The 128,915-nt window shown below is 38.7% G+C and overlaps 5 protein-coding genes, 1 long non-coding RNA gene and 1 pseudogene across 7 annotated transcripts; 4 read left to right on the top strand and 3 right to left on the bottom strand.

Annotated features, from left to right (window-relative positions):
• The first annotated feature begins 7,972 nt into the window (after nt 1-7,972).
• Nucleotides 7,973-15,759, top strand: LOC145479934 (ovomucoid-like; annotated as a pseudogene).
• LOC145470388 (Fanconi anemia group I protein-like) lies at nt 15,736-38,636 on the top strand. The gene is made up of 23 exons (XM_081454212.1): nt 15,736-15,744; nt 16,113-16,211; nt 16,904-16,941; nt 17,160-17,245; nt 17,397-17,487; nt 17,835-17,934; nt 18,401-18,480; nt 18,801-18,864; nt 25,806-25,908; nt 26,044-26,126; nt 26,872-26,994; nt 28,727-28,778; nt 29,637-29,713; nt 29,932-29,982; nt 30,139-30,207; nt 31,759-31,858; nt 32,226-32,374; nt 33,085-33,129; nt 34,450-34,506; nt 35,197-35,355; nt 35,695-35,790; nt 36,593-36,733; nt 37,245-38,636. Exons 1-23 carry the CDS (start codon nt 15,736-15,738, stop codon nt 37,374-37,376), a joined length of 2,004 nt encoding a protein of 667 aa, XP_081310338.1. The 3' UTR covers nt 37,377-38,636.
• A 7,325-nt stretch (nt 38,637-45,961) lies between these two features.
• On the bottom strand, nt 45,962-59,045 carry LOC145479902 (G-protein coupled receptor GRL101-like). 2 transcript variants are annotated; one of them, XM_081458379.1, is made up of 10 exons: nt 55,817-59,045; nt 54,438-55,443; nt 52,924-53,008; nt 50,111-50,179; nt 49,907-49,966; nt 49,338-49,397; nt 48,314-48,346; nt 47,271-47,324; nt 46,852-46,914; nt 45,962-46,103 (listed from the first exon to the last, which is right to left on the bottom strand). In XM_081458379.1, the coding sequence occupies exons 1-10, from the start codon at nt 55,882-55,884 to the stop codon at nt 45,982-45,984; spliced, it is 1,620 nt and encodes a 539-aa protein (XP_081314505.1). In that variant the 5' UTR covers nt 55,885-59,045; the 3' UTR covers nt 45,962-45,981. The 2 variants fall into 2 exon arrangements, with proteins under 2 accessions (XP_081314505.1, XP_081314506.1); XM_081458380.1 differs by lacking the exon at nt 48,314-48,346.
• A 635-nt stretch (nt 59,046-59,680) lies between these two features.
• Nucleotides 59,681-64,878, top strand: LOC145479892 (uncharacterized). The gene is made up of 4 exons (XM_081458369.1): nt 59,681-61,763; nt 62,069-62,293; nt 62,624-63,632; nt 63,955-64,878. Exons 1-4 carry the CDS (start codon nt 60,870-60,872, stop codon nt 64,218-64,220), a joined length of 2,394 nt encoding a protein of 797 aa, XP_081314495.1. The 5' UTR covers nt 59,681-60,869; the 3' UTR covers nt 64,221-64,878.
• Nucleotides 61,635-67,455, bottom strand: LOC145479949 (uncharacterized). Its single transcript, XR_014048484.1, has 3 exons — nt 67,207-67,455; nt 63,973-64,037; nt 61,635-61,727 (listed from the first exon to the last, which is right to left on the bottom strand). It is a non-coding gene; the product is annotated as an uncharacterized LOC145479949 (long non-coding RNA).
• Nucleotides 67,456-72,390: 4,935 nt separating this feature from the next.
• On the bottom strand, nt 72,391-77,719 carry LOC145479938 (uncharacterized). The gene is made up of 6 exons (XM_081458414.1): nt 76,780-77,719; nt 76,208-76,279; nt 74,812-74,883; nt 73,574-73,645; nt 73,288-73,359; nt 72,391-72,466 (listed from the first exon to the last, which is right to left on the bottom strand). Exons 1-6 carry the CDS (start codon nt 76,812-76,814, stop codon nt 72,391-72,393), a joined length of 399 nt encoding a protein of 132 aa, XP_081314540.1. The 5' UTR covers nt 76,815-77,719.
• A 4,331-nt stretch (nt 77,720-82,050) lies between these two features.
• On the top strand, nt 82,051-90,894 carry LOC145479941 (uncharacterized). The gene is made up of 4 exons (XM_081458417.1): nt 82,051-85,563; nt 87,470-87,554; nt 87,943-88,054; nt 89,854-90,894. The coding sequence occupies exons 1-2, from the start codon at nt 85,283-85,285 to the stop codon at nt 87,498-87,500; spliced, it is 312 nt and encodes a 103-aa protein (XP_081314543.1). The 5' UTR covers nt 82,051-85,282; the 3' UTR covers nt 87,501-87,554; nt 87,943-88,054; nt 89,854-90,894.
• Nucleotides 90,895-128,915: the final 38,021 nt, after the last annotated feature.

Below are 128,915 nucleotides of genomic sequence, written 5' to 3'. Positions count from 1 at the left end.
TATGTGGGGCTGGTCTTTGTGAACATTTATATATATATAACTTCAGAGAAGTTCAGGTCTCACGAGTAATCATCGTTTTATTGCTACAGAACTGTTTCGTATGGTACAAGGACCACACTCATCAGGTAATTTTAACGACTAAACTGTTGAAATTGGAAAGCTGGCAGTTAAATACGAAAATTTGAATGGTTGCTATAGTAGCTGCGTTACATTCAGGCTATTTGAAACTGTTCGAAGAGTTGCTAGGTAACAAAAAAAAAAATATATATATATAACAGTAAAAACTCAAGAGCTAGGTTATATGGTCATCTAATCGCTACTCCGAGTTTCATGCCTCATGCGAGGCAATCATCACCACAAAAAACGGTTACATTCAAAGATATTTGAAAATACAGAACAATACAATTACATGCTAGATGTGTTGCGTGTCACGTGTCGCGTCACGCGGGAAGTTAATCCCTAATTAGATGATAACATTTTTCAGCAAGAATTTCCTAGCGTGTCTGCAACGCGATGCAAGCTCATTTCTGCTGTTCAGAGTTGACATTTCCGGTTTACATAAGACGAAAAATTTCTCCCACAAACACAAATTACATCTCTTGGTAACTATATATATATATATATATATATATATATATATATATATATATATATATATATATATATATATATATATATATATATATATATATATATATATATATATATATATATATATATATATATATATATATATATATATATATATATTTTGGCTTGAACAAACGTCAGGAATTCCACTCGAACAAAAGAATAAACTACAATTAGCGCAAAAATAACTTGCAAATTTGGCGGTTATCTTAGTTCAGGTGTTCAAAGGCCCTGACCTTGGATCTTGTTAGCTTTGTTAGCGCTAGGTTTTCTCAGGGGCCCCCATCGGGGAATTTATTACATTATTGTTGTTTAAGGGCCCTGTTTAGGGCGCCTGTTGTGCCTTGCCGCGGCATAGTTTCAAGGGCTTTGTTTGGGGATTTTGGGACCGCCTTTTTTGAACATTGAATATTTTACACGCTGGTCCCTTCACACTTTCGGCTGACTCGACGAATCGCGTTACTTTTTTGATATTAATCTTATTTGTATTATATTCGATTATTTATTCTTATTTGGTTTGTGTCTTTTGAGTTTTGTACCGCATTGTCATAGTATCTCGCTTAGTAATCACCGATTGTTTATCATTGGTTAATTTTTTCGTTTTCATGTGTTACCACGCCCTGTTATGTAATCATCTTTGTAATATGATGTGTAATATGATGTCATTTTTTATACTGTAAACTTATTTAAGGTTATTGTAATTTATTATTCACTTGCACTGCAACTGATGAAGGTCTTTGACCGAAACGTTTATTTTTATTAAATTTTTAAACCTTTTTTTAGATTTCTTAGATTTTTTACTGTATATATATATTTTTTTCGCTCGAAGTTGTCCGTCCCCGTTTTCCACAATTGCCTACAAATTTCATTACTCGAGGTTTGGACTACGAATCCTTTTGGATCCTTCTGGCGCGTGGCATCCCTGTTGGCTCGAAGCATCTTAACTTTTTATATATATATATATATATATATATATATATATATATACATATACATATACATATACATATACATATACATATACATATACATATACATATACATATACATATACATATACATATACATATACATATACATATACATATACATATACATATACATATACATATACATATACATATACATATACATATACATATACATATACATATACATATACATATACATATACATATACATATACATATACATATACATATACATATACATATACATATACATATACATATACATATACATATATATATATATATATATATATATATATATATATATATATATATGTCTGGATTTATGAAAACGGTGTTAAAGACTGAATCAGGTGTTTTTTTCATTTCTTTTTTTTTTTTTTCTGCTTTCGCTATGACAGCAGCTTGTAAATCTTACCTAGCATGAAATGTAGGAACTCCTTGCCGCATGTTTCATTTATTTAGGTATTTTTTTCATTATTTATCGACCCCCCCCCCCCTTTTTCAATTTGCGTTAAGTTTAGCCCAGGCTACACTCGTCTGAATTCAGTTCGCGCGGTGACTCTGACAAGGAGCGACCGATTAGCGTTCTGTATTTGCTGTCTAAAGGAAGTCTGCCCGAGGACATCATTAAGTCCAATGAAGGCCCAAGTCTAACGCTTTGCTAGTAAGCGTCGTCCATTATCGTACCTGAGGCGGGCCTGAGGACATGTGTAAACTGTACGGGTCACATTTAGTCCCGTAACAGAAGGCCGTTTGCTCTGTGGCGATAATGTTGTGCTTGCTTTAGACAGCAAAAATCTTTCGCCACATCAATTTAGGGCTTAGACGTGCAATGGACTAGACATTTCTAGCTGCTGTTGGCGTCCTTTGCTTTGAACTTTGATGTAGCTAAAGACTTAGAAAAAAAATCTCTGGGTGTGCCATTCCTCGCTCGACAAAATTGAAGTACATCCGGGACATTGCTATTTGCGGGCAAAACATGGCCACGAGGAGAGAGAAGAACATGAGTTCAAGCGCTGATCGTGAGTAGAATTTCCTTGTTTTATCAATTTTAGGCGTTCTCGGCTTAGCTAAGTATCAGAACTGTCTGTGATTCGCTAGCGCGGAAGAAATTTATTTGCGTGGCTTCCGGGCGATAATTGACGTAACGACAACATGTTGAGTGTTCGCTTACTGCTAACTATGGCCTAGTTTGTCTGAAGTTCAATCGATTCTCGATGTAGGAAGGTCTTGTTCAGTCCATTTAGGACGATGCAGGCCTTTAGAAAGCGATAGATTAGCTCTCAGCCGCGGTTTTGATATCTGTACGTTCGTGTTGATTTAGACTCCAATTTCATGTTAAAAGCACTCTTAATTAAATCGTACAATTCATGATTCAACGAAAAGACGGTGAATTTAGTCTTCCTGGCCTCAAAAGGCATACAGGAGAGTTATTTGCTGCTATTTGAGCTACGATAAGCCTCGTGGAAAGCTAGCTCTAGGACAGAATTGTAGCAAGTTAGATTATCAGTGACAAGTCAAATTCTATGGCTATGTTTTTGCGAATCCGGTCAGATATTGAAATGAAATGTCACGTAACGGCTACTTTTTGGCTGAAATATAGAGGTAAATAACCGATTCCACTGCTTACCATGCTCTTGTTAGCGTGACTGGCTAATCTAACCCACAGTAAAGACCTAGTGAGGTCATTTAGGTGAAATCGCAGAGGTTAAGCCTGTCTATTAATTAGTGCCGCGGCGAACCAAATGATCAATTTAAGCTCTAATTTAGTTTTGTTTGGCTCGTTCGACTCATTTGCAGCGACTTTAAAGGCTTGTATAGGCATGGTATGGACTCTATTAAGAGTACACGAGGTAGATAGCACTCTCGGTGCGACATGGCCATATTTATGTACATTTTCTAACAGTTTTTTCAAAAACATGCCCGCTATTTTGGTGCAAAGTCTTTAACACGGTTTTCATAAATTCAGACATATATATATATATATATTTTTTTTTTATTGCAGCAGAAAAGGTTTAGTGACAGTTACACAGTGACTTGCCGAAGCTGCATTGAGATCAGTACAAACCACTATATCTATTTATAACATGAGCAATCTTTCGCCATGTCCTTTAGCTTGTTTATTATGGAAGACTCTTGCTCTCTGGCTTTGTGGGAAATTTAAAAATGATCTCACACGGCCTTGAGCATCGTGACATTGAATCCAATGGTCGGAGCGTATCGTTCAAAAACAAGGGCCCCTGCTGTTGAAAGAAGTTGATAATTTTCAACTATTTATGACCAAAACGGCTGAAAACCCTATCCTTTGGGGCCGCACATACCTATAGAGCCCATATAAGGGAGTACCCCCCGGACACCCTCCCTTGAGTTCCATACCAAGTGCATGTCCTATTACTTAACTATATGTTTCGCGAACCGGAGAAATCAAAGACAAAGTAGTTTTATGGCCAATAATAGGCTCTTTGCAGCTGGGGTCACGTGACCACATTTTTTCTTTTAAAAATTTCTATTATGGGCTATAACTTAAAAAATGCCAGAAATGGAAAGAGCATATTAAAAATACTAGAATGGCCAAGTTTGAGGTCCCTTGCATTGAAGAGTAAGTTTATACGACAGTTTGAATTTTCAGAAAATTTAGAGGATTTGTATGGAAATTGGTGCTGGAGAGCAAGGCCATGGTCTCCAACAACTTTTTCCATACAAATCTTCTTATTTTTTAAAAATTCAGACCGTCGTAAAATCTCAATAGGGAGCTTAAGCACGCGCGTTTTTGAGATGCGGACGGCAACCGGAAGAGAAGATTTCGCATGCTTGGACCGTATTGTCCCCCAGATTTTTATACTACTCATCACTAATGAAGAAAAGATACTTAGCAATGTGAATATGGTTGTGTGAGGACAAGTTTAAAGTGAAAAAAGCTCACTTCCGGTTACCGTCCGCGTCTCAAAAACGTGCGTGCTTAAGTTCCCTATTCTTTATAGACGGAGGCCTCAAACTTGGCCATTTTGGTATTTTCAGTATGCTCTTTCCATTTCTGGCATTCTTTAAGTTATAGTCCATAATAGAAATTTTTTTAAGAAAAAATGTGGTCACGTGACCCCAGCTGCAAAGGGCCTATTCAGAAAAAAAAAGTCAAGGGCACTGGGCCCTAGTCCTATAAGCACAAAGTGAGAAATCGTCCTCTCGGCATCTGCACGCGCTTCGATATGGACGTTTTTTGGGAGGTTTTTTGGCCCCATCTTTTGATTTTCTTCATTTTTTTTCACGGGTCGACCATTGTGCTTTCTACGAAAAACGGGAAAGAAAAAAAGTGAATTTCAGGCCATATCCGCTTCCTCTGCCCTTGTGTATGCAACTCCTTATATTTTCTGAGGAGAAGTAGATAAAAATTGAAAAGGTGCAATTATTGTCGTCCTTCGGTAAGAATGATAAGATTACACTAGTCCAAAATATCACATCAGGTGGTTTTTTTAATTTCAACTATTAAAATGAGAAAACCTTGCCAAATCTAATGATCGGCACGCGCGGGGCAGGGGATCCTCCATAGCTGGTAATTATGTAACTGGTCACGTTACAACTTGTGTGACATTGTGACGAGTTGTTGTATAAACGGATTCCCAAGCGCTGATACTAAAAGACAGGCATCAAGCATGAAACAAAAGACAGCAAAGCCCATTTATCGCAAAACACAATTCCATTCAAGCGTGTCGTGTTCATTTGACTAATGCACTTGTCAGCGGGAGTGTTTAAGACACGAAATGGTGAAATGACGAAGCAGCGAAATGACGACATGGCGAAATGGCGAAATGGCGAAATAGTACTAAAGATAAGAACCAAAGTTATAAGATATTACTGTTCCACTTAAATCTCCATCTGTTGCCGAATTTATTCTGTAGATTAATCCCGACAAATAAAAAAAAAATCTTCAATCACCAATTCGCCGTCACGGACCTTTGGGTAATTTGGATTCCAGTCTCTCTCTGTAAACAGGGCAAGGTTTGAGACGCCTAGGATATTGTTGATCAGAATGGCGGCGTTTAAGTTTTCACATCGGAAGAAAACGATTTGTATATCTTGCATTTACCATCGAGCAGCGGCTGTGATGTTATGCTTTGAGCTCCAGCGATCACATGAAATGGATTATCAAAACCGAACCCACTTCGCGATGAAGTTTATACACGATATTTGGCAAACATGTACTTTGCACAGAAACGGAGTCACGTTGGATGTTTATATCAAATAGATACAAGGTAAGCTTTATAGTGCAATGCAGATATTCAACTTTGCAAGTACAAAGTGAAAAAGAATCCTGGTCTGCTGAGACTTTTCATTAATACGTTCAATTAGGCGTTAGGGAAATGCAAATTTCCTCGAAAAACTAATTATCGTTATATCTATTCAACAACAGCATATTAATTAATTAATAATGGTAATTGAACTGAGTGGAGTGCAATTTGTATAGGTAATCATACGGTTTCGAGTTCAATTTGGAATTTAAATTTGCACGAGTGAGTTTTTCAAAAAGCTGAAATTGCACGAGCCGCTTCGGCGAGTGTAATTTCAGCTTTTTGAAAAACTCACAAGTGCAAATTAACTCCAAATTGAACGAGAAAAACCGTATAATTACTTATTAATAATATAAACATGAAAAAATTCGCACGGAGGAAGTGCCGGAAGATCTTTCTTGGAGCCATTTTTTCTTATTTGAGAAAACTTTTTTCAAAGTTTCAACACAAAATTTTCGTCATCATTTTACCTGATATCATTTTCTTAGAAAAATTCCTATTATCTTTCAGTCAATCATAATCCAGAATTTTGATGTGTAATTTGCACTGGTGTTACACTTTTTGCACTGATGTTACACTTTTTGCACTGGTGTTACACTTGAACTGCACTGCTCTTAGCCGATCAGAATCGAGTAATTTTTTCATGTGTATTATTAGATCTGAAATCATACGCGTGATTTCAAAATCGAACGAGCGCCCAGCGCGAGTTTGATTTGAAATCACAAGTATGATTTCAGACCAAAATTGCACGACACAAAGTTCAATTGCCACTTTATTGGATCCATTTTGAAATCGTACAATTTTACCGCCTGAAATTTTAGATTTTTGTGTGTTGTTCCAGTAGCCGGTTTGTTGAAAACGGCAGAACTGGAAACGTCTTTTCATCTCATTTAGTATGCAAGACGATGTCATGACGAAAACTCATTTGAGCATGACAAAGAAACAAGCAGTTCTGAAGTCAGAACAAAAATAGTCTACTTTATGCATAAATGGAATACGATTTAAGGTGCAGCCGCATAACTTTGCTAACTTGCACGAATAGGGAAAGTATGTACGAGGGCTTTTGACATCGCAGTTTGTTAATGAACTACTGAACAAGTCTATAATTAATAACCAGTTTGTTAGGAAAAGTTATCTATGTTTTTTAAACCATTGAGTTGTGAGAGGATGCAATTAAAATGTCATCTTGACGCTAGGAAAGAGTTGATTGGAACTATTTTTGGATGATTTAATGATTAAGTGGATAAATACTTAAAACGTGGGCCAAGAACTATAGACGCTCTTATTGAAGTTAAGTTCACGACAAACGAGCCGATTATGTGAGAATCTATTTCCCTACCTATTTTACATGTGTACATGTGTATAGAAAAAACTTAGTAACAGTAATTAATTGCAAAAAAAAAATTATAAAAAATGATAGCGAATTTTCATCAAGGTATAAAGTGATCATTTTGTTGCAAAAAAGTATCAGGTTTTATAATGACAAAATGCTGTTTGTTGTCAATTTTTGGGCTTGTTGTGGCAAGCTCACAACATCTGCTGTAAAATATGACGAATATTGTGCAAAAAATATCAAGTACTGATAAAATATTCAAACAATGCCACAATCGGGCATCCCAAGGTGCACTTAAACAGTGAGTCTCGCTGCTACAAGCACAAAATCCTCCTCATTGCGTTAAGAACTCTGACAATTTTGCAGATCACCAGATAACTGTTAAAGTATACTGACCACTCTGTGATGCATTGGCCCATGCTACTTTTCCAGATTTAAAAAAAAAAAAAAAAAAAAAAAAAATTATAATAATTGGTGAGGAAATCTAAACCTCGGGAAAGATACATAGAGGTAAGATTTATTTTGTTCACCCAGAAGTCTTTACATGACACGAGTGCGGTGATTTTAAAGTTCCAGTTGTTTACCTGGGTTTTAACACCATTAGCTCCAGACAAATGGCTTTTTTCATGTTTCCACTGGGAGCCCAGTGCCTCTCGATTACGCGTTGATTGACATAATCCTTCCACCGCAAACATACCCCGAATACGTTTTCAAACAGGGTTTGGAAGACGAGCGCAAAGTTTGTCGATATGAGGGCTGCAGTTTTGTTTGTCATTGTATCACTGTTGTTATCAGGTAAGGGATCCTTTTCTTTCAGTCAGGAATTTCAACTAGCATTGAGTCAATTTTCGAAGAATTCGGCACTTGATATTCATCCCTCGATAAAGTGGTACTGTAACCTTGTATTAGAATGATAACAGAATAAGTCGTCTTTGATTTCGAGACAAAGCATTTTTCCACCCTGTGCCAGTCATATAATGTGGTGCAGTTTACAATGCAGTCAAGTTCATTTTAACCCTGTCACGCACGCGGGGGGAGGGAAGCCTGCAGTTTTCAGCACACTTCCAATTATTTTAAGCCTTGTTCTAGCACCTTCCTTTACACAGATTAGTGACATGTATCTCCCGATCATCTCCTGTAATTGTTTTAAAGTAGCTTTCAATTACAAGAGGGAGTTTGCAACATGTGCTAGCATTAGTGTTCTCGGGAATCGGGGCCATTTCAAGGCTCAAAGCCAATAAAAACACTCGCCATGGCTTAGATCTCTGGCGTGTACATAATTCGAAGTGCAAGCACTTATTTATTTGTTTGGAAATCGCGGCTTTTAGTGTCGAAATTTTTGAATTTGGGCGTTTATATGTATCCTTTTCTCATATCCTGTCCTCCGAACAATTTGTCATCTCTGCTAAATAAACCAGACGTGAAAATTAAGTCATTGAATGAATATTTACTAGATAGGTATCATAACTAAGGCGGTATCTGGAATTGGTTCTCAGTGAATTGGAGGGTCATATTCCAACGTGTACACTGCAAGAAACCTTCGTTGTGGCCTACCCCAGCAGACAGCTTTAACTGGAATGCCATTATTTCTTAGCGTGAAATCAACAATGGCTCTTAATGAATAATCTTCTTTTTTAATAACTAAACCAGTGATGACCAGAGATCTCCATTAAAAAAATTACAAGCATGCACTGTCCAATTACTGTAAAATGTTTGCAGTTTCAGCATTTCGATGACGTGTTGAAATACCGTGTTTTTGAGAGAAAACATGCAACATATATTTTTAGCTCACTTAAGTAATACGCATGAGAAAATTCGTGAGTACGTAAGTTTATTTGCTCTTACTTTGCATTTTTTTTGGAAGAAAAGTTGAGGTAATTATTTCATCCTTGGATGAACTTCATAATGGGCAAATTGCATGTTGGTAAAGTGTTTCTCCAGTTTCTCTCTTACTCCCAAGAGGTATTACATTAATTGGATGAAATTGCTCTGATTATCTCCATTAATACTTGTTTGAGCCTTGCGAGGGGTATAAATTTCGAGCGTGGCACTACGAAAGCAAACAATGAAAGAATGAGATAACAATGTCTGGAATTCCTACACAAAGTTTTGACTATAAATGGACAAGATGAATTTATCTTTGAATCAGCAAAATCATGTTTGAGACACCTAATGCAGAAAATGTATAGTTTTTGAGCATCAGTGGAAATGAAAATTACCCAAATTTAACTTATTACTCGAAATAAAAGGCTTCACGAAGGCAGAAGGATCATTTAAGCGAGCAGAGTTGAAGCAGCTGATGGGTCAGATGAAAGAATACATCTTGATAAGTAGCTACCCCTGGGAATAAATATATCTTAAATTTGTATTTAATTTGCATTTTAGTTTGAACCATAACTGTATTTTTTTAGGGGAATCTTGCAGTCTTTTGGCAAACCCCAAAGTAAATGATTCTTACAAACACTTTCCGATCAGTTATTCAATGTGACAGTTTTTCTTCCCTCCTACGAAATTTGTAACTGTGTTCTGCGCCGGGGGGGTGGGGTGGGGGGTACTCCCTTATATGGGCTATATAGGTACATGTATGTGTGGCCCCAAAGGGTATGGTTTTTCAGCTGTTTTGGTCATAAATAGGGTATTGATTTTAGCTGATTTTGGACATTTTGGTCATAAATAGGGTATGGTTTTTGCACTCTAGCCTTGAAATGGGTATGTTTTTAACAAGAAGCCACTTTTTCATCATTATCGAAAAGAAAATCAATAAAAGCCCTTCACAAATTATGTTTACGGTAATTTAACATTGGTCTGAACTAAGGAACTAATTTTAATGCAGGTCTGAAACAGGGTATTGATTTTAGGGTCAGGTCATAATTAGGGTTGCGAATTTTTGGTTAGGTCATAAATAGGATAGGGAATATCGCAGATTTTGGTCATAAATAGGGTCAGGGTTTTGGGAGGCACGCCACACACCCCACCCAATTTTTCTGGGAGTACCCCCAAACCCCCCCCCCCCCCCCCAGGTGTTCTGTGTTGCCAGCACTCACCCCTGCGAAATAAATTCCCAGTAGTCTGGGAATTCCTAGGAATTCCTAGGAATTCTTAGGAATTCCAAGTTATTCCAAGACATGCAAATTATACTTTATCCAAGACCTTGGAATTTCTGGGAATATTTGGGAATAGAGGAAGTATGACTGGGAATTATTGGGAATTCCTAGGAATTCCAAGTTATTCCAAGCCATGCAAATTATGCTTAATCCAAGACCTTGGAATTTCTGGGAATATTTGGGAATAGTGAAAAGTATGACTGGGAATTTTTGGGAACAGCTAAAACACATGAAATATTGTGTTTGAAATTTCTATAAATTTCCCAAAATGTCAAAATTAAAGATGAACTCAGTGCATGAATCAGTTTCTGTGAATTAGTAAAAATCAACAGGATCGTTTCCCTGGAGTTCCATACCTTTTTATTGTTGTCAAGCTCCAAGGTAATTATTTCCAAACAAATGTTACTATATTAATTCCAGTTTAAGTCTGACAACTCAACATAAAACTATAGCACTCATAACATTGCTTTTTAGATCCAACCTGATTTGTTAGTGTATATGTGCCCGTATAGACCCTTAAATCAAACACCCAGAGTTTAACTGATAGAAAAATGGATGCTCTCAGATCTGATAAATAGATTAGGCAAAAAATTCCTGTCAGCATAAATGTATATATATTATTTACAATTTCAATAAAACCAAAAGTAGATATATGCATGTATATATTTAATATAATTGTAGATTCACACACATACCCATCACAGCCCACTGTTGAACAATTTTTGACTTGATCCGTTATGACTTTAGGAAAAAGAGGAAGACATCTCTCACAGATGTCAGAAATGAAAAGGTCACAGTTTCCACACACTTGCTGTAAATTTGCAAAACTGTACTGTGACATTCTCTGGACAAATTACCCATAGTTTCATTAAAACAAGGATATCTTTAGCAGCCTCTCATTGTCATACAATGTCTTGAAATTAAGGCCAGAATAGCCATACAGGCATATTCTTTGGCAGAAAATGTTCTTTTCTTGTGAACAATTAGTTTCACTTTCATCAGGGGAGTCCAGTGAATGGCCGTCAGTGTCAGAGTTCTCAATTTCTTCAGAGGAGTCAGAACTAGAAACTTCAACATCATTATCTGAATCACTGTCTGTGGACAAATCTGAGTTGTTGTGTGTATTACATCAATTGGTATTTCTGTGGTCTTTTCAGGTACAGTGTATAGGCAACTCAATTTCATCAAATGCTTCTGTGAAGCTTCAATTCTTGCATAAAGGTTGACTCCATAGTCCATCAAAGTCATCCACAACATTTCTGTCAACAGCCATCTCACTCAGGCGAGCCGAAAACTCTGAGGTGTTCTGTTCATGGTGCTGGAAATGATCTCCAGGAAAAAGTGATGCAAGAGAGGGAGATGACATCAACTAGCCTGGGAGCTAGACTGCTTTAAGCAATTTATGTGGTCAAATCTTGTAGATTTTGGTATGGGTATAGTGGGATCATCAATATGTTTCTTGTATTTCCTTGTCCTCGCGGTGACTTTAATTCATGACACAACAAAATCAAAAGAATAAAAAAGATTATGAGTCAGTGGGAAACAAATAAATAACTGACATAAATAAATGACAAATAAAAAAAACCTACATCTTGATGTATTGAAAAGACTATAGATCTCATATAATGTTAATCCTTATAAATAATTCAAAGGAAAAAATGATAAGCATTGCAAATTTCTACTTGCTGCATCGTGCTGACTGGGTGTTGAAACACGTGGGCTCTCAAAATAGATTTGGTGGACTTACAACAAGCTTAAGCTTATTTTGCAGAATTTATCTCGTTTTCTCAGGTCGATCTGAAACCTTTTAGGTGAATTTCGGCTTTTGGGGTTTTTAAAGAGCACACAATGCATTGCTTAGTTTGATTTATTTAGAATTATAGCTTATCATAACAGAAAATCCCTATAAAATTGGATTCCTTACCTTTGCAGTGAACTTGATTTAAGTGCCTCACGATCCTTTGTTATCTTGACAACCGTCGGGAACAGATCAACTAGTTAAAGTACGTTCCAGTTTCCTCGATTTCTTCGTAAAAAGTTTGTGTAGTTTTTTCCTTTTGAAGCAAGACCCATCTTTCAAAAGACCACCAACACAGCGTGGAAAGGGAAGCAGAGTTACTGTGGAAAGCGACTGGTCTGGCAACCTTGTTGCCAGTCTCTCTCTCCTTCTTCTCCAGTTTCCATTCTCTCCTCAATTGATCAACTGAACCAATCACAGCACGCGAATTTTCACGTGACTATTCTCGTGACTGAGCGTGACAAAGATCGCGTTAGTCATTCTCTTTTGGCGCCCATCTTTGAATTTAGCGTTAACGGTTGATCGCTCGTGCGTATTAGTAGATTTCACGTCCAAAATTATATCAAAATGGTTTTTTCTGCGGTCCTGTGACTAGAAGAAAACAGCGTGAGTGTCATTAATGAGAAACATGTTATTCTTGGCGAAGATCTGGAGCTAAAAGAAAGTCTTACTGTAGATGTTTCAACAGGGAAAAATTCAAAGGGCAGATTAGCTGTATACAAAATTATTTGGTGAGTAATCAAATTCAAGTAACCCTATATTATACAAAGTAACTTCTTTTATTTAGACAAAAGCTTTTGAATGAACTTTGTCATCACGAATCATACACGAGTGGGTCACTCAGTCATGGCATGAAATGAATTCTGGCTAAAGCAAGGTTGAAACAATTTAGGTTGCCCAGAGGGCATGCCTAAACAATTTGATTTGCGAATAACAAGTCGTTTCTCTCGCCACACTTGTTCAAACGAAACAAATATAGCAGTTCTCGCTGATCCCAGTCAAAGTTCTTGACAAAAACTCCAACGAGGCAGCCACAGTCTGCATGAGTTTGATATGTCTCCTCTGTGTTTCAGCCTGACTGTATGGCAATCCATGTTGATCTTCAATTTTGTCCATCCGTATATTCTTTTGCGTTTACTCTATTATTTCAATGTTCCTTTAATGTTTCAAGTGTCTTTTTTAATATTTCTAATGTCTAAATTTGGCTAAAAACCGTGATATATATCCTCCAATTCGAGAGTTGTTGATACACTTATAGAAGAAGGAAAACCTTGATTTAGTCTACTGTAAGCTCAAGATTTATGTAACATATTTATCAATAGTATACAAGCACCTTCACAATTATCAAGTCTTCTCTTTTAACATTTCAACCAGCTTACAGTCAGGCCTTAATTAGCTGCATGTATTAAACTGTGAGCACATAAATATTTGGATCTTAGTCTTACCGTGCCTCATATATATCGCAGTGTAATGTATTTTTTTAAATTTTGTTTTAGGTGTCATACAACAAAGATGAAGATGATGAGGCTAGCTGCAGAATCAACAGAAATAACTGAACAGCAGCTAAGTTTGCCTAAACTCAGCCTTTTTTTAATTTTAAGGAATGTCTCAGTTTTGTTCTTGTCATTGATTCCTTACAATCATGAAAATCCAGATATGTTCCACACAATAACAATAATTTAAGGTAAAATCTTGTTTATGGAAAATTGTTGGATTTGTAAACTAAAAAAGTAAATTATCTGAAAAAGTTCTCTTTTTATCAAACATGTAAAAGTTTGACCTTCATATCTGTTTTCAGTTTTACTTTTGATTCTTGATGTAATGAAAAAGAAACAGGATGATTATTCTTATGTTTAAATTCATGAGAGCCAATGTAATAAACCATTCATTTAAAACCTGTTTGATGTGATATCAGTGACTTTATTTGTTATTTTAATGCTAGGCATTTATCATCAAAATTTTGTCTGGCCTACAAATGATACAAAATTCCCAGTTTTTCTCAGATTTTCCAAAAAATTCCAACCTATTCTCAAAAAATCCTACAAATTCCAAGTTATTCTCAGAAATTCCTAGGAATTTTTGGGAATTTTAAGGAATTTTCAGGGTGAGTATATTTCAGTTGGAATTCCTAGGAATTCCTAGGAATTCCAAGTCAGCTCTATGTAAACTTGGAATTCCGAGTCCGAATTACCGTGAAAATTCACACCTTAGATTCCTAGGAATTCCTAGGAATTTTTTCCTAGGAATTCTTAGGAAATTCCTAGGAATTCCTAGGAATTCTTAAAGTCATCTCACAAGGGCAGGACTTACTTACTAAGACTGAATTAAGACTGACTTAAGACACTACAACTTTTAGTCCTGTTAAACTGGTTTCCTGGATTACCAGTTCTGTGGGATAGTGCAGTTGGATGACAATGAATACTTGATGAACAAACATCTATTTTAAAGCTAGGACAAAATCCAAGACAAAAGAGAATTATTTTCCCTCAGAGGCTGTATTATCTTTATGCCACTATTTTCCTTTTCACAGGTTTGGTTTCGTCCGGGATTAAAGCTTAAAAAAAGAATCTTTTTTTGTCCTGCAGTTATTGAAGCTAAGAATGGAAGAAAGAAAAATAAAGGAAAAGATGGCAACAGACCATGTAACAAGAAACTAAACCCAGTTTGTGCAAGTGATGGAAAAACCTACAGCAACTTATGTCTCTTCAACAATGCTAAGTGTAAAGCAAATAAAACTGGTGGTATTCTGAGAATAAAAGCTCAAGGACCTTGTCAGAACAAGACAGCAAAAGGCATCAAGGAAAGAGCAAAGTGTTCCACAGGATTAGCAGATTGTGTTCAAATTGGGAACTCCACAAAACACTCCGTGTGTGGGAGCGACAATAAAACATACCAGTCGTTTTGCTTCTTTCGCATTGCAAGGTGTCAGGCCAAGCAAAAGAACAACAATTTGACTACACTTTACAAGGGAGAGTGCAGACATCCGAAGATGAAGAAAGCAAAAAATTGCCCACTTGCAAGACAGTGCGACAGTGACAATATGTGGGAGTGACAAGAAGACCTACAGAAACACCTGTGTTTTCGTCATTGCAAAGTGTCAAGCTAAGAGACAAAACAAAAAATTGACACTCAAGAAGAAAGGTAAGTTATACAATGCACAGTATCTATAATTTTAGCGAGAAATATTTTCTTTGGTTGACATACATGTAATCTTGTTGAAGTTCTAATTCTATTTGTTACAAAGATGAATGAAACTTGTTTTATCTAAAATATGCAAAAATGTTTTGACTAACCGAGAATCAGTACTAAAGTCAACCAATAGCACACACAAGTTTATCTCGAATTAAAACGGTGAATTTAACTGATAACTTTTGAGAAAATACCGACTACATACAGAGGTCAGAATTTTTAAAAGGTTATTAAATGCTTCTTCAAAATTTCTTCACTTGATTAAGACCACTTTTGTCATACAGTTTATCAAAAAAGTGATGAGGTTAAAATGCGTGCAAAAGCAAACACACACACTCAGCCACAATGTCGTATGGCTTTATAAACATGACCCAATTCAGGCAAGGGTTTTTTTCAGTTCAGTTGGTTTACTGCTCATTTTATGCAGAATGTAAGATGATGTAAAATGAAAACCATTCGTGTCGAATTTCAGAAACGAGACACTGAATTCTCCAATCATATACGATCAATATCCAAAACCTGTTTACTCAACTCTAAAACCAATTCAATAAAAATTGCACAAGCAGTATAGGTGGATTTATTTAATGCAGCATGTCTGGCTTAAGGCATTGATTATGAGCCACCAAAGAAATAGAAGGCAAATAAAGTGTTGTTTGTTTTGCCTATCACACCGGTGTATAACCATGTCAAATATGTAATTTGAATAGTTATTTAATGATATGATTAGCTTGTTTTTTTCAAATGCTGAATATTATTATGTATTAATTTTAGCGTAGTGCTTTGTTGAGGTAATTTGAGCCTTCACTGTTCCAGGATAAGTCTGCAGATTTTTCTCTGGCCTGTAGTGTTGGTATCAAGAATAATATTCTGGCTCTCCTTGTTCTAGGAGTTTATGAGGTGTGTACTCAATTCACAGCTTTAAAAGTATTCAGTGTTTCTTATTGGTCAGGAAGTGATTGCATGTATTATGCCATGCTAATATTTGATAGTTTTCTTGTAGTATGTAAGGGATGGTGTTAATTCTGGGAATATGGGAGTAAAGAGTGGAATTTCATCAGGAGGTTGAAAAAGAAAACGCTGGTAGTAAAATTTCCAAACTGGCCAGTAATTTACAACATTTACAAAACTTACAACAGTAAAATATTTTAGGGGTTTCATTAATTGTTTTGAGTTTTACCAAGTCATTACTACCATCTTGTTCTACAGAAAAATGGATCAAAATGTTTCTATTTCCTGTAGAATATAACTTAATAAATTATTACTGGCATGTGTTTAAGGCACTGCCAGCAAATTAATATTTTCCTTCAGTGAGAGTTTGTTCTGAATAGGTAACTATGTATTTGGAAAGAAGTCTATCAATGCTAGAGAAGACGACTTTTAATCAATAACTTTTTTTATTAACAGTCACTTTTTAATTGCTACTACTTACAATGACACAGTGTTTTTTGTTGTTTTCTGTCAAGAATGTTTTGACTGCTTTTGCTGTTCATTTAAACACAGGATATACATTAAACAAGAATTTGCGTTGTCTTAAAACTGTAAAATAAACATATAAATATTACCTAATTGAAAAGATATTTCATGTGTAGGTTTTGCTGGAGTACAGCTTTTCAGAAGGAGAATTAAGGTTAGAAAGAATTCCTTTTGATTTCTGTTTTCAGTGAAATCAGTTTTTATCTGTGTGTTCTTGGTAACAGCTTCAGATATTAAAATGTTTCACTTCTTCTAAATAGTTACTTATGCTGTGTTTTGCTTTGCTGTTCCTCAAACTCACTTGTAATAGGAAAATAACACTAAATACATGTATATTTTTGATGTTCTTAGTTTTTGTTTGTTTGCTCCTAGTGCTGAATCAGTTGAAGAGATTCTGCAATTATTTGGAAATTATCACCAACTCTCAGAGATATTGAAGGAAAAGGCAAACACTACTGGTATGATTCTACTCCATTTTCACAAACGGAATACTTTTTTGTACCACAGTAAAAATATGTTTATTCTTCGGCAGTGCATTACATGTACATGCATAACTCATGACAGTTTTTGAGTGTCAAAGGAATTATAATTGGTTTTTTTCCATTGTAGGGAAGAAAGGGCGCTCTACAGCTGGGAAACAAGGAGCTAAGAGCATGCTGTCACTTGAATGTTCTGCATCATTGTTAAGAGCATTGTTCAGGTAATGTTTTTGCTTAAATGTTTCTTTAGGTTATGTATGTAAAATTGGCATGGTGGAATGTATCAATCACTCATAGTGATAAAGAAAATGCTGTAAAAGCAGGAATGTGTTGAAAGTATACACGATGTTTCTGGTGAAACTTTGTTTTTCATAGGACACAACAAATCATACATTCCAGTGCTATGGCCTTAAATGATCGTACCTCATTTGCTGGGTAGTACCAAGATACTGAAATGACATTTTGTCAAATAATAGTTTATGATGGTCAAAGTGGAACAAGGTTCACGTTAAATTGCCAAGTTAAAGCAACACTCTCTTTGTTATGTGCTATTTCAATTCCTTTTTAGTGACACAGCTCCAAGTCACCAGCAAAGTCTAACTGCATTGAGAGGTTCAAGAGATTTAGTCAAGTATGCTTTAAATTCAGCTCTTCAAAAACTCAAGGAGGTATAAGGGCACTAATTTTCTGTACTATTTTCATTGTTAGTAATACTTGAATATATATTTACACCTTACATGATCCAAATTGTTTATTACTTTAGACAAACAAAGCCTAGAATATAATTGAGAGCTATTGGGTAAGCCAAACATTGAGCCTGTAGTTGAAAATAATTCCACAGATTTTGGATTATGTGGGAAAGTTGGTCAGTGCAATCTGAGATATATGAGTCATACATGTATCTAAAGGGCCCATGTTTGATTGTATTTTAAGGGAATAGTTCTTCTTACACTCATTCTTAAGAACTCACAAGTGCATATATGACTCTATACTCTAGCTTTATGGGGTGAATATGAACTTGAACGGACAATCATAGTGTGCACAATTCCTTGAACATTTTGTGACACATAATAATAACCAGTGAAGCGTTAATAATTCTTTTATTCCTGATTTGAATAAGTATTGGTTTCCTAGATCCATGACAATGCAATTTGTTCAGGACCTGGTGGCTCTACTAAAGAGAATGTTTACAAACATTGTTGTACTATTGGAAGGTAATTAATGCTTTTGATCTTTATAGTTGTGTCAAGGGTGCTACCATAAACCCTGCTATTACTGAGGGTGATTGACATTTCATGTCACTTTTCCTTGCAACACTGATATAAATATCCATGCTGTTGATGACATGAACCTCTGCGTGCTCAGTTTGGCACTGTGTAAAGCAAATTTCTATACACATTCTCTTGAATTTGCAACTCTCATACAGCAGGAGTCTGACCCTTATGAATGCCACTTACCTTAATTTCGGCATGTTGAACTTTCATCATGCTGTGGTTGGGGTTCAGCATTTGATGTTGCATTGATTTATTTGTAGAGTGCTGTGGAAGCATTTGAGTGGGGAGAGTTGTTTACAGGAAGAGCAAGACAAGAAAGAAAAGGTACCACGAACAGAAAAAGCTTAGGAGAATAAATGTGAAGCATTTCCCCCTATTTTTAAGGACGTTAGCGTTGTTGAGATTTTCTCTGTTTCAAATTAATTTTTGTATCTTACATGTACATATCATAATGAGCAGACAAATATTGTTTTCTTTGCCTAGTCAATCTCTATTCTCTTATATTAAATGCCTTGGAAAATTGCCTGTACTAACAGCAGAACTTCTAACCTCTTTTTAGTTGACCTAATCTTCTTGTGACTGAAGAGAATTTACGTTCAGACAATCAAAGCACTACATGTACATGTGATTTTCCTTGCTGTCTTGTGTAAGAGAACTTAGAAAACCTTTTCTCTGTGCTTGCATCGAGTTGCTCTAACAAAAGTTTGGGAGAACTCTAACACTCTCCTTCAGCAAATGATCCTACAGAATTTCTATTTCTCCCAAACTTTCACTTGTGTTTCTACAGTTCAGTAAAAACATAAACCAGGGCGATCTTTGGAAAAATGCTATTAACTGTTGGAAGGGGGAGGGGCTTGGCATATTAGTAGAGTGATCGTAAGAGTGCTAGGTCTGCTAACTTTTGGTGTGCTTTGTAACCTTGTTGGGAGCTTTGAAACTTCTTACACGTCTCTACATGTAAATCAGAGTAATTCCCTGCAGTTAAATGCAGTGATATCCCATTGAACCTGACAAACTTCTTTTATGCATTTGTGACCTTCAAAACGGTCAATTATTGCAAAAAATGGACATCACTTTCTGTCTTCATGGCCTTGAAGTTTGAAGAGAAAATGTGTAGGACCTATATAAGAACACAATATAACACGAGCAGTAGTAAATCAAGTTAACGCCCAAGTCGCTAGTGGAGGGAAGGTGCCTACGAAGCCCGGGGGCTGCAACCGCAGTCACATCCCCAAGGCGCTAGAACACCCGACTGGCCTGCCCAACCCGCAACCAAGCCACGAGCCCCCCGCGCCAAGCCCCCTACAGGCACCCGTCACACTCAAGCCAGACGGCATTGGTGGAAAAATAAATGAATAAATAAATAAATAAGTAAATAAATAAATAAATAAATAAATAAAATAAAATGCTGAAAAGAAAGGGGGGGGATAGGGAGGGAACGCCGAGAACCGCTAAACTATAATTCAATCCACAACGCCACACTAACAGAGCGATGAACACACTGCGAGCACATGGGGCAACAACACATGTACTAACCAAATATACCGCTGGACAATGTCAGCCCCAGGGCTCTCACGACCATATGACTGTTGCAAACGCTACAGAAACGCACCAAACGCTAAACAAACGCTAACAGATGGCCAAGGCACTAACAAACGCCTACAAAAAAACGCTACTGACCAGACAGGCTCCTGGTCATAAACTATGTAAAATTTCATTGAACTATATCAAACACCACAAAACGCACCAAACGCTAACCAAACGCTCACAGACGGCCAAGACACTGACAACCGCCTACAAAAACGCTACTGACCAGACTAGCTCCTAGTCGTTAACTATGTTAAATTCCATTTAACTATATTTAACGCCCAAGTCGCTAGTGGAGGGAAGGTGCCTACGAAGCCCGGGGGCTGCAACCGCAGTCACATCCCCAAGGCGCTAGAACACCCGACTGGCCTGCCCAACCCGCAACCAAGCCACGAGCCCCCCGCGCCATGCCGAAGGGATCTCCGGGATGGAACAACCCGGAGTAAGGGGGCTCGGGGTACCAAGGCCACAGCCCCCGACAACCCCAGCCTGAGGCACCCACCCCCACTGGTACACAGAGTAATCCGCTACCTGTTAAGCCACCAACTGGTAGGATACGCGGACAATGGAACTAACTGGAGTTCGGATATAGATCTGGTAGGCATCGCTAGACCACCGCCCTAAGGTCTTGATAAGGTGATCTGGAACTCCCCGCGCCGCTGCAGTTGTCGCTGCCCCAATACGGAAGCTATGACCAGAGTATGAGCCAGAGTACCCTGCCTCATTTAGGATGGACTGCACAGAGGATGATAACTGCTGCTGCGTAAGAGGACGACCATCGCTAAATATAAACAGTGACCCTGGAGCGGACCCACGCAGAGACAAGTAATTGCCCAAAGCTGTTATGGGGCACACAGAGCCCAAGCCACGCCCTAAGTAGATATCACAACCCATGCGGAAGGGGTCTGTCTTGGAGCACTTGATACGGACTTTAAAACACGAGGGGTTCACCAAGGAGTCTGCTTGCAGGTCGCTAACGGTCATATGGGTGTTAGGATCAAACACAGAGTTGACTGTGAACTCCCCGGCACGCAAAAAACCAAAAAATCCCAAGCAGCACGCAGCCCACAACATCACATGGTCTCTAGTAGACAGGTCCAAAGAGCGCTGAATGACCTTCAGATGATCTACTGTGATAGGTAGGCGCCTAGGTGAAGCTGGACCCTGAACCCGCTTAATGCCCCTAAGTAAACGCTGCAAACGAAGGCAGTTGACTAAAGGATCTGGAAGGCCATGGTCAACATGAAGGGAGCGTACTGCTGAAAGATAGACCTTGATGGAGGAATGGTTCAGGTTATCTGCCAATAAAGAAGCAAAGCGCATGAGAGTCTCCTCATTGGCCGGGGGAATGTAGCCATCCTGGTTTGCACGACCATCCTGGCGGCAAAAGTCTATAAATCGACGTTGGGCAGATCGGTACACTCGTCGGGTGGATGGTGCAAGACCTTGGGTAAGTAGGAACTGACACTTCTGAGTCAAGGCATCTGAAGCGCTGCCAAAAGGGAAGCAGGAATCTGGGATGGGGTCGGGTCGGCATGTGGCTCCAGGCGTCTGAACCGCTGAAATTGGAATCGAGAGAGTGCATCAGCAACTGGATTAGCTTTACCTTGAACTGATGAAGCTGTAAACGAAAAGGAATGACGGATGGCCAGCATAGTCAAATAACGCAGCAACACCATTAGGCTTTTGTCCCGCGAGGTGCCAGACTTAAGTACAGCCACCACGGACTCATTGTCACATAAGAACTCGACCCGCCGAGATACCCACTGAGGGCCCCACAGATAGGCTGCTACCACAATTGGGAAGAGCTCCTTATATGCTATAGATAATGAACTTTGTGCAACTGACCAGGCACCAGAAAACCAGTGGGATTTAAAAATAGCTCCGTATCCCAAAGAGCCAGCTGCATCCGACGAGACCTGGAAGTCCGGGAGAGGGGCCCATGTGGGCATACAGAAAAAACTGAGGCCATCCCAAGTTTGGAACAGCTCCCGCCACCATGTTAAATCCCGTCGGAATTCCTGGTTAAGCCTAATGGGGTGATCATCGCGGCGAAAGGCACAAAGCAAGTTGATCATCCGGCGAAGGAATGTCCTACCCTGTGGGGCAACCTTGCAGGCGTGATGGAGGTGGCCAATCAGTGATTCCAGCTCACGACGCTTACAAAAACGTTTTGCAGCCCACACATCTAACAGTGTAACGATTCTAACTCTCTTGTCAGCCGGGAGGCGCGCCTGAAGTTTTTCAGAGTCAAGTTCAATCCCAAGGATTGTAAGACGAGTCGCAGGACCCTCCAGCTTATCTGGATGAAGTGGCAGACCAAGTTTTTTACACAGTTGAACACAGGTTTGAAGGTTGTTGTGGCAGACAGGGGAAGCCGGTGGGCCCAAGGTGAGGAAATCGTCCAAGTAATGACGGAGAAATGTGACATCATAATTTTGAACCAGAATCCATTCAACCAAGTCTGCAATGGCAGTAAAAATGAATGGTGCAGAACGCAGCCCAAATGGGAGCACCATATCCACAAAATATTGCCCACGCCACTTCATGCCAAGAAGGGGGCGATCATCCGGGTGGATTGCCACATTCCGATATGCACTGGCCACGTCGAACTTGGCCATTAGTGTTCCTCGGCCCAGAGTCATTATGCCATCAATGAAGGCATCCACTGAAACGTACTGAACTGTAAACGGGGGCTTAGGGATGCCGTCATTTACGCTTTTCCCCTCAGGTGAGGAGAGGTCCAAAATGAGACGCCACTTCCCAGGCTGATTATTTTTGGGGATCACCCCAAAACGACTTATGTGCAAAGATGGAAGTGGTGGCACTGGAAAAGGACCTGCCACCCTGCCGGAAGAGACTTCATTTTGTAAGTAGGAGTCAATCACTGCTGGGTGTTCAGAAGAGCTACGCATGTTCGAAGATGCAGATTTGAGTGACACCAAGGAGGGGTCAAATCCTATCCGAAATCCATCCTGTATGCCAGAAATCACATAAGCTACAGCTGATTCGTTGGGATGATGGCGTAACTCCGCTTGAAATTGATCCAGCTGTAATGGTGAGACCTTAGAAACCGGATATAACGGAGCAAAAGAGACAGCTGTAATGCAGGGCGTAGCTGGAACTGAAACTGGAACTGAAGCTGGAACTGAAACTGGAACGGAAACTGGAACGGGACAAAACAAATTTGCCAGCTGAGGCAGTCCAGTCTGCTGGCTAGGCAACACAATCAGATTATTAAAACTATGTACAGACACAACATTGGGCGTACCTTGCCCGTCAGTATTGTCCCCTTCCTCCCCCCGGGGAGGGGGAGCGGGAACGAAGTCCAGCTGAGCGGGGAAAGGGGCAGTTAGCCTTGGTATGCTCTCCCTCGCAGTTGCTGCAGTTGTGGCGGAACCTGCACCTCCCAAATGGCCACCGGCATAGCCCTTCATTCCAGGAATGGCAGAATGGTGTACGTAAGCGGGGCTCTGGGTTGCCTGAGGAAGACTGAGGAAACCCAGAAGGGGAGGATGGCTTTGGTTGCAGTGAGGACGATGTTGGCAAACGCAAATGAAAATTATATAGATCCAAATTCATTTTGGACCAATCACTAAGGCCCGAGGCAGCGGCATCCCTTCTGAAGGCCAGATCGTATTCAAGCCAAGCCAGACCTGGATACTGACGGGCTGTTTGAATAATGAGGAGCTTGTACTTCGTCAGGTCCAACCAGCGCAGGGGATAAGATGCACACAGGACCAGCTGGAAAATTGTGAAGGCCTCAGTCCAGGTAAGAATATCCTTAATTTCAACTTGCCTGCGTTTGGCGTTGGACACGAGGAGTTTACCCTCTAGGAAGGTCTGTGGTTCCTGTTCCACAGCGCGAAGATTTACCGTAAGCAGATCCGCCAACTCCACGAACTGGCCCTCTACGATCTTCTTGGCCAATTTTGCCGGGATTGGTGCATGACCTGGACCGACAATAAAAGCCTTCTCAGACTTGGTCACTGATGCAGAATTACCGAGGCTTGGCAGGCTACTGGCTACACTGGAACTAGCGAACGGAGAGGTGATGGGGGCCACAAAGCGGGCCGAGCTCGAGTCAGTGATGGCCGACACGGGAGAAAAAGTAGGAACAAAAGCAGGCAAAGTAAACATACCTGACGACGCCCCAGAAGCCACAGATGAAACGTTGGCATCACAAGAAACAGCAGTCGATTCGGAGGAGCTAGATGGAGCAACGCCAACAGAAGTGCCAGGGACGGAGGAATTTAATGGCGAGGGGGCGTTCCCTTGAATTGCAGAAATGATGGTAGGAAGGGAGCTTCCAAGTGCGCGAACAACAGCCTCCGCGATCGAATCGACGGCCAAAGGCGCCACAGGGCCAGAGGGAGCCGTTGAAACCACTGTCGGCGCGGAAGACAGCAGAGGTAAGTCCTCCGAACGAAGTCCGGCAGACAAGCTATTGTTGGTTGAACGAGGTGGGTTCGGCATGATGTACAAACCAGCGACGAGCGAGTTAAAGACGAACCAAAAACGCGAGAGCGGGCGAAGAAGCCCCGGTGGATGAATGACGAAATTTCTTTTTATCCCCAACTGGTAACCGCTACACTAAGCCCGCCAAAACTCCAAGCTATCGGAGCGGCGAGCACACTAACGGTCCAGGTACGAGAGAACGACGAGCGAGTTAAAGACGAACCACGACAGTTAAAGACGAAACACGACAGCGGGCGAGGATACCACGGTTGGCGAATGACGAAATTCTTCCCAACTGGGAAACGCTATACTAGGCCAGCCAAAAGCCAGGCTATCTGAACGGCGAGCACACTATCGGACCAGGTACGGGAGAAGTGAAGACGAACCACAACACGGCGGTGGAGACAGGACGAAACAAAAACGCCACGGTCGAAGATCGAAGAACTTCTATTTTAACCGGGACAGCGACCGAGATAGCTATCGAAGCAATAGGGAGAACGCCGAGAACCGCTAAACTATAATTCAATCCACAACGCCACACTAACAGAGCGATGAACACACTGCGAGCACATGGGGCGACAACACATGTACTAACCAAATATACCGCTGGACAATGTCAGCCCCAGGGCTCTCACGACCATATGACTGTTGCAAACGCTACAGAAACGCACCAAACGCTAAACAAACGCTAACAGATGGCCAAGGCACTAACAAACGCCTACAAAAAAACGCTACTGACCAGACAGGCTCCTGGTCATAAACTATGTAAAATTTCATTGAACTATATCAAACACCACAAAACGCACCAAACGCTAACCAAACGCTCACAGACGGCCAAGACACTGACAACCGCCTACAAAAACGCTACTGACCAGACTAGCTCCTAGTCGTTAACTATGTTAAATTCCATTTAACTATATTTATGAGCCAACAGTTATCCAATCGTCTATTCATATGCAACACACAGTTTTCACTGAGTATCTTAACTTTTAGCTTTAAACTTGAGCATTCCAGCAATTTGACATGTTAAGTGACATTGGCACGAACAAAGGCAGAAACTGCATGTGCACATAATGCATTTAATCACTATGGAACAACAATAACCATTCGTGCGATTTTAAAATCTTTAAAGTTGGACCCAAACCCATCTTGAACTTCTGAATTGATGAAGCTAATGGTAATAATAATTATTACCAATTATAACATTTATTGTTATTCAGGGTAAGAAAGTCAACAGTTTGTGTTTAGAGGGATTTTGCTTGGTAGTTAACATCATGTGCTGCCGGTTTGCCCAGAAGTTGCCTCACTTCATGAATGTCATAGGTGAGTAGGAAAGCTGTTAATGCCTTCATCCTACTGTAGTGTTCACTGCTTTGTTTTGTGGGTGTCAATCACTTACATCTTTAAGCACTTCTGAGGTTAGGTTTCTCTTTGACTATCACTGTTTACATTTTCTAGACTCAGGTCAGGATGGCGACGGAGGTGCGACAAATGATGCAAGTAACCAAGAAGCCGTTTATTCACAAATACAAAAATTCCAGGTTGGTACCATAAGGATATGAAATATAATGCTGTGGGAATTATATTTCTTGTCTTTTATTTGAGTGATTGAAATATCTCTCTAGTTTAAAAATGTTTAACTCATAAGAGTTGCCGTATGGTGCGTTGTGAACTTAATTCAACAACATTTGGTCAATTTGTTTCCAAATTTCTGTTACCAAACTGTCGTGGAAAAATTTACTCATCAAGAGCATACATGCATACTGCTAAATGTAAAGTAGGTTATTTGATGATTCGCCATGCACATGTGCATGTAGTAGTTGAGTTATATGTCAAACACAATAAACCATGCTTTACCACGTAACCAAACATCAAGAAGAGGGTTTAAAATATGATGAGCAGCAGAGTATTTTATATGGGCTTTGAGGTGTTAGTAATGTATGATCTCAAATGTTTGATAAATCTTCTTCATCAAAACTAAAACTAAGGAGAGAACAGAGAAATAAATCGTTAAAATCTATGCTAAGCAAATATGACCGCCACGGTTATTATTTCCTTTGTTTGAATTTCAGAATTTATTAATTGTTTGAGAACCCACTTTCTTGAACTCTTAAGAGGAACAAAAAATAGTTCAAGACAGCAGGCATTGATGTAGCTTGAAGTAAATGACTGCAAAGGATATCCTAGGGATAGGGATTTTCGTTGAGGTTCACTTGTAGAGTAAAGTATCTGGTAGAGACGCTTTTATTTTATCTATTCAACGTAATTTTTGAACTTTTGTTTTAGCGCTTAATTGTGAGCATCATACCCTCACCTGATGAGGACAGTTACATGAGCACAAAAGACAGTCAGTCACTTGTAAATGTTATCTCGCTGTTGGCACATCATTTGGAGCCAGATGGACCACAGGTACATGTAGCAACTTAGAAAATAATTAATAATGTGCGTCTCATTCTTATGGTTTGTTGTGTTTCAAGTTGAAAGACAGGGTGCCTTGAGTTAATCTTCAAAATTAAGGAGACTACTTGCCATTTAGGGAAGGAGATTTTATAGTTAAATCATTATGCGAGTTACCAACATGACAAGATGACAACATGTTTTATTCAAGATGATGAAAATAAAATACAAGAAAAAGCACATCCTGAAAAGGAAAAATAGAGGTCAACCTTATGGCGTTTCCCTAACGAAAAGGATAAAACAGATGTAAACTATTATAAACTATGTACAATGAAAATATATAAAATAGAATATTAAATAACTATTTACAAAATATGAATCAGGTCACTGACAAACAATTAATGTATATTTAAGATGCGCTCTAGCACGCTCTTAAAACGGATCAGGCTCCTAGCCTCAACAATGGACCCTGGTAGACTATTCCAGTCCCGCACAATTTGGATAGGAAACAGGATTTAAAATCAGCATAAGTTGTAGATTGCACAACAAAAGGCAGTATCTGAGAACGATGTAGTTGCAATAATTAATCAAAGGAAACTATGAAGAAGTTGTGAATACAGTGCTTACAAAATGAGGAGGTCCCTTTTGATTTCCCGCAACACCGCAGGATTTTTGTGTCACTGTAGATAATTTTATTTATATCTAGTTATGTAACTGTGTTTCTTATTGTTTGCCACAAGAAAGTTTTAGTTGGATACTATGGACTTATAAGTTGTCCTACTTAAGTTTCCAATTGTTTAGTTTATGTTTGATTCATAATTTTGCTGATATAGTGCTAGCCTGAGAGTGCTAGTAGGCTCTCTCAAAGTTTCGCTCATAAGATTCACTCACAAATTAAGGCTCGCTATCCAGCCAGCTGGAGCTCATAAACTCCCTTTGAGCTTAGAGGATTGACAAGCCAATGTCTCAGGAAGTTCAGTGACTCTTCACAGTCAATATCTACACACAAAGTTAAACCTTAAGTCTTTCAAACAGTTACTAGCAATGACTTGGTTAAACTTGTGCTGACCACAACGAATATCAATCAAAGAAAAGCTGAAGCATAATTGAATGTATTACGTTGCAGCATTACTTTGTAAATTTGATATGTCGGAAAATTGATATCGGTGATTGACATAATTTTAGTAAAAATCACAGAGACGTCATCTACACTTTATAACTGTTCAGTATGTTTGAAGGGAATCTTGATTGACTGTAAAACAGTTTAAGTTCTAAAGTTCTTTAACTGATCCTGGGGTCTTAAGTTGATATCTCTGCAAGTGGTTCAAATACGAAGTGTTTGGTTTTCAGTTTAAAAAATTACCTGGGCATCACCATGTTTACTAGTAAGTTATGATGTCATTGCGAGGCCAGAGTTCTGAATATGGTGTCCACAGAAGATGAATTCTTGTTGGAACTGTACATATTCATCCAGATTATGAATTTAAGTCTTTAGAAGCATTTTGACAACTCTATATTCGTACAATGTTTTATTTTAGAAACATTCAACTATGCAATGATGTCATAATTCACTATCAAATTTGAAATCCTAAAATAGCAGAAGTGAACTGCCCAAAACAGGCAAAGAATTATCAACTTTAAATCTCTGAAACAATGTAACACAAACACCAAGTTGTGATTTGAAACAAAACTGTTTCTTAGGCAAGATTCCCTTTAATATGATCGTTTTTTTTTTAAATTTCAGTTCAATCAGTTGCAGGCCTGGGCTCAGAGAATTTGTGCTGATCACAATGTTGGTAAGAAAATAAATCCAATGTGTTTATGCTAACCTCAAGGTCTGTCATGGTTTCAATGAAATCTCTACATTCCAAAAAAAAATCCCAACTTAGTGTCTAAGATTGTTTAAGAGTGAAATTTTAGGGGTATTTGAATGTCCATAACATGAACCTTTTCTGTTCTACGGAATAACTAGACAGTAGGTACAGAAACTCTCTTAGATATAATGGTACCACAACATGAAGTTACTTTTTACAAATTAGTAATACAGAAAGCATCCTAAAATAGAACAATTGAAACAAAAGAGTGATGAAAGACAGTACACTTCTGGAGAAAATGGAAAAAATATTTTTTAACAAGTAACAAATCATGTTTGCTGGAAAATGAGGGTACTGTCTATTACTATTTTAACTACTACAGTTGGAGCTGGCTAATTTGAACTCGCTTATTTTGAATTCCCCATTATTTCGAACTCAAAACCATTTCCCTTGGATTTGTCCTTTAGTCATTTACTATTGGCTATTTTGAACTCCCGCTATTTTAAACAATTTTTTATTTCCCCTGCAAGTTCGAAATGGCAGGGTTCAACTGTACTCTTAACCATTTTATTATTGTGCCATTTGACCATTCTACTATTAATTAGTTAGCTTCCATATGCATACACATTTTCCCTAATAGGAGCTTGCTTGATGTAATTATGAAATTTGTGTCCTAATTTTTCACAGTTTTATTTGTAACTAGCTGGTCCACTTGAGCGCCAAACCTGCGATATCAACTTTAAGATATCAAAATAAGAGGATCTATATGGAAAAAGGGGTCACAGGTCAGGCCTTGGTAATGTTAGTAATACTGATTTGAAATTATTGTCTGTTTCACAGATGATCCTTCACTTACTAAGTCTTTGATGTCACTGTTGTATTCTTTGACTTTCCAGTGCAAAACAAGCGCAGGCTTGGTAAGGACAAAATCAGCAATTCACTCTCAAAGTAACATGTCTTGTCAGCCTATCAAACCGTTCAGTGTTGTAATGATTATTTGAGCCTCTACGGGTCAGGACAGCCAGAGGATATTCCTGTTGTAGGCATTTTTTTTTTTTTTCATTTGTAAGAGGTGAGATCTTGCACTGCTTACAAGGAGACCGCTTCTGTAAAGTTGGCTTCTTTCTTATGTTAGGTGCGTGATGTTGCCCAAGATGTTCACAGCCAGCTTGGAGATGTAGATGAGGTATAAGTTAACTGTTTTATTCCTGTCTTTTAAAGAATGTTTTCTTTCTTACAACACAATACAATAACTTCATTTTTATAGCGAGGAATTGCAAGTAAAGATGCTAGTCAAAAGGAAGGTGGTTTCATCATAATTATGTTATAACTGCACTTTCAGGAAGTTGAAGTTGAAGACAGAACACACTTTGCAATTATCAACCCAAGAACCGCTGCACCTACTGTCGTGGTAAGTTCAATTTCAATTACCTTGATCATTGTTATGAATAGGATTCCACTAGTATACAAATCGAATGCTGCAATCTGACTGGCTGAGCTATCGTACCCTATCAGCCATTATAGTTCACCACTAGATTTTCACCACTAAATTTTCTCTGAACAAACTTGAAATTATTTTTAAAAAGTAGGTCCGCAATGCGTACTTGTGGGCTTATGCTTAGTTGATGTTTGCCTTGTTCATCTGTTTTTTGTATGCCATGTAATTAACAGGTAATAGGACTAAATGCTCATCCAATTTGGAAATAATTGGATGAGGAAGATTCCTCTGAAAGATTCTGAAAGATTCCTCAGAATTTTTCTCATCCAGTTATTTCCAAATTGGACAGTATGTAGTCCCATTACATATACTAATCATTATGTAAGTCAGGGTTTATCAACTCTCTACGCCTTTGGTTAAGCCTTGAGTGTTAGCATTAGCCAACACAGCAAAGACATCTGTAGCCTCTTGAAGCAGCTCACCTCCAACAGGTAGTGGTACTATTTGTTCAATGAGCTTGTTAATCATGCATGTCAAGGCACACATACCTTTAAACAAAGGTGTTTGTACCTTTTGCATTTTAATGTCTTGTGAATGTACTGATGGACTCAAATTATCCCACACAGTCTGGTTTACCCATACTTTTGTCAGGCTTTCACGATTCTGAGGGTGATGATATTTGTTGATCTTTTCCGAGAGCTTTTTCTCTGGCAGTGTGTCTTTCATTAATGTACTGATATCATGCTTGTCTCCATCGACTTGCTCGTAGAAGTTTCCATTAAATTGAACCAGCTATTTCAGTTTAAACATAAATAAGTAGGAAAATTAAAATCGTTTTTTATAAAAAGTAATCCAGGCACAAAAAATTAGATTATTCTCCCTCGTCTGCTGTTGGGTGATAATTGATTTAGCCTTTAGCAACATCAGTGACCATCCCATAGACATAGTACCAATGTTTCATATCAAACTCTCTGTACATACATGCATGCATACCTACATATCTACATATCCTTTATTGAAGTGTCTGGTCATTCTAGCGTAAAGGCACTAATTGTTGACACAGACATTGTTGAGTAACTTACGACAATTTCCGTTGTTAATGGCATGGCAGTGTCTTTTCTTATATTTCATCGGTAGAAAGCTCAGCACAACCGTTGTTTCAACCAGTTTTCCAAAGAAACTTTGCTTCCTGGTTAAGCAAAAAGAAAAAAAAAAAAATCAGCTAAGCAGCATCTCACTTTCCATTTTAAGTCCAACTTAGGAAACTGGCTGATAACCATGATTCAGTGAACCAATCAGAAAGCTGTAAATGCCTTATCACTAATCAGAGTTTGAGATGAATAACAACAATTATACTTTTCATAGATGGCGTGTGATTTCACGCATGCTTTAAGAGCTCACTTGTATATGTACATGTGTGTCACACCCTGTCGTTTATCAATTGTGTGAGATATGATTTATTTGTTTTCTTCACTTCTCATTCTGCCTTTGAACTGGTAATAATAATGTGCTTTGAAATTATAGATCCTCTTGGTAAGCCAGATTGAGAAGATTGTGGATGAAATGGACTGGGCACTTGTTAAGGTCAAAGGAGACATAATATTATTAGTGACAGGAATGGCAGGTGAGCATGTTACATCAACCGTGATCCAACCTGCGGATGGCATTATTTATCCTTTAAACAGCAAGGCCTGCTACTAAAACTAATAGTAAATCAGTCAATACCAAAAATATGCACAAAAGACCACGCAAAGTTTGTCTCAATCATAGAGATGAAAAGGAAAAAGCATCAAGCAATCAGCAAAGGAAATGTCGTACATATTCAATTTATATTCTCCCTAGTTTTCTAGCATGTGTGTTTATTGTAGGGGTATGCAACAAACAACTTGAAAATGGACTTTGCATCTCTTACAGGAGTAGTTACAATTATAAAATAGAAAAGATGACTTTCAACAGAAAGCAGATGCCATTCAAAACTTTTTGTTTTGCAGAAGAGAAGGTTCCAGATTCCCCTGATAGTTGCCCTCGTGGTTTGTTAGAGCAAGCCTTCTGTCATCGCCTTTGCACTGTTGTAGCTGTTCTTCATGAACTGTCCCAGTCTGCTCTTCCTGATGGTCCTTGTACAGAAGCAACCCTGAAGGTGACTAAAAAGTGGCACCTCAAATTTTACTCAATCGTTTTGTTTGTTTTACGAGGTTTCATGGGTAAAGTACAACCCTGATATGACCAAATCCAAAAGGGCGATTGTTGCTGACGTCATTTATCATATATGCCTCTTTGGCATACGACTTTGTTTTCAGAAGGCATCATGGTGGATACAACCTGACCTCAAACATTTAAGACCTTCTGAAATGTAGTAGATGTTGAAGTGTGTGATATTGGAAAGATATACTGGCTTACAAAAACTGTAAATTTCTGGTTGGCAAAAGCAATGTGACTTACTCTTTATAAAATTGGAGGTTTTTTCAAAGTCGGCATCACACAAAAAACAAGTGTTAAATAGATTAAGCTTAAAATCCTTGGGACAGGTAACTGTGCTACACTCTTTCAATAGTCATGAGATATATTTATAAGTCAATCAGAAACTGAGGTGCTTGTGCTCATGAGGCAAATATTACAGGCAAAGGAATAAAACAACAAACTGTAGTGTAATGAATTAAACGGTAAGCAATTAAAACTCAATTCAATGGGCAAAAAACCAAGTAAGAATGAAAGGTAGCAAGACAGTTGCATTTCAACCTTTGGATGATTAATATTATCGGTAGTGAGATACAATCTTTCTTATCATTATATGTCAGTGTTTCATTTCTTGATAGCACAACAGTTCTTGATAATTTTTTTTCTTTCCAGGTGCTGACTAAAATGTATGTTACTCTTGGTTCTCTCGCAAAACATGTAAGTGGAAAATATTACTTATTAACACTCATTTCGCTTTTCGATTAAGCAGAATGTCGTTTGGATTGATTTTTATAAATAATGTTATATCTCCCAACTCAAATACATTTTCTGATTGGAGAAGAATATGCCACGTGTCATGGATCAAAACGCACTAACTCTCCAGGGAACAACAACTTGAACTTTCGACTCGCACAGGTCGTGCACCTTGAAACCTCCAGCATATCAAGGAAACAAAACTCACTGTTTCCCTTGGAGCCAGTCATTAAGTACTTAATGAAAACAATGTTTATCTCCGGTCTGAAAATGACCTTGTGAATCAGACTCCCATCCATGGAAACTTGAAGAACCCAAGACATGCCATTGACAATAAACAATTGTATATCAGACAAAGCTTCATCCGCAGTCAGAGATCTTATCACCTTACGATCATCCAAGTATCATCTTTGACATGACTATATCCTTTCTTTGCCAAAAATTAACACGACTAATTTAAATATGGTCTCAAATCATGGAGATATTTTGCCGCCAAAGAATGGAACGAGCTATCAAATGATATTAGGACTGAAGTAGGCACTAGTGAAGTGAACAACAAAATTTGATCGCTCAAGTTTGACTGATATGGAAATTTATTGTAATTTAATTCACTACATTTTTAGTTCTCTGCGTTTATAGTGTTATCCGATCAATTATTGTACATTTTAGTTAATACTAGGGCTGTGGATTACCTGTATACTAGCTGATTAGCTAAGCGTAAACTCCGCGTTAAATAAAGTACCTTATCTTATCTTATCTTATGCACACGAGAAAGTTTTATATGTACCTACAATGCAATTTTTCTTAGTTGTGCAATTTTGAGTGGTAAACCAGGCAATATCTGGCAAGCCACATCATGTTAAAGAATAACTGTATGGACTGTATTCCAAATCCAGAGTTCCAGACTGACTTTCTCGAACACAGCAAATGTGGACGCAAAGCCTACTTAAAAAGGTGTTCTGGGAGTAGCTACCTGTGATGGTCTAGTATTGCAATCATGTTAAGTAGTTATAGGTTTAGGTACTTAAGTACTCTAACCTAGACTACGAGTAGTACCTCATTCGCTTAGTCCGTCGTGCGTAAAGCGAACGAAAACTGCGAGAAAAAAATGGCCGCGCGAAATCCTGATGGCGAGCGCGCTCCTCGCCCCCAGGATTTAGCGCGGCCATTTTTTTCTCGCGGTTTTCCTTTGCGTCACGCACGACGGACTAACCAGCTGAGTGTGACACTTGAGCAGCCAATCAACTGTTGCCTAACTTTTTGGCTCTTTTTTATTTACAATAGTACTTGTCCTTGTACAGTCAGAGACTTGGTTACTTGTCAGCAAAGTTTGAAAAGTTGGTTAGTATACAGAATTTAGAGAGTTAATTTATTAAACATAGTTTGGCAAAAGGCATACAAGGTACACAGTACCTTGGGAACTGAGCAGTTTCTCTGGTCCCTGGTTCTGTACTCATATTTAGATAAGACTTAGGATGTGAAGAAGAAGTAACGCAAATGATTCTAGAATGCACAATGTTAACGCTATTGAAGGGTGTACAAGTCTGTGGCTTCACTTCTCTATGGTGAAGTTTTAAGAGGCATCATAAGGATGCCACTGAAAGTCTTTGGAAACCTAAAATGTATGGTTTAGTTTATAAAATTACTATGCTTCTGTCCATAAAACTGATTTGTTCCCTCACTGTTTTGTATTGCATGCTAGAACACAATCTCTTGTATTGCCACTGAAAGCCAAAAATTACTTTTCGTTTTGGCCTAGAAATAGCTAAAAGTGCAGGTTTCTGGCTGTGTTACCCTTAATACTGTCAACTGAAACAATTGGACCACTCGTTCTTGTTTCCTGTGAGTGATAGTGAACTTAGCTACACCATGCTGACTGTTCGCTCCTGGAAAATTTTGACTAATTGTGTCACTGTTGATTAGACAAATAGAATGAGATACTTGCTGCGGATTTACCGGCTTTTGGACTGACTAGATACTAACAAGTTATGGCGCTAAGCCCTGTATTGTAAATTTTTATATACTCTACAGGTTAAAATGACGGGTACTCACTTGTCACAGCAAGTATATGCACTGCTGACTTATATCCAGGCCACTCAAAGCCAGACTCTTCTGGAGCAGAACACCACTGCCAAAAATAAAGCTAAAGATAAGAAGAAGGTGCCCAAAGGGCAGAACCTGCCAGGAAAGGTAATTAGAAGTGCTCCTTGCACCAGGCTGTTTGGATCCATCAAGCATTTGTCTGTGGCTGCACTTTTGTATCACACCACCTGACTATAGCAGAACTTGTAAGGAACATTACCACTGAACAATAGTACTAATTCCTTTGAAGAGGAGGGTATTGTAGATTTCTTTAGATTAGCGTAAAAAAGTGATGACAAAAAGATTGGCTGTTGTAAAGTAGTCTTTCAGAGAGTAACTGCCCGTTAGTGTAGTCATACGTGACATTATTTTGTGGTTCATATTTAATCGGAAGGTTGTGCTGAAATATTTCTTCCTTCATGAATAAAAATGTTGTTTTCTCATCAGGCAAAAGTAATGAAGGAGGTGAAGTCAGTACCAAACTTGATATATGCAATTGAACAGTATGAGCGTTACCTCATACAGCTCTCTAAAAAGTCCAAGGTGAGAACGACTTGACAGATATTATGGTCTTGGTCATTTGAAGGTGTCGTTTTGATCTTGTGTTGACACCAAGGCTTTAAATTATGGAAATGCAGGCTTTGTATAATTTTACTGCAGTTTTGTTTGGGATGGCTGGTGTTCAGATGTTGGGAAAACCTGATTTGGTCCTTGAGGTATTCACTTTTGGGAACACTTGGATGTGGTCTTTGAAGTGTTGACGTGTGGAAACACTTGGGTGTAGCACTTACGGTGTACACATGGGGGTACCCTTTGTTGTGGTATCTAAGATGTCTGCATGTGAGTACTTAAATGTGGTCCCTGAGGCTTTTTATTTTGGGGAGTTCACTGTAGTCTTGTTTAGAATGGCTTATCAGGAAACATGCACAATCTTTGTTCCGCTGTCTCGACCTGGAGTAAACCCAAACTGTCCAGTGTGCCATCTGCGCAAGTGATAAGGGGTATAAACATCTTCCAGAGCTTGATTTCATGACTCATATTCTCCATAGAGGTTGGCAAATACGTCTTAAAATATTGTGTACCGGACTTTTAAGATATCAGTGCAATTTACATGTAACTTTGGTGACCACTTGCGTTATTCTCCGTGCTTTCTTGACATCGTATCAATATTATCAGGAGACTTTCAGATTGTGAGTATTTTACAAGTAGCTCTGAAGAGTGTTAATGTTATAGGAAGTGTCCTGAGATATGGGGTGGGGAGTTCCCCTCATTGAATAATTTTCAAGGTTTTCTCCAGAGCACCGTGTATACTGGTGACACAAAATATGTTATTTTGTCGTCTTAGATTAATCTGATGGAGCACTTTAAGCGCAGCACTGCAAGAGACTTCCGTATCAATGGTGCTACACTGGAGGCCGCTCTGAGACAGGAGTCAAGTGATGAAGAGGAAGAGCATGATGATGAAAATGATGACCAACAAGATGAAGTAAATAATGACGTGTATATGTATACTACTCAATTGATACAGTACTCTTTTTTTTTGCTGAAGTAATAATTACAATGATCGACTCATCTAGGTTTTGACTGACCACACTCTGGTCTTGTTACTTGTTCATTAGACAGTTCCATCATAACTCTACTCTGACAGTTTTCAATGGTACTTGTGTAAAGGATACTAATTGTTGTAGCGGGACTAGCCAATTGCAATAATTATTACAGTGACCATTTGCCTGAACATGCAATGCGTTTTAATTTAGTTCCTAAATTAAACATATATTTAATAATAAAAATAAAATAATAATAATAATAATAATAATAATAATAATAAATTAATATTTCAACGAGACCTCCAATCACATAGTAGTAGGGTGCCAACCAAACTTGGCTGAAATCGTTACAATGATCGAGAGATTTTACAGGATTCACAGTGGAACGGACGCACATCTAGCTTTAGTCTGGAAAATCAATTATATCGTCTTCCAATTTCTACTTCCCAGAATAAATCTGAAGAAGAAAACCAAGAACCTCCAAAGAAAAAGGAGAAAATAATGACCACGAACAAGAATGCAGGCAAGCTTAGTCTAAAGCAGAAAGCTTCCAACCAACTACTATCACACGGAAACAAGTAGAGACATACCTAGCTTGTGAGAGCAGACCTTTTATGGCCAAAAAAGTAGTCCTCTCTCGAAGACTAAGGGGTGCTCGGGTCGTGGTCACTCTTCAGTGTCAAGCATGCTTGTCTGACTCAGCGATAGGATTTCCTATATGCTACCTAACGACTTCCTTTCATGGAAACCTTAGTCGAAAACTTGTTAATGCAGTTTTGTTATTGTAGCACAATCGTCCTTAATTTGGGACATCTGCTCCAATTCTGCTCCAAGGAAGAATTCTGTCACCTTGCCCTACAAGACAGAGGTTACTCATCACCATTGGGTAAAAAAGACAGAACTTCACAGAAATGTGAGAGGAGATCGAGTCTGTGCTCAGTTCGCTGTTTTACAATAACTAAAAGTTCTAATATTTCGTTATTTCACAGCTTCAATCTGAAGTGCTTCACTTCTTTCGTAAAGATTTATACTAGGGGGGCATTGTGGCCTGAAGTTATAATTCGGATTATATGAACAGACAAAGTGAGAATTATTAGATAACAGATGGAAGGATTTTCCCGTTTTGTGCTTCAAACTGCCTCTCTTGAGGTGGATTTCTACTGTCGCATTTTTGCCCAATCATTTTAAGGCACGTTAAAACTAAATGTGCATAAGAATAAAATTTAAGCGTACAATTGTGTGCGTTGACTTTACGTTGTCCAATTTCCACTGGCAAGTTTTTTTCCCTTGGGATTTGCGTACGTTATACACACATACATGCACTTAGCGATCATGAGGGTTTTCGCAAAAGTTGAGCTGAGTTCAACTTTTTCGGGGTCGTTTGCGTTTACGTAACGATTTAACCAAACATATTTTTGGATTTTTTCACGAGACACCTCTGCCATGTGGATGCCATTTTGTTTGAAATTGCCGTGGGTGTGTGGGTTTGGTATTTACCGACAATGCGTTGAACGCTACTGGTATTCTACTCACAGCTGTGTGACTAAGGCGGTGTCCAAATGAAATATCCTGTAGGGAATCATCAGTAGCCAAGAAACGTAGAATGACAGCAAGACTTTCACCAGGACTAATGGGTTCACGATACAACGAATTTTTTGATAGCAACGGGCGTACAAGAGAAAGGAAACTGTCAAATCGTTCAGAAGTAATCCAGAAGTATTTATAAAAAATGACGACTCGTAATCATTTTCACGCATTTCCTTCACTGGGGTTTGGTTGCACCCAATTGAAAACGGTTTTAAAAAAAATCTTACCCAATATCTCTTGAGGTATCTTCGTCTTCTCTTTTGCCTCTGCCGTAGGTAAAAGAGGAGAAGACAACCCTTGTGTACAGCGACTGCGATTACTTTGGCAGCCAGCTGATTAAATTACACCCAATTTACTTGCCTTGCCATCTTGGATTTAAAATGTTTTTTAAATAAGTCTCCAAATGCACCTTTTAATTGACTCAAAATTTAGGAAAATTTTGAGGATGTGAAAAATGCAAGTAATTTGGAATAAAAATGTCACAAAATGCAAATTTCAACTAGAACTGAAATTTAAGCCGAAAATACACCACATTTGGAGGGGCCTTTCACCAACACGGTTGCCATAGAAACATCATTTCACGTAACCAAACGCAATTTATACAGCAAAATGTTCCTTGACAATTTTTACTAGAGTGCTCCATTGAGATTGGTTAGGGTGGTGGCGTCCATTAAAGCAACAGCACACTAATGCAATAAAGTGTAAACTTTTTGTTTTAGTAATTTTGAGAATTTCAGTTAATTAGTTAGCCTTTTGGCAAGGGGTTGGGGTGCGGTGGGTACTTGTGCGCGCTACGTAATATGTGTTACACCTACGTAACTTTAATGACATCACAAGGCTGTACATGCTTTTTCGAAAATGCATTGCTCTGCTTGTGGTACTATTCTCTTTAAAACAAAAGCAATTTTCTTTAAACGTATGCGCAGATTAGTTAGGGTATCGTATAGACTATATATAAGATAGAAAATACATTTCATATGGGATCACACACGAACGTGCTTTTCCTTGCGGTAGAACCCAACCTGTAAGACGTATGCATTCTATCATACAATAAGCGTGAAACACTCCGTTCTCGTCTCCAGAGCAAAACGGTTTTTATATGTCGTGTGATATCACACTATCATTTTGACCAGGCAACAGTTGCATTTCGGGTCGCGTCACTTCCTCCTTTGTGGTGCAATGAACGCTACTGTGATTGCATTTTGAATTACCCCTAGCTCGATTCAAGAAATGTCATCTGTTTTCAAACTACAATGATGTGCTTCCCATGGTTCAAATAAAGAGTGGAAACGTATTTGTAGTTTATTTCTTGCATTAATCTCAATCAAGTAGCATTGTTATGCTTCCCATTGAAACGCTTTTTACTTGCATAAATCAATATCATCGTGTGTTAACTTAAAGTGGTATATAGTTAACACCAATGGTGGCAACAGAATAAGAACGTGCTATTCCATGGCTATTTGAAAAAATGAATAAGTTTTGTTACAGGTGAAATGAAAATTTGTGTTTTGAATAAAACGAAATTGTTCCTCTTCCATTTATCTCCAGCAGTGAAAAAATCACGCACGTCTTCCATGTGCTTTCGAGAAAACAAGGTTATCATGTTGCATATCTTTGCGGGTATGTATCAAGTTACAAACATTAACGTGAACGGTAAAACTGTCACATTTGTTAGGCCTAGTTCATACGTCGCATTTCTGCCGTGTCGAATTCAATTCAATTAAGTGCGGCAGAAATGCGACCGTGGATTCATACGTCGCACTTAATTCAGAATTCATACTGTCGGGTATGTCGGCCAGCGGAAAATGTTGTAAACGCAGAGTATTCAGTATGGCGGGCGAAAATACTGAGCGACGAGGAGAAGGCTGACAACAGAGCAGTATGTGTTGCAATATGTTCAGGTTGCATTGGGTCGAGAATGGCCAAGTTTCTTTTTCTTTGGCGGGAAAACATTTATGCATGCTCAGTACATTAACATAATGTATGCATTAGATTCGACACGGCAGAAATTCGACGTCTGAATCGGTGTCGCATTTCTGTCGGATAATGCGACAAGACCAGTTGAACGTGCGGCAGAAATGCGACAGCCGATTCAGACGTCGAATTTCTGTCGAATTTAATTCGTTGAATTGAATTCGACACGGCAGAAATGCGACGTATGAACCGGGCCTTACTTCAACGTATTATTGAATTTAAAATGAATAAAAATGGACACAAACCACAGTAAAATTCAAAGCTGTCTTGACAAACCGTAATTTGCAAGCTATTTTTGGACTTTGAATGAAACATACATAATGTTTAATGTCTTATCAAGGTTTTTTGTCGGTCAGGCCGCACGTTCGACTGGTCTTGTCGCATTATCCGACAGAAATGCGACACCGATTCAAACGTCGAATTTCTTCCGTGTGGAATCTAATGCATACATTATGTTAATGTATTGAGCATACGTAAATGTTTTCCCGCCAAAGAAAAAGAAGAAACTTGGCCATTCTCGACCCAATGGAACCTGAACATATTGCAACACATACTGCTCCGTTGTCAGCCTTCTCGTTCCATTGCCGGACAATTTTTCGCAAAATTAAAGTCCTTCGTCGCTCAGTGTCTTCGTCCGCCATATTGAATACTCTACGTTTAAAACATTTTCCGCTGGCCGACATACCCGACAGTATAAATTCTGAATTAAGTGCGACACAAGTGCGACGTATGAATCCACAATCGCATTGCTGCCGCACTTAATTGAATTGAATTCGACACGGCAGAAATGCGACGTATGAACTGGGCTTATGTCTTATCAAAGTTTTTTGTCTGTTAATCAAATATACATAGTCTTAAGATTATGTCTTATCAAGGTTTTTTGTTCGTTGATCAATCAATCGGTCAACAATTTATGTAAACATGTTGTGCCTAAGAGCTAAGTAAACTCGATCAAAATACGTATGTGTATACAACAACAACAACACAAAAAAGTTACCTTTCTTTCAATCATTATAATTTAATAGTAGGGTTTTCCCAGAATTAACGTTCTGGGAAAAGCTCAAGCTGACTTCCAAAATCAATACTGAGAGTGAGAGGCAGGTCTTAGGACCTGTGTGGCTACTATGTGCCAGAGCTGTATATTACTCTCTGCACTATCTGAGATTGTATCACCAGTTAGAAGAAGTCACAAAGTTGACCACCATAGCTTGGAATTCTGTTTTTGGAAACTAAATTAATGCCGACACTTTGAGATCCACCCTTCGGGCGAAATAGCGTTAATGTTCTCTCACATCCTTGCCTTCTGCTGCAAAAATACTAGCAAAAAGTAAAATCGATAAAGCAAAACAAGTCAAATCAGTCGATCAGTCAGTACCTTACTCTCTCAAGAACCAGCCAATCGAATCTCAGGCTGCTCAAGCACACTGTAAGAGAACACAAATGTGTTTCTTGGTTTTGAGTGCACTCTATTTACAGGGCTTGTACGGGAATGCAAACTTAATTTTATACCGTTGCACTGTTAAAAATGTCAATAGAACGGACTTTTTTTTTTTCATTTGTTAACTAATAATGAGAAAAAGCTTGTTCCATTCGGATCAGGGGCTTTTCTTTTCCTGGTAAATGTTAGAAAAAGTCATCAAGTTACCACTACTCAAATTTGCTTGGTGTCTAAAAGCCACCCTTTCCGCCCTGTCTGAAAAGGGTTAAGAGATCTCGGTAAATAAAAACATGTCGCCTCTCCTTAGCGAACAATAAGCGAAAAAAAATCTTAAAACAATTTAAAGATGAAAAAATAGATAAAGATGAATACAAACAGCCAAAGTGTAGATTATCTCCCTCACTGGTTTTATTTTAATAAACTTTTTTTTTTAACAGCATGCACTACAAGATACTTTGAGTAACCTTTAAATATTTAGTATTATAACATGCATACTGCTACGTAGTCCTTCGTGAAAGACTGCTGCAACAGCTTGTGCAATCAATATTGAGTAAAGGTAATCAAAAAAACCTAATTCTATATAAGCAGGAGGCAAAATTTATACTGTACTTAAATTTACGAGAGAGAATTACAGTCGAACCGCCACTAATGGTCACCTCTCTACAACGGCTACGTTTTTGGTCCCGGCAGACATACATTCACTGTTATTTTAACCCCTCTACAATGGCCACCTCTCCACGACAGCAACAGCCACTAACACTCGTCCCAACTGCCAAAATAACCTCTCGACAACAGCCAGTTAACCAACGAATGAGGAGCCTCTCCCCAAGTTAAGGTGGCCCTAGTGGAGAGGTTCGACTGTAACTTAATTAAGTAGGTAAATGAGCCAGACACCAGCATGCTATGTCTGATCTCTGCATCAAATGGATATAGTCTCATAAAGCTAATCTAATGTGTAACTGACACATCATGCAAGAAAACTGAACAAATATCAGGCCAAAGATCTCTGCTTTTTAGAACATAGTTGGTAGCTCTTACTGCACTGCAAACTTTCACCAGGATATAACATCAAACTGTCCATGCTGTTTATACGGGACACCATTCACAAACTCTGCGTATTTGACACCTGAATTCCGGTGTTATAGTTTCAGTTCAATGTAGGTTTTGAATAAATTCAGCTTGTGAATTGGCCTCATTTACCTATGTTCGCCAGAGGCACTCGAAGCAGTGTAGTTGCTTATTCTGCTTGAAATCCCGCTACACGGCATGGCTATTATGCTGACATACATGTAGCTGTTCTGTCGAGTTTTTTTTGCTTGGTAAGAATGCTAATTTGCAAAATACAAATTAACCAAATTAGTTTTCTCTCCTTACGACACTACATTGCATTAAAAGATCTTATATTTTGCAAGTAATGCTGCTGATTATATCACAGCAGTGTTTTGTCAAAGGTGGACCTCAACTGATAAGTCATAAGCCTATAGGACCAAAACAACAGCCATTCTGTTAAAGCTACTACCGGCAGAATTTATCCAAGCCTACTCAAAACGACACCCAAGAGACTGCTATATTTGATGTTGTTCTTTTCCCCCAAGTTTTCTTGTTCTCTGCTGGGAGAGATTCTTTCCTGATTGTTGTACTCTGACTACCAAAGCTTATGCTTAAAAGATCCTTGGCCTGATCTATAAATTGAATATATGGCTTTACTTTATCTTCTTATTGCTCATAAATAAAGCAGTTACAACTGAGCCGGTAATAACAGTTTATAGTATGTGTCTAAGTAAAAACCGTCTTCTAGGTGTTTCTTTTTTCTTTTTGTTTTTTGTTTATATTTATAGTCTACGAACGCATAACCTGCGATCAGATGCCCTTTAGATAGACGTATATGAGAACGCCCGCTTGCAGGTGCAACATTCACAAGCAAGAAAGGCACCAGTTAATTACTTTTTTTAACAATTACATTCACAAACATCCACTTGACCTGAGGCAAACAATTGTTTTAATACAATTTCAGTGATAAATGGCAAGAACAAACAAATATGGAAACAACAAACGCAAGTGAAGTGATGTCATTCTAATGAATGAATGAATCTCATTCACCGACTGTGTGGCATGTTTACTAGCCTGGCCTTGTCGTAGGTTAGTAAATAGGCCTTGATACTAAGAGCAATGACTAAAGCGTCATAAGCCGAGCTTGTCGACCGACCAGAATACGTGACTCTTACTTCACTTCGGAAAATTGTATTAACAGCAATTATCTTTAATTAGTGAAATATTTTGTAAAGGAAAACGAAATTAACTTTTAAGTGATCCAGTAATGTCACAATGCTATATATTACTATATGTGAAATGTTCGGGAAAGGCCGTTAGACAAAAGTGAACCCTAAATAAGAGTTAAAGTGTTTGATTTGTGCACTTTAGCGGCCTAGTGCCTTACACCTTGACGTTGGACAGATGAATAAGATGATGGTAATATATGTCCGATTTCTCCAGGTTTGATTGCAGTACTTAATCATGTCTTTCTTCCTCTAGGCATTTATTATTCAGCAATCATGTATCGTAGTTCTGCTTTGGTTAATTTCTTACCTTTCCTAGTAATATTGTGCTTAGGGTATCTAAATTAAACTCAGTTTGAACGTCTGCTTGCCTGCACAATTTAGTTGGTTCAGAATCTCAACCTAATATGGAAACCACAGCGTGTGTATCATCATCTTGTTCATCCACCTGTTAAAATATACCCGGTAGGCTGTGCTCTTTGATGTAAATTATTCCTTTACTGCTTAATTTAAGCATGCATAGTTAGCCGTGGGCACAGTTTCATTCAATGATTGTTGAGAAATGATTAACATCTGAAGCTCTCCTTAAGTATCGCGTACCTGTACTAAGTAATGCACATTATACAAACAAATTAACCACACTGTGTACAATAACCCTGAAGTGTCAACTTTATAATCCTAAAAATGTCCAGTTTGACATTAATGAGTTAGACATGCAACAAAACTCATCTCACAACGAAAATTGCCCTCTACAAGGGTGCTAAACAAAATTAACCACTTAATAAGTGTTGAGTTTAAGTCATTAGTGCACTATTATTGGGTTATAAATCCCCCGCTGATATTGTCAACGGACCGATGGATTGAGGGCAACCGAGTAGTGCAAGTCCGGCAAATACCGCTTGGACTGAAGTAAATATGAAGTACAGAAAGAAATATTTTTTCATCATGCTGGTACTACACGTTCAATCAACATATTAATTCCTCTGTTCCAAGAGAATCGAGTTTGATTCAGTCTTCCTATGTATCCTCTTTTAGTAACGTTTTACACTTAATCTTAGGTTAAGAAAAATTCAGAGTAAAATAGGAAAGATGTGAGGAAGATGTACATAACTTCTCTAAACTTCTCTAACTGCTTTAAACTAAAATTCGGTTTTCTCATCAGAAATAATACCTTCACAATGAACAATATCAACTATCAAAACTCTTAATCAGTGGCAATTGTTTAAATTAGTGATATATGGTATGATGTTCGCAGGGTGCTCTCTAGAAAATATCTGTGTTGCTATACCCTCAAAATGCTCTATCATCTGCTTCGGGGACCCCTTGTTCCAGTCATAACAAAGCTTGTGTTATATACAGTTCTAGTCTAAAATGTCGGTCAAAAAGCTGAAAACAGCAACAAGGGTCTACAATATATGACTACAATATATCCCTGGTTTATAACGTTGTAATGATCAAACAATGTAACTTTTAGCATACAAGGAGCTGCCATTATTGGGAATGGATCATTTTAATCATGCCTATCAATGCTGTTTATACGAGGACCACCCAACGAAGGGCGACAGTTGGCAAATAGAAACAGATTCACGTTCGTTGACACAACCACAGCTTGATATTTTGGAAACAAGTTGGTAAACTATAACTTTCCAAAAGAAAATGTTACATTTCCTATTCTGGAGATACAGCGAAAAACTAGCCACTAAAGTACCGATCTTCTTAGATTTTCTATCATGCAGCATTTCCAAGGACGATAATGGCACCTAATGAAAAATGCCCAGGTAAATCTATGCAAATTCTGTTCACGTCTTGTCTTCAAGTTACTATGCTAATTACATTAAAGTAGTATCACATACCATAGCTACATGTATCTTTTTATAATAATCATATGCCACTTGTACATTTTGCTTACTTATTACAATGCTGTTTCATAAGTAACACTTTCCTCTCCAAGAGATCCTTTGGAACCAGTGGAAGATGAATCATCTGTTTTTGGTTTGCATTTTGCACGGTTGAGCTTTTTACCGCCCTCTTGTTCTGTTTAATCAAAGAAATAAAAGAAAATCACATGTATGATCAGGTCATGGTCGATTAATCCATCTATCAAGAGAAGATGATTTTTCTCTTGCCCATCTATCCTTTCCTGTCTCAATACCTCCAAACATTCTTTCATCCATCCATCCACCTGTCGTTCGTCCACCTGCCCACTCATCTATCTACCCATCCATCTCTCTGTCTCTTCTCCTCTCTATTTTTCTCGCTCCTTCCTTCCTTCTTTCCTCCCTCCCTCCCTTCCTTGCTTCCTTCCTCCGTTCCTGAGTCACATCTAATAGCCAGGCAGTCAGTTAACCATTCAACTTGGTAAATGAACAGACAGCTTATCGCTCAATATGTCAGGCAATTTAAAAACGACTGATAGTGCAACAAAGAATATCGAAGCTACGAGTTTGTGGGATTCCTTTCAATTTTGCCCATCTGCACAATGTTATACGACATTAAAGTATTAATGTTATGTTTCCTTCTTTATTCATGCACTATGTTTTTTTTAAAAATGCATGACTAATTAATGTTATTATTCATACCAACGAAATAATGTTGCCCAGAGTTAGTCTTGACTGGTCTACTTTTCTCTGTTAGCTTTGCTGCAGGGTGTTTTTTAAAACGATTTTCGAAACTAAGACTGTTTGATAGACAAACACTGCTATTGTGTCTTTTTGGCAATTAAATAATGCAATGAAGTCAATGAAGTTCTTTGGTATTTTTAAATAACACGGTTCTTGCTTACTTTTTTGCGAGGACAACTTAGGCTGAGTGTCACCTGGTTCCAAACTCTCCTCAGTTTCTTGTTCTGCATTTAGACAAAACAAAAATGCCAAATATTAATGTAGCTATGGACTAATAAGAAAGTCGAGAACAATACTCCTTGCACAAATTCTCTATATTATTGGCGAAAAACGAGTGTGTTTTTAAAACCTAAATTTGTGGGCGTACCTAATCAGCGCTGGTCGCGGGAAGACAGCACGGATCACTCAAAAAATATTGATAAGCAACAAACCTGAAATAAAGATTTTGATTTTGCCTCCCGCGCTGTCTATTTGCGACTCGCGTGTTTAACTGTGACCTGCACTAATTAGACACTCCATCAAGAGCACACTCCACTCAGTAAAAATTTGTTTCTCAAACATAGATATTGTTGCAGCTTACTGGAAGACGAGGCTGGCAAAACAAGACGAATTGTAGTCCTTTTTCGTACGTCTGCTGAAAGAAAAAAAAAAACATAACGTAAGCATTGTTTTAGCTATGCCTTTAAGAATACAGCTAAACTACAGGCTAGCTAGTAGGCCATTGCATATTCGGCATTGTTCAACAGGTTATATTCAGAACGGTTAATACCGGCACGACATTGTCACACCTAAAGTGTAGCTGGTAGCAAATGAGAAAGTCATTCGATTCAGTTCAAATTTGCGAGAAAAATGTTGATGATAAAAGCTGATGCTATAAAAGGAAAGTGAGGAGTGCTGGTATTTGTTGGGAGAGAGCCACAAGACTAGCCCAAGACAGAGAGATCTGGAGGCACCTCGTTAAGACCCCATGTGCCACTGGGCATCATGGGATTGAGTGAGTGAGTATAGAAGGAAAATGTTGACCAGACGTCAAGTAATTTGCCAAACAACAACTGAAACTCGCAAACTATAAAGAAAACAGTTATGGATTGTAAATCCTTAAGCTTTTGCACATGCATGCAAAAAAATATACGGCTTCTTATTTACATATATTCTTTCCGGTGGGGGGTGGGGGGGGGGGGGGGGGGAGGCTAGGCTATCCCAAAGTTTATATTAATTTGAGAGTTCTTAAAATACTCCCAGTTCTGGTGGAACTGGTATTCTTTGCTATATTGTCCCTGAAGCAACAAACAACAAATAGCTACAAATCAGAGGCATAAAATAGATAACTTCAGTAAAGTTTTTCGTAGCACACCGGTCTTGAATATCCCATTCGACTTTGTCTTTGTAAACATGTTTGCTTTAACATTCTTGTGGTTACTGAAAAATCCTGTTACTTGATGCAGGATATTTTATGTGCCTCGAAACATTGCGTAACTAGTTAGCGCGCACTAACCAGTTGCCACTTCAACTTATCTGTGAGCAGGTCCTACAGTAAAGCAAGATCACTGTTCCATATGAACGCTCAAAAGAGTAGTTGAAGTTTGTGTTTATTGGCAATGTAATGCATCATCAATGATTTACCTCGAACAACAGAAATATCTTTTTCTCTTTGCTCTGCATTTAAAAAAGAAAGAGAATTAACCATGCAGTTTCAAAGTGTGTTAGTGAGTCAGTGATATTCCTCACAGAGCAGTTAAAACGAGTCATTTCTACCTTACAGAAGAGCACCAAGTGACATCGCAATTTCCAGTGTTATTCTACATTTTATTTGCTGTCTTTGATAAACAATTATTTTCTCAGTGTGATCAAAAGTGGTCATATTGTTCTGTTTAATTTCCTTACTCGCAGAGAGAACAACGTGCAGGTGAAACCTGTTAGATAGAATTGAATGTATGGGAAGAAATATTTACTTTCGACTAGAGGAGATAAAAACACACAGGGAAGATATAGGCAGACCTACAGTGAGCAGAAGCTTGTTCTGAAAACAAAAAAAAAATCTCTATATGAAAGCATTACGGTCTTATGGTCTTACCACGAGTTGAAAAATAGTTGTTCTATTCCCTGAACCCGTTGAACTATTGTACAATGTGGTACAAAGAAAAAACTTGGTTTCTTTCTCTACCACTACAAGTCTCATCTTCACGGGCTTAGCCACTCGACTAAGTTGAGCCACTAGTATTTCACGTGCAAGTGATTATCTCGCACCCTCGACTAAGGGAGCATTCATTACAAAACAGCTTTTCTGAAAACGCTCTTCAAAGCCGGAAAACATTTTGCAAAACGACGGCGTCACGATAATCATGTGATTTTCCCGACCGAGTTTTCCTCAACCACAAATCCAAAATAGCCAGTGATTGTCATGTTATTAAATTCCTTTGGTGTAAAGTGGATGGAAAACATTTGATGCGTTTTCCGAGTGAAACCTTCATTTTCAAATTCCCCGACACATTGTGGGTAGAGCCTAACACTGGGAAAAATAAGGGACTTGTGGCAGGCTAAACACAATAGGAATTAGATAATGTCGGATCAGTTTGTGAGAAGAGAGAGAAAAGGAAAATAATCTTACAAAAGAAAAAAAAAGAAAAATTATCAAAAAATAAACTACCTTGTTCTGGAGGAGGCAAACCGACAACTGCCAACTCTATCCCCCCGCACTCGGCCTCTCCTTGATACAAATGAAGAAGCAAGCAAACAAAGGTAACCAATCAGATTACGATGATAATTGTGTATCAAATAACTCAAATAAATACCTTCCATGCCATCAGGTTCTTCATTTTCATCTATTCCCTCCTGGTTTTGTTGCCATTTGTCTCTTTGCCTTTTTTTCGCGGGGTTGAAAGGTACTAAAACTATCGCAAAATAGCCAGCAAATCTTTTGCGTGAGTGCCATATATTGCCTTTTATGTACTAAACTTAAGACAGGCATAAAGCAAGAGAGACGATGATCTTGTCGTCTCTTGCATAAAGCTTCCAGTAACAAAAAATAGAGTCTTAAAAAAGTACACGCAATAACAAGTAAATTATATGGGCCGTCATCACCAAAAATATATCCGGGCGTGATAAATTTTGCTGTTTATTTTAATGGCAATGGATTTCAGAATATTTGGTTCAAAGATATCCTCCAGGGAAAAAGAAAAAAACAAACGAACATAAATAACCAAAAAAATAAGTTACCTTGTTCTGGTGGAGGCAAGCCAACAGGTGCCAACTCTATCATTCTGTCCTCGGCAACTCCTTGGAAAAAACAAAGAAGCAAGCAAACAAAACCCACAAATCAATCAATCAGAAATTGCTTCATAACTCATTGTTCAGAATGAATAAGAGATGACCATGGTTAGTTTCTAGTATCATTTGTGAAACCAATTGCGTAAACAATACCTTCCACATCATCATGTTGTACATTATCCTCTATTCCCTGCTGGTCTTGTTGCTCTTCTTCTCTCTGATCTGTTACAATTAGAAGTAAAAATTAAGTATTTAACTGTTAGTAGTGTGGACGACGATTTACTTATCATGTAAACACAAAAAGCAAATCTGTTGTGCTCCCATTACAACTGTTACCAGTCTTACGTCTCAAGAGCTTGAAAAGGACAGCATCTGTGTAAAATTATTCTTTTACTCTGGATCAATTTTTGTGATGTCGCAAAAAGAATTCTTTAGAGGGGGTCGTGAAAGTAAAATACTAAAAGAAATTTCTGTCTATCTCGAAGGGTAGCACTGCACCACAAATTCTGCCACCTTTCCATAGCATCACTTTGCTTACTGCAAACTGAAAAGTTTACATCACCCAGTCGGATTAGTTGATAAAGGCCTCGTGAAAATATTGAGGGGCCGCACGAGGATAAAAAATAATAAAATTTAAAAACGATCTCTGTCTGAAACAATTTAAAAACATGCAAGCTTTCGACTGCCTGAACTACAGTCTTCGACGGATAAAATGGGAATGACAAGAGGCGAAGAAAAAGAAAAAAATTGAATAAAAATTCGTCAAATCCCGAAATAATAAAAACGCAAAAAAAAAAATGAATGTTTGTTAAAAAAGAATGTTATATTGTCCCATACATTGGGAGTCTGTTTGATATGCCACGCTTCCAGTGTCTTTGTTGTTCTAAAACCACATTATTATTTTTATCAATGCTTATATCAAATTATGAAATGAAAAACGGAGTCCCGGTATTCATTTAGGAACAGGAACACCTTCAATAAACCCCATAATTCTTTAGATTATCTACTTTTAGAAACATTTATATTTGAACCGCTCACTTTACGCTTTGTGAGAGCGGAAAAATAGGCAGAGAGTTAAGCGAGAAATACAACAATGGATGTACATTTCATGATAAAGGCACCCATATTTAGTCGACAGGGATTCTATATATTCCAAGCACACAGTGTTCTTAAGGGCACATATTATCTTTTACGAGTGCTAGCTATGCCTTCATTTTCCGTTTTTTACTCTGCTATAGAAATTGGTCTATATTCACTGTATAGAAAGAAGGTGATCTGTACCTTCAAACTAAATTTAAAAAAAATCGTTAGGTCCCGGTGCTCGTTTCCGAGAAAAAACGACGCTTTGTGTTGTGTATATGCACGCGCTCGTGAGCGCGTGTTAATGACGTGAAAATCGTGCGCAGTAGGGATGCGCAAGGCAAAAGAGTTACATCTGTTCTGGCCTTATGTTTACTGTCATGATGAGAATTAAAATCAAGGTAGCTGTCAATTCATGTGCACTATACCTGGGCAATATAATTTTTTTTTTTTTTAACAAACATTCATAATTATTTGCATTTTTATTTTTTTGTAATTTCATGTATTTTTATTCAATTTTCTTGGCTTCTTGCCATTCACATTTTACCCGTCGAAGACTGTAGTTCAGGCAGTCGAAAGCTTGTAATTTTTTTTAATCGTTTCAGCCAGAGATCGTTTTTAAATTTTAGGTATATCTGGTTGGTATCTGGTTAGCCCACATCGAAAACAGCCTTGCAGTCCCGTTTGTAGATGCCCCCCTCGTTCGTTTACTTCTACGAGTTATCAAGCGGACAATTGGACTCTTCTCGCGCCGCTGTCTACCTATCACCATATCAGTCAAGCACCAGCTAAAAGGACCTTTGGCAGATGACCCTTGGATCGCATCGCAGGACAAACTCATACTCTGGTCAGCCTTTACTCTGGCCTTCTTTGCCTTATTACGTTCGAGCGAGTTCACCTCACCATTTTCAATTTAATTCAACCCGCTGATACACCTGTCCGCTCAGACATCAGTTTTACCTCCGATAAATCTTTATCATTGTACCTGAAATCATCCAAAACTGATCCCTTCCGGATGGGCTGTTCCATTACGCTCACCATTCTGGCCGTTCGGTCTGTGCAATACAGGCAATGCGCTGTTACCTGGCTCACCAGCCTTCAGGCAATTCCAACCCCCTTTATTTCTCCTCATCAGGGCATTTCTCACCAGGGACAGTACACTCAATACATCAAGAAACCTGCCTCAATACTCCAAGCAGTCCCTGCCCAGCTGGCCACCACCCATAGTACCCCACGACAAGCTTGGGATCCAAGCACAGGACAATGTAGACCTCGTTAAAGTTATATTAATATTTTTCACTACTTACCTGGCAGTATTTGGGGCATAATTTGGGTGCACACCTTCCACTAACCTATCGCGTGCGTCAGGCTGGGTGGTTCCCTTACCCCACCTTAGTTTTAGCAACCTAAAAGTAGCTAGGTTGGGGGACTTCGTTCTCTGGGTAAGTTCGCTATCACCCCAATTCATTCACTGGCTGTGTCGACTAACCGCTCAAGGCTTTCTGCCCTCATTTATTATCTCTGAGTGCGCCCGCCAACTGCACAGTTTCTGCTGTGGGGTGTGGGTCCGCTAACCGCCCCACTTTGTGTTTGTGTTTTAATTTGCGGTTTGAGTCCGCTAACCGCCCCACTTAATTTGCAGGGTGTGTCCGCTAACCACCCAATTACCAGTCCAGGGTGTGTCGCTACCAACCACTCTCGTTGCTCTCCCAAGGAGTACCCAGTGTCCATGGTCCCATTTACTGCCAGATTTGTCTTTATTTCATTCATACAATATCATTAGAGAGCGAACTGTTGTTAACCAGCGATAAAGTCTTCCTTTGTTTATCAGCTTTATTTATCACGTGATATGCAAGGCAGAGTCATGGAATTATTGTTAAGTATACCTTCTTGGTCTTGATCACAGCAAGGAAATATGCTCTTCAAGTAGTTCCACAGTCTTCCCAGTTTGTTCTTTAAGATGCTTTGAACCTTGGTAAGCGATAAATAAATGTTACTACTTGGTAAACTTAGACATCGTGCCATTTTTATGCTTTGATCTCGAAAAATGTGAGTTTTTGATAAATAGAAGAAGAATGAGCTTTATTACCTGTATATATAGAATACTTACATACATAAGTAGATAATATGTAGGTTTAACCAAGCCTAAAAGAAGAGCTTCCATAAAATACTTTTAATTTACTTGATACAATAACGAACAAAACTAGGAAAACAGACAACACAATATGCAAATTACCACGTGCAAATGTCGAATAGCAAATCCTGAACAAAAGATAGCCCAATCAAAGAAATGTTTCAGTAACTTCTTCAAGAATGGTTATCATTCAAGATAAAGCCAGGAAATGCATTTGAATATTAGTTTTGCCGACGGCTTTGCAGTCATTTGAAATCTGTGATCTGTGTTTAAGACACAGTTGAAAGCTCATTGATTGTCATGTCTTTGCGGCCATCGAGGGAACGAAAACTTCTCCAGCTTTTCCTTACCAGCAAGGTTTTTATTTTACGGTTTTCTTTCCATTTTAAGGCCAAAACAGGCAACGTTTTGTGTTATGAACGAAAAAAATCTTGATGGTTTACCAAATTTTCTTAGGTATGGGACTCCGCTCGCACGCCTTCGACGTGCAGCAGCTCCGCTACAACTGTGCAGATGTAACAAAAGTTACTCGCAGTAACTGAGAAGCTTAACTTAAGCCAAGTAATTTATTTGCATTTTTAAGATTACAAATTGGCTCACAATAAGCTCGGCGAGAGAAAAAAAATGAAAAACACGCTAAAAGGTATAAGATACATGTAAGAAAAAAAAAATGAATCTCAGAGTTTGAAATTAGGCACTATGGTATGAATTGAAAAGCTGTTCGAATACTTAGAAGCTAAAAGACATATATCTAATTTCCCGTAGTTTGTTTTGACTTGATCAAAACAATAGGTAAGTTTTGAGGCAAATCTAGTTTTTTAACTTTGACTGGATTAGAATTCTGATAGATTATCTGTGTGGGAAAACAGCTGCTGTATGATTCTTAACTTTGGTCTGAAGAAAAATCAAAGGTGTTCATTTGTGCTTGACTCCCGTATCTTTGACTAGAATTTCCCGTCAAGAAGATATTACCCTGCATTGCACACAGGAGGTAGTAACCGGTGGTTTGTAGTATATGACGCAGGCTAGAAGATGAGCGCAGTTCTTTTTGGTTCATTTTCAATTTTACTTACTGACCTTTTTACTAAAAATGGGGAGGGGGAGGGGGAGGGGGAGGAGAGGCTGAAGCCTCCACCAGCCCCTGCTTCCGCACAGTCCCTGGGCAGAAGGCTACAGGTGAAGAAAGAGTAACGTCCACGTGGATATTGTATTACTGCAGATAAACAAAATAGTCTCAAATTTTAGAAGCAAGAAACTGGTTCTTACCTGTGGTGTAGATAACGTGTACAGGATGGGGTTTAAGGCCGAGTTTATCGGGAGCACAAACACAGCTAGCCACACAGCTAGGTCTCCAGGAGAAGAGAAAGACTTTTCCAAGATCGACCTGAGTCCAATGACTATCACGGGCATCCAGCAGGCACAATCGGTAAGGATGATACAGAAAACCCGCCTAGCAAGGGCTCTTTCTCTTTTTGCGGTGGCTGATTTGGATCTGGCTTGGATCTCTCTGGCAGTACCTTGGCGGGCCATACGCCGACTCGATAGGTAGGACTTAGCGAATATCATGGTATAAGCAACCGTGATAAAGAGGAAAATGGCAAAGTTAAGGCCAACAAAGAAAGCAGCGGAGTACTCCCATCCTACTGGCTTTTTAGAAGTAAGTTGCAGTGGCAGGCAAACAACAGATCTGCCATAGTAAGTGTGGTACCCGTAGGGGTGATCAAAATACGGAAGGCCAAACATTGGAAAGAATGCAATCAGGAAACCAACAACCCAGATAATGAAGCACAGAATGTGCGTCGCCCTTTGCGTAAGAGCAGTACCATCGTAAGGGAACACAATATTCTTAAGCCGGTCAGCGGAGATCAGAGACATCATCATTAAAGACACCTCACTGGATAACAAAGCGATAGCCCCTGTAAGCTGACAAGACCAACCAGTACGCCACTTGAAGTCATGCAGGTAATACTTCCCAGACCACAGAAGATCTTTCGTACCCACTGTGTATAGATATATTCCGTTCAAGCCATCAGACACCGCCAAATGCCTTAACATGATGTTCTGTACCACGTTTTTTTCTTTGAAGATCCTTCTCCAGATGAGAACGAATACCGAACCAATGATTGAGAGGGATCCTATCACCCAGATACTTGTCCTTGGGGCTGGATTCCTGAACATGCTCTCACAATTGGCAAAGTTGTCGTTGAAAGCAAAGTCACAGCCAGCGTCTTCCTTGTGCAGATGGCAGCACATCAGGTTTGTGTCCACAGTCCTAAAATCCATTAAATACCTGTATTACAATCATAGAGCACTTTGGGAAAGGTACCCTTTCTTTAGTAACCTACAAGAACTCTCTTGTCAAATGTGAGATTAAAATTGCTATCTTTTGTTGTAACAAATCATGCACTTGGAGATTTGAGACTTTTTCCTATAGTTATAATAGTGGCATAGGACGAAATAAGAAACATCATGCAGACTGTAGCTACCACAGCGTCATCTTATCCTCGACTATATGAAGTTGAATTTATGCTTAACTGTGCTCAAGACAGGTTAATCTCGTTCAACAATGATAAGAATGAAAAGCCTTTTCTTACTGATTAATTCGTGGTTGGTCTAGTTAAATCACGATCTATTGACAATCTTACACTCTCATGATGTCCTTTAAATTCTTAAAGAATCCCTCTGGAAGCTCGTTCATCTCGTTGTAATGCATGTATCTGTAAGTTAAGAAGTTCCATAAATGGTGTATTCGTTACAAGTACCAAGATTTGTATACATAAAGGTCTACAACTCAATTTGGTAATAACTGGGTGAAAAGAATGTGAAAATTGGACCAGGTTGCAAGCCGAGTCCAATTTGGCCTTCATAAAAAAAGTTTTGAATTACATTATTTCTGTTGCCGATACTTCAATTCAACAACGTTTGAAGTTTTTGGATCATAACTTATTCTACAAGTCCAGCCAGTTTTTGCAAAGTAAAACTTCTATACGACCAAAACCATGTGCTTACATCCGCGTTACAAAGTTTCTTACTTAGTACTTTATATAACGTTCACGCAATGTCAAATTCGATTAAAGATAGAAAACTACAGTTCTGCGGCAGTGACATCCTCCCCTCGTGTTCGACCCATCTAATTGGCGAACACTCTTCCAGTAGCGCCAATTTAGTTACAGGACATTTCATTACATCAAACTTGGTCTTCACTTTAGATGCTCGTACAATATTGTCCAGGAAAAACTTTCACGATTCTACCAAGAGGCCACTAACCACTTGTGACTGCATAGTCATTAACTAGTATCAAATCTCCGATCTTGACAGTGGCGGTAGGCTGTAGCCATTTCTTACGGTTAATCAGACCAGGTAGGTACTCTCGTAACCACTGATTCCAAAAGTGGGTCGCACCTCGCCAACGTTTGTGACTTGATATCTTCTTGTCAACAAAGAAACCGGGTGGTTAGTTAAGAGTTCCTCTTCCCATGATGAACTGATTCGGAGTTACAACTTCAAGAGCATCCACATCTGAGCTTACTTCAGTCAGAGGACGACTGTTCACAAGCCATTCCACTTCAGCAAAGGCGGTTAACAACACTTTGTCAGTAAGGACTTAATTCTGTAGGACAACATCTACGGCTTTCTTGCACGATCTCATAAGGCGCTCCCATACACCGCCCATATGAGGCGTGGCTGGAGGGTTGAACACCCACTGAATTCCTTCTTGACTCAACACACCTCCTATCGTATCTTGGTTCCAATCATCGTTGCACACGTGTAACTCACGGTTTGCTCCTACAAAATTTGTTCTATTGTCAGAGTAGATGACAGTTGGTTTACCTCTTCTAGCAATAAATCGTATTGAAGGAGTCAGTAAATAAGGAAAATGCAACTTCCAAATGAATTGCTCTAATCACCAGGCAAATAAAGAGACAGCCATATCTCTTCTCCTGTTTTCTTAGATGCTTCACCTTAAGCAGTCCAAAGAAATCCACACCAACTTTAGAGAATGCTGGTGCAATTTGTAAACGATCATATGGGAGACTCCCCATCATGAGTAGGACTGATTTTGCTCCTCGCCGTCAACAGCAAGAACACTGATGAAGAATCTTTTGTACTGTAGCACGGCAGCGCAAGATCCAACTCATTTTGGACATGGAGCACTCCTTCATGTTTCAGTCTCTCATGACAATTCATGACGGTGATACAGGTAAACTCATGATCGGGTGATATCACTATCTACTATCACTATCGGGTGACGACTGCAAAATGGAATGTCGGCTCTCTCAATTCGACCACCGGCACGAAGAATTCCATGTACATCAAGAAGGGTGTTAGACATTCCAATGTACTCTTGTTTGAAACATGTTGTTTCGACTTGAGTGCTGCAAATTCTTGAGGAAATGATTCTTCTTGGGTACTGCGGATCCAAAACTTTCGGGCTTGCTCTATCTCTTCAACCAACAAAGTACCAATATGACGTTCCGATTTCGAGTGCCTACAGTTGTAGATAAACTGGGCAAGACACGCAGTTACTCTGAGAAACGTGGTCAGAGATGAGTACTTAGTTGGAGAAAAGTACTGTCCTTTGGATCTTTCACCACACCAATCCAGGTCACAGTCGTTTCTTGGGCCTGTGGGTCATCAATGGATTACTTGGAAGGTTCAAGCATTGAATTTCTCTTCGGCCATTTCTTTTCAGGTAGGAGCAAGAAGGTAGGACCATTTAGCCAACGACTGCCAGATGTGATCGTAGTTACTAGTAATCCCCTGTTACCATCATCACCTGGGTTTAACAGTCCTGGACAGTGATTCCATTGTCAGGGCTCGGTTGAATCCAGGATCTCACCAATTCGGTTGGCGATAAAGGCGGGGTGGCGTTACACACTTCATGAATCCACTGAAACCCAGTGCTGCTATCTGTCCAGGAATAGGTAGAGTCAATGATATAATCATGTTCCGTGATTACTACCAATGATAACCTCACACACGAAATAGCAGCCTGCAATTCAAGGTTTGGTATGCTTAAGGGTTACTTGGGTGCCACCCGAGTCTTGGCCGTAACAAATGCACATTTTACTGCTCCACTGACATAGCAGATTCGAATATAAGCCACTGAGCAGAGTGCCTGTTCGCTGGTATCCCCAAAGACATGAAGCTCCATTTCTGATGGGCTGTCTGGAACATGACAATAAAAACGGGGGATGCGAAATTGTGAAATTCTACCCAGCTGTTCTTGCCACTTAGACCACTCCTCTAGAAACTCTGATGGCAGTACATCATCCTAACCAATACCAAACTGCCACACTAGCTGAAGAAGGATTTTTGCCCTGACCAGGAATGGACCTAGGAATCCAATGGGATCAAAGAGTGATGCTATCAGGCTCAGCATCTTGTGACGAGTGTCGGCCATGTTCCACTTCACAACTTCATAGACAAAACAGTCTGAATTGGTGTCCCAGATGACACCAAGAGCACGTTCCACAGGCATTATGACATTTTCATCCACGAGAGCTTTTTCCAGTGCTGGTATTTGCTCAATCACTTTTTCCTTATTTGAGATCTGCTTGGTCAAGTGAAAACCACCCAGGTTAAGCATTTCATCAAATTATTGTTGCAGTTCCATAGCTTCATCGGTTGATTTAACAGACTTGAAAAAGAGTCATCCATGTGAAAGTTTCGCTTCACAGCTAGAGCGGTGATTAGAAACTCCAACTCATTACCTTCCGCACTTCTCAACAAGGCATAGTTGGAACAAGTAGCCGTACATTTCCCTCCAGTGTGGCTTTCACAACGAGAGAGGGTTTGCCAAATCTGGATTCCTATTCCTTCAGTGCTTCATAGTAAGAATCTCCACTGTAACCACATCCTTCATTTGGAGACTTAGCTCTTCCAATCACAGAATTCTGAAGATGTTGCATTTTTCTATTAAGGGCCCATGAACCGATTCATGCGCGCGCTCGCGCGCGTTGCTAAGGAGGTGAAATTTCACGGTCGGCCTGAGCGTGGAAAATGTAAAAACTCAATAACTTACAAATTCGCTTAAATTTTAGATATTTTTTTCTTTGTGTTTCACAAGATTCAAACTAAAAAAAAGTACAAGCAAAGACAAAATAAGTGAAAAAGAGAAACACAGGAGCAAACGAAAGAGAAAAACTGACTCCGTGTGGCTTTGTTTGATCTTACCGGAGTGCACTGGTGGTGTAAATTGGGCACGCCCTGAGACGGTAACTTCCAATGTATATCGGGCGCACTTCCAGTTTCTTTAAATGCTAAAGAAGACGCGGTTTTTCATTAAATCCAGCCTTTTTCAACGAGTTTCGATTAAAGCCAACGCTGAAAAGATAGCTATGCATTCCTTTTTCGAAGTCATGTTTTTTTCAGAAAATTTCGAATTTTTCAATATTTTGAAATTTCTCAAAATGTGACCTTTAAGAAATGAAACAAAATCTATGCATAGAGTAATGAGGATTTAATATGAAATATTAAATCAATGAAAAAAATCCCGATAAACTCAGGTAAATTAAGGCATGGGCCCAGACTGAAAAATGCATTTTTTAAACATAAATTAGTGTTGTTCAAAGAGGTTTTAATAAAATCGAACGAAATTTGGTCCACTTAACATAATTGACATTGCGACTTCCCTGGTAAAATATCACGTGATTTAGTCACGTGATCGACGTTCAAGGAAAGCCGATAAGAGCTGAAAAATAGACCATTTTCAACAAGAAATGGCAACACTTTTTCTGTAATTCTTGAAAAATGCAGTGGTACCTTTTAAATGTCGGATACTTAAACTGTTAAACTGTGCTTGGCCTTAGACGAAATTGTGGTTTGTGTAGAAGTAGTTTCTAGCCAATATAAAAACATACTATAAAACCATCGTTTCTTGTGAATTTAAATGACAAATAAAGTGATTTTCTAAAAAGGCCAAGCACAGAGATATGGAAGACATTATGATACACAAGTATTTGGAAGTAAAAACAGGATATCCAAGTTTAAAAGTGTTGCCATTTATTAAAATACCCTCCCCACGAGACTGTTGTTCGCCATCTTGAATTTGCCATATTGGCCGAGCAGATCACCGAAAAGATAACCTGGGAACGACAATTTTCGTTGTCCTAGAGACGAAATGGCCAATAAGATCAATGATTTGATATCAGGCCAGGCTCCAAGATTCAAAATGGCGGAAGAAGAAGCATTGATGTGGTCGTGGTTTGACTAATTTTTCCAATGTTTTTACCCGTTTTAATACGAAACATTTAACTACAGAAGCTGAAAGGTCAAAAATGATGCTTCTGCTACTAGGAAGGCAGCCTAAATAATGTATATTTTCGTGTTTCTAGGTGAAAAGGTGAGAATAAATGACCAAATTGTAACGAAATGCTTATTATTGTAGATTGATGTTGTGGTTCGTGAGAAAAAAAATTAAGCTTATTGCTCACAGCTTACATGAGCCTTCGTTGACATTTATAATTGACATGCGCGAGATTTTGGCGGAAAATTCAACCGAGCTAATCAGTGAGCAACGATCCGTTTCTGATTTATGTAGATGTTATGCTCTTTCTACAAAGATTGCAATTATATGTCTAAAGGTTTTCTATAGCAAAACTACGGGAGTGACTTGGTCTAAAGGTAATTTTCGACAGAAAAGCCGTGTTCTTTGTATAATTCTGTGAGCAGAAACTGTTAGATTTGGCGCCATAAATGGCCTCTTTCTTTGGATGTGGATTTGCTCGAGTTGCGGTCAAACACAGTTTCGTAAAACCAACTGGCAAAGTTGAGTATGACCACGACAACCGCTTGAGAAACTACCTAGCAGTATTTCAAGGACACCAAGAGCGATATGAGGTAGACAAACATTCTTTTGTCAAACGCTCCAAGAGCCTAGTAAACCATTTTGGAAAATGGAAGCTAAAAACTAACAAGGATGAATACACAGAACATTTCAGCCCCAACAACTGGGAAAAGCTGACCGAATATGAAAAGAAGCAACACACTCGTACAAATTGCGAGGCTTGTGATGTTCATCACTTTCCTTTTCAATCTTTATTTCCTATGTGGAATCAGAAAGAAAACTGTATTACACAACAAGGTTTTCACAAGAACATTAAGAGCTGCATTCTTAAACCATCATGCCGTGGAAATATGAAGGTCACAAAAAAGGCTATAAAAACAGCTACTTCACAGATTTATGAAAAAATAAATGCCCCATTTAAAAATATATTTGGGGTGACATTTGCGAAGGCACAAACCACTGTTTCTGAGTTGGGTCTTGAAGACAAAAAATCACATGCTGAAAAGAAAAAGAAAAGGAGAAAAAAATCCACAGTTGACAAGAGTTGCATCCAGGAGAAATGGTCAGAAAAGGACTGTGACACCATGCTTTCCACTAGACAGACCTACAGCCAGCGACAGGAGCAGCGATTGTCACTTTTCTTTGAAAGTCCAGAAGATGCAGAACAAAGGGCCAATAAAAGGAAGCGACAGGAAGAAGAAGGCCAACGTAAGAAGAAAAGGCACTCTCAACGGCCAGATGATCTTGACTTTGACAAAGACGGGCTCCTGGAAAAAGTTAATGCAATGAGGGATGGAGATAAGGTTAGTAAAACATACATTGTGTAACCAGACAAAGTAAAAAGGGCAAAAAAGGTAAAGCCACCCTCTAGCCTGTGCATGTATTACAAAATAGTAATAAACTGCAATAAAAATAAGATATTTAATCATTATAATTATAATAGACTTACTAGGGCAGTACTACTAACAACTGAATCTGGGTGAAACTAATGATAAAGTGGTAATAACTGTAATTACCCTGAAGCCAGAATCAATTACACAAAAATCTCAGGCCAGAGAGAAATTTACTTGGCAAAAAAAAAGTTGAAAGGTGTACCCTTCTTTTCCAGATCAATTACTCAGAACTTGCCCGTCAATATGGTGTGATGGAAAAGACAAAACTGGGAAATATGGTTGTCAAGGAGTTCCTGGAAAGTAAAGGAGTACAGTTATCCAGATTCCAGCAATTCAGACAGGAAAAACCAGCAGCCAGACGAAAAATAATCCGAATGCAAGGTGGAGAGATCTCAGTACCAGTTCCAAGAACAAACAACGAAATAAGGGAAACTTTAATGGTTAGTACAGTGCAGTAAACTAAATATAAATGAATTCAAAAAGAACTTTTCTTTACTTTTTCAGCCAGGATCCATAAATCTGCATATACTGAATTGTAGACGATGCATGTAATGTATTTTCAAGACTTCTCATGATACATCTATATCTCATAAAGATGTACATGTAGAGCTCTTTGAATTATGGCCAATTGCCAAGAGAGCTCAGCTAATTATTAAATGAGAATATGCAAAGTTTGCTAGGTATTGCATTACAATGTCACATGAGTACACAAAATACTTCAACATGCATAACTCTGGATTCATTAATTTGTGTTGTGTTTCCTTTTTCAGAGCAAAATTGAAAGTGGAGAGTTCATTCTCGGCGAAATGATTGTCCCCCAAACATTCAAAAAGGTGTTGCTGACAAAGGAAGGTACCCTCAAGACTGAAAGATTTACCGTATCTGGCCGTAAGATCCCTCTCCTAGAAATAAGGACACGCATGCTAAAAGAGCAGGAATCCCTGGGTTTACTACGAATTCACAATGATGACTACTACACTGCCATGACAGATACTGAAGTCAGATCCAGACTTATTCAGCTTGGTGAGGATGCCAACACAGGGGATGAAAGTGAAATCGAGTCTAAAGAGAGATTAAAAGCAATGGAAAGAAAGCGGCACATCATGGTTTGGGGTGACAACTCCACCCTTCTCAACCATGGTCACCTTCTACTGACAGTTAATTCAGTATATGATGAGGCCCTGTATTACACCAATGAAGAAATGAAAGCAAAAGGCAAAGGAGACATTGATGTACAGTCTGTAGTTGAAAGACCCCAAGTCTACATTCTGGGGAGATGTGGTTCCTCTGAAGTTGATCAGCTAGCCTACATTAACACCAGAAAGGCCTGTTTACAGAGTATGAACATTAAAATCACCACTTCAAATGGAGTTGAGATTACTGATGTAATGCGCTTTTTTCATGGAGATGGCCCCGAGCAACAATTTGAGGCTGGAGAACAGAAAGGGGGAAATGCTGGATGTGCAAGTTGCAGTGGTGATGCAAGAAAGTACAAAGACCTCGCAGTTTCTCTTTGCAAACCTCACCTTACTCTCTCAGAACGGTTGAGGAAAGTTCTACAGGGGCCTGCTGGGAAAAATAAAAGGAATGCTGGTTTGAAGCCATTTAAAGATCTTCGCTTAGAAGAGTTGAGAAGTGAATGCAGAGCCCGAGGCCTCGAAACTGATGGACAAAAGAAGGACCTTCAGGAAATTCTCAAAGAAGAGATTGGTGGAATTCAACGGGTGCCAGCAATGATGTTCTTTGACCAAGAGAAAACACTAGCAGACCTTGGTTTAGGTAGGCATTGCATACTGTCTATTACCAATATTGTGAACATCAAGAGACAGATCTAAAAAAAATTTGTACACAGTACAGTATGATCTTTTTCCTTGGCCTGTGTTCTGGGTAGGATGATATATTTGTTGGGAAGTTTACAGCAATGATACATGCACTAGTCAATGTACAGTGTACATGTAACATCTATTTACAAATGTATAAATGTTTACAAATGCATGGTACTTGTTACAAGTTCGCGTATATACAGTAGAATTTTACATAAAAATAATGACAAGTGGGCCATTCATAAGCATAAAAATCTTGAAAATCTTATTTCAAACAGGAAACTATGAAGTCTTACCTACAGAGCCTCTTCATGATGTTAAGGAACACATTGCCAATGTTCTCACTGAGTTACCTTCACACCTTGAAAAAGATGAAAAAATTGCATTTCAGGACATCATTGAGTGTTCATTTGCTGGAAAGGAAAAGCTACGTGGCTGTGATTATCGACTTGCAGCTGTCATAGTGGCTCAATACTTAAGAGGTGATGATCAAAACATTTTACAGACTAAAGCAGATCTCACAATAATGATAAACAATTTTTGAGTTCTTTTTTTCTATTTGGTGATGGCCATCCTTTTTGATATTTAGCAGCATATGGTGAGGACACAGAGGCTGTTCATACTATTATGTTGTTTAAGGATATTTGAGAATTTCATTTATATGTTTCTGTTTAGAACTTTCACAGCTATTAATAAAACAAAATAATACAAATGTCAGTTGAGGAACAATATGAAACAATGGAAGTAGAATTATTTTGTTACGATAACTCTTACAGTAGTGAGTGCTAGCCAGACAATTGACTACAGTACAATGTACACGAGCACGTAGTCAGGAAATTATAGTCTGACTAGTCATACAATAATAACTTACAGCACAGATTGTGCTCCAAGATAGAGTCATGTATTTGTTGTAGTTTAAAATGAAGTCCAGGTCAATATTATTTGAAACTAGTTTGATTTGTATTTTCCTTTGCTCCAGAATTTATTACCATAACCCTTAAACAAATGAAAAACAATTCAAACTAGTTTGAAATCATTTTGACCTGAAATTCATTTTAACATGTGCTACAGAACTCTTAAGAATGGACTTGAACTAGGCTACATGTAGCTATTGACAGCACTATTGCCTGACATATTATTATAATTGTGTTTTATCTCTTGTCAACAGGCAAAGTAAGACCTAAAATACAGACACTGCTGGATTCCCTCACAGTGCTCAGTAAACTACTCTACTTGCCAGCCCAATCACGCTCTCCAAAGTTAGTGTTACGTCTTCACAACCAAGCATTCATCCATGCCATGATATGCAAAGACATCATTGGGCAACCAAAGTCCCTAACAAGCAGAAAGCTCTATGGTCGTTACTGGCATTCTCTGACAGCTCATGCTGGAAAGCAGAGTAGGATTATCTCAGCAAAATCCACCAACACCGAGGAGGAAGAAAGGCACTTTAACACTCTACAAGGTGTCACCAGATTGACTAGTAGGAGACCTGGTGATATCATCACTCCAAGCCTGATCCGCCTTCAAGCTGAACAGAAGCTTGCAGAAAGTAAGCAAGGCAATGCTGTTAAAATGCAGGAATCACAGATTTCAAAATACTACAGCACTTTACCACCACTCCCCAACACAACTATACCTAATCGTTACATCGTCAACAATCCCAAGGAGTACCAAGCCCATTTACAAGCCATCAGTGACTTCATTGCCTGTGGTGAAGGTGTCTGGTGGCGTCAGATCTTGTCTGGGGTGGAATTTTTTGATGGCCCTGATGAACCAAGTACCAGACCCCAGGGACCAAACCTTCACCATTTCAGATCAAGTGATCTCAAAAAAGAAGAACAACACCTTCAGCAAAGCTGGGAGAGATGCCTGAATAATGATGCTGTTGTAATCCCCCACAGGATCATCAGATTGTATGACCAGAAAGGTGACTGCACCAGAATCATACACACAAATTTTTTACACAGAGAGAATAATGAAAGTGATGCAGACAGTACACCACTTCAGGAAAGTACATATGCAGATGATGCAGCAGATATGGAATGCCAGGAAGAATATCCTGACTTGGCTTATCAAGGTGAATGTGGAGAAGACATCGATGAGGATGAAAATGGAGAAGAGATAAATGTAACAGGACTGGAAGAGGTAGTCACATCTGTAGTGAAAGATCTGTCCATTGACTACACTGACGATGAGGATGAGGATAATTATGAAGTTTCAGAGCTACAACCTCTTGCAGCAGCGAAAAGAAACCAGCAAAATAAGAGCTCTCATTCTCTTGCCAAGTCCAGCAGTCCACAAGTGAAAGAAATCAAAACCAAACTCTGTGCAAATATAGTGAAAATAGTTGGGGAGACAGATCGCCTGTACAAACTGGACACTGCAAGACAAAACCTTAAAGAACATCCCAGAAATGACTTTTACAAAAGAAATTATGAAAGCCTTCTTGCACCTGTTCAGACTCAAATACTGGCCCATCACACCGCTCTTAAGAAACAACACAAAGAATGGGAAAAACAATACTACCTCAGCCATGATTGTTCTGAACCAAGCTTACAAGTCATAAGAAGAAACAAGGAGCAGTATTCAATTTATAAAAATATGCTCTTGTGTGAAGAACTTTTAAAGTATTGGAAAATAACTGTTCACTTATGAACAAGCATAGCATTATAAGATATGAATCGCCTTCGTCTAGGCAATATACATGTAAGCTCAAGTTGTATGAGCATCGACAATATAAATTATACATTGTAATTATATAACACTTAATTTAAATCAAAATTGTTGATGAAAAACCAAATTATAATAACATTATGCTACGAATATAACAAGGTAATTAAAAAGAGTTTGGGACAAGGTTTTTCATTGCACACATACAGCTGTAATAATTTGGGACAAAGGTTTTCCATGGCACACATACAGCTGTAGTAACTTTAAAAGATATATATTTTAGCACACATTTTCAACATAATGATATAGAACTATTTCTTCCATGTGTCAAAAAAAACTCACATAACCTTAACTAAGTGACTGTTAAGTTATAGAGAGCACATGTACAATTAATAGAAAAAAACATGAAAACTCCTATTTATCCACTTTCCACAGTCGTCGTATTTTTTATGAATAAATTCATTAACCAAACAATTTTATTTCCATGTATTAAAAACTAAATTCCTTTCAGATGCGAGCTCCAATACATTATCCGGAGTTTTGGTGTGTTTCTGTTGACCCAAAATAAAATTCTCCCAACCAAACTTCAAATGAACACACATTGCTACTAAGGAGAAGTAACAACCGAATCATATTCAGTCAGCGGTCCAAAACGGGCAAATTTGCCATCTTAAGTTTCGGAAACGAGTAATCTGAATAAAAAAACGGCCACTTAAACGAATTAAACTAAACGTTAATCATCTGGATTACTGTGGAAGCAAGACTTCGTGTAGCTCGCGGTCGTACATGGTAATAAAGGTTATTTGTGTACGTTTGAAAGCTTATTCGAAAACTTCAAGAAATAAAACAATGCTTACCTTTATTGACTCAAGCCATCTTTGTTTTTCCACTCGATGATCTCAACAAAAACAGGATATAAGAAGTAGAGAGTTCATCTTCCCGAAAAAATACACGAACATGGCTACTTTGTAGATATCGTTCGGCAAACCAGTCGGAGCCTTCGGCCGCCATTTTGTTTCATATTGGTTCGGTTCGCTGCTAGTTCCCAGGACTCTTTGTGTTTCAGAACCCGGCCAAAACAGAACTTGGCCCTTGCCTTAATTTTCCTGAGAAGTAATTTGCCTTGGAGCCGTTACATTTTTTCAGTATTAGTCACGTGACCATGGGTGTGGCCTAATGACGTCATCACTAGTGTTACTGATCATTATAAAGTTAAAACACCCGGAATAACTCTGATATAACCAAAAATGACAAGGTTATATGAGAATAAATTATCCCTAGCAACGGCTTAACAAGATCAGTTAATGGACCTTAAGGGGAAGATTGGCATCATGAACAATTGATTTAAACATTGGAGACCAATCAGACCAGTCTAAAGGATCACCATCAAACCTGTTTAGACGTAGTTTAGGAAGAGCGTCACGAATAGACTGACCGCAAAACAGGAGTTTCTGGTTGTTTGTACTTGTTAAAGCTGATGGCTGTGCTTGTAAATCTCCAATCCATCAGTGATAAGACGGCAATGTTTCTTTAGGATTGGCAGTCCTTGAACTCTGACGGACTGCTGACTTTGGCTACTGAAATGATGATCAGGATTTAACAGCTTCTGCAGTGACTTTGGTTGATAATACAGTTCCATGATCGATTCACTTCTGCTTCATGGAAAAGACCAGTTACAGGTTTAGGAATTATGGGTAAGTGTCGTACCAGAGCAGTTGATGGAGCAAGTTCCAAAGATTCATCCGCAAAATCAAGCAATGGATTAGGCAGAGCTTTAGGGTCATGATCTTCATTTTGCGCCTTTTCAAATATTGCTGCTTCTGCTACGAGGCGTGCAGCCTCGTCCTTGGCTTCCTGTGCCTCTTCTTTATTTAGCCTTGAATTTGAGCCTTTCAGCTTCGTCTTGAACAAGTTCAATCTTTCTTTTAACCTCCGGTTCCTTGTCGAACTCCTGCATTCTTCGATGTTCCTCCAAGGCAAGCTGCTTTGTCATTTTTACCCCAATTTCGGATCCTGTCCTAGTAGAAGTTTTGCTTAAGCTTGATTTAACCGAGCTTGATCAGCTAGAACTTTCCTCTTCTCTTTCGTCAAGGTGCCCGTTAGCCTCCAATTGAGCTTCTTGAACTCTTTCGTGCTGTTCCTCGTACCAATCTAAACTGGTTTCGTGTTCGTTCTCTGGTATTACAGAGACGAGTTCATCATCAAGGTCTTACGCTTCCATGACATATACTTGCAGATTGTTCACATAGCTTCAATAATAGCTTTCCGTCCGTATTGTTTAATGGTTGATTCTAATTTCTTGAGAGTGTTAGTTATTCTTCTTTTGACCGCAGCACGTTTGTTTTTTAAACTCATAATTCTCGTACTCACTGTTTGGGTTGTGCGAGCTGAATCCAAAGGGCGTCCGCCATCGGCGGTCCCCTTCGGTCAAATTCATACCAAATTACTAAATTCCACACCACTTCTGCGATTCGCTCGTTCTATCTCGCTTCCAAGGATCAGAAAAATGTTGCCGATACTTCAATTCAACAACATTTGTAGTTTTTTGACCATAATTTATTCCACACGTTCAGCCAGTTTTGACAAAGCCAAATTTCTACAGGACGAAAGCCATGTGCTTACATCCGGGTTACAAAGACTATAACTTAGTTCTTCATATCATGGCTACGTAATGTCAAATCCGATTAAAGATAGAAAACTACAGTTCTGTGGCGGTAACAATTTCTCCATGCAGTCGTGGTACGTGTTAACTTCTGTTCAGTTCTTATATTCACTTGCATTATTCACCATCAATATCAATTACGTTCTCACAACGTGACCAGCTCCCCGTTGCCACCGATATCGCAAACGTCATCTGTTCGAATCCCATTCAAGCCTGATTTTTTTTATTCAGGCTTTCATTTCACAACTGCTTAACTTGTGTATATAACTGCGATGATCATTCATATCGTAACATATTTCTTCGTAGTTCAAATATATGATCTCGCGTACATTCCCTTGCATTCTATATATTGAGTGTACTAAAAACACAAATACTTTCTTAAAGAGGTAAGGCTAATACTCACAACAGCATTAAACGTGGAACATGCTTGAAATTCGCAATAGACACACTCCTAAGCTGGTTGTCAAATATGTTTCTGAGGGAAATGAAGAATAATTGCAATCAAGGTGGCTGGCAACAGTCTCCAGCACTTTTCCAACAGCTATACTTTGACGGAACATTAATATCACAGTTTATCAAGTGAAACTATTTTACTAATATCACATAAAGAGATTATTTGCTAGGCAAATAGAATTTTTATGTCTTTCTTCCCAGGAAATTTGGTTTATTTTAAAGGTGCAATATTGAAGGTACGTGTGTTGATTCTTGTGCAACAGTAATTGTTATGTAAAGCATACCACACGTGCGGGGGCCTGGACAAGGAGGTTTGTTTTCTTCATTGTATTGAACCCCCCGCTCGTGATGTCAGGATACGTGGCCTGGTTACAAAGCATCGGTCATTCATTCATTCATTCATTCTTGCTTCTCGCTGGATGACACGTTCGTTTTCAGGTCCCACCTCCTCCCCTTGTCCTGTCCGCTTTGTTTCGTTGTGTCAATTTTTAGGATAGTTTAGTAGGCGTTTTTGTGCCCTCACCTTTACTGGGGCTCAACACAATTTCTATAGCCAATTGTTTTTGTAATTAATTCAAAAAATTTGTATGATTAAATCGGCTTTGGGTCTTTGCCCTTAGCCATTTTACTCTATCTGGAATTGCCTGTCTTCATTTTAGTGCCCAGTAAACGAGCGCAGTTATGCAGCCCACTAGATTTTTAGTCCCTAGGCTGGGAAGGAAGGAAAGGCATAAATGCCCAGCCATTGGTGAACTAATGCTGGTAATTTCAAAAATTTAATATGGCACTGGACTCCATCCTCAGAATTTTTTTAACCTTGCAAAACGTTACGTCTTATCTCGAGCTAACTATATAATGAGCCTTTTCGGCGATACAGCGGCCATTTTGAATACTGTTGTTTCAAATAGCTATTATGGGACGCTGAGGGGTCAAATTAGCATGTATTTGATCTCCTGAGCATCCCATAAGAGCTATTTGAAACAACAGAATTCAAAATGGCTGCCGTATAGCCAAAAAAGTCCATTGGTCGGCAGGATGTGATAATACTGAATACAGTTTTGAGAGCCAACACTTAGTTTGTCCCTCTTATGTCAACAACCGGCGTTCCCCCACGCCAAAAAAAAAAAAATAAAAAATAAAAAAGATTATTGGGAACCTATGATATATGTTCTCGCTCGTATAGCTATATTCCTGGGTTAACGGTGCAATGGTGCTTTCTACGTTGTTAACTAAACGTCACAGCCTACACGGCCCGAGATTTCATTCTGTAACAAGCATTACAGGATATTGTTATGTCATTTACCATCAAATATATACCTACATTGACAGGAGATTCCTTACACCTTCGAAAATCCCTTCAGGCAACTCTTTGAGCTCGTTCTCCGAAAGATAACTTAAAATGAGAGAGAAATAATTACGACAGGAGGGTCACTTACACCTTCCCAATAGCTTATCGCTAAAAGTATGCATTGCTATGACTACAAAATAGGGATGGCTTACAGTGTTTCAGCCAGAAAATTTTACTCGAGGGCCAAAGTGGCCCCTGAAGTCTTTTTTAGGGGCCAAGTTTTAGGAAAGGGGAGAAAAAAATGCGTTAGAGTACGGAGGAAAATAAAGCAGTTTATTAGGATCTATGATAAAAATTGATAGTAAGTGCTTTTTGAAGTGTTTCTACTCAAAAAAGTTTCTTTTGAATTAGGTACTAGTATAAAGGACCCGTAAATTACAAGAGAACAATCTATAGGCATACACGACGTAGTCAATGATCAAGGGTTCGCAATGCGTTACAGGGCGATTTCCAGCACGGTCAGCCATTTGGAAGTTTCCCGCTGTGAGAGAATCAATACAGTAAAGGAAACGGATGGATTGACTTCTTTTCTTATGTTACATGTTTTAGAAGGAAAGATCTTTCGATATAATTTCCTAGAAGGACATTGTGTGACAAAATAACTGTTGTTGATCGTCAACGCACAGAAATGTTGTCGCCATAATGGCGACTGAGCCAGAAGTTTTGGTCGCCAAAGATGAAATGGTAATTGCATTGGCCATCGTATCGGTCGCAATTTGGAGACCTGGGATGGCTTTTAAAATACTATGCCTGTGTTAAGCGTGCAGCCTTGTACAAGAAAAGGGCCAAATTGGCCCTTTTTCGTATTTCTGGGGACCATCTCTGATTGCAACGTGGGATTCCCGCAATGGCGCGGTCTGGCGGAAACACTGCCGCCGGCTTATATGTCTGCTGACATAGCTTATCAGCAACAAAAACGACACATCCTGTAAGAAAGACATGCTTTATTTAATCTGTAATAATATCTGTCCCCCTCCTCTCTTCCGCAGTTTCCTCCATGGGAAACTAAAATAGCTACGTTTACCTACTTTTCAGTTTCTCTTAACCTCCAACGCAGATGCTCTTTGGGTTGAAAGAGAGATTGCGTGCCGAGCTCAAAAATCGCCTGCATAGGAGGCTGAGTCTCTATACAAATTTGATTTAACCAATAACGTTATAAGATGTTTATAACTAACTTTATTTGTACCAAAAAAAATGTGCACATGCAAATAGGGTGCCAGCAGGGAAGAACTTAATCTTCATACAAAGCTGACCCTCTTAATAAAATAAGCTGAACCCCCTCAGTAAACTTTTAATGTGGCGAGTAATGTAGATTACTTCCATGCTTGAACATGGAATATTTTCAAAGCAGTGAAAAACTACACAAGGGAACTCTTAAAAACACTTAAGGGGTTTACAAATAACAATGAGCACAAATAGTCTTTGACATGTCTGGTCCTGCACTTGTCAAAGAACCTTATGCATGTAAACTCAATCTTCTTTGGTAATTAAAATACCCTGGGGATCATTCAACTGCTGCTCGTCGACGAGTCAGGTTGGGCTTATTCAGATCTCAAAGTTTGCCATTAATATCTTCACTTACAGGTCATACAAACTGACCAAGCCTTGGAATTGATTAGGATGAAGCTTTTTAAGCTTATTTCGGTCCATTTTCCTGTAGAATTGTAGAGTTAGAGAGACATTTATGAAGCAGAAGCGGTTTGGTGCTACATAATAGTAAAAACTAGGAAATAACTTTTTCGCATCACAAATCTTCTGGAAAAACAATTAAAATATTTCTGGTTCTAGTTCGTCTTAAAAGGCTTTTGTTTAAAAAAGTAACTAATGACATCACTGACTGGATCAAGAGATCGGTATCATCTTATTCGTTTAAATTTTCACGTTTTTCGCGAATTGACAGATTGAGACGAAAATCGTGTCCATATATAACAGCTATAAGTTTCATTTCTATGGTTTACATAACTACAATATCTATATCGGAAACTTCTTGCTCTAGTTTTTTCCAGAAAATCTTTAGTTTAGTGGATGGGGGAAGACTAGTGTAGCCAATGTTTCCAGTGGAGAAACGAAACTTATCTTGAAGGTTCTATGGAGAATCTGGATGATAGTTAAACGTGCTTAAACTGTCCACAAGCGAATGACTGATTGCGTTTGTATCTTATCTAAAGTTTTCTGTTTGAAATACTTTAGGGAGGTAATTGATGATTCATAGCTTCCGTGGAATGTTATGAAAAAAAGAACCTATGTTGACGTACTCAGGCGAAATCTAATCGCTCTTTTTTCATTTAAGTCCACTTGAAATCGGGAATTAAGAATCTTGTGAAATATTGCGTAGCCAAAATCGCGAAATTAAGTAGGCGCCAAATTAATTACGAATAAGGTTCCTTGAAATCACAGCAATGCTCTGAAAATTGACATGAAAAAAAAAAAAAATATTGATTGCTTGAGTAACCTTAACATAATGCTTTTACTTACAGCGTCTTAAGCGCGGTGAGATTAGAAAAGATCTTTGGCGGTAACTCCTCGATTTGGTTTTCAGGCAGAAATCTACAATTTGAAAGGATAAGCTGCAACAACATGTTATAACATGAACAGAGATCAAGAGTATTCATGATACTGTGAAAAACGGCTTCTCACTGTTGTATTTGAATTATGCGCACAAGATACAACTAAAACTCGTAACTATTTCTTGTAAACCAAAATGGCAAAGAAATGCATATAACGTTGCTTATATACCACTGTTAAAAAGAGTCCTACTCACAGCCTTTTAAGGGTTGCAAGAACATCAAAAAGTCCTTCTGGTAAACGTTTTAGTTTATTGCTGGATAAATTTCTAAAGGCGACAAATAGATTGATATTAAGTAGTTTTTATTCTACAATCGATCGATTGATCAATTGATCGATCGATCAATGGACTGCTGAAATAATCTTACCGTTCCCAATCCTGCTGTGGGACTGGGGAAATTGGTTCGTTATATCGACAAAATTCCCTTAGCTGTAACAACGTCAACAAAACAAATAGGGCGTGTAGGTTGCTCGCAAAGTAAGATACAAAACAGAGTTTTTGACAAGGAGGCTAATCTAATCTGCGCTAATGCAGAGCCCAGAGGTGTCGTTCACAGTTGGATATCGAGTGCAGAAATTAAGAAAAGGAAAACAAAACTGACGATTCCTATACTACTTTTAACATGAGATTGAATGAAGATACAATTTGCAAGCCATTGTTAACAAAAGACATAATTCACTCTATGAAGGAGTCCTTGTTATTTTTCTGGGGGGGAGGGGGGGCGGGTTGGAAGTGGGGGAGGGGAGGCGTTCGCTGGGCGTCTATTAGACAAGGGACGTTTATTAGAGGGAAACTTCGAATACAAATTTTACTCTTGAGAAAATGGGGCATTTATTAACTACGAGGCCTTTATTTAAGAGTGGAAGTTGATTAGATTATTCACGGTACGGTAAATATCTAATCCCACCCAACAAGAGGGACAGTGTTTCATCGGAATATCGAAACATCGAGCAGAGAGTTGAAAATACGACGCGTAGCCGAGTATTTTTGACAAAATTCGAGATATTTGGATAGCCGATAAAACACTGTCTCGAGTGTTTGATATACATTCTTAACCGAAACAAAAACTAAGGAGTAGACGGAGAAATAAAATTGTCAAACTCTATGCTAATTAAGACACGTATCCAAACCTCCTTCACGGTTGTGAGTTTTAACTGGATGGATTAATGAGTTTGAGAAGCAACGTTCCAAGCACATCAAATATAGTACAACTCTACTTGTACACTAATATAAATGCTGTAATCTTATTAGTCGAACTATCGCACACTATCAGCAATTATTTGCACTGAAATCTCGAGCAATCGAGCTAATGATCGGATTGTTAATTAGACATCCTTGAATATGTTGTTTATAAAGGGGGGGGGGGGGGATGGGAGGAAGTTGGAAAGTTTGGCAGCAATTGTTTTAAGACACTACGAAAGCCGAGAACTCACAGTTCATCCAAGTTTACTAAATCTTTAAATATAGTGGCAGGCAACTCCTGGATGTTATTGTCTTGCAACCATCTGAAAGAAAGATACAACGATATTAAGAGGGTCCTACTTAACTTCAGATTTAGAACAGTTGCTGAGGGCGATATTTAGGGGGAGCTATTTTGAAGCATTTTGCAGTGCCAAATGATGAATTTTAAATAAAGGATCGCTTGATTTGAGCAAAAAAACAAATGATTTGGCGTGCGTGAATTGTGCTAGTCACAAACCGCGCGTTAGAATTTTAAATCCATAGAACTTGGAAGGAAAAGGAAAAGTTTCGATTTCTCTCATGAATCAGAAATAACCTGGCCTTTTTTATAATCGTACGCATGGAATTACTGAGTACACGTAAAAGGGGAAAACTGCTGTAGAGGGTCTGTTTTTGCGGGTGTTCAATTTTTTACCTCATAATTTGTATCATGATGACATTGATAATTTTCGGATTTGGATGCCTCTTAAAGAGGCTGGCAACAGTTTCCAGCACCTTTCTAACAGCTTTACTTTGAAGGATGATTACTACCACTGTTTAACAAGTGATGCTACAAGTTGCAACCATCTTACTTTTCACATATTAGGTTACCATAGCAACGACATGCCCTGCTAAAAACACTCTTATATTTTAGCTTAAGCGCTTTTAACTCAAAAACGAGCTCGGTGACCCCTATTCTTTCTTATCGAATTGTGATAAGCATGATAAGATGCATCTTTTTGCAAAGTTTAAAGAAGTTCTGTGTCATGGGTTTAGAGCCACCTTATATTTTTGAAAATCCTATCAAAAGCCAAACGCCAAAAAACAGATCAGGTGGCAAATGCGGTCAAACCCAAGTTAATAAACACACTGAAATAAACTGCAGGAACAAAGGAACAACCTAAAACACCTTTAAGGTTGCAAGTTATCACATATTACTTGCCGTTTAAGAATTACAGCTGATTAAACTGCCACAGATTACGTAATTTATGCATTTCAATCTTTATTTATACTAATTATAAATAGCTTTCTCTTGAGTTAAATATGAAAGTAAAAGACTCGATATTAGAGATGTAAACTTCTATCATTACAAATTTCTGTTGATATAAATGATCGAAAAAATTGTTCAACACAAGAACAATGTTGAATTCGACAGTCAACTACCACCACTCACTCCCTCAAAACGTTGTAACGGCTTACTTATTGTACCGGAGATAACCGGTATCTTCGAAAACTTCCTATATTTAGGTAAGCCTTATGCATTCAGTCACACCTTCAGCATGAAGTTCGAACTCCTTAGTAACAAAATTTAAACTAAGTTTAAAGTAATTTAGACTTTGAATGGTACGGTGGAATACGGGTGTCTAGATTATCATAGTCTTCACTTACAGCTCTTTCAAGTTCCTCAAGCCATGAAACAATGTCTCGTTTAATCCTTGAAGCTTGTTGTTTTGCAATTGTCTGTGTCAATTAGAAACAAATATTGTAATACATGAGGATTTACACCTCATGAACATTATATTTTCCTATATCATTTTTCTAAAAAGATATACCTAATTGAATGGAAAACTGTTCTATTAGTGTTTTACTGCATTATGCCATAACTTAAAAGTTCGATTTGATAAACCCGATAACTTCTTAGTCCTTGATTGAGGTTGCTTTTTAGCAAGAATCTCAGCACAATTGAAAACGTGTTGAGTCTATCCACTTCATCCTTGGTTTCATAGACCCAAAACTTGATTAGACTGGTCTTTCTCAAACTCGATAATTTATTAAGTTTGAACAAGGTGATCATAACCATGACGGTGTTTGATCTTACCAAGCACAGATTTTTACGTAACATTTCTCCATTTTATAACACTCCAGGCACTGTTTCACCACATTTCTAGTCACCTTGAAATTTGTCTAAAAAAGTCTGCTGCCAGTCTTATTTTCAATTATTAGTGTATTTAGGGACTTACAGCTTGATGAGTTTGGTATTGTTGCTGAAAATCATGGGTGGTAAGTATTGTAACTGGTTATCACTCAGATACCTAAAAGCATCATTTTAATTGAAGTTAAGTTTATGACAATGACAAATTCATTGATAAAGATGGCAGATCCAATGTGCGGCAATTGGGATTTCAAGACAAAAACTTTCAGGTGAGGCGACATCCTCATCTGACGTTCCTTGCCTCAAATAAATGTTTTGGAGGCAATATATACCTTGTAAGCTCATTATCATTGCGAAACTATTCTTGAAGTTAAAGACGGAATGGAGATTCACTCTTCGCCCCCCTCCCCCCAACTCCATCCAGCGGAAGAAGCTCAAAACGTCCGGTCTGAACGGGACTAATGAGGTCAAGAGACGCCCATTATAGACGTTTTAAAACATTGATGTGTTTAGTAAATGGTTTGAGCCCAGGAGTATCAATAGTTCGTATGCTACGATCGTCCTGGTGAGGGTAATTCTGAACTGATGTTGGGGTCTGACGTTTCGAAAACCTGAGGGCGATTCATGTTCAGAGTCAAGTGAAAAGCGTTTGTCAAATGATTGGTGGTGTTGTAAGTCTTGCCCGTTGAAACCGCTTAGTCGGTTTAACCGTAATGGTATTGGCTAAAAGACTCGTGCCAACAGTCGCTGGTTGGTTCTAGTAACTTTCGATCCGTCCTTTGTCAGTCAAATTGAATCGTTCAGTTTGAGTTCTGTTCTTCGGCTTTTTGTTATGTCGTGAATAAGTCCTAGCAAGGTGTTGGCAGTTGTTGCTATCTGTTGAGAGGCATTTGTTTTAAGTTGGTGAACCAGCTCTCCAGTCCCAATTAATACTGTGGTCTGTCAGTTGATGATGTTCAGCAATACGATAGTTTAAATAATTTTGCGTTGCCCGTTTGTGTTCCGTCAGTTGTGTTAAGACTTCTGCCAGTCGGAACATTTGATCCTGTATGCTGCTTTACTCTGTTGCTTTATTTGTCCCTGTCATTCATGGTGGTCAGTTATTGTTTAAGTACTTTGTCTATATAAATATGTTTGAACATTAAGAAAAACGCAAAACACCAAGGGTTTTGAAAATAGTATGCCTTTACACTTCTACAGTTAGTCTCTCGATTCTTTAATGTTCATTCACAACCCTTACTGAACCGTAGAAGAATTGACGAATGGGTGGAGCCCATTCCTTTTAGTTTGTTATAAAAAGCGGTGACCTTTATACCAACAGGCATGCCATACAAGTATCAAACCAAGTTGTAATGGTAGCCTCAAAGATCGTTAACAAAAAGTTGTTACATCAATATTTTTTTCCAAGGATCTACTGAAAGTGTGGCAATCCCAGTGCGAAGCAAGAGTTTTAAATCTGCTATAGAGGAATATCGCTACAAAAGATAGCCAAAACGCGGCAATTTTATATGGGTGGACTTGAAGAGAGAGATCGTATCATAGACTTAAGAAAGAACGTTGCGTTGTAATTGTAGTATTATCATGACATTAACAGCTCTCACCGTCACGCAATAACGAAGGACTTTCGTAAGGACAAAACTGTAACATATAGAGCAACCTGACACCTCTGTAGTGTTTGGCTGTATTTGTTTGGGTGCTTATCAAAACTCTCTAAAATGAAGAATGCTTATCATCCACGCAGCTTTAGCGGCCTCCTCTATCGCTTAAACATTCAAGGAGCACAAGGCAGCCGAAGTTTCAATGGCCAAGGCTTGATTTGGTGTCCTAATCCTACCTTACAAGCTAGGCCAAAGATGGAAAAGTAGAGAATCATAGGAGGCCTAATGCAGACAGGTCCCCCAAATACCAGAGGGTAGGACTAGGAGTGACACCCCCAGTGAAATAAGTATTTCAATCTCTCTTCATAGAGATTTCAAAACAGTTCGACTGATATGGGCATTTTTTTACCTCAGAGGTAACAGATTATTATTGTTAAGCCAGAAAATACGAAAGACTCTCCTAAGAAAACCGTTGTGGAAGACACTGATCTTGTTCATATCACCTTTTACCACTCTCCAATAGTCGGAGCCGTACAGCAGAACTGGCTTGACCGTAATGTTGTATAGTCTAAGCTTCCTCCTTAGGCTGTACTGCTTCAACTTTCGTACAGGCTGGAGTCTTGAAAATGCACCGCGAGCTTTCCCAACCCTTGCTTTGATGTCCTTTTGGGCTACATTGTCCTTTGAGACAAGGCTTCCCAAGTAGCTGAATTCCTCCACCAAGCCAACTGGTTCACCATCTGCTCTAATAAGTGCATCCGGGAATTGCATTGATGCACATAACCAGGGTCATTGAGGCGTTGATGGACAAGCCTACCTGCTTCACACACCTGCTGAGCCTCGCGGTCTTCTCCCATAGGAGGCAACGAGTTGTGAAGAGAGCAGCAAGGTCATCTGCAGGGTCGAGATCTTCAAGCTGGGAAAAGAGTGTCCACTCGATGCCTCTGGTTCTATCAGCCATTGTCCTACGCATGATCCGATCAATGAGGCAACCAGAAAGAGGATACGAGAGACGACACATTTCTGTTGCACACCAGACTCCACAGAGAAGAAATCTGACAGGTTTCCATCTAGAATGACACTGCACTCGAACTGTTGGTAGAACAACCCCATTGAGTGTGACCATCTTTAGAGGAACCTCAAACAGATGGGTGTTACTGTATGCACGTGATACCTAAGCTCAAACCTTTTAATGAGTTTCGACAAAACTAATCTATAATTATTCAGTCCTAACGAGTTTGTAGCAACTAGAATTTCAGTGACATAATACCCACTAATGTACTAGTCAGAGATAATAGCGAAGACAAATCTCATATGTCATCGACAACCCGTTTGATATCAAAGCTGACATCTTGGATTGAAAATATGCAAAAGAAGTAATCTATGAAAAGAAGAGAGAGGGTCACCGACCATTTAAGATAATAAACTGCAGGTGAAGTTAACGCAACCGGTACCAAACCTATACTTGCTTACATTTCTTCCTTACCCACTCGCTTTGTAAATAATCTTAAAATTGTACGTAAGATCTCTCAAGATTCAATAATACTGCTGTGGCCAGGAGAAACCTGGTTCTCACACTCGGGCATTACAGCTATAGCATTGACTAGAAAATCATCCAACCAACCATAAACTTACACCATCATCAAGAACAACAATGAACTTCGCATAATGGTCTGTCTAATGGTGTGATGTCGGACGACTAAACCGACGAAATCAAACATAGATGTAAAAGAAAACTCATCAAGACCCTCATCACTTCTTGGAGAGAGGGAACACAAAAACGGCTTAAACATACATTATATTACTGTAGAAAGTGGAAACCCACTTTGCATCTTAGCCCTTTGAGACGCATCTCCAGCCAACCAGCCAACCAACCAGCTAAACAACCGACCAGCCAACCAACCAACCAGCTAACCAACCAACCAATCAACCAACCAACCAACCAACCAACCAACCAACCAACCAACCAACCAACCAACCAACCAACCAACCAACCAACCAACCAACCAGCTAACCAGCCGGCCAAAGTACAACTGTTTTTGAAATGTCTCCAACTTTCTACCTTAACTTTTTACATCCGCTCCCGCGCCTTACATCTAACACCGTTTTATTAACTGATTAATTGTAATGATTAACTGTAATGTTGAAATTAGTCAGGACAATGGGAGCAATCTTTTTTGTCACAGGAAAAAAAAGGAGTGGAAAATTATCTGTTGTAAGAAGGCTGCTCTCAAGCATTACAGTTTATATTTATTTATTTTTATATTTCTAATTTTTACTTACAGCCACTGTAAGTTGACCAAATTAGAGAAGAGTTCATCAGGCAGCTCCTCAAGGAAGTTCACGTACATAGATCTGAGTCAAACGTTAAAATACACATTGATCAACATTTTTAGGTAGTTAATATTTCACAATATAAAATTTATTCCTCCACGCAGTGATGATTAAATTACAGGTGACGTTTTGCTGTTATATATTTTCTAAAAACCAAGAAAAACTTCTTCACTATTCTCATAAAAGGAAAAATGTAGGAATTAAGCAGAGGACTTTCTCTTCGGAGATATACGCTGAAGCACTATTGACTTGACTTGTTCCATAGCAGCGGCTGAGTTGGATTTGCTAATTTGTTCCTTGTCGGACAATAGTACGAATGCAAACTAAACAAAAATGATTAAAGACCCCAGTCTCATACAAACTTAGACTCCTCAAGTCATTTCAAACAGGAAATAACAATCGATGTTAACTTCTCACTAACAGAGTGCGTAAGCTGCAGTGGGGATTTTTGGTTAATACTAATACTCTCCAGCGCAGACAGAGAAAGCTAGCTTAGTAAGTCCTTTGTTAGATAATAATAGCAATAATAATAATAATAATAATAATAATAATAATAATAATAATAACAACAACAACAGCAACAGCAATAATAATAATAATTATAACAACAACAACAACAACAGCAATAATAATAATAATAATAATAATAATAATAAGTGACATTTATATAGCGCTAATTCCGTGTAGCTCATTAGCACTTCACAATTTAAATGAGTAAATAAAAGCAAAACAAATTAGATGACAAACTCTGCCTGATTACTTAGTACACTTCAAGTTGCATCATTCAAAGTTATTCCCGGCATGATGCATTTTTTGATGACGAAAGCAACTCGTAAAGAATGAGCTCACATCGTTTATGAACAAGCCTGCATCTTGACCGAATAAACTTGGTCAATAAAGGATTTATTATATGGTTTAAGGGAAAATTTTTATTGCGAGACACAGCGGGTAGTCCCGAACGGATAAGATAACTCTATATTGCCCGCTAGGGTAGCCATTCGTCACCGCAGGACTTGGTTCATCTTGCACCCTTATCGGGCTAGACATACATTAAAGTAATTTCACCAGCTTAACATATAGTGTTCCGAGAATTCTTAATCAAACAAAGTGGATTAAAGAATTTGCCTGAAAATTTAATTTTAATCGGAGTCAAAGCTCATTACCGCAGAAAACACAAAATAGATCATAAAAAACCAGATTCATTGTTAATTACCCTCATCACTCCTGATAATACATCCAATACAAAATTTCGGACGATTTTATTTTCGGACAAAAAAGTGGCCGAAAGAAAAACCGTCCGAATTTTTTTTCGCGTCCAAAATTTTAAGCGTCCGAAATATTTACAATGCAGTATACAATTTTTAAGTAGTTCCAAAGCTGTTAATTTCCTCTATGAGAAGAACTCTAGTTAAGACACTAGCTAGGGAGTTTAAGTAGCCACGACGGCGACGGCGAGGACAACGTCGGATAAAAAATCATTTCATGCTATACCTACGAATGTCGCGGTACTCTAAGATCATTTACTTTCTTTATCACGAAAGTGAATCTGGAACACAACGATAAATTTGAAACAAAAATTTGTAAAATTAGCCGTCGCCGTTCACGTTCTCCAGACAACGCAGAATCTGCTTATTTTACATTGTTGTTTTGCGGTTTTGCAGAGAACGGCAAAGAAATGTAGCAGCCATTGCCCTGTTCATTAAACCTCTTGTTTAGAGACGTTCCGTTTCCACTGCCGTCGTGGTTTTCTTAAACTCCCGACTGTTTGCGCTAAAATACCGATCGAATTGAACTAAAAGTTATATATTTGTGAATCACTTATCTAGACCATTCATCTGAGAAAGTTTGAGGAATTTGTTTTTTTCTCGTCCAAATGACCATAGTTCATAATTACAGAGGGTGGCTATTGATCTTCCAACTGCTTGAGATACGTAACAGCGTGATAGGATTTGTAAGTAAGATACCGTGTGTGGAAACCTAAATTCATCGAATTTTGCTGTATTCCGAAAAAAACTTGCGAAACTTCGCAGCAGCCGTGATGTTGCCAACTATCTAATAAAAATAAAACGATCCTAAAGGGCGTGGTAGCATGGGAAATCACAATCCTCAAACACATCTGCTTCCTCCTCTGGAAGTGTTTATCACACAGCTAGCCAATCAGATTTTAGAGAGGTTAAGCATGGCGTTTACGGCAAACGACAAACGACAAAAATTAAACTTTTGTCGTCTCTCATCAGCTGTGTGTACAGTAGAGTGAAATTATTTGTATTTGCAATGAATAGTAGGAGACGTTATTACATTTTTGTGGGCTTTATTTACGCCTTAGAAGAAAAGAACTGAAAATCAGAAAGTTGTCTTTGCCGTTTGCCGTCTGCCGTTAACGTCATGCTTAACCTCTCTTTTATCTCGGTTTGCCAAATTTTGGCCCATCTTAAGAGCGACTCTCTATAGGGACCGAGTGAGATTGCAAAAATGTGGCACAAGGTTGGAAAAATGGACCCCTTGATATTTCGTCCAGAGATAACCCATGGTATGCTAAGAATCGTGATATAAGTTTTAGATTCTAGCGTTTTTACATTTTTGGGAAAATTACGAAAAACCGTCGACAACCCGTGAAGCCGAAAAATCACAGAAATGAGGTCAAATTTCACGATCAGATAATCGAACTCGCATGAAGGCGCATAGCAAATTATGGTTTTCCTTAGTTTATAATTTTATTTAGGGAGGCGCGGTGGCCTCATGGTTAGTGCGCTCGTCTCCGGATCGAGCGGTCCGGGTTCGAGCCCTGGCCGGGGACATTGTGTTGTGTTCTTGGGGAAGACACTTTGCTCTCACAGTGCCTCTCTCCACCCAGGTGTATAAATGGGTACTGGCGAACTTAATGCTGGGGGTAACCCTGCGATGGACTAACATCCCATCCAGGGGGGAGTAGAAATACTCCTAGTCGCTTCATGCTACAGAAACCGGGATAAGCTCCGGCCTGATGGGCCACTTGGCTCGCATGCAGACTTTACCTTACCTTACCTATAATTTTATTTAGGATGTATTGCTAAGCTGCTTTGATGATATTTTAGACGTACAATTGTAATTCCGAATTCCTGGAGAGCCAGCGAAGAGAACCGAAGTTTCTAGACTTTGAAAATCAAAAATTCCATACCGTTTTCAAACATCTCAAAACATAATCGATATTATGTAGAATTCTTTCAAAATTCGATTCTAGCAAGTTCAAGAGCTGTTTTTGAACGTGAAATAATTTTTTTTCTTAGCAAAAGTTGTTTCTGAGGCGAACGGCCCCCATGTAAGTTGACCCAATTTGACCTTTCGAAGAGATTTTGTTTAATCAGGAAATGTACACAATTCGACTAGCCTTAGCTCGCTTTCTGAGGAAACCTTTGCCGTCCAGAAGAACGCCCATTTGGACTTACTATTCGGCCAAATAACCAACTTCTGTCCGGTAATCTCTAGGAATTCTATCGTCAAACACTCAACTTCGCTGAACGACATATGGCAGAAAATCCGTCAACATTATGGTTTCCAGGCCACCGGAGCACACTTTCTTGACTTGGCTAGCATAGACCTACAGCCAGATGAGAGACACGAGGACCTGTTTCAGCGTCTTATGGCTTTCTTTGAGGATAACCTACTTTCTGTTCACGGCGGCTTAACACACCATGGAGATCAGGTAACTGCCGATGAAGACCTCTCCTCCACACTAGAGAACACTGTCGTCGTCCTCTGGCTCCAGATGATACACCCAGGCTTACCTCTCTTAGTGAAACAAAAATACGATCCTGAATTACGCAATAACACCCTAGCTTCACTAAAATCTGAGATCTCTCAAGCTCTCGGATCTCTCCTTGATGAGTTACGTAGCATCGAAGATACCAAAGCCATGCGTATCGGCATTACCACACCAATGTGCATAGTGCGCAAGAAAGGCCATCGCACTGGGCTGGGTGTGGTCTAATGGCACCCTGCAAGCTAGCCCCCACAAATTGGCCGCACTATCTTCGGTCGAGGCCCCCTCAACAGTGCAAGGCCTCCGCTCCTTTGTCGGAGGTTACAAAGTTCTAAGCCGTGTGCTTCCAAGATTTGCGGAGCTGCTTGATCCCCTGGACCAAGCCACTGCAGGGAAAGAATCCAGAGAAAAAATTGTGTGGTGCAATGAATTACTGTTGACCTTCAAAACCGCCCAAAGTGCATTGGAAGACAACCGGGCCATCACAATCCCCCAGCCTCAAGATGCCTTATGGATAGTGACCGACGGCTCCGTCAAGAATAGAGGCATCGCAGCCACACTATATGTAAATCGAAATGGGTCGCTGCTCTTAGCTGGATTCTTCAGTGCCAAGCTTCGTAAGCATCAAGTGACTTGATTGCCTTGTGAGATTGAAGCCTTGGCTATTGGCGCGGCAATTAGACACTTTGCTCCCTATATCATTCAATCCCCACACACAACCGAGGTACTCACCGACAGCAGACCTATTCTGTCCAATACGTCATATCGCCGGAGTTGAGAACCTACCCTCCGATTATGCAAGCCGAAACCCAAAGGAATGTTTGGACTCTAGCTACCAAATTTGCAAATTCAACGTCGAACTCGAAGATTCTGTTGTTCGCAGCCTCTCTGTTAGTGATGTCCTTCAAGGCTCTGTCAAGATGCCCTTCACTAGCCGTGCTGCCTGGCAGGTTATCCAGCTGGAGTGCCCTCACCTCCGGAGAACATACTCTCACCTTAGCCAAGGTACCCGACCCTCTAAGAAAGCCACCAAAATTATTGATGTGGAACGGATGTTACTAAAACTGGTAACGGGGAACCGGGAAAGGGAGTCTGGGAACGAGTGTACAGCGGTAACCCGCGTGAAAATTCATCATGGCGGACAAAAGAAAAGAAAAGGAAACAATTTGGGGAAATGTGAGGAAGTGTTACGGTTGTTAACGTGAGTTTCTACCGGCTGTGCCACCAGATCACGGCCGGGCGAGTTTTGAAGTTTTCTCTGATTTAGTTAGCACTGCCGCTTCGTTAGACTGCTAAAATTTGTTCTTCTGTTGTTGAAAACTGAACCAAGAAAGGTCTACAAACCATTTTAAGCCGAAGCGAACAGGATTTGCTAAATTTACTTTTGTTCTTATGTGAATATTTGCATATTGTGATTACAAAGTATGGAGATTTCCTCGTTTCGTTAGTTCAATTTGTTCGGTTTGCCGAAATGCTTTTGTGAATTCCGAGGTTAAATTGGTTGAAGACTGGTAAAGCTACTGCTAATAAAATGACTGCATAGCTAAATTAAGCCGTTGGCAAAAATACAGACTCTCAGTAATATTCAAATTTAAGCGTGAATAATTTTTCAACTTTAACACCGCAAGCTTAAACGAATTTTCTTTATCCTCTCTTTTATTCGGTCACCGTTCATTGAAAAGGGATTTGCTGTTGATACTCGAGCTCAGATGTAGTGATATGCATCTTGTGTTTATAATGTAGATTTCCTCGTTTTATTTTGTTGTCTGTCCAATGAGTTTGGTTTGGTGAAATGCTTATATAGTCCAAAATGTCGAGTAGACGATCATGCATGGCAATCCTGTCTGCAAATAACGCTCTACTTTGATTTTGATTGGCTATTTCATGTTATTTGTGCCATTGCTTTTGGTTGGGGGTACATGGACCGTATTTTGTTAATAAGAGGTTATTCCCCAATGCGGTATTTACACTTAATATGGAAATGTTCCAAAAAAGTGAGATAGTACTAATTAAGTCGGTAAATTGAACAGTGTTATAGAAGTTCTTGCCCTGACCATTTCTCAGTAATAAGAATAACTTTTACATACATATATACACAATTTAGTTGGAGAGAGCGCTCTCCTATCTCCACTCTCTCTCTCTTTGCTCTGTTCTTCACACTAATTATTTATTTACTAACTTATTAAATGAATGCCACTGACTGTTTTCTTTGTTGTGCATGCATACTTTTTTGCTGGTCGAAGAAAGTTTCAGTTTCTTCCTGGCTGTACAGTTTCCTTTCTCCTGTCCTGTACCAATTTGTTTGTGATATAACTCCGTGAATTCTCTATTCTCCTTAAATTTTATCTCATCAGGTTGATAGAATTCACTCTCAGAGTGTTCCATCATTGTCTTCAGTCGCTACAATTTTCCGGAAAAAAGCAATAGTTTTCTTAATTTCCTTTTACTTTGTGTTAGGAGCTTTTAGCATGCCTGTAATTTGCCCATGGGCATTACAGGAGAATAATTTTCAAGTAAAGAATTACATTCGTTTTAGTGTTGAGTATTTTAAATTGTTATGAATTAGGCATTTCTTTTTATTTTTTATATTTTTTATTTTAGTTGCACGCAATGTTTTATGGTTTTACCGAGGTATACCATGTAAATGTAAATAATGCACTGGAATTGGCCAATCAGAGTGTGCATTATATCGGCTTTAAACACAAACCACATATTATAAATGACTCATATGTAAATGTATTTTTATTACAGAGAACTGGACAGGGCAAGAACTTCTCCTTCTTTTGTGAATTTATATATTAATTCCTCTCACTGCTGTCAAAATGTCTCAGGAACCTTCATTTCTGATAATCTATTATTTTCCATCATACCTACAGCACAGAAGCTCACCAAATCCTAACTGATAACTAACATGTGTGTATCTCTAGCCTTTGCTGTGTGCTACATGTATATTCTGTTATCCTGCCTTAACTGCTAGGAAAGATTTTGGCAGACCTGTTGCAACAGTTTCACTTAAATTGATTTCCAGTAATAGCACTACATGTAGCAGTGTTATTGAGTGTGAACTTTATGGAGGATTTTAATTTTTTATTTTTTTATGATTACAGACAACAACAAAATATACATGTGTATACATAACCTGATGTTGGTGTTGGTTACAAACCGTAGTTCATAATAGTCATCCTATTACAGGTAAGGGGGAAAACTTCAGAGAGTTTAGAACATTTCTTTCCCCAGCACACCTTCTGTCTATAGGTGCAATAATTGAGAGGTTATATATATGTACGAAGAGTAATGTAAAGTTACTGTATAAACTTAGCATTAAAATCTGACATTTGAACGTCTCCTTTGCTAAAATTAGTCATGATTTAATTGTTATCACTCCCTGTGAATTCATAGAGATTCCAGAGGCAAATTATAACCTAATGTGGAAGTCCTGTCTTCAAGTGAGGGAAAATGACACAAAAGAGTTACAATGAAAGTAAAGAGAATTGTGAATGTTGATATGGTGTACATTATACATCATGTAAAGGTATTTGGTGAGTGCAAAGGCATAACATTTCATGTATTGCTTTTTCAGGCCAAATTATATAACAGTGACGTTTTAAAAGGTGTGATCAGAAAAATAATGAGTACATTGTCCAGGCAGCATCAGTTTATGGACAGCATATGCAGACTGTAAGCACTACCATGTAAGTTAGTTTTATGCTTATGACTTCTTGTTCTTGAATTTTGTGTCATTTCATCACAAGAATAGGTAACGAAAGATGCAATAGTTGTTGCAATATATTTTTGAAGGAAAACTTATAAGTCTGCCTATGCTGGATAACAGCCATGTGTAAACTGAATGTGAAGCCAACAATATGTTAAATATGGGGCAACCCTAAAACCCAGAAACCGGAATCTGGAATCTGGAACCAAAAACCAGAATCCAGAAACTGGAAACTGGAATCCACAAATCAAAGAAAATAAGTTCTTCAAATACGCGAAAATTGTTTTGCTTAGCTTTTTGACTGTAAAAAGTAAGTTGCCAAGTAAAAAGGACCTCAAACTTAACCTTTTTTGAAACAAAAATTCCCCGTCTGTTGAAATTGTGCAACCGTTATTTTTAGTGAGGGCTATGATCATGAGAATCTCAGTGAAGTGCGTCTTAATTTTATTCCAAGCACCTCGAGAGTGTCTAAAATAAGCTTGCTGGTAATTGCCATTTTGTTTAATAAGTGATCTTCAATTTAGTGGAAGTATAAATTTATCCTTTATGTCTAGTACATACTGAACAAGATAGAAAATGTCATAGAGAACAGGATATCCATCAGTGGCAGCCCCCTGTACATTGACGGTCGCACCCCTCAATTTCAAAGTCCAAGGGCTAACCCGTCTGGTCTAAATATGAAATTTGATTTTTCCAACAGATACGAGACCAATTCCAGATTAACACAATTTCCACACTGATACTGTGACAAATCAGCATTTCATATTCTTGGCGGCCATCATATTAAAACAATTTGTAGAAATGTTGCACACTTACTTCCGTCTGCTTCTCACTTGCTGACAGATCAGACCACATGCTGTTCAAAGATGCTAAAAGACTGCCAGAAACTCACTGCAATAGCCTATAATAGCTTGTTGTTAATGTGCTGCTCACCAGTCTTCTCAGAGCAATTTGATCTAGACAAGAACCGGGCTCTCACCAGGGCCAGCTTGAACAAAAGATGGGTAACTTAGCCTATGAGCAGGCTCTCGTGTTTGGGCTGGGGGTGTGAGTGGCAAAGCCGCATGAAGGCTCTTGGTGACATGCCAATGCAGAAAAACACTAGACACCTATTTAGCCTGCTCAGACAATAGAGACAGATACTAGAGCCTGCTCGCAGGCTATGAGTAACTCTATCCACACAAAAAAGTCAGTAACCCTGACTGGATAGTGATGTACCCAATGAATAGCTTTATGCAGCTTTTGAACAACGGGGCCAGATATATAGCTAAGGGTTGTTCAGAACTAGTCAATAATTTTTTAGCAATTACAGTCTGTGGCTGAAATAAAGCCAAGAAAATAAATAACAACAAAATGATTTTTGCTCATATTTATTTATTAGACATTGCTGAAGTGAATTATTTCTATCATCATTCATAATATCTGGATTCCAGATTCTGGTTTTTGGTTCCGGATTCTGGATTCCAGATTCTGGATTCTGGATTTCGGTTTCCAAATTCAGTGTTTTAGGGTTGCCCCAGATGATGTATGTGCATATGTTAATCTTGAATAATCTGAAATTTCAGAGAGTTTAAAAATATCATATATCATATCTGTGATGGTTCTGAGGTGGAGGGCTGTTACATGTACATGTAAATGTCTCATGCACGATTTTTCACTCATTATGATTCAGGTGCAAATAGTTTCTGTATCTGTTGATGTGCAACAATCTACACCAATATTTCAACCTAATAATGTACAGTGTATATTAATGAACCAAATTATGCTGTTTGTTTTTAGTTGGCCAGTGCTACTACATAGTAATGTGATGTTGAAGTGCACAAATTTACAAACATGCCCAGTGTCAACTTGTCAAATACATGTATATGAACTGGCCAGACAGTGCAGATTACAAAATTCTCTGAAAGGTAAGATGTTTCTTAAACATTATTTTGTAATTAATGATTTCTCAGACATTGTTTTCTTCAAGAAAAGATTCATACCCCACATGGAGGTTTTTTCTCTATTAGAGCTCTTGATTCCTGATACTTTAATTTGGAATTTCTAAAGACTGGCCGTGAATGGGTGTTGGGTGTGAATATCTTCTGGAACTGCACATTCATTCATTGAGTAAGCAAGAACATCAGAATTTATCCTGACAAACTCTGATTTTCTTCTGGAAGCTGAACTCATATACAGTTGTACAGTTATATGTACAACCAAACAGCCGGGATGACCCTGTGATTGGGACTGTGCACATTGTTGTAACCCTCAGTGTTCCAGTTGCTTGTTTGAAGTAAATTGCATTTGCTCTCGAAAGCAAGTGGCGAAGTTCATAACAGTTATGTAAGTTTGCTTTGTATCTCAGGGCAGAGCCTGCCACAGTGAAAGTTGGAGTACCAACCCCTAGCATTTGATTCACTACTAACACTCAGTAAACAGCTAACAATGAAGTACACTGTATATCAAAGAAAGGAATTACATGCCTGTTCCTGTCAGTCAATATATGAACAGGTTACAGATGGGGAGCCTGTATTAAAACATCAAAGATTTTCAAAGCAACCATGGCCTGGTGAGATATTTCTGAGGTAATATAAATTTAAGGTCCTTATGATTGCTTATAGGCATTAATTTTTATTGTAAACAATATCTTACTGAGTGTATTTTTCTTGTGTGCTAATTGTTGGAGAACACAGAGGTCACTGTTATGACAGAGATATTAATTTGTGAAACGTTCTATAAACAAATGCATCTGGGAACAAATTAATTTATCATGGATGCAGCTTCTGAGAGATCCCCAATATTAATGGAACATACACTGCTCATACAGTACATGTAAAAGAGCTTAGTAATTCATTACTTATGATTGTAATGCTTTGTTTGGTTTCTCTGTATTTACAGACAACTTGATGGGATTATAAATTCTGCACCAAGTTCATTGAATAAACTGACTTGGAGGTTCAGTTCTGCAACCCATCCTGTTTGTAGTAATATCATAGCTGCAACATTGTGACAGATACACTGCATTACATTGTTAAGAAACACATATTAACTAATTATTTTTAAGTGCCTGTTAATTTAATCAGTTTTTCTTAGAGATAATTTACTCATGGTTTATTTAAATAATTGGCTTTTTGGCTTTAAAATGATGTTTATTGAGCTTTTAAATCAATTTTGTGATAATCTGCATTGGACATGGCATAAATTGATATTTTGCCAACATGAAATGGAGAACTGGGTCTTAAGCAAAGTTGCAGGATTAACATTTTTGTAGAAAGAAAGGGTTGAGAAATTTGTGACATTCTACAGACAGCCTTGCCATTCACAATGTCCGATAAGGTTAATTTGTTCCATTCTGTTGTAGAAATAGTGTTCTCTAATTTATAAATTATTTCAATCTGTTGTTTAAACGATTGCCTTATAACCTCATGTCTGGCTTTGGTGCATGTAGGATATTGATGTGTTTTTTATCCATTTTGCTGTAAATTATCTTAATTGATGTATCAATCAAAACATATCTTGGATATGCTGGGCTCTTCTGACAAATGTACCTATGCCTCATAACCTTTGAGTGCATTTGGTTGTGTAGTGCAGACAAAATACATGTACATAATATAACTTCCTCTTAGCTCACTGATAATTCTTGGTATAATTTAATCATAGCAAAATTAATCAATGGAACCCAGTCGTAGCTCTTGTAGTCCACAATGCCAGTCGAGAAAAAGAACAAATCACATTGAAATTGAATAATAAAATTATTATTAGAAGCCTATGCAAGTATTCATGATCAGCAAAAAAAAAATATATCGTAATTACCATTCATGCGAGGGTGATTTTGCTTATTGCAAACCCTTCCAGCAGGAATACAATACAATAGTGAAGATGGCTAAATGTATCTTTGGGGACAAGTTAGAAAACAAAACTTTCCAACTTTTCACATATGTATACTGTTTTGGTATTTTTGTGAGATTTCATTCGGTAGAGATTCAGGGACTGAGTATATTGTAACCACTGCATTTCAATCAGTCCCCACAACAACAAAAATGTGTAAACTTCTTTTGTGTGGGAGTCCCCATGTTAACTAAGGAAGAATATAATGATTAATAACAATGCCTTGTCTTTCTGAATAAGGTAGGAAAGAACAAGAAATGCCACCAAAAAGCACAGAAGACAGTTCTGTTATGTGATCAAGATTTTTGGTAGCTTCCCAGAAATCCTTGAAATCGTGGCTCTATATTTCATAATCACACCATCTTACACCTCGATCTGCTGATGTAATACTAGTTCCGGCTGAAACTATTATATTTTCATTAGTAACAACATTCCGAAAAATAACTGAGGAGCTCCGCTTTTAGGCTGGCCTAAATCTATATATTACCGATTCGATTTTCTCCCCAGACGCTATTTCATACTTTGTTTTTCTCAGTACCATATTGGATTTTGAGGCACAGCCGGTAGAAACTAAAGTTTACAACCGTAACACTTCCTTACATTTCCCCAAATTGTTCCCTTTTCTTTTCCTTTGTCCGCCATGTTGAATTCTTAGGCGGGTTACCGCTGTACACTCGTTCCCAGACTCCCGTTCCCGGTGCCCCGTTGCCCGTTACCAGTTTTAGTAACATCCATGTGGAACACTACCTTAAGGATGTCATAATCGCCGCTGACGGCCTTCTCGCTGTGCTAGACCATCAACCCTTCCAACCCTCTCGTGAGCGCCTGGTTGTTCCTCGCTCCGTCTTAGACGGACTATTAACAGCTCTTCACATCCGGTTTAGTCACCCGTCAAAGCACCAAACAAAGCGTCTCTTCAGCCGATACTTCTTCGCTCTAGATGTTGACAAAGCCATCGACCTTGTATTTTCCTCCTGTCACACCTGTGAATCTGTGAAATCAATTCCTAAACACTTCCAGCTCCAGTTGGGCGAGGAAGCTCCTCGATCCATTGGCGTTTCATTCGCTGCTGATGTTGCCCGACGTCACCGACAATTAATCCTTGTACTAAGAAAGACTGTCTCCTCGTACACTTAAACCACCCTTATCAAGAGCGAGAAACATGAGGATCTCTGCAACGCCCTCATAAGCTTATGTTCCCAGCTGCGTTCCTTACACGATGGCGGTGCCCCTGGTTTTTGTGCACTTGCCACCGACCCAATCCTCCTCTCCCACGACATTACCTTGGAGATCGGCAGGGTCAAGAATCCCAACAAAAATCCTGTCGCAGAACGTGCCATTGGGGAGCTCGGTGTAGAACTCCTAAACTTGTCCCCTGAGGGAGGACCTGTGTCTGACGTCACTCTCGCACCAGCAACGGCAAACACCAACAAACACAAACTCCCGTATCCGGCGCGATGGCCTTTCGGCCCGGGAGGTCTGGACTCAACGCGACCAGCTAACTGGTGAACAGCTACCCATAGTTGACAGACAACTCATCCTTAGTCAGAAGTACTCCCGCGAGTCTAAGGCTCGTGGCCGTACCAACCTACTTTCAGCTGCCGTCTCTGTCGGCGACTTAGTCTTCTTGAACGGTGACAGAGACAAATTGAAAGCCCGTGAGAAATAAAACACAAATAGCGGTGATAAACATATTAAACTTACGCATTTTAATAACTTGACGTTTCGTATGCTACGCAACATACATTTTCAAAAGTGGGCTCTCACTAAGAATGACCCCACATCAGCCATTGCCAACCATATAAAAGCCACAGGTCACAACATCAAGTGGGATTATTTTGATATTCTAGCTTCTGGTAAAACAGATTATCATTGTAAAATTAAAGAAACTTTGCTTATCCAAGAACTTAAGCCGGCTCTTAAAGTAAACGTCAGCAGTGACAAGCTGATACTTTATTAATAAGCTTAGGCTTTTATTGTTTTACTGTTGAGAAACAACCGCTCGAAGGTTTAATATACGACAACTTGAATCAATGGCGAACACATGGAACAGACATAGTCCAGATGCGTGTGCGTATATCCGTTTAGTTTCAGGTTCGCTTTCATTGTTGTTGTTCTAGTTCAGTCTCTGTATGTTTCTATATTTAGTCGTTTATTTTGCATGCATATTCAGTTTACTTCTGTGCCTGGGTGCTAGAGAGAGAGCTAGGAGGCCACCATGCCACTACGTAATTTACATTGTACCCAGCGGTTGTTAGCGTTGCGCACGCGCGTCTGGACTATGTCTGTTCCATGTGTTCGCCATTGATTCAAGTTGTCGTATATTAAGCCTTCGAGTTAACGCAGTATTCCCTCCTTATTAGCGCCGAGTAATTACTTTTCTTGTGATTTTTTAAGGAAATTGCTGTTCGGTGCTGTTGAACGTTTGCATTCAATGGCATTGCGGGCAACCCTATTGTGTGAATAATCTCCAGCCGTGTCTGTTATGGGTAGGATTGATTCTGAGTTCAACTTACAGCCAATCCAGCTTAGTGTTGTTTGAGAAAACTCCGGGAGGCAGGTTCTTTAACTGATTCTCTGAAATATCCCTAACAAAACAACAACAACAACAAAAAAACACCACAGTAAGTAGTTTGAACCGAGGACTATCAGTAATTTTTCTAGGGTGATTGACCAGGCTAGGGTAGTTCGTTGGTTAATTATTAATCAAAAGTAAGGGAACACGTCATCTTCAGAGACTTGCAAAAAGCGTTTGTCACTTTATGTTGTTATTATGGTGGTATGAGGTACAACAACGTGCAGAGTTTGTTAACAATCCGTCTATTATTAATCAAATGAGGTTGCTCTCTTTTCGATCTCTGTCAGTTTACGTAAGTCAAGTATAAGTCGTTTGCAATGTTTCAGAAGGTATTGACATCTGCTCAAATACCTTTTCTCTAAACTGAAGTAGCAGCTTTCTAGATTCAATAGCTGAATACAGTTTAATATAATAATAATAATAATTAAAACAATATTATAATTGTAATAAGAAGCTTCCCAGCATTCTTTGCAGCTGAAAAATTTGCATGTCAAATAACTTTGTCAGTTTTGAAGTTTGGACTGGTGCTGCATTATGGGAAAATAACTCTTGGCCTGAAATAGATATTTTTTGCAAACTTGGTGTGATGATGTCATCAGTCACGTAACCATGTCTAAAAGTGCGTTTTATCTCTTTGTGAGGACAGATATTGAAAAACTGGAAGGCATATTTCAAAGGGTAATACTATAGAGCATTTATAAATGGCCACGCGACTTCTGCCGTCTCACAATTAAGGGGGCTATTCACATGAGCTTAAAAAGTGGGGGACTAGTTCGAGGGGTATATCTTCTCTTGGTTGAAACTTACAAAAACCTGAACTTGCGTGTTGATAAATATTTTCATGACGATACACTCTTTGCAACCTTGTTTTTGTTACGTAACTGATCTCGTGATGAGAACGCGCGTTTTTATAGACAGCTTTAAAACTGCATTTCTCCTCATTAACGAAGCATACTTTTGTGTGAAGTTGTATATTTTTTTAATACAGTTTTTGAAAAGAGCCACTATCATTTTTTCCTCAAATATCTTGCAGGCGAAAAAAGTAGTTGACAAGTTTGATTGCTTACTGTTCGACGACTTTTTAAGTTGGAAATAAAACCAAACTTGATGAATAGGTTCCGATAGATGCTCTTTCCAATTGCATCAATAGTTTTTCTGTATCTTTACCGCTTCAAAGCTAGAAGAGATGTAATTTTCGAAATCGCTAAACCTAGGGAAGAGTGAAATTCGGAGGAAAGTCTAGCACGAGTTCGCACTCTTGCGTTCGTCACGCCAGCTCCACGCATTGCATTTGACGTGTTAATTTGCATAGCGATTGTAAAGAGGGACACTGTTTAGGAAAATTGTTTCCTGGCAGCTTTTTTCGTGCCTTTTTACTAAAGATTGGGGAAATGTTTTATAAGAATTCAACAAGAGAAAATTTCTCCTTTGTTTTTTCTTAAGTCGAGTGATCTGTTGAAGGTACAACAGCAATATATATCACGGGTAGGTAGGTAGGTAGGTAGGTAGGTAGGTAGGTAGGTAGGTAGGTAGGTAGGTAGGTAGGTAGGTAAGTAGGAAGGTAGGTAATTTTTATTAATTTTCCGCGAGTAGATTTTGCTTTGCCGTGAGTTGATTTTGTTTTGCTGTGAGTTGATTTTGTTGTGCCATGAGCCGTTGATTTTGTTTTACCGTGTCCAGTTGACTTTATTTTGCCGTTAATTTGTTTTGCCACGAGGTGACTCTGTTTTGCCTGGGTTCATTTTGTTTTTTCGTGAGTTGACTTTTTGTGTTGCCGTGAGTTGATATTGTCTTGCCGTGAGTTGATTTTGTTTTCTCGCGAAGTGATTTTGTTTTGCCGTGAATTTTTTCTTGTTTTTACGGTGGTCCACAAGCATCACAGCAAAAATATTAAAGTGCAACTAACTCCTCCCAAATTGTTTTCCTTTATTGAAATCTACTAATTTTCCCAATTACTTCAGCGAAAAATTATCTTGATTGATAAAATCCCCGCGTTTCCACAAGCGTTTAAAGTTGTAATTTCTGCGGCCATAGTGGGATCTGCATTGCATAGTGGAATCTGGGTGTGGCTTTAAGTGACGTCATCAAAACACTCGAAAGACGTTTGACTGGGTTTCGTGCGTTGCGAAAGCATATTTTGGGGTATTTGTGCTTTATATTTTATCAAAAATGGACAAGACTCTTGAGTGTGTCCATAAAGAAACCAGGCAGAAGGTGATACAGCTAAAATAACAGATTTCGCTCAAACTTACGCAAATGTTGGGTTTCGTGAGTGAATGATTGTGGTGAAAAAGTGGGTCAAATATTTTATTCCCTTCAAGTTAGGGAGAACCTCTGCAAAAAGAGCCATTTCACACTAGTTTATGTATATTTAACTAGCCATCTTTGGTTTAGATTTTCTACAACAAGAAAAGCCATGTGAAAATAAAATCCACTGAGTCATGTTCTACAACTATCAGTCTAAAAGGAAAGATGTTCATTTGAACCATGGCTTCATCTTAAGTAAGGTGCATATTTCGTAGTGTTTTGAATGGCTTTTAATTGATGGCAAATATCTGCAATGGGCAAAACCAAATACACATTATTCTAACATGGATAGTCAGAGCAATCGATAAAGTTCTCATAAAAAAAATCTCTAGTGACTTTTTTTGTGCTGTCGTAGTGTTTACATAGAACTTTACGATCTAAATCCCTTTTCTTGAACAATGAATGCCTTCTCTAGTGAAAAAAGTTGCCCGACTTCAATGGCTTTTTGACATCAGGCCGACTGGTACACAAATTTGCCTATGACAGGGGACCAATGACAGGGGACGTTCCCCTCCAATCGGAAAAGTTATTTGAGTTGGGAGGTATGACAAAATATTTTGACCTACTCTTTTGCCACAATCATTCACTCACCAACCCAACATTTGTGCCAAGTTTGAGCAAAATGGGTGATTTGAGCTGCATCACCTGTGGCCGGGTTCTGCCTTGTTTTCACATGGACACACTCTTAATGAAGGAACTGTATCATCTAGGTATACAATTCGGAGTCTAGCTACGATCAGCGCGGCTGTGACGTATATATATTTTTTTCGATTTCGAATTGCGAGTCGCCAGTCTAGCCTGCCAGCAAGTCACAGTCTAGCAAGTCACAATCGACAATTTGTCGACCCATTTCTCTTATAAAGGTTAAAACCATGGCTGAGGAGTTCACTTACAGTTAATGAAGAGTTTTGAAAATGTCAATGAACACGAAAAAATTCGTCGTTTTGCTTCGCTATTGCCGACCGACCGTATTTATACAAAGTCAATAGGGATATGAAACTTTTGCCGTCTGTCTTCAGCTGTTTGTTCAGTAGAGTGAAATTATTTGTATTTGCGGTGAATAGTAGGAGACGTTATTCATTTTTGTGCGCTTTATTTACGGATTAGAAGAAAAGAACACAAATTCAGAGGTTATCTTTGCTGTTTGCCGTCTGCGGTAAACGTCATGCTTAAACTCTCTAATAATGAATTAGTGTGTACGAATATGGACATTGCAAATTACACAAATTTTCTTTTTCGTGCTAATAACTAGGGTATCTAAAAGATAATAATACTGCGGCACATTCTGTTGATAGTGAGATATTTTACGAAGTGATTCATCCACCTGCGCGTTCCAAGACTTACATTAACCTCTATTTCTTAAAGTAGTGTCAAATCGTGACGTAATGTATCAAGCACGAAAGACCGTGTTTGACCACATTTCCAAACACCGAGAAGAGGGTTGAAAATACGACGTGTAGCGGAGTATTTTGACGAACTTCGGGCTGTTTAGAAATTTGGTCAGATACTGTCTTGAGTGTTTGATACACCTTCTCAATCGAAAAAATCGTAAAAGTTTATGCTAATTGAGATCAGATATCCAAACACTGTCACGGTCACGACTTCCCGTGTTTAAACTTAATAAATTATTAATGAGTTTGAGAAAAATATGTAACTTAAAATTGGTCCTTGTATGCATCAACTTCATGCATGATGACGCATCAGTGGGGAGGTGTGACAAGGGATCGTGACATAGTGATCTGAACTATGTTTGGACATAAAACGATGCACATGAACCTCAACTTTACCAGATCGGCAAAATCGAAAGATGTGGAAATTGTAGTAACCTCTCTACTGGTACGCATTAAATGTCTCTAGCCTGTTGACAGACTGTGTCGAGGAGGCATTGTTTTAATTATTCTATAAGCTTTAGTAACGACGATTTCTCTCCATTTAAGAGCAGTTTGCCCTGAGGATCAACTAAGGTCATGTAAGATTTTCTCAAGCTTTGCCAGAACATAGGCTTAGGTGAACTATTTCTGAAATATAAGTTTCAGGTGATACAGATTTTTATTTATTTTTTGTAATTTTTTTTTGTATTTTGCGCTCGGCGGCAGCCTAAATTGACGCCGAAAAAGGAAATTTTCCGGAACCTCGTGTTGAAGTATAGAAAGCGTTCTACAAAAGATTAACCCAGGAAATCAAAATATCTGGTTTCCTCAGCTCTAGCTATTAGCGGTGTAAAATCTAAATTAAAGTTAAACTTGAATTTTTGACGAATTTTTTTAAATCTATGCTCCACGACAAAGCTTATGTAGACAGAATTTAGACAAAATTCAAGGATATCGATGAAAAAAAAAAAAAATAAAATGGGGCAAATAAAACGGCGAAATCTGACAGCATTTTCAAAACAGGTCACTTGAGTACTTTGACCTCTCATGTCAATGTTAAATCAACAACCCGCGGCTCTTCAAAATCCACTTAATTCGTCGAAAAATGAATTTCTTGTCTTATAATGCCTTTGATATCACTGTTTTTCAATTTGAAGGCCACTACCCGCAATTATAGGCAACGCTGCAGTTTATTTTGAAATTTGACCCACTATGTAATTTGTTGATCGCCAAATTAAACATAAGTCTCTCTTTTACAACCGTGAACGGCGGTATTAACCTAACAACGAAATAAAAATAAATTCGCTGAATGCTTTGGAATTATGTCTTACCGTAGTGAGCTTTTCCTGGCTGGAAACCACAGCAGTTTATACTTAAGTCAAAACACAGAGCGTAAACAAAGATACGTTTTCACTTCGGCAATGAGGTGCTCTCTGCTTAATTGACTCGGTCCAGGAATGACAATTCTTTACGATAGAGACAGATTTAAGCTGCGTATTATATTCATATCGCAGAAATAGAAATGCACTCACACGATGAAATGTCCACCTGCAGAAGTGAACTTACAGTACGAGACATCCGAAGACATCTGCGATCTCACAACGTTCGAGAGGCTTCTGTACACTCGGAGTCAAAACTGTTATGGGCACGGGCAGGTATGTATGTTGCAGATTTAACAGTCTTAGCAAGATAGGAAAACGTTTTGCGATTTTTTTTTCTTGCATACATTTCCAGTAAATGCTGATTTCTTGAACCGTCCAATAACCCTAACCTTGGATTTTTCTCGTGTAATTTTACTCCCCGGGGGGACTTCCATATAAAAAGGACAGGGGTGCTCTTCGTACCCTTAACTCTTTGAACACCAAACTTTAGCCAAAAAATACCGTTTTTTACCCTTTAGTCAGGTTTTTTAGCTGCCATGACGCTAAATAAGCCTAAGTTTTGCTAAGAAAGCTTTTTTTTTACTAAAAGGAGAGATTTTTCGAGGATTAGGCACAAAATTTCAATTCCGGGCATGCGCATAAGCCAAAATTTGGACTTTTTTTGTCATTACCCGTTCTCAATTTTGTTCGTTGCCCCTTTCCTTTCTTTTTTTCTCGGCCCTTTTACTCTGGCTACCTTTTGCGTTGCATGTTCTTTGTGGCTGTCGTGAAAAGTTGGATGTTGACTACGGGCGAAGCCTAGAAATGGACCTTGATCAATCATAGGCGTAGTCGACCATTTTACCACCGTTGGTTGAAATTAAAAGTACAGTGTATTGTTGGGGCTAGGAGGTGGGGGATTGGAGATAAAAATCATTTAAAATAAGATGTAAAGATAAGTTGCTAAATTCTGTAATAATAGTGAGGGACCAACAAACTGTAATGCAGCTACGTCAACCACAAAGTAGTATAGGAAAGAACAAAAAAACAAAAAACAAACAAAAACTAAAATAAAAATAGATAAAAAATTGAAAAGTTAAATTAAGAAAACGTTGAGGGACCAACAAGCTGCAGTGCAGCCACGTCAACCACAAGGCAGCACACAAAGCAAGGAAACAAACAACCAAACGAAATAATTTACTGGAAAAAAAAATTATTAAAATACTTGAGTGTAAAATAGTGTACTAATTGTTGGAGGTTTGATGGAGGGTATTATAATGGTACTAATAATTTCGGGGTTTGTAGGGGTGCTTAGGGTGGGGTGATAAATTTTCTTTAACAGAAAATCAAATACTTAAGTTGTAAATATGGTGGTGTTATTTAAAGGGGTTAGCTGTATAAGTTTGTTCAAATTGTGTATGCAACATGAGAATATGTAAAATAGGGGTTGATTGTAAGGTAGTTTAGGTTGGGTGGTGGACAGATATTGAAAAGCTAAGTTTCGTGTATAAGGGACAGTATATTTGGTCACTTAGTTTTTATTAAAAAAACATTTTTTATCACTCAGTGTTGTGCAAAATTTAATATAGCTAATGAAGATTGTGGTAAATAAGACTGTTCTATGAAATACAAATTTATGAGTGATTATGGATTGGTTGGATCTCTTTTCTCTCCATTCAGATAAAGCCATTGACCATGGTGAATATCAAAATAAAACCAGATGTGAGCCTTGGAAGTCAGGTTTTGTACAATGAAATTGATTTGCCTCGCTCTCTTTTCTCCTTTGGAATGTGAAGCCCAATGTTGAGAGGTTAAAATACATTTTGCAATAACTTCTGGTGAACAGCCGTTTCCAGTGAAAAACAACAAAAGTTTGAAAGAGTCATTGTCTCCTGTGGGTTTCTTCCAGTAAAGTTGCTGAATGTCAGGGGGCCAGGTTTGGATTGAATAGAAGACGTCTCCGTTCAGTAAGTAGAAAAGTTGTAGGCGTTCAGTAGTAATTTGTCGTCTTGGTTGTTGCCATATGCGGGTGTTAAAAAACTGAAAAAGGATTTTTTTATTATTTCTATTATCGTTCTTAATTGTTGGTTGTAGGAAATGTGAGGATATTTGTTTGGAGATATATCTAGAAAGGAAACAATCTTCGTTCTCAAATGTTAGTTGCAGTAAATGTGATGATATTTGTTTGGGATAATATTGAAAAGGGTAAGGTAGAAACCTGTTTATGGTTAGTGTATAGATAATGGGTTGAGGGTGGGGTAGGGGTTGGGGTTGGGTTAAGGTGTCTTGTGGGGGTCTGGGACCGGTTTAAAATTAATTTTAAGGAGGGGCAATTTAAAAATATATTAAAAATGTTTAGGAATGCAATAAAATTGCCTACGAACTAACATGTTAAAATGGGGAATAAGAATGGAGTTAGTTAAATTCTTATACAAATTAATATGTGCAAATTGAATTATTTTTAAGGAGCTGGATTGAGGAGTAGAGGTCTGAGATGGATAGAGATGGAAAGAAATGGAAACCATCCGGCCGGGTAGAGGAAAAAAGGATGCATCGGCACCAAGGCTCCTAATGGTTGTGAGTCGTCAGGGACAAAGCACAACCGAGCGAGGATGTTGCTAACCTGGTACCAGGTCAATGCCCGACATCCCCGTGCCGAGTCCTTGTTGAAGAAAACAGGAAAAATAGCGGAACTTACTGGAGAATTTAAGAATACATATTGGAACTTGTTTGGGAAGAATAATTATGTAAATAAAACAAATGGACCCAGAAAGTGAAACTTGAAAGTGAGAGTGTAAAAAGTAGAAAAGTGGCGTGAAGTTTGTAGATGTAGATTGATAGGAAATGTCATGAAAGGAAATAAAATGTAAGTGGGGAGGGGAATGTAAAAATCATATGAAAGAAAACATAGATAGATACCTTATGAGATATGATAGGACGCTGTTGTGTCGTTCAGGTAAAAACAAACCAATACAAATGTTTGTTGTCGACTTTGTTGACTGGCTTGATTGTTGCTAATCGCCGAAGCGGAAAGATCCTAATCTTGGATGATCACGTCATTATGGCGTGATCTCTATCATTGCGTGATTGTTATGACGTATCGGCAGTGCGCGGTTGTTTTTGGGAATGGTCGCTCTGTGGAAAGGTCGAAGTATATTTTTCATTACGTTGTCCACGAAGAGCGAACTCACGATAAAGCAAGCATTATCATGCCCAGTTTCTCTGTCTACGCTCGGAACGTCTGGGACTTTGACCCCCTTTTGGCGACCAAGAAAAGACGGCCTTTTTTCTCGACTCGGGCTTTCCTACGAAAGCCCGAGTAATTACCTTTATTGAGTTTTTTTTAGGAAATTGCTGTTCGGTGCTGTTGAACGTTTGCATTCAACAGCATTGCGAGCAACCCCATTTTATGATTTTGTGTCTGTTATGGGTGGGACTAAGTGTTTCACTGGTTCATTCATACTGAGTTCAACTTACAGGCTCTGCAGTTCAGTGTTTTTTGAAAAAACCCCGCGAGGCAAGTCCTTTAACTGATTCTCTTCCAAATACCTAACAAGGAAAACATGACAGTAAGTAGTTTTAACCGAGGGGTATTAGTAATTTATCTAGGGTGATTGACCAGGTGAGAGTAGTTCTCAACAACAATAACAACAACAACAATTTTATTTTGCTTAATACATAGAATATCATATAGGAAGAAATAATGTGAACTTAAATAAGCAAAAAAACTACTCAAAATAGTAAGAACTAAACGAGCTGAGTAGTTACAAGGATTATTATGCTGTAAATCGGTTGTAAGAAAAATAAAGAAAAGAGGAGGGGGGAAAAATATGTAAATATAAAAAGAAATATGAGTGGTGATAGTACCAGTTATTGACAAAGCATTGTTTCATTAAGAGCGATAGTAACTTAAAGAAAAATACTAAGCTAGCATTAAGCTAGCCTGCAGTACAGACGGATTAGCGGGTTCTAGGCGGATTAGCGCGTGAGAAGCGTGAGAACGAGTGCAAAGCACGAGGCGAGAAAAATACGCCTGTAGTCACACCATTGTTTATGATCTACCGCCCCCTTGAAATGATTGGCATGAAAGAATGAGAGAGAACAAAACAATTCAATTTACTAGCGCGAAAAAATGTCTCAAGTAACCAATTTACAAATGTATACATGACGCAAAACATCCAACAGACGTGAACATCTAAATTTAGCTAAATTTAAACCAGGTGGTGCCAAAACGAACAAGGGAGGTATAAACCTAAACGTCGAGCTCAGGAGGCGAAAAGCTCGAACAAATTCTGGATGCAAGAAACATGACGAGACAGAACGGATCTTTAAGATTCTCGAAGTAACACTACATCCACTACAGCAGTCTCTGGACAAAGCTAAATATGATCCGTGGTGAAAAGCCATATAGCTTAGCACAGTTGTGATCTAACAACCGGGCCCGGCGTCACAATATAGAATGCAAATAACCAACATTGATGATCACCGACTTTGTCCCTCCAGAGCGAATAATTAAAGAGATGCAACATATATTTCTGCAATAGAAATCAGGCACGGCATGAAACTTTTGCCGTCTGTCTTCAGCTGTTTGTACAGTAGAGTGAAATTATTTGTATTTGCGTTGAAAAGTAGGAGACGTTATTCTATTTTTGTGTGCTTTATTTACAGATTAGAAGAAAAGAACACAAAATCAGAGGTTATCTTTGCCGTTTGCCGTCTGCGGTAAACGTCATACTTAAACTCCCTAACAATGAATTAGTGTGTACGAATATACACAAATTTTCTTTTTCGTACTGGTAACTAGGGTATCTAAAAGATAGTAATGCTGCGGCACATTCTGTTCATAGTGATATGTTTTACGAAGTGATTCATCCACCTGCGCGTTCCAAGACTTACACTAACCTCTATTTCTTAAAGTAGTGTGAAATCGTGACGTTATGTATCAAGCACGGAAGACCGTGTTTGACCACATTTCCAAACACCGAGAAGAGGGTTGAAAATACGTTGCGTTGCGGAGTATTTTTGACGAACTTCGGAGTGTTTAGAAATTTGGTCAGATACTGTCTTGATTGTTTGATATATCTTCTCAATCGAAAAAATCGTAAAAATGTATGCTAATTGAGATCAGATATCCAAACACTGTCACGGTCATGATTTCCTGAGTTTAAACTTTAATGAATTATTAATGAGTTTGAGAAAAATATGTAAATTAAAATTTGTCCTTGTATGCATCAACTTCATGCCTGATGACGCATCGGTGGCGAGGTGTGACAAGGGATCGTGACAAAAATGCACATAGTGATCTGAACTATGTTTGGACATAAAACGATAGACATCAACTCACCTTTACCAGATCGCCAAAATCGAAAGATGTGGAAATTGTAGGGGCAGAAATCTAACTTATAAGTTCTGTACTGGTACGCATTAAAAGTCTCTAGAATGTTGACAGACTGTGTCGAGGAGGGATTGTTTTAATTGTTCTATAAGCTTTAGTAACGACGATTTCTCTTCCTTTAAGAGCAGTTTGCTCTGAGGATCAGCTAAGGTCATGCGAGATAGAAAAAAAAAAACTGGTTTCCTCAAGCTTTGCCAGAACATAGGCCTAGGTGAACTATTTCTAAAATATAAGTTTCAGGTGGTACAGATTTTTATTTATTTTCTGTAATTTTTTTGTATTTTGCGCTCGGCGGTAGCCTAAATTGACGCCGAAATAGGAAATTTTCCGGAAGCTCGATTTTTATATGAGACTCTTTCAGATAGTGATGACTATGTTGAAGTCGACACCCTGACTCAAGTTCTTAAATTTAGTTCCTAATTAATTTCAACCCATAGTTTAGTTTATCTCTAGTGTCAATCAAAATATGTTAATGTACTTGTATTAAACGGTTTTGTAAATCCTTCTATAAGTAGTTGCATAACAATCTTATTTATGTATTAATGGTCTAATATAAATATAGATGTGGCCCGCCTAGATTAGCCCAGGCTATCTGCGGGTTCGCGCTGTTACTATTGTCAAGCTTTTTTAACTTAATGTGTATACATTTTCGTAAAATTGTAAATATGCGAGTCATAATAAAGTTGTTGTTTTTGTTTTTGTTATTGTTGTTGTTGTTGTTTAAATATAGAAAGCGTTCTACAAAAGATTAACCCAGGAAATCAAAATATCTGGTTTCCTCAGCTCGAACTATTAGCGGTGTAAAATCTAAATTAAAGTTAAACTTGAATTTTTGACGAATTTTTTAAATTTATACTCCGCGAAAAAACTTATCTCGACTGAATTTATACAAAATTCAAGGATATCGATGAAAAAAAATAAAATGGGGTAAATAAAACCGCGAAAGCTGACAGCATTTTCAAAACATGTCACTTGAGTATTTTGACCTCTCATGTCAATGTGAAATCAACAACCCGCGGCTCTTCAAAATCCACTGAATTTCTTGTCTTATAATGCCTTTGATATCACTGTTTTTAAATTCGAAGGCGACTACCCGCAATTTTAGGCAACGCTGGAGTTTATTTTGAAATTTGACCCACTATGTAATATGTTGATCGCCAAATTAAACATAAATCTCTTTTCTAACCTAACAACGAAATAAAAATAAATTCGCTGAATGCTCTGGAATTATGTCTTACCGTAGTGAGCTTTTCCTGGCTGGAAACCACAGCAGTTTATACTTAAATCAAAACACAGAGCGTAAACAAAGATACGTATCCAGTTCTGTAATGAGGTGCGCTCTGCTTAATTGACCCAGTCCAGGAATAGCAATTCTTTACGACAGAGAGAGATTTAAGCTGCGTATTATATTCATATCGCAGAAATAGAAATGCACTCACACGATGAAATGTCCACCTGCAGTAGTTAACTTACAGCACGAGACAACACGTAACGTTTACGTCACAAAGTTTCACAAGTTTCGAGATCTAACTGTACACGTGTACAACAAGTCGTGGCTGCGACATGGCTTTTGCGAATATGGGCAAATTGCAGGAGGGACATGTGGTTGTAGCGTTGACAATCCAGCTAACGTCAAGAGTGTCGTTATCGCCAAATGTACCAAAGACATCCGAGGATCGACATCTGCGATCTCACAACGTTCGACAGGCTTCTGTACACGCGGAGTCAAAACTGTTATTGGGACGGGCAGGTATGTATGTTGTAGATTTAACAGTCTTCACAGGCTAGGCAAACGTTTTGTGAACTTTTTTCTAGCGTACTAGATTTCCAGTGAATGTTGATTTCTTGAACCTGCCAATAACCCGAACCTTGGATTTGTCTCGTGTAATTTTACTCCCCGGGGGGACTTCCATATAAAAAGGACAGGGGTGTTCTTCGTACCCTTCAGGGGTTGAGAAAGCGGTTTTTGTATCTCTTAAGGCGTTCAGCCTCAAAAAGTACACAGCGGGAGCTTCCGCGGTACCTTTTAGGGTATTGAGCTGAAAAAATATAATAGGAGATATTTGACAATCAACTTTACCAGTAGAAGGTATTCAAAACAATCGTCTTTATCGCTAATAAAAATTATGAAAGTGTCACTTAATGTGTTGTTTTAGAATTGTACCTCTTAGAGGTGAAAAAAAATTCAAGCCACACAAAACAAGATCTTGGTATCTCTTAGGAGTTCTTTTCAAAATTTCCGATGAGCATCCGCATCCTTTATATATGGGTGATCCCCTCCGGAATTTTACCTTCGATTTTGCTCGCAAGGTCAAACTTACAAAAAGTCAATGTCATAAGAACTGAGGTACGCGAAGATCTTCAGTATTTTCTTTATGAAACCTACACCAACATACCGCTTGAAGCCTAACAAGTCGCAGAAGTATACAACACCTCATTAAGACGAAACATTGAAAAAATACGTCAAAAGACCATAAAAGAAGATGTTAAAGGACGCGCGTGACCGCTACACAAAATTTCTTGTGTCTGTGGAGGGGGAAATATGACGTCAATGATTGATATTGGGGTGGGGCATTAACGCCATATCCATGAGAGGGGTTGGGAGATTTGCCTCGAATTCATAATCAAGCAAGAAGTCATCAATAGACAAAACACCGCTCTTTGTAATGGTAGACAGAAAAAAAGGCCTTCAAAATCTTAGTGCTAAGTTTAATGGTAAATAAGGTGTTTTGCTGTTGAAAATTTAATTTAATTCAACTTCCTTTGCCGGATTTCCTACTTTGGTACCTAATTTTGAGACCGTTTTCTTTTTAAAGTCATTTTTGATATTAATGAACGTCACCTTGAACTTATGATTTGTGCAAGACATCGGGACAAATTTGGCATCAAATGGTGCTCAAATAAAACAAACTCTTTAAATCCAAGTGAATGGTCATCTCATGTCAAGTCAGGGGAGAGGGGAATTTCTCCATCATAATGAAACTACTCTACCAGGAAACTGGAGTACTGCTTCCTGTAGGCCCACGTAAGTTTTTGGCCATCTTACTATCTTTAAAAGATGAATGTTATTTTTACTTGAGAAACGTAAAAAAGTGAAATCGCTAAAGGAAAGCATGACAAAAGTAATTTGTACAAAAAAGTCACAGATTTCCTTATGTTTCAGTTTCTTAGAAATATGCAAGCAATGTAGAGGAAAGCTGGAAGAAGTATCATTAGTAACATTGCCCTCTCCAGAATTTTCAATAGCTTTGGAGTCCGTCGAAGACCCTAGTGAAAAATTAAATCAATATATCTAATCAAATCGTACTTTCGAAGTAAGCCAGTTGAACGTAATAGAAGCAAATTAAATAAAAGAATAAAGACAATTTTTAACACAAGAGTTACGCTTAGATATTTACTATTCAAGCTGCTTCTTTGAGTATCCTCTTTATCAATTTGCATATTGTTTGCCTCATCTTCGAAGTTCTATTTACGACGATTATTGATCGTTTCAACATCTCAGGTGTTTGTCTCAGCCTCATAGTTTGTTTTTAAGTCAGTAATGTTGCTCATTTGTTATCTCGTGAGAACAAGCATGAACGTCACTTATTTGGCAGGTTTTCAAGCAACATAATTCGTAAATCGACCTGTTCCGAAAACGACCGATATTTTTGTATGTGAGATGAACGTATAATGCGTGGTTCTTTAGAAAACATTCTTCACAAAACACAGAATTCTGTACATTTCGTTGTTCACGAAGAGCGAACTCACGATAAAGCAAGCATTATCATCCCCAGTTTCCCTCTCTACGCTAGGAACGCCTGGGACCATGAGCCCTCTTTTGGCGACGAAGAAAAAACGGCTTGTGTTTTATGACTCGGGCTTTCTCACGAAAGCCCGAGTAATTACCTTTCGTGAAATTTTTTTAGGAAATTGCTGTCCGGTGCTGTTGAACGTTTGCATTCAACAGCATTGCGAGCAACCCCATTTTATGATTTTTTGTGCCTGTTATGGGTAGGACTAAGTCTTTCATTGATTCATTCATACTGATTTCAACTTACAGGATTAACAGCTCAGTGTTGTTTGAAAAAGCTCCGGGAGGCAAGGCCTTTAACTGATTCCCTGACAAATCCCTAACAAGAAAAACATGACAGTAAGTAGTTTGAACCGAGGGGTATCTGTAATTTATCTAGGGTGATTGACCAGCTGAGGGTAGTTCTCAACAACAATAACAACAACAACCAGTTTAATTTGCTTAATACATAGAATATCATATAGGAAAAAATAAATTAAACTTAAATAAGCAAAAAAACTACCCAAAATAGTAACTACTAAACGAGCTAAGTAGTCACAAGGATTATGCTGTAAAACGGTTGTAGGAAAATAAAGAAAAGAGGAGGGAGAAAAAAAAATATAAATATAAAAAGAAATATGAGTAGTAATACTACTAGTTATTGACAAAGCATTGTTTAATTAAGAGCGATAGTAACTTAAAGAAAAATACTAAGCTAGGATTAAGTATAAGAACTTAGAAATTGCTTTGTCAAGGTTTGTTTAAATAAACGCAGAGATAAGCTTTTTATCTCGTCATCCACATTGTTCCAGATAGAAGGACTAGAGAGATGTAGATTGAACATGCCATAATTAGATCTAACCTGATCGATATAATATGTTGACTTAGATGCTAGACTAGTATTATAGATGATATGGGTGTTAAGGAATTGTCAAAGACCTTGGGTAATAAATTATGGTAATACTGAAACATAAAAACGGCAGTTTGCATAGTAACCAGATCCATGAATTTAATTAAGCCTAACTTTGAAAATATAGGGCTGGACTAAACATCTCGTTTCGAGAATGTGATTATACGTAGAGCCTGTTTTTGCAAGGTAACAATGGGTTTAAGAGTTGTGGCATAGGTATTTCCCCAGACAACCAAGCCATAGGTAAGAAAGGGATACACTAAGGAATAATAAAGCTGAGTGAGAATATCATCAGTAACAAAATGCTTAAGCTTAGATAGGATGCTAACCTCTTGAAATTTCCTTACTCACTTCATGAGCATGTTTTTTCCAATTTAAAAGACAATCGATGATAAGACCTAAGTAGTTGTTTGCTCCACAGGCATACTTGAGATTTTTAAATTAAAAGATGGAATTTCTCTTTGAGGAGGGTCAAAAATTACAAAATTTGTTTTGTCAGTATTTAAAGATAACCTATTTAACTGTAGCCATTGATTAAGTTTATCTAATTCTTCATTTAATTTTAATTCAAGGCATTGTAAGTTTTGATCTTGTAAGAAAATGTTGGTATCGTCTGCCAAGGGATGGAAATCTAATTCACTGGAACATTTATGCAGATCATTCACATATAAAAAACTGAACCCTGTGGTACACCACATAGAATTTGCTGTACGCTAGATTCCACATGGCCTAGTGAAACAAACTGACTCCTATTAGAAAAGTAGGAAGAAAGCCATTCGTGTGCAATGCAGAAAACCATTCATTCTCAAAAGAACTGTTTTTGGCTAATTATTATTCAAAACCCAGGGAACACGTCATCTGCAGAGACTTGTAAAAGGCGTTTGTCAGATTATGGGGTTATTATGATGGTATAATGTACCACAACGAGCAATGTTTGTTAACAATCCGTCTATTAAAGTGAAGAATGATCATCGCAGTAAATTTTCCAATTTAAGCAATCGGAAAGAAGAAGCCTGAAAAAAATCAGGGCTTCAACGGGATTCGAACCCGTGACCTCCGCGACACCGGTGCGATGCTCTACCAACTGAGCTGTGAAGACACACATTGGGAGCGAGGTCCGCACCGGTGTCGCGGGGGTCACGGGTTCGAATCCCGTTGAAGCCCTGATTTTTTTCAGGCTTCTTCTTTCCAATTGCTTACATTGGAGAATTTACTGCGATGATCATTCTTCACTTTCATCTACAACCGCAGTTCAAATATGAATTGTTTCATATATATTGCACATCAATCCGTCTATTATTAATCGAATAAGGTTGCTCTCTTTTCGATCTCTCCGTCAGTTTACATAAGTCAAGTACAAGTCGTTTGTAATGTTCCAGGAGCTATTGACATCTGTTCAAGCACGTTTGCTCTAAGCTAAAGTAACAGCTTTCTTGATTCAGTAGGCGAAAACAGTTTTATATAATAATCATAATAATTAAAAACAATATTATAATTATAATAAGAAGCTTCCCAGCATCCTTTGCAGCTGAAAAATTTGCATGTCAAATAATTTTGTCAGTTTTGAAGTCCGGGAGGGTGCCACATTATGGGAAAATATCTCTTGCCCTGAAATAGATATTTTTTGCAAACTTGGTGTGGTGATGTCATCAGTCACGCGAGCATGTCTAAAAGTGCGTTTCATCTCTGTGTGAGGACAGACATTGAAAGATTGAAAGCCAATTTATATATTTTAAAGGGTAATACTGTAGAGCATTTATAAATGGCCTCGTGACTTTTTTTTGAGGGGGTTATTCGCATGATCTAAAAAGGTGGGGGACTTGTTCGAGGGGTATCTCTTTCTTGGTTAAAACTTACAAAAACCTGAACTTGCGTGTTGATAAATATTTTTTTGAAGATACACTCTTTGATACCTTGTGGTTGTTACGCCACTGGTCTCGTGATGAGAACGCGCGTTTTTTTAGACGGCTTTAAAACTGCATTTCTCCTCATTAACGAAGCATACTTTTGTGTGAAGTTGTAGATTTTTTTAATACAGTTTTTGAAAAGAGCCACTATTATTTTTTTCCTAAAATATCTTGCAGGCGAAAATAGCAGTTGAAAAGTTTGATTGCTTACTTTTCGACGACTTTTAAAGTTTGAAATAAAATGAAACTTGATGAGAAGGTTCCGATATATGCTCTTTCCAATTGCATCAATAGTTTTACTGTATCTTTACCGCTTCATAGCTAGAAGAGATGTAATTTTCGAAGAGTGAAATTCGAAGGAAAGCCTGGCACGAGGTCGGACTCCTGCGCTCGTCACGTCAGCTTCACGCATTGCATTTGACGTGTTAATTAGCATAGCGATTGTAAAGGGGGAAACTGTTTGGGAAAATTGTTTTCTGGCAGTTTTTTCGTGCCTTTTTCTATAGATTAGGGAAATGTTTTATGGGTATTCAAGTGAAAAATTTTTTTCAGAGTTTCTTCGTAAGTCGAGTGATCTGTTGAAGGTACAACGGCACAATATGTCACGGGTGGGTAGGTAGGTAATCTTTATTAATTTTCCGCGCGTAGATTTTGTTTTGCCGTGAGTTGATCTTGTTTTGCTGTGAGTTGATCAGTTTGTTTCGGCATGAGCCGTTGATTTTGTTTTGTTGTGTCGAGTTGACTTTATTTTGCCGTTAATTTGTTTTACCATGAAGTGACTCTGTTTTGCCTGGGTTCATTTTGTTTTTCCGTGAGTTGACTTTTGTGTTGCCATGAGTTGATACTGTTTTGACGTGAGTTGATTTTGCTTTGTGGCGAAGTGATTTTGTTTTGCCATGAATTTTTTCTTGTTTTTACGGTGGTCCACAAGCATCACAGCAAAAATATTAAAGTGCAACTAACTCCCCACCCCCCCCCCCAATTTTTTTTCCTTTCTTGAAATCTACTAGTTTTCCCAATTACTTCAGCGAAAAAATTATCTTCATTGATAAAATCCCCGCGTTTCCACAAGCGTTTAAAGTTGTAATTTCGGCGGCCATAGAGGGATCTGCATAGTCTGCGTTGCAGCCGGACGTGTCTTAAAATCCCCAATACAGTCCGTCTGCGAAACGGCTCCCAAAAGCTTGTTCTGATATCCCGCATGGATACACGGATCTGTGTATCCATTTCTGATTAGCTAGTTTCTTACGCGCCTTGTGATTGGTGATATTCTTGCGAAGTATATCACGCAATGCTAACAATAGAGGGACAGGCCTACACAACTTCTATTCACGTGTATTAATAAATAACCGCTTTGAAAGTTTTGCTCGAACTAAGGATCTGCCCCTTTTGTATGATACGATAGGGGAATCTTTGAATATTTCGCTAAGCAATAATCCTGTGTTTTTAGGAGGACATTTCCAGAGTAGAGCCGTTAGAGGTCATAGGTCTGTGTGGTTTCCGCTGTTATCCACGTGTAATTTGTAAGAGTTTGACACCTCTGATTTTTGCCACGTGCTAGTTTTTTTTTGGCTCATTTGTACTGCAGGATATGTTTTAAGCTCTCTAAATGTTAGCTCTGGAGGGTCAAAGTTTGAAATATTCTGCGAACATGTCGGTTATTTGCATTTTGTAATATTACGCCGGGCCCGGCTGTTTGATTAACTGTTGCAAGTTATGCTGCTTCTTTTCACGATTGTCATATTTATCTTTGTCCTGCTTCGCCAGAGAATATGGTCTTCCATAAGCGATCGCAATGGCGATATTACAACGAGAATACTGGAACCACGAGGCTTTTCGAACAGAGCATCGGCAGCGATCGGAAGGCACTGGAATATCAAAGATTTACCGTAGCCCGTCGGCAAATTTACAAGAATATTTTAACCTCCAAGATACTCGCGAAGCGAGTTTTCCTGTTCAGGTAGAAAATTATCGATTTCAAACTGCTCTCTCACGGATTTGAACGCTTTTTGCCAATCTTCTTCTATTATTGCAGACATCTTATTTCCAACTCGAACTTGATTTGACGTTTAATAATGTACAAATGTACAAATGTTCTTGGGAAACTCGCACACAATTATTTTTAGCATTACGTGATAGCTGCGTGATCGCTTTCGCAAGAATTATCCAATCAGAAAGTGCGTAAGATACTAGCCAATCAAAAATGGATACACAAACTGTGGGATATAGGAACAAGCTTTTGGGAGCCGTTGCGCAGACGGACTATACCGGTGGTTTAGACTGTCTGCGACGCAGGCTAGATCTGCATAGCATAGTGGAATCTGGGTCGGGATTTTAGTGACGTCATCAAAACACTCGAAAGACGTTTGACTGGGTTTCGTGCGTTGTGAAAACATATTTTGGGGTATTTGTGCTTTATATGTTATCAAAAATGGACAAGACTTTTGAGTGTGTCCATGAAGAAACTAGGCAGGAGGTGATACAGCAAACTTGAGACCCCCTGCAAAAATAGCCGTTTCACACTAGTTTATGCATATTTAACTAGCCATCTTTGGTTTAGATTTTCTACAACAAGAAAAGGTAGGTGAAAATAAAATCCACTGAGTCATGTTCTACAACTATCAGTCTAAAAGGAAAGATGTTCATTTGAACCATGGCTTCATCTTAAGTAAGGTGCATATTTCGTAGTGTTGTGAATGGCTTTTAATTGATGGCAAATATCTGTAATGGGCAAAACCAAATACACATTATTCTAACATGGATAGTTATGTGAAGTATATATGAAATAATTCATATTTGAACTGCGGTTGTAGATGAAAGTGAAGAATGATCATCGCAGTAAATTTTCCAATTTAAGCAACTGGAAAGAAGAAGCCTGAAAAAAATCGGGGCTTCAACGGGATTCGAACCCGCAGTAAATTTTCCAATTTAAACAATTGGAAAATTTACTGCGATGATCATTCTTTACTTTCATCTACAACCGCAGTTCAAATATGAATTATTTCATATATACTTCACATCATTTCACTCCTCACGGGAAGATATGAACTCAATTAATTGACCTCGCTCCCAATGTGTGGCTTCATAGCTCAGTTGGTAGAGCATCGCACCGGTATCGCGGAGGTCACGGGTTCGAATCCTGTTGAAGCCCCGATTTTTTTTTTTCAGGCTTCTTCTTTCCAATTGCTTAAATCGGAAAATTTACTGCGATGATCATTCTTCACTTTCATCTACAACCGCGGTTCGAATATGAATTATTTCATATATACTTCACATCATTTCACTCCTCACGGGAAGATATGAACTAAATTAATTGACCTCGCTCCCAATGTGTGGCTTCATAGCTCAGTTGGTAGAGCATCGCACCGGTATCGCGGAGGTCACGGGTTCGAATCCCGTTGAAGCCCCGATTTTTTTCAGGCTTCTTCTTTCCAATTGCTTAAATTGGAAAATTTACTGCGATGATCATTCTTCACTTTCATGGATAGTGATAGCAATCGATAAAGTTCTTATAAGAAATCTTTGGGGACATTTTCTGTGCTGTCGTACTGTTTACATAGAACCTTACGATCTAAATCCCTTTTCTTGAACAATGACTGCCTTCTCTAGTGAGAAACGTTGCCCTACTTCGATGGCTTTTTGACATCAGGCCGACTGCTACACAAATCTGCCGCTGTTTCAAGGTGCACGACCTGATCACGCGTAGGTCGAAAGTTCAAATCGCTGTTTCCCTAGGGAGTTAGTGAGTTTTGTTGGGCCTAGGGATTTAGTAAGTTTTGAGCCATGACAGGGGACGTTCCCCTCCAATCGGAAAACGTATTTGAGTTGGGAGGTATAACAAAATATTTTGACCTACTCTTTTGCTACAATCACTCACTCACCAAACCCAACATTTGTGCCAAGTTTGAGCAAAATGGGTGATTTGAGCTGTATCACCTGTGGCCGGGTTCTGCCTGGGTTTTACATGGACACACTCTTAATGAAGGAACTGTATCATCTAACAACACAATTCGGAGTCTAGCTACGATTAGTATATATTTTTTTAGATATATTTTTTGCGATTTCGAAGTGCCAGCAAGTCACAGTCTAGCAAGTCACAATCGACAATTTGCCGACCCATTTGTCTTATAAAGGTCAAAACCATGGCTGAGGAGTTAACTTACAATTAATGAAGAGTTATGAAAATGTCAATGAACACGAAAAAATTCGCGGAAAAATTCGTCTTTTTGCTTCGTTATTGCCGACTAACCGTATTTATACAAAGTCAATAGAGAGATGAAACTTTTGCCGTCTGTCTTCAGCTGTTTCTACAGTAGAGTGAAATTATTTGTATTTCCGGTGAATAGTAGGAGACGTTATTTTTTTTGTGTGTGCTATATTTACGGATTAGAAGAAAAGAACACAAACTCAGAGGTTATCTTTGCCGTTTGCCGTCTGCGGTAAACGTCATGCTTAAACTCTCTAACGATGAATGAGTGTGTACGAATTTTCTTTTTCGTACTGGTAACTGGGGTATCTAAAAGACAGTAATGCTGCGGCACATTCTGTTGATAGTGACATATTTTACGAAGTGATGCATCCACCTGCGTGTTCCAAGACTTACATTAACCTTTATTCTTAAAGTAGTGTCAAATGGTGGCGTAATGTATCAAGCACGAAAGACCGTGTTTGACCACATTTCCAAACACCGAGAAGAGGGTTGAAACTGCGACGCGTAGCGGAGTATTTTTGACGAACTTCAAGGTGTTTAGAAATTTGGTCAGATACTGTCTTGAGTGTTTGATATATCTTCTCAATCGAAAAAAATCGTAAAAATCTATGCTAACTGAGATCAGATATCCAAACACTGTCACGGTCTCGATTTTTTGTTTAAACTTAATGAATTATTAATGAGTTTGAGAAAAAAATGTAACTTAAATTTGTCCTTCTATGCATCAACTTCATGCATGATGACGCATCGGTGACGAGGTGTGACAAGGGATCCTGACAAAAAAGCACATAGTGATCTGAACTATGTTTGGACATAAAACGATAGACATCAACCTCACCTTTACCAGATTGCCAAAATCGAAAGATGTGGAAATTGTAGGGGCAGAAATCTAACTTATAAGTTCTGTACTGGTACGCATTAAATGTCTCTAGAATGTTGACAGACTGTGTCGAGGACGCATTGTTTTAATTATTCTGTAAGCCTTAGTAACGACGATTCCTCTTTATTTAAGAGTTGTTTGCTCTGAGGAAGAACTACATGTAAGGTCATGCAAGATAGAGAAAAAAACCGATTATCTCAAGCTTTGCCAAAACATAAGCCTAGGTGAACTATTTCTAAAATACAAGTTTCAGGTTATATAGATTATTTATTTTTTGTATTTTTTTTTTTGTGTTTTGCGCTCGGCGGCAGCCTAAATTGACGGAGAAATCGGAAATTTTCCGGAAGCTCGTGTTGAAATATAGAAAGCGTTCTAGAAAACATTAACCCAGGAAATCAAAATATCTGGTTTCCTCAGCTCGAACTATTAGCCGTGTAAAATCTAAATTAATGTGAAACTTGAATTTTTGACGAATTTTTTAAATCTATGCTCCGCGACAAAGCTTATCTCGACCGAATTTAGACAAAATTCAAGGATATCGATGAAAAAAAAAATGGGGTAAATAAAAAGGCGAAATCTGACAGCATTTTCAAAACGGGTCACTTGAGTATTTTGATCTCTCATGTCAATGTGAAATCAACAACCCGCGGCTCTTAAAAATCCACTTAATTCGTCGACAAAATGAATTTCTTGTCTTATAATGCCTTTGATATCACTGTTTTTCAATTTGAAGGCGATTACCCGCAATTTTAGGCAACGTTGGAGTTTATTTTGAAATTTTACCCACTATGTAATATGTTGATCGCCAAATTAAACATAAGTCTCTCTTTTACAACCGTCAACGGCGATATCAACCTAACAACGAAATAAAAGTAAATTCGCTGAATGCTTTGGAATTATGTCTTACCATAGTGAGCTTTTCCAGGCTTGAAACCACAGCAGTTTATACTTAAATCAAAACACAGAGCGTAAACAAAGATACGTATCCACTTCTGTAATAAGGTGCTCTCTGCTTAATTGACTCGGTCCAGGAATGACAATTCTTTACGATAGAGACAGATTTAAGCTGCGTATTATAGTTATATCGCAGAAATAGAAATGCACTCACACGATGAAATGTCCACCTGCAGTAGTGAGCTTATAGTACGAGACAACACGTAACGTTACGTCACAAAGTTTCATCTGCGATCTCACAACGTTTATGTGATAGTTGCGTGATCGCTTTCGCAAGAATTATCCAATCAGAAAGTGCGTAAGATACTAGTTTCACAAGTTTCGAGATCGAACTATACACGTGGTACAAGAAGTCGTGCTTGCGACATGGCTCTTGTGAATATGGACAAATTGCGGGAGGGTCATGTGGTTGTAGCGTTGACAGTCCAGCTAACGTCAAGAGTCGCTATCGCCAAATGTACCTGAAGACATCCTAGGACATCTGCGATCTCACAACGTTCGAAAGGCTTCTGTACACTCGGAGTCAAAACTGTTATGGGCACGGGCGGGTATATATGTTGAAGATTTAACAGTCTCAACAGGATAGGCAAACGTTTTGCGATTTTTCTTGCATACATTTCCAGTAAATGCTGATTTCTTGAACCCTCCAATAACCCGAACCTTAGATTTGTCTCGTGTAATTTTACTCCCGGGGGGGGGGGGGGACTTCCATATAAAAAGGACAGGGGTGCTCTTCGTACCCTTAAGGGGTTGAGAAAGCGGTTTTTGTATCTCTTAAGGTGTTCAGCCTCAAAAAGTACACAGCGGGAGCTTCCGCGGTACCTTTTAGGGTATTGAGCTGAAAAAATATAATAGGAGATATTTGACAATCAACTTTACCAGTAGAAGGTATTCAAAACAATCGTCTTTATCGCTGATAAAAATTATGAAAGTGTCAGTTAATGTGTTGCTTTAGAATTGTACCTCTTAGAGGTGAAAAAAAAAAAATTCAAGCCACACAAAACAAGATCTTGGTATCTCTTAGGAGTTCTTTTCAAAATTTCCGATGAGCATCCGCATCCTTTATATATGGGTGACACCCCCCCCCCGGAATTTTACCTCCGATTTTGTTCGCAAGGTCAAACTTAAAAAACGTCAATGTCACAAGAACTGAGGTACGCGAAGATCTTCAGTATTTTCTTTATGAAACCTACACCAACATGCCGCTTAAAGCCTAACACGTCGCAGAAGTATACAACACCTCATCAAGATGAAAGATTGAAAAAAATACTTCAAAAGACCATAAAAAATGATGATAAAGGACGCGCGTGACCGCTACACAAAATTTCTTGTGTCTGTGGAGGGGGAAATATGACGTCAATGACTGATACTGGGGTGGGGCTTTAACGCCATATCCATGAGAGGGGTTGGGAGATTTGCCTCGAGTTCATGGTCAAGCAAGAAGTCATCAATAGACAAAACACCGTTATCTGTAATGGTAGACAGAAAAAGAAGGCCTTCAAAATCTTAGTGCTAAGTTTAATGGTAAATAAAGTGTTTTGCTGTTGAAAATTTAATTTAATTGAACTTCCTTTGCCGGATTTCCTATTTTGGTACCTAATTTTGAGACCGTTTTATTTTTAAAGTCATTTTTGATATTAATGAAGGTCACCCTGAACTTACGATTTGCGCATGACATCGGAACAAATTTGGCATCATTGGCGCTCGAATAAAACGAACTGTTTAAATCCAAGTGAATGGTCATCTCATGGCAAGTCAGTGTCGGGGGAGAGAGGAATTTCTCTTCGTCATAATGAAACTACTCTACCAGCAAACTGGAGTACTGCGTCCTGTAGGCCCACGTGAGTTTTTCGCCATCTTACTATCTTTAAAAAATAAATGTTATTTTCACTTGAGAAACGTAAAAAAGTGAAATCACTAAAGGAAAGCATGACAAAAGTAATTTGTACAAAAAAAGTCACAGATTTCGTTATGTTTCAGTTTCTTAGAAATATGCAAGCAATGTAGAGGAAAGCTGGAAGAAGCATCATTAGTAACATTGCCCACTCCAGAATTTTCTATAGTTTTGGAGTCCGTCGAAGACCCTAGTAAAAAACTAAATTAATATATCTAATGAAATCGTACTTTCCAAGTAAGCCAGTTGAACGTAATAGAAGCAAATTGAAGAATAAAGATAATTTTTAACGCAAGAATTATGCTTAGATATTTACAATTCAAGCTGCTTCCTTGAGTATCCTCTTTAGCCATTTGCATATTGTTTGCCTAATCTTCGCAGGACGTCTATTTACGACGATTATTGATCTTTTCAACATCTGAGGTGTTTGCCCTAGCATCATAGTTTGTTTTTAAGTCAGTAATGTTGCTCATTTGTTATCTCGTGAGAGCGAGCATGAACGTTACTTATTTGGCAGGCTTTCTAGCAATATAATTCGTAGATCGACCCGTTCCGAAAACAACCGACATCTTTGGATGGAGATGAACGTATAAGGTGTGATTCTTTACAAAACTTTCTTTACAAAACACAGAATTCTGTACATCACGTTGTTCACGAAGAGCGAGTGCGCAATAAAGCGAGCATTATCATCCCCAGTTTCACTCTCCGCGCTCGGAACGCCTGGAACTATGACCCCCTTTTGGCGACCAAGACAAAACGGCTTGTATTTTATGACTCAGGCTTTCCTACAGAAGCCCGAGTAATTACCTATTTTAAGATTTTTTAGGAAATTGCTGTTCTGTGATGTTGAACGTTTGTATTTAACGGCATTGCGAGCAACCCTATTGCGAATAATTTATCTCCAGCCGTGTCTGTTATGGGTAGGATTGATACTGACAGACGCACCCGTAGACAGACGCACCCGTGGCTTGACAGTAGTGTTCTTAGACTCATGAGAACGCGTGTTCAAATACACAAGAGGGCAAGAAAGTCACGACTGTTTTTGGATTGGAATGAATATAAATCCCTTCGAAACAGAGTCACCGCTATAAACAGAAAAGCCCGGAAGAATTATTTCAAAAATAAGCTCGAGGAAAACCGCAGCAAGCCCAAGGCCTTTTGGGACACATTACGTCAAGTTTTGCCCTCCAAGAAAAACCGCTTTGAGATCGACAAGTTAGTAGTCGATTGTAAAGAGCTAATCGACAAGCGTGACATCGCAAATTCAGTAAACGAGTATTTTACAACAATTGCTTCCTCGCTGTTAGCCAGCCAGCAATCCCAGGGCTACCCAGTTGAGCTACAACAGACGAGCCCTTTAGCGTTTTTCAGTCACAGCTTCAATTTTCGCGCCGTGAATGAAAACGACGTTTTCAGGGCTCTACGAACCATGGACATATCTAAGGCCACAGGTGCAGACACCATTCCAGCTAAAGTCATTAGGACTGCTGCACCATAGATCAGCAATGTTGTAGCTAAGTTATTCAACACATCTTTCAGATGCGGCCGCTTTCCGTCCATCTGGAAAACGGCAAGAGTAACTCCCTTGTTTAAAGGGGGGATCGAGACCGAAGGTGATAATTATAGACCAATTTCCATTCTTCCCTGTATCTCAAAAGTGCTTGAATCGTTTGCCAACACTGATCTTCAAGGTTTTGCAGCAGACACTGGCCTCATCAGTGACCATCAATATGCATATGCCAGGTATTCGTCTACCACAGTTGCGCTTATTGTAGCCGTTGATTCATGGAAATTTGCCATTGACAGGGGTGAAAACGTTGTCTGTACTTTCTTGGACCTAAGAAAAGCTTTTGACGTAATTGAACACAACATCTTGATCAGTAAACTGTCAAAACGCGGAGTGACTGGAAACGAACTTGAATGGTTCAAAAGCTACTTACAGGAAAGAAACCAATTCGTGTCATGCGGAAGTGTCGAGTCTGAACGTCGTTTAATCACGCACGGAGTTCCGCAAGGTTCGGTTCTCGGACTTACGTTATTCAACATCCATATCAACGGTATCACCGACACTTACACAGATAGCGAAGTAGTACTATATGCCGACGACACGGAAATCCACGCCAGCGCAAAAGATGTTAGTGCAGCAGAAAAACGTGTCAACAAAGATCTAAAAAGTACTGCAACATTGTGGAATCAGAATGGTTTAATCAGTAATCATAAGAAACGCGAGGCTATGTTGATTGAATAAAAGCACGCTGTTAAAAACACCCGAGCGTTACAGATTATCCTCAATGGAAAACCAATGAAACAGTCAGACTACTTTAAGTACTTAGGAATTTACCTCGATCATTGTCTGACCTGGAGCAAACATGTAGCCCATATACAATCTAGGGTTTACCCTAAACTAAAACTGCTTAACATAATTTCATCGTTTCTTAGTCGCGATTTTTTGCTCAGAATCTACAAGCAGACTGTGCTACCTTTATTAGACTATGGTTGTGCTGTATGGGGCGAATGCAGCAAAGAGAACGCTCAACGTTTAGAGCGCCTGCAAAACCAAGCAATGCGAATAACATTGCATGCTGACCGTAAGACATGTACTCAGGAGATGCGCGCTAAATTACAGCTATTATCACTTCACAGTAGATGCCTTTTCATCAAGCTACAATATGTTTACAAGATAATTAACAACATTAAGTGCCCTAAGCAGTTGACAGATTACTTAATGAAACGATCACAGAGACATTGTCGATCCTTTAGAGATCCAACATTATTAGATCTACCACAAGTTAAGACCAAATGTGGACAGACCTCGTTTAAGTTTTCGGCTGCGAGTGCGTGGAACAAACTGCCAAGAGAGATTCGCGAGCTCACAACACTTGCACAATTTAAAGGCAAAACATTCACTTACCTAAGAAACATGGATAGTGCAAATCACACTTGTACAATTTAAATTTAAATTTTCGTATATAATTTATACTTTTTAGATTTGTAATTGTAAATTCTATGCCTGTAGTTCTTTATTGATTTTTTGGATTTTTTTTTTATACTGGTCACCGATTAATACCAGTCAATCTATATCTTGATCGACTGACCGGTCTTTACCAGCATAAATAAAGTTATTATTATTATTATTATTATTATTATTACACTGAGTTGAACTTAAAGCCACTTCAGCTTAGTGTTGTTTGAGAAAACTCCGGGAGGTAAGTCCTTTAACTGATTCTTATCCAAGAAGCTGACAAGAAAAACATGACAGTAAGTAGTTTGAACCGAGGGCTATCAGTAATTTACCTAGGGTGATTGACCAGGCTAGGGTAGTTTTCAAAAGAACTGTTGTTGGTTAATTATTATTCAAAAACCGAGGAACACGTCATCTGCAGAGACTTGTAAAAAGCGTTTGTCAGTTTATGCTGTTATTATGGTGGTATGAGGTACAACAACGTGCAGAGTTTGTTAACAATCCGTCTATTATTAATCAAATGAGGTTGCTCTCTTTTCGATCTCTCTGTCAGTTTGCGCAAGTCAAGTACAAGTCGTTTGTAATGTTCCAGAAACTATTGACATCTGTTCAAGTACGTTTGCTGTAAGCTGAAGCAACAGCTTTCTTGATTCCGTAGCCGAATACAGTGTTATAAATAACAATAATAATTAAAAATAATATTCTAATTAAAATAAGAACCTTCTTAGCATCCTTTGCAGCTACAAAAAATTGCATGTCAAATATGTTTGTCAGTTTTGAAATCCGGGAGGGTGCCACATTATTGGAAAATAACTGTTGCCCTGAAATATATCAGGAGCCCATTACCCGGAGCTTCCATCTTCCATACTGACCCTCTGATTCAACCCTGTCTCGTATCTTTTTATTTTTAGAAGCACCTCCCACGGAGGTTTTCGCGGGTGTTTTTATAATAGCCAATCATGAGAGAGCTGTGGTGGCCTGCATGTGACGTATAACCATAGAGGACACGAAAGTATTTCAATGATGGCGGAAAGCGATGAAAGTTTATTATTTTTTAAGGAAGTTATGCGGACGTCAGCGTGTTTTCGCGGGAAGTTACAGAACTCCCGCAGATATCACAGTTCTAAAAATAAAAAGATACGGGACAGGGTTGACTCAAGGGTACAATTCATATGGAGGCTCCGGGTAATGGGCTCCTGAATATATATATTTTTGCAAACTTGGTGTGATAATGTCATCAGTCACGTGGCCATGTCTAAAAGTGCGTTTTATCTCTGTGTGAGGACGAGGCCCCGTTAGGGGTAAATTCCGACAAGCGACATGACTTTGAAACGACGACACGGGAGCCACGAACTGGCGACGAATGACAGACTACTCCAGCGAAATAGGGAAAGCGACACCAATGTCAAAACAGACCGACAGCGAATTTCGGATTTGTGAAAGCAGTATGAAAGCAGTGAATGTTTTAAACAATAAGGTCAATAACGTTTCAATAAAACCAATAAATGAGTCATAAATACGTCTCATTTTACCAACTGAAATATATTAACGTCATTAATGACATTAATTAGCAAAAACTAATATCCAACTAGGGCTCGTCACGGAGGAGGATTGCGTGACGAGTCCAAAGAGTATCTGGGTAGGAGACTAGACCCACGTGCGCGCGCGCTCCATCTATCTGTCATCTGTTGGAGATATTTTACTTCATCTGTCACCGAGATACTATAGGAGGCGAAGTGGACATGGGACATTTTCAGAGAGGAGACAACTTTGTCAAACTGACAAAGATGTCGTACGAGACATTTCTTAGATATCAAAATGAAGTGGAAGGTTTTCTGCCAGACAAAGGAAGTTACGAGGAGACCAGCGACCTCGACTCCGAAGATGAAAGCCAAGCAGACGGTAGTCTTTGGCAGAATGTCCTTGTGTACATCATCTGGAAGGAGTGTCATTCGCCCAGACCGTTTGGACCTCTGAGTAGAGCTTTTCAAATAATAACGTAGACGGCCCTAAAATATACACTATTATTACTGCATTGCTGTCGTGTCTTCAGTGACTTCAGTGGATGTTTTAATATTCTCTACATTACTATCATGTCAAATACGATGCAAAGCATTCACTTTTAACTAGTGGTGTCACATCAATTCGTTATTTTATTGGGGTCATTACTAGTCTAGCCATGGATCGAGGTTGAACAAACTACACCTACAAAAACTGAAAGTCACTCTGGTCTCAGTTTTCAAATAATAATAGTAATAATAATTATTATTATTATTATCATTATCATTATTATTAATAAGACGAAATTCCGACAGGCGACATAAAAGCCTCGCAAAGTGCCGACATTGTTGCTTGTGAAATTCAGACAGGGGACATGGGCAATCCCCCTAACAGGGCCTCGAGGACAGACATTTAAAAATTGGAAGGCACTTAACATATTTCAAAGGGTAATACTACAGAGCATTTATAAATGGCCACGTGACTTCCGCCGTCTCACAGTTCAGGGGAATATTCGCATGAGCTAAAAAAGTGGGCATTAGTTGGGAGGCTATATCTTTTTGCGGTTAAAACTTACAAAAACCTGAACTTGTGTGTTTGTAAATATTTTTATGAAGATACACTCTTTGTAACCTTGTGGTTGTTACGTCACTGGTCTCGTGATCAGACCGCGCGTTTTTTTAGACGGCATTAAAACATTTCTCCTTATTAACGAAGCATACTTTCGTGTGAAGTTGTAGATTTTTTTTTTAATACTGTTTTTTTGAAAAGAGCCACCATGATTTTTTCCTAAAATATCTTGCAAGCGAAAATAGCAGTTGAAAAGTTTGATTGCTTACTGTTCGACGACTTTTAAAGTTAGAAACAGAACTAAACTTTTTGAAAAGGTTCCGATATATGCTCTTTCCAATCGCATCAATAGTTTTACTGTATCTTTACTGCTTCATAGCTATAAGAGATGTAATTTTTGAATAGTGAAATTCGGAGGCAAGTCTGGCGCGAGTTCGCACTCTTGCGTTCTTCACGTCAGCTCAACGCATTGCATTTGACGTGTTAAGGTTACAGTATACCGTCGGGTCGGCAATTTTCTTCAAATTTGGATTTTTGGGTCAACGTAGTGGTCGAATAATAATCTCTAATTTCTGAAAAAAAAAGTTTTGAAACAGACTAAATATTGGCGGAGAAATGGGGTAGAGTCTAAAAGTACTCACAAGTGACCAAGAGTGACCACGAGTGACCACGAGTGACAACGAGTGACAGCGAGTGACCACGAGTGACCACGAGTGACCACGACTGACCACAAGTGAAAACGAATGACCACGAATGACCATGAATGACCACCAGTGACCACGAATGACCACGAGTGACCACTTGTGACCACGAATGACCACCAGTGACCACGAATGACCACGAGTGACCACGAGTGAGATTACATTAAATGTCAGTGATGTTATTATGACGTCATTAAGAAGTCATTGCGAGGTCCTTTCATCAAATACAATGACCTCACCACCAAACTGAGGCTATTTGCTGGTGTAGTAATCAAAGATTAGAGTAGTGGCCGTGCGTTCACAATTCGATTTTTTTCCTTTTCAAATATTGGCTGCATTTTCATTTGTGAAAGTGAAGAAAAATTGGAAAAAACGGCCCCTTGGCAACCTACCAGACTAGGGGGGAAATCTCGGACAGACTGGACTAGGATTGCGTTACATCACATGAACGCAACTAGTGATTCTTACTGCCAACTCAGTACAGAAGAGATCTCTCTCCTCTATGTCCTCCCCCTACTCTTTTGGAGATGTTCAAAATCTTAGTATGTGGACTAAAGATTGCAGATTGCATGTCATAGAATGAAAGGGAAACCCAAATATGAAAATAAATTGAAAACAAGTTGAAAAATAAATTTTGCGAGTTGTATCTCGGCAAATGGCTATGATTTGTTGTCACAAAACTACCTTTTCCGCGAATTGTGAAGCTTACCGCAAGTCCGTGATTTGTGGTCAGGATGGTTTATTCATTCCTAGTTTAACATCCTTCATTTGCGGAAACAAGACTTAAATTAAATTCGCCAAACAAATACAAACGCAAGGTAAAATTTTTGGCGACGTGCTGCCTGGCAGGTGGGCCGGTCGAAACTGTATTTTCTCAAGATATATTTATTAAAAGTTTTGGCGTTCTGAAATTGAACGCTCGGTTTTGAAAACAAGTCGTAAAGAAATGCTTTTCCTGGAAGTTTATAGTTTCCGACAAGTTAATAGTTAGTTCATTCATCGCTAGTTCAACCTCACCTGCAGATCGTGATCTGTTATTTGATCAAACAAAACATGCAAAGTCCGCGCGTGAAGTTTTGAGCCTCACTTCCTTAAAAAAAAATAGGTCCGCAATGCGAACTTGTGCGGGATTTCAGTCAAATAAAAATTGATGCGCTATCGATATATCAGAGAAATTGTAGCTTTACAGTAAATATTTATACATTATGTCGTGTTGTAGTGATGAAAGTCGAGTAAAGATACCGTAGAGTCCTGGTTATAAGATCCCAAGCTGCAGACGAAAAAACGGTCACAGGAGAAACATGTTTGGACTTTAGTTTCCAGGAAGTTTGCTTCCTTAGGGTTCGGTTACACGGAACTCTTTACCGAGGTAAATGACCCTTTTACCACAGGAAACTGCATTTAGTGAGTATGACCAATATTTCCGGAGGTAAATTCCCGTGGTTAATACCCATGGATACATGCAGCGCTCTCGACATTTAATGTGGTAAGTTGCATTGGTGTTTTGATGTCCAAGGTATTACGATCAAATCACGTTTCTTCGTTTGTCATTGATACGTGACCGAAAGGGAAAAATGGTTTGCCCCGTGTGCCGATTTGTTACCTTGGCAAAATTCCGTGTGACCGTTGTTTCGCAACGTACACTAAAACCCAGCAAAAAAAAAAAAAGTCAGCAGACATATATATAGCCCTAAGTTATTGCGAGGGGGCGGGGCGGGGGGGGGAGGGGGTGAGGGCTCATCGAAAGAGTCATTGAAGTAAACACATTTTGCAGGTTAGGCTTGTTTTTCGCAGCAGGGGCCAAAACAAATGACATCATCGAAGAGCAAGTGCAGACGAGACAGTTTAGTTTTTGGTTGTGATTCTGGACCGTGCAATCAACAATAACGTGGCCTGTTTCGTCGGGATGCCAGACGACCTGCTACATATTTGGGAAAACTAATGTTCCCGAACATAACTTTTGAATCGCGTTGGCTTGGCGATGTCTACTGTGGGAACAGCTTTATTTCATTGGCTTCACTTGTCCTGAGATTTGTTGATTAGTTCCGGTGGAGACAAATAGTTCAGTTAGCCTTAGTTCTTACGCAGACGCTCCCCTCCCCGTCTCATGAAAAGTTGAGTCTGTATCCAGCACAGGGAGGCCATACACGCGGCGTGTCTGTTTATATGTTCGAAATAAAGAAGTGTATGGGAATATTAAAGAGTCTTAACTATCGTAAACTGATATCGAGTAATGTCCATGTTAAAGCTCAAAATAAACGTAAATCTACCTCAGTTGTTGTGTATTGTCGTTTCTGAGGCTCAAAATGGCGAATTTGACCGGTTTGGTGGGTTTTACGTTGACTGTTACTACACGCTAGTCTACGGAAACTGCACCGTCACACAACGTATCAAGAAATCATGGTTTATCAGTCGAGAGGACCTCAACTTGCTAACCATAAATACACAGGAAAATACTGGGCTTTGTCATTATGTTATATCTGTCCGTAAAACTTCGCTTGTTGAGATAAATATGCTGATTTTAGTAATAGACGAGAGTTGAAAGTAATGAAATCAGTCAGGTGTAAATTTCTTCCGACAGTTGCAGACTGCGAGGCGCGACATGCACAATGTTCACTAGAATTCATTTTCCGCAGAAATTGTCGGGATTTTCAGCTGATCGAAGGAATTTCAATGTGACGTAATTTGAATATGTAATTGCAGAAAGTTCTGTCCGAGAACTGGAACTTTCTATGATTGTTGTATGATTGATTGATTGTTCCTCATTCATTCAATTCATCCAAGAATTTCGCGCATACACAGAAAGCGATACAATAAATGGAGCGTCAAAAATAAATACGGCAGCGAGTGTCTGAAAAACACTAAGACCTAAGGCCTAAGACTCCCTCCGAATCCCAAAAACAAGTCAAAATTCGCCAAAAAACGACACCCGGTAAGACTAATCACACTAATGGCCGCCGCACAAAAACACTCAGCCTTTTGGTAGTGGAACCCAGTCTACACGCCAAGTAGAAACCACGTGACAAACGCTTTGCTCTCGTGGACAAATAAATAAACAAAGTGACAAAGTGTGGGAAATCCCACACAAAAATTGCTCAGATTTTCTTACCTTTCACAAAATCACATATGAAGCATAAAAGAACAGAAGGTTCCAACAGCCAATATTTGTAAAGGAAAAAATCGGATCGTGAACGCACAGCCA

Source organism: Orbicella franksi, chromosome 2, assembly GCF_964199315.1.
Source record: "Orbicella franksi chromosome 2, jaOrbFran1.1, whole genome shotgun sequence".
In the NCBI taxonomy this organism is placed as follows: domain Eukaryota; kingdom Metazoa; phylum Cnidaria; class Anthozoa; order Scleractinia; family Merulinidae; genus Orbicella; species Orbicella franksi.
The sequence above is the reverse complement of the archived record's forward strand: the minus strand, read 5'-3'. Positions and strand labels throughout refer to the sequence as shown.

Excerpts from the sequence above, each read along its gene's own strand:
- LOC145470388 (XM_081454212.1), top strand. Across the intron at positions 16,942-17,159 it reads TTTTCAGAAGGAGAATTAAG|TGCTGAATCAGTTGAAGAGA; the intron begins GTTAGAAAGAAT and ends GTTTGCTCCTAG. Across the intron at positions 17,246-17,396 it reads GGAAAAGGCAAACACTACTG|GGAAGAAAGGGCGCTCTACA; the intron begins GTATGATTCTAC and ends TTTCCATTGTAG.
- LOC145479902 (XM_081458379.1), bottom strand. The coding sequence starts at position 55,884 with ATGCATTACAACGAGATGAACGAGCTTCCAGAGGGATTCTTTAAGAAT. Across the intron at positions 50,180-52,923 it reads CTGTGATCAAGACCAAGAAG|ATCAGAGAGAAGAAGAGCAA; the intron begins GTATACTTAACA and ends TAATTGTAACAG. Across the intron at positions 48,347-49,337 it reads TTTGCCTCCTCCAGAACAAG|AGCAAAGAGAAAAAGATATT; the intron begins GTAGTTTATTTT and ends TTTTAAATGCAG.
- LOC145479892 (XM_081458369.1), top strand. The coding sequence starts at position 60,870 with ATGGCCTCTTTCTTTGGATGTGGATTTGCTCGAGTTGCGGTCAAACAC. Across the intron at positions 62,294-62,623 it reads AAATAAGGGAAACTTTAATG|AGCAAAATTGAAAGTGGAGA; the intron begins GTTAGTACAGTG and ends TTCCTTTTTCAG. Across the intron at positions 63,633-63,954 it reads ACTAGCAGACCTTGGTTTAG|GAAACTATGAAGTCTTACCT; the intron begins GTAGGCATTGCA and ends TATTTCAAACAG.
- LOC145479938 (XM_081458414.1), bottom strand. The coding sequence starts at position 76,814 with ATGATTTTCAGCAACAATACCAAACTCATCAAGCT. Across the intron at positions 76,280-76,779 it reads AATACCAAACTCATCAAGCT|ACAATTGCAAAACAACAAGC; the intron begins GTAAGTCCCTAA and ends TAATTGACACAG. Across the intron at positions 73,360-73,573 it reads CTTGCAACCCTTAAAAGGCT|ATTTCTGCCTGAAAACCAAA; the intron begins GTGAGTAGGACT and ends TTCAAATTGTAG.
- LOC145479941 (XM_081458417.1), top strand. The coding sequence starts at position 85,283 with ATGCCCTTCACTAGCCGTGCTGCCTGGCAGGTTATCCAGCTGGAGTGC. Across the intron at positions 85,564-87,469 it reads GAAGTGTTACGGTTGTTAAC|ACAACAACAAAATATACATG; the intron begins GTGAGTTTCTAC and ends TTATGATTACAG.